Source organism: Tiliqua scincoides, chromosome 4 (assembly GCF_035046505.1).
Source record: "Tiliqua scincoides isolate rTilSci1 chromosome 4, rTilSci1.hap2, whole genome shotgun sequence".
In the NCBI taxonomy this organism is placed as follows: Eukaryota; Metazoa; Chordata; class Lepidosauria; order Squamata; family Scincidae; genus Tiliqua; species Tiliqua scincoides.
Genome location: NC_089824.1, coordinates 186,759,614 through 186,884,859, shown reverse-complemented (window position 1 = coordinate 186,884,859; position 125,246 = coordinate 186,759,614). Strand labels below are relative to the sequence as shown.

Below are 125,246 nucleotides of genomic sequence, written 5' to 3'. Positions count from 1 at the left end.
GGCAGCCTAAGACCCCAGTTCTATGCATGTCTACTTAGAAATACTAGTAAGTCTTATTATGGTCAATGGGGTTTAGTCCCAGAAAAGTGTGGATAGGATTGGGCCTAAGCCCACTAGTTGCAGCAATCCTATGCATGCTTTCCTGAGAGTAAGCTCCATCGAAGACCATGGAACTTACCATACTTTGAATAGACAAGCATAGGACCCTGCTCTCATAGCCCAATCCTATGCTTGCCTAATCAGAGGTAAGTCCCATTCGTACGGCTTCCTCCCAGGAAAGTGTGGACAGGACTGCAGCCTCAGAGCCCAACCCTATGCATGTCTACTCAGAAGTAAGTCCCATTCGAGTCAATGGGGCTTGCTCCCAGGAAAGTGTGGCTAGGATTGGGCCGTCAGTCGCCGCAGCCCAGCCCCCCGGCGTGGGTCCGAGGGCAGCAGCCCAGTCCTGCGAGCATCGCAGACCCGCGCCTGGGCGTGAGCGGTCCTGCCAGGGAGGGAGGCAGGCGAGAGCGGGGCGAGGCCGCGGCTCAGCAGGAAAGGAATGCGAGTGGGAAGGGAGCCGAGCGCGGCGGCGGAGGACATGTAGCGACACATCCCGCCAGCAGGGCGGGCGGGCGGGCGGGCAGGCAGGCAGGCAGGCAGCCTCCGACGGGGCTCCCGCGGCAGAGCGCTGGGCGGCAGCGGCCAGAGCAGCCTGCCATGACGGCCGAGAAGGTGCTGCGGGAGGGGGTGCTGGAGAAGCGGAGCGGCGGGCTGCTGCAGCTGTGGAAGCGGAAGCGCTGCCTGCTGGGCGAGCGGGGGCTGCGCCTGTTCGGGGCGGGCGCGCGCGGCTCGGCGCGCTGCAAGGAGCTGCCCTTCGAGCGCGTGCGCGCCGTCGAGTGCGTGGAGTGGAAGCCGCGGCACGTCTACTTCACGGTGGTGACGGACGGCGGCGCCGAGATCGACTTCCGCTGCCCCCTGGAGCAGCCCAGCTGGAACGCCGACATCACCCTGGCGCTGGTGCGCTACAAGAACCAGCAGGCGGTGCGCGCCAGGCACGGTGAGTGGCAGGCCGTCCTCGCCGCCCTTTCCTGGGAGGAAGCCCCCTGGACTCGAAGGGGACTCGCTTCCGAGCAGGCGTGCAGAGGACTGGGCTCTGAGCCAGCGAGCAGCAGGGCGCTGCGGGGCAGGAGGTGGGGTGGGAGGAGGTGCTGCTTTGCAGGTGCGGGGTCCCCCCCAGCAGAAGGGACCAGTCAGACTAGACCAGTGTTTCTCAACCAGTGGTACGGGTACCACCAGTGGTACTTGATGTCTGGGGTGCTCGCACGTACCACCAGTGGCACTTCATGTCATGTCTGGTGGTACTGGCGGGACCCCCGGACACCTGCCACTCAGCAGTCAGACCAGGAGCAAGACGCAACAGTGGTAGGAGACACCACTGGGTGAGCAGAGCTCCAAAGCATGCTTTTCTGCGCTCAAAAACGCCTTCCCGTCCTCCCTTAGGGCCCAATCCTATCCAATTTTCCAGTGCCAGTGCAGCCATGCCAATGGGGCATGTGCTGCATCCTTTGGTGGGGAGGCAGTCACAGAGGCCTCCTCAAGAAAAAGGAATGTTTGATCCCTTATTTTGGGGCTGCATTGTGGTTGCACTGGTGTTAAGCCCAATCCTTTCCAGCTCTGGTGTAGCCACAATGCAGCCCCATGGTAAAGGAACACATGTTCCCATACCTTTGGAAGACCCCAGTGGCTGCCCCTGCACCACAGGATGCAGCACACATCCCACTGGCGCAACTGCACCAGCACTGGAAAATTGAGTAGGATTGGGCTCTTAGAAAGTTGGATAGGATTTGACCCTCAGTCTCTTACAAGTGTTTGTCGCATTGCTTCTGGCCGTCCAACCCAGAAGTAACCGGCAATGGTATCCGGTGGTACTTGGAATAGGTAGACCGTGTGAAGTGGTACAGTAGAGGACAGACCTTGAGAAACACTGGACTAGACAACGCTGAGCTAGCCGGACCAATGGCCTGGCACAGTGTTGGGCCTCTAAGCAGCTGTCTCTCTAATTCCATGTGTGCAAGCACTGACACGCGTTGAAGCTCCTAGACCATCCAAAAAGCATGCACCAAAAAAGAGGGGGATATCCATTCTTCAGCCTTTCGCCACTTTGGGTATGGTAGAGTGGCTACAAATCATCAGAGAAGTCGCTAACCCGCTTTGAGCATTATTGGTTGGATGATAAGGAGGAGGATGATTGAGTTTGGGCCCTTCAGTCAAGAGAAAATTTGTGCCCATAAAAAGAGTTTCTGCCATTTCAACTTAACTCCAGAGATGGCCTTACTTTGCTAAGGCAAACAGCATGCTACCAGTATGCTACCATGGGCAAGGTGTAATAATAAACTTAGTTATTGGCAATTTACTCTCTTTTAATGGTATCCCAACATCTGCTTTCTGAACCATACTTACTGTCACTAATGGTTGGGCCAGCACTACTTGAAGCATGTAGGGCTGCTGAGATGCTTCCTCTCACTCAGTGTGTTGAACAAACCATTTTTGCATATACAGTTTGCAAGTCCTGCCTTATCTATGAAGACCTGTGCTCTGTCTTCATTGATGTAGCTGGTGCGCTGGACAGGAGGAAGCACTGAGCATAGGATCAGATTGGCTACTATACTGTCCATTCACAGAAGGCCTGTTATCCCTGCCTGCTCCTCATTCTGTTGGCTAGTAAGAGAGTATACTGTATTTGTTATATAACAGGTATACTTTACTTAGTTAGGAGATGCGTGTTACTAGAACAGAATCTAACTAGAGCAGCTCAAGTTTGAGAAAACAAAAATGGAAGTCTTCCTTGTGGCTTCTTCCCTCCTGAGATGTGGTGCACTTATTTATGATGGGACCAAGACTTCAGGGTGTTCCTAGTGGCAGAAGTTTCACAGGCCATGATTCAAGAGCCACAGAATACTGTCTGTAATCCTTGATAGCCCTTAAGAGCCCTTTCACAGATGGTGCATGCTCCTTGCAGAGAGTGTTCCACTAAGGACTATTTATCTGCTTTGCCAAAGGAGTTCAAAGGAGCACCACTTGAGTGGCTGTTGCAGTACTTCAGATCATGAATTAAAAACTGTTGACAAGATAATAAGAAGGGAACAGTTGTTATTGCATCTCCTTTTGTGCTGATAACATTACCTTGGCTTAGACAACACAGATAACATTACATAACAAAACCTCGATAGACTTAGCCAGTGTCCTGAAACACAGGACTCTTGTTTGTGTTGTTTTCACCCTCCATTCAATTTTCCTTATTTCTGTTCAAGTACATTTGCTGGCTCATCTTCTTTCATATGCCAGTTCTCTGAGCACCAAAAGGGTGAGGGTGTCCTAACGACTCTGTGTTGTCCACCTCCCATAGGAGTAAATTGGTACTGCCTTTGTCATATCTGCCAACATCAAGGCTGAGTGGTTTTCCCGTCCTTTGTAGATACACTGTCCCTGCTTCTGTTTCCTTTATCCTGCTCTAACTTGTCGTGCTACAAATCCCATCACAGTCAGTGAGTGAACATGAGGCTATTGTTCAGAGCATGTCCAAACCAGTAAGTTGGAGACATGTCCAACAAAAATACTGAAGTAAAAACGTCCCACTGAAGCAGCTTATTCTGCTTTATGGCAAAAAAACCAAAAAAAAAACACAACATTCTTGACCAGGGTGAGACCGAGACACTTTTCCAATATATGGTGAAAATCCACTGTGAGCAATGCGAGAGGTAGTTTCCTCTTCTGAGAAAGATGTATATTTTTAGGCTTCACCCATAACCAGTTAAGCATTGTACAGGCGTCCTCCCGTATCCACAGTTTCGCTTTTCAGTGGTTCTCAAACTCTTCCCGTTGTTTGAATGAAGCCCAAATCCTAACCAACTTTCCTGCACTGACACAGCTGTGCCAATGGGACGTGTACTGCATCCTGCAGTAGGGTGGCAGTCACGAAGTCCTCCTCAAGGTAAGGGAATGTTTGTTCCCTTACCTCGGAGCTGCATTGCCCTTATCCTGGTGCTGGAAAGTTGGTTGGGATTGCACCCTGACTTATCTTTGTCTGATAACAGCCCTCCTGTTACTATCTGTCTTTTTGCTGCCTGGAAACGCTAACAGGAAGCGGGAAGAGCTCACAGGAAGCAGGTTGGAGAACTGAAAAGGGATGCTAAGCATAGCGTTGTTTTCAGCCCTCCAACCCGCTTCCTGAGAGCTCTTCCTACTTCCTTTTAGCATTTGCACAATCGTAGGAGGGCTGCTATCAGACAAAGGTCAGTCATTTTGCATGATGGGAGGAGTTTGTGAACTGCCTCTTGTAGGGTACTTGTGGTTTCCAGTATCTTCAGTAGCAGCAGGAACCTATCCCCTGTGCCTGCAGGGGGGTGGACACCTTTATCTGTTTTTCCAAATCATTATTTCAGGTGCTCTAAAAATAGCATTGTTGTCCATTTAAATTGCACTTGAGAGAGATTCACTTCAGAGATACAAAATGGTCCAATAAAGAGAACTTTATTGTTTGAGAGACAGGCTTTTGACTTCATTGGGTGCAATTTTATTATTATTTGTTGCTGCTTTGAATGCCTGCGAGGGAGATAAAACAGGGTATAAATTTGTAAGCAAATAAATCAAAATGTTGATAGTACTTTGGGGAGTACAAAGTGTGTCATGATAATTTGTCTTACAACCCTGTGAGTTCTGGGTCATTTCCTCTAGTGTGAATTCACTTCACTACCTCTAATATCCCTATCCTGCCCTGGCAATGGTCTGGTCCAACAGTTCCCAGTCTAATTCACAGCTTTTTCTTCCCTTTCTCAGCACTTCAACATGAGGCAGCGCCAGGTAGCCAAATTATGGGGAATGGGACAAAGGAGCCGAACCCCCAGCTCAACATGGCAAAAGTGGAAGAGTTGATGGCCGTGAATTCACCTGTCAATGGACAGAAGGCAATTTCCAGCTGCAACGAAATGTAGACCAGTAACCTCTCATCCCTGCTGGAAGGTGAAGGGATGCCAAAAGCATCCAGCCGCACCTGCATCACATAGATAGAGCTTCTGGTTCCTGCTGCGCCTTGACCTCTTGGTAAGGTATCGACAAGGCCTGCTACCCAGCTGCTGTGGGCTGATAGATTGCCTTTTGACCGTCAGTAGACTTGTCTGCGTTGATAAATATCTATGGACTTTGAGGGCCAGATGAAAGAGAATCATTCCATCGCTTGGTGTACTTCCAAGCCCTGGTTCTTGATAGACATGCTGGAAAGGAACTGAAATATGTGGACTGAAGAGAAGGAACTTATGTAATAGGAGCGTGCCAGGTACCATCGGATGGTTCTGTGGGTGCATCCTTCCTCACTGATTGCAGTGGCTGACTTGAAAGAAGCAACAGTGAACCTGCCACTCTCACCTGAGAAGTCACCCATTCCTAGAAAGATGGTTGTGAGACTAGAAACTGAGACTGCTTCTAAATTTAAGCACCTTAAGAAGGAGTCCATGTGGGATTTCAGGGTGTGAGACTCCTTTAAATGGCTTTCCTCTTTAGTGCTGCTCCTTGTGCATTTTGGGGTCTTTCGCTCTGAACTAAAGAAAAGGGACAGTGCTGGTGGAGCCAATGCCCTATCTTGGCAAGCTGAATCTCCAACTCAGCCAATCATGTCCTATATTGGCAACGCCATACACTTTTTGATCCATTAGATGCTCTGTTAACAGCGTCACATGTTGAGATGTATTATCCTTTATTAATAACATTTCAGGACAATCAATGCATTTTGTCTTTCTTTAGAAAAGCGCCGTTGTCATTCTATCTGCATCTTTGGACTCATCACTCTGTAAGCATGCTGGTTTGGGTCTGACTTTTATGGAGCACATGTGGAAAGTGCTGCAAAAGCAGTATAGAAAGAGTTTAGGTTCATGAGGTCACAATGGAAGTCCATAGCAAGGCTGGCTATGGTGGAAGGATTGGGACATAATAAATGTTTAAAGGTGCTGTGGATGTTTGGATGTATGTTGGTCACACTTCTTCCTTTACATGGGTCATGAGTGAGGGTCATGTTCTTCCATGCATTTTTGGCCAGTTAATCTATGAGTTTGGGTGGAAGGAGAGTAAGGAGGGAGCTATAGCTCAATGGTAGAGCACATGCCTTGAACTCCAAAGGCTCGACATTTAATTCCTGGCATCTCCAGGTAGGGCAAGGAAAGACACCCATCTGAAACACTGGAGAGCCATTCCCAGTCAGTGTAGACAATACTGAGCTAGTAGAACTTGGATTTGACTAATAAAGAGGCAGCTTTGTAACGGCTATCTCTGTTCTGTGATACCATGTTGTAGTTCAGGTCAGTGTAGTGCCTTCTGAGACTGTTCCATAGATCAGCAGTCTTCAGCCAGGTTGGGTTGGGACCCTCAGGTCGGTCACATCCTGACCTAAGGTCACACTAGATGTCCCACCACTACTTTAAAAACAATGTTGACAGAGACAAAGGATGATCAAATGCACCATTTGAAACCCTCCAGGTAAACCCAGGGCATCTATCCCAAGTCAAAATAAAAGGAAGGTAAGGACAACATGCAAATGCTCTAAGAAGGTAGTTGGTACCAATCAGTTAAGTATAAATTATGATTTAGCATTTCATGCATAGTGCTTGAGCGAATGGCTCAAGCTAATGTTTTCAATTCCATTGTCTCCTCTCTTGTGCACAGTTCCACATTATGTATGAACTGGAGGAACTGTGGTTTGTTCTAACTTTACTAAAACCAATATTTATCTATGTTAACAAACAAGAGTTAGAAAAAGCCATAATTCCCAGAGTTTATATGTAATGTGGAACTGTGATGTGTTCTAAAATGAAAATAGAAGCTTTCATCTTCTTGCACATTAGGGGAGGGAGAAACATGAGGCTCTCCAAGGCTCATTCACATAGTGCTAAACCATAATTTGCACCAGTGCAATGTTGCTTGACCATCAAATAGCCAGAGTGGATTTCATTGTAGCTGTCAACCAGAGGCTAGAGTTCTCTATTGAGTGGTGAGGATTATACTGCCTGGAGAAAGCTGTTCAGACTTTGCCCTTAGCTTCTCCCAATAGAAGCCACCCTAAAGACCACCCTAAAGAGTTGAACTTCAACTCAAACAATTCAAAGTCACCAAGAGCTTGTTACCCAGGGCATGCAGGGTTAATATTTCCAGCATATTCTATCAACTGAAAGACTGTGGGGGTGGATGATATGTATCACTTTTCTCTCTCTCTGCCTTCAGGGATTGCGGGTTATTTTAATTTTTAATTAAAGCAACAAAGGGCAATGTCCCTGATCTCACTAAAGGAAATAAACAGGAGATTAGTTTTTGGGTACATGTGTGGCTTTGCTTCCAAGTCAAGACTGACTACCTTTGTTTTAGCCACACTCCCGGGATGCCTCCACAAATAGGTGGGATAGCAAATCAGTAGGCCTCACTGAAGTGCATGCACACATACAAAATAAAAGGGAATTTCAGCCCTAAACAACTTAAAATCTAAGTGGAAGCATCAATACACTATTTGACGTACTCTATTTGAAATTATATTTATAGAACCTATTGTTGATTTAGGAACATAAAGGCTTTTAAGTAACTCAAGCCCAAATCCTAACCCAATTTCCAGCATTGACACAGCTGTGACATGTGCTGCGTCCTGCAGTTGGGTGGCAGTCACAGAGGCCTCCTCAAGGTAAGGGAATGTTTGTTCCCTTACCTTAGAGCTGCATTGCCCTTACCTCGGTGCTGGAAAGTTGGTTATGATTGTGGCCTCACGGCCCAGTCCTATCTGACTTTCCCGCACTGATGCAGCCATGCAAATGGGACGTGCGCTGCATCCTACAGTGGGGGGGGGGCAGTCATGGAGGCCTCCTCAAGGTAAGGGAACTAAGGCTGCATTGCAGCTGCACTAATACTGGAAATTTGGATATGAATGGTCCCTCAGACATTTTCATTAGACAAGGTTGCCTGATGACAGAGAATGTCATGTATCTCGAAACTGCATACTCCTATCCTGTGAATATTAATTAGTAATATAAAAGATTTCACTCCCTGATGTGACAACAGTTGTATTTATGAAATAATTCACATATGAGACCAATGATAAACATTTTTTTGTTGCCGTCATAATCAGTGGTTAAAAACATTCCTTTTCAGTAGTATAAGGGACCCACCTTCTGTCAAAATACCGGAACCACGTGACCGGATGCGGAAACCCCTCCCCCCCCGCCCCGCCCCGCCCCCGGAAGCACGTGACCGGATGCGGAAATACGTCAGCGGAAACCACGCCCCGGAAGGGGTGGAGGGTGGGCATGTGACCCCTCTAGGAACTCCTCACGAGACCCCTGACCACGTGGTGGAGGTTTCAGAACGGCAGGACCAGGGGGAGGGTGGCGCCCGAAGGGCGCCATTTTCTGCGCCGCCCCCCGGAAATGGGGTGCCATGTGACCCTTGTAGGAACGCCCCTCGGGACCCCGGACCAATAGGAGGGGGTTTTAGGGACCACGGGACCGCTGCGTGGTGTGGAGGGTGGTCCCGAGGATATGCCAGGGCATGTCTGGACGAGGGGGGAAATTTAAACCGCCGGGGAGAGGGGAGAAACCCTCTTTCTTTTGCAACCAGTAGAGACTTACCACAACAAACAAGCAAAAATAAATAAAAATAAAAAAAAAAATGGAGAGACCCGTGGAACTTGACTTGCCAGAGTGTTTAGGGACGACAATAAATTTTTATAACCAGGAGCCAGAGCAAGGTGTTGCAACAATAGACTGGGCTGCATATTTGAATCACGGCGAACAACTGAGTGAGAATGCGACAGCCACAGTCACAGCCACTGTGGAAAATGCACCGGTCTCTTCCCTAGAGACACCCAAGAGGCCTACAGAGCCAAGCAACCATGCAGCAGCCCCACAGCGAAAAAAGCAGAGGAAGCGTTATCACAGTACCAGCTCAGACGATTATGAAAAACCCTCTCTACACCTTATGTACAAGCTTGCCTTAAATGAAGAAAGCCGCTGTTACCCATCTGTCCCATGCAGGTGTGATAAAAACGAGAACAATGTTGGACAGCATGGCGCTGTGGAATCTTTGAAAGCCAAGAATGCACAGGTAAGATTCTTTTGAAGTTGTGAACAAAAAAAAAAAAAAAAAAAAAAATGTTTTAGATGTGTGAATAGTTCTGAAAGAGGGGTCTAATCAATTTTAAATTATTTTAAGGAACCACCTGTGGAGAAAGAGGGCCCCAGCTTACCTGAGAACAGACAGTATTTGGTAGGTGACCTTCTGGGGGTGGGGTGTGGAGGGGGGGTGGTTTGGTTATATTTTAAAGAAAATTTAATATTTGGCTAAAAATATTTTGCAGGATCTTTTAGAAAAACAAGAATCTTTCGTTACACTGAGACATCTGTTAGGACTGCAACTGACAGAAGCGGATAATGTCCTACCAAGAAACTTCTCAAGTGCAACACGTGGAATAGCCAGAGCAGTTGTTCACAGCGTGCTGAAATTGTGCTTACAGAACTACTTACATGAGCTGTGTCAAGGCTGCCAGGTGAATGCCCCTGGGCAGCTAGCACATGAGTGTGTCAGCTGGAGACGATCTGATATTGACACAATGCTGAGAGAACTGTGTTGGAACTTGAATGTACCCGCCATACTGCATCTTATTTTAATGCTTGGTTTTACAATGCACTGTCTAGATGTGGATTGTGAAACAATCCAATACACACTGTCCCTCATTGAAACAGTGCACAAGGCGCCAGAACCCCAAAAAATGTTATACAAGATTTTAAAATTATCAGATCAGAGGTTTGTACAGCACATGCAGCATATCACGGGGAGAATGAATTATCATAGATTCCTTGTGAAATGATTGACTTTTAAATATTGCTGTGTTTTAGATTTTTGTAGCCACTGTACATTTTTTTATGTTGTATGTGTAAAAGCAGGAATAAAAAGATTTATTTCAATTTAGCATTCTGTAGTTACTATAGTATTTTTTATGTTCTATGTGTAAAAAGCAGGAATAAAAAAAAAGTTTTGTTTCAAAACAGGCTGGCTGGTCACAGGGTGTGGAAAACCAGCACAGGCCTCCATTTAAACAGAGTGATTTAATCAATTCAAACCTAAGGAAACAGTTTAGCAGCTGGCTGGTCACAGGGTGTGGAAAACCAGCACAGGCCTCCATTTAAACAGTGATTTAATCAATTCAAACCTAAGGAAACAGTTTAGCAGCACACCTTCCCCAAGCTCACATGCTCATTAACAACCTGAAGCTGCTTGGATTTGGGGGGTGGTTGGGTGGGCGGCTCTGATCTTTTCTTTGCAGGAGCTGGGGGTAGGCGGAGACCACTCCCAGAATTCTGAGCAAGCAGCCAGAGGAGCAGCCAATCATAGGAGGCCAGGCAGAGAGCCATATAAGCACCGATCTCAGCCACCATCTTCCTCTCTCCACCTGAACCTGGGCAGGCAGACGTATCTCCCACACAGGTGAGTATATACAGACCTCCATCTTGGGTGGCAAGCCCTGTGGTTGTTTTTGCTGGAAGGGGGCAGGGCGGGGTGGGGTGGATGTTTGGTGGGGCATGGGGTTTGCTAAATGCAGTTTGTTTGTTTTTTCCCCGTTTTGCTGGGGTCAGCCTGGTTGCTAGCTGTGCTCCCTTGAAGCTGGGTAGCTGTTTTGGGGGAAAGCTGTCTGCATTCTGGATAAATTCCCTGTTTATAGATTTAGTTTTCTGAGTGAGGCTTGCATTTGTGAGGCTGGCCGCCATCTTGGGTGGCAAAGCATGTGCTTGCTTTTGCTGGAAGGGGGCGGGGATGGGGTGGATGTTTGGTGGGGCAAGGGGTTTGCTAAATGCAGTTTGTTTGTTTTTTCCCCGTTTTGCTGGGGTCAGCCTGGTTGCTAGCTGTGCTCCCTTGAAGCTGGGTAGCTGTTTTGGGGGAAAGCTGTCTGCATTCTGGATAAATTCTCTGTTTATAGATTTAGTTTTCTGAGTGAGGCTTGCATTTGTGAGCCTGGCCGCCATCTTGGGTGGCAAAGCATGTGCTTGCTTTTGCTGGAAGGAGGGCGGGGGCGGGGTGGATGTTTGGTGGGGCATGGGGTTTGCTAAATGCAGTTTGTTTGTTTTTTCCCCGTTTTGCTGGGGTCAGCCTGGTTGCTAGCTGTGCTCCCTTGAAGCTGGGGTAGCTGTTTTGGGGGAAAGCTGTCTGCATTCTGGATAAATTCCCTGTTTATAGATTTAGTTTTCTGAGTGAGGCTTGCATTTGTGAGGCTGGCCGCCATCTTGGGTGGCAAAGCATGTGCTTGCTTTTGCTGGAAGGGGGCGGGGGCGGGGTGGATGTTTGGTGGGGCATGGGGGTTTGCTAAATGCAGTTTGTTTTTTCCCCTTTTTGCTATGGCAAGACTGGTTTAATGTCCTGTTTATAAAATGTTTATATATGGTTATAAATGTTATAAATGTTTATAAAATGTCCTGTTTATACATTTAGTTTTCTGAATGGGGCTTGCATCTATGTGATGTGCCTGAAATCATTGTCTGTTTGTTAAATCTTGAATGTTTTTTTTCAAGTATTTACTACCCAGGTGACTGTGAAAATGGCAGAGCAAGGAGGCTTCACGGAATCACAGATGGCTGGTAGGTATTCTTGATTATTAGTCTGAAATTGCATCTTTTTTAAAATAAATAAAAAATAGAAATAAAAATGGCAATCAATGTCTATTCTCTTCCCTGACTCAGCATGGTTGGATGAACCCATGTTAGGAGAGGCAGCCCCATCCAGCATTCCCCAGAGAGGTAATTCCTACTGTTTAAAGCTAAAAAGAAAAAGAAAAAAAAGGGGGGGGGAGGCCCTTTTCTTGTTTCACAAAACACTAAAGCTCTTCCCCCCCCCCCCCAGATCCAATGCCACCAAGACAACCAAGACACACAGTGGCCCTAGGTAAGGATCCTTGACCCAGGCCATGATTTTGCTCTGCATGCAGGCCTGTGTTCACACCCGTTTAGGGATAGTCCATTTTTAAATTTTTGTTGTTCTTTCTTTCAGATACTGCTGCAACCCCCAGAACAATCTGTGCACCCATGGGACATTATACCTTCCACAGAGGTACCCATACACCCGCCCCTGTTTTAAATACAGTTTTTCCAGTGCATTGAGACAGTTGTTTAAAATAAAAAAATTAAAAATTTAATGTCCTGATGTTTGTTTTCCAGGGGAAGGCTCTAAGGCTGTGAGACCAAAATCACACACCAACACCAGACCCCAGAGAGGTAAGTCCTTTTAAAAAGCGCATTTTTAAAAATGTTTTTTCCCCAACAGCCTTTACTTAGCATGTGGTTGGTCTGTGGAACTCCCTGCCACTCCAGCGGGGCTGTCCTTATGTTCTTATGGGCGTTAACTCTCTCAAAAACAAAACACGCACACACACATACAGGCACTGCAGCGCACAGGTCTGTTTTAAATATTGGGGGAGGGGGGGGGTTTCCACAGCATTCAGACAATTTAAAAAATTTAATGTCCGGATGTTTGTTTTCCAGGGGAAGGCTCTAAGGCTGTGAGACCAAAATCACACACCAACACCAGCCCCCAGAGAGGTAAGTCCTTTTAAAAAGTGCATTTTTAAAAAATGTTTTTTCCCCAACAGCCTCCTATTGTCCTTTGGAAAGGTTTCTTAATGTGCTCTTTTTCCCTACAGCTGCCAACCCTCAAAAACGTGCCATAACACAGAGCACATGTGAAGATGAGCCCCCGTGTAAAAAGGCTACTGACACTACCCCACTGCCAAGCATCAGCCATGAGCAAATGGAGACAGGATACATGTTTTCAGACTGCAGGAACGCCATACAGGAAAGAGAACGCTACCTCACCTCTTTGATCACAACACAAGTTTCAGCATTGAATGCCCGTTTGAAAGAACACTGGTCTAGATTCATAGCTGGGACTCTGGAAAAGGCTGAGCTTGTAGCATTCCTAGAAGAAATTAAACATGTCCAAATTTACCCAGGGGTTCTGAGCCAAATTGGGGCAGGGGTCCAACCCACACCAGAAAACCTGGTTGTTGATCAAGGACTCCCTGATTCAGTGGAATCTGATGACACCGGTTCTCCTTCCCCAGAGCTACCAGCCTCTCCAACAACATCTCACAGCTCTGAACCAGATCACGAACCCCCACATGTTCCAGAAACACAGGGTCCTGCTTCAGGAACATCTCACAGTGCTGAATCAGATTTCGATAATGACCCCTCAAAAGTCTATCTGGAGAGGGTGAATCGGTGGGAGTGGCATGCCCCCCATTTACCAGTTTTCCGAATTGGAATGTCTTTTCGGTTTCAAAACCTTGAGCAACTGGGCCACCCCCTTCTGGTGCAAGAGGCAATAAGCAATTGTATTCAACAGCTATTTGATGAATTAAATGGCCTCTTGCAAGATGGCGATCTGGTTCAGATGCGCCTAGAAGGTGGGGGGTTAAATGACCCACTCTTTTCTGTTAGAAGGCATAGAGGGGCTCTGAGTGCTCAAGATTTTTTGAACCAAATCTCACATCTTATGCAGAGCAACACTGAGATTCATCTTGATGGTACACTACGCCTCATAGTGAGTGTAATCAGAAATAAGGGGGGGTGTGGTAGACGTGTGGTCAGCTCTATACTCTATAGCCAAATCATACATAAAAAGCGGCGCCACCTTGTGGACCTTGGTAACATTGGTGATAACCTGTGTTTTGGGGGAAGTCTTCTAGCAGTCCTAGCACCTGGGAAAACTGCAACACAGTTAATGCAGGACACCCGACAAATGTATGACGAGTTGTGTATTACGCCTCAGCAAAAGTTAATGTTAACAGATGTGCCAATCTTTGAAAGCCATTTACATGTGAATATCGGGGTGGTCATACACGGCAATAAAGGGTGGGGTATTTTTAGAACAGGGCCCCCTATATATCCTAAGTCCTGCTTTCTGCTGCTGCACGATGACCACTATTATGGGATCCTAAACATGAAAGGGTTCTTTGGTAGAAAAAATTACTGCACTCTGTGTGGAAATGCTTATACCCATACGCACAACTGTGCATATCGCTGCCGTTTATGTTTGGAACCCCAGTGTGCACCGGGCAGAGCACAACGCTGTGACACTTGTAAATTATTAGCAAAATCTGCACGCTGCCTGGCAAGACATAAAGAACTGGCAGCTGAGAACAAGATAGATTGTGGTGCTAAAATTATGTGTGACACCTGTGAGGCATATCTCCCTAGAAAACACAGATGCACAGTAAAGTGCTGCAAGCAATGCCAAGAACCGCTTGGCCCTATAAAGAGTCACCAGTGCTTCATGCCCCCTCTTAAGGAAGTTGAGGTATCAGAACGGTATATCTTTTATGATTTTGAATGCTCTCAAGACACAGGTACCCATGTAGTCAACTACATTTTTGCAATGGGTATGGAGGAAAAAGATACCTGGGAGTTCAAAGGGGAGGGGTGCATTTCTGCCTTTGTTAAAAAGTTTATTGACAAAAAGTTCAAGAACTACACCTTTTTGGCCCATAACGCCAAAGGTTATGATTCTTATTTTGTAGTTCGGGAACTACTGGCTGAAAAAATGGACATAGATCTCATTGTGCAGGGGGGCAAGCTGCTGTGTGTGGCCGTAAAACGACTGGGCATAAGGTTTATAGATAGTTTAAACTTTCTTCCCATGAAGCTGTCAAAACTCCCACAGGCTATGGGGTTTGAGGGGTGTAAAGGATTTTTCCCACATTTTTTTAACACTGCTGAAAACAGCACTTATGTGGGAACTTTTCCTGATAAAAAATATTATGGGCCTGAAAATATGATGCCAGGTGAGAAGAAGGATTTTCTCTCCTGGTATGAGGAGAACAAAAATAACACTTTTGATCTCCAGAGAGAGCTTGCGCACTATTGCCAGCAGGATGTAAAAATATTGAGGAAGGCCTGCCTCTTGTACAGGGAGGAAATCCTAGCTATGACTAAAGGAGAGGGTAAGAATGAGGGCATAGATCCTTTCCAGTTGTTGACACTTGCTAGTGTTTGTATGGCCATGTTTAGATACATGTTCCTAAAAAAAGAAACTATTGCTCTTCTCCCCTGGGACAATTACCACAGACAGACAAAGAGATTTTCCACTCCGGCCATACAGTGGCTTCAGTATCTTGAACATAAAGAAGGAATTGAGATCAGGCATGCTCTAAAAGGAGGTGAACACCAGGTGGGGAGCTATTTTCTGGATGGGTTTGCAGTTGTCCAGGGCAGGCCAACTGCCTTTGAATTTAACGGCTGTTTTTTTCATGGGTGTCCTAATTGTTACAATGAGAATGCTAGAAACCCCATGACTGGTACAAGCTTTCGTGACCTCCATTACAAAACCCAATTTAAAGCAGCCGATCTCAAAACCAAGGGGTTTGATGTCAGGACCATTTGGGAGCACGAGTGGCACCAGATGTGTCAAACAGATGCTGAGCTTAGGGGGTTTCTAAGTGAAAAAAAATTCCCACAGGCTTTAAAACCCCGGGATGCGCTTTTTGGGGGCAGAACCAATGCCATAACTTTGTATTATAAGCCTACAGATGGTGAAGAGATCTGTTATTATGATTTCACAAGTTTATACCCCTTTGTCAATAAGACTAAACTTTATCCAATTGGGCATCCAGAAATCATATTTAATAATTTTGGACCTCTCTCTGACTACTTTGGTCTTGTGAAAACTAGAGTGCTCCCTCCAAGAGGTCTCTTTTTCCCAGTATTACCAGTGAGGGTGGGGGAGAAACTCATGTTTCCTCTGTGCCGCACATGCGCAGAGGCTAGGCAGCAGGAACCGTGCCACCACACAGATGACGAAAGAGCCCTAGAAGGCACATGGTGCAGTGTGGAGTTAATGAAGGCTATAGAAAAGGGGTACACAGTTTTGGAAATTTTAGAAATATGGCATTTTGAAAACAAATCTGAGGATCTGTTTTCAGATTACATTAAAATGCACTTGCGCCAGAAACAGGAGGCTTCAGGGTACCCTGGGTGGTGTACAGATGTGGAGAAACAAAACAAATATATTAATGATTACTATGAGAGAGAAGGGATTCAATTACGCCCGGATCATATCGCTGTGAACCCAGCAAAGCGTCAAATAGCAAAACTGTTTCTAAACTCTTTGTGGGGGAAGTTTGCACAGCGTTCAAACCTTCTGAATACCACCATTGTGAGGGACCCTACGGAGCTCATGGGTTATGCCTTTTCTCCAGACTATGAAGTCTCAGGCTTTGAAATTATTGATGATGAAACTGTGAGTGTATCGTGGCGCCATGCTAAGGAGCGTTTTACACTGTCTGGGAAAACTAATGTTTTGATAGGGGCTTTTACAACTGCATATGCCCGGTTGGAGCTTTATAACCTGTTAGACAGGTTACAGGAGAGGTGTCTGTACCATGACACAGACTCTGTGATATTTGTACACCGCCCAGGGGCGTGGTGCCCTCCCTTAGGCGACTATTTAGGGGATCTGACAAGCGAGATCCCGCCACATGAGCGTATCACAGAGTTTGTTTCATCTGGACCGAAGACATATGCTTATTCTTTATATCCTTCTCAAAAACTGTCCATGAAGGTTAAAGGAATAACACTGACATCGGCTAATTCAGAGCATGTAAATTTTCATAGCCTGAAACAGATGGTTCTGGACTACGGGTCAAATCCTAAAGAAATTGTTGTACAGCAAATGGGTATTTTGAGATATAAAAAGCAGTGGAATATTGAAACAGGGCCCATAAAGAAAACACTAAAGGTAGTATATGACAAGAGGGTTCTGGTAAAAGATTTCAAAACCCTGCCTTACGGCTTTTAAGATGGATGTGCGCTGGAGGCACCCGTTTTCAGCCATTCTAGCTGGGCCTAGCCACTGCGGGAAAACATACTTTATAAAAAATATGCTGGATAATGCTGATACTGTGTTTTCTGTTATGGCTGAAAATATTATTTGGTGCTACAGCTGCTGGCAACCTTTGTACAAAGAACTCCTGTGTAAATACCCCCATATTCGCTTCACAGAGGGCCTTCCGGAATCCTTCAGTGATGACCAGTTGCTCCCCCCAAATAAAGTGAACTTTGTCATATTGGATGATCTAATGACCTCTGCTTCTAACAGCGCGGAAATTGGCGACGTCTTTACAAAATATGTACATCACCGTAATCTAAGTGTTTTTCTCATCACACAGAATATATTCTGCCAGGGGAAAACCAGTCGCACGATCACCCTAAATGCAAAATATATGGTACTGTTCAAAAACCCCAGGGATAAACTACAGGTCGTAACGCTGGCCCGCCAGATGTACCCAGGAAACAGTAAGTTTTTCATGGAGAGTTTCCAGGATGCAACCACCAAGCCTTATGGTTATCTATTGGTGGATTTGTGCGCAACCACCCCGGAAGCTTACAGACTAAGAACGGGGTTGTTTCCCCCTGATTGGCCTGTTGTATATATTATGAAAAAAACCACAACCCATAACAAAAGGAGGTGACTTAAGCACCTGGCTTCTCACTTGTAACTGCCCGCCAGCCCACAACATGTCTAACTGCGTTAAGAGAAATCTGCCCCTTTTAAAACTGCTGATCAAGGCTTCCCCGCGCCAGAGACACTTCATTCTGTCTCATGCTTCATGTGACTTAATTTCTGCCATCTCAGAAATAGCGCTCAATACTTTAAAAGGCAACGTACCTCTATCTGCCCGGCAGATATCAGTGTTGAGAAAAAAACGTGCGTTTATCAAAAGACTGAGCAATAAAAGGCTGTCTTTGAAAAGAAAGAAGCAGCTTGTTAAGCAGTCGGGCGGTTTTCTTGGCCCCTTACTAAGTTTTGCTATTCCACTAATAACTGGCCTTTTAACTAGCCAGTAATGGAGTATGCTGAAAAAATGTACCTTGTGCCTAGCCACCAGCTAGAGCAACTCAAGGCACCTACTCCACGAGAGGAAAACATCAGGGCTGCAGCCATGTATTCCTTAGATGGTGAAATGCAAGGTGTTCTTCAGAGGCGGGATTTGTCCCAGGACGAGAAAGCTAAACAATATACTGCACTGCTTCAAAAATACCTGGTCCATGTCAAACAGGCTGACGCTGAAAAGGAAAAACTCAGTTTGTTTTTACCATCAGCCACTGAGCCTGGTGCTGTTGCTGCAGAATCCCCTGCAACTCACGCAGGTATCTTTCATGAGGTCTTGGACAGCCTTCCTGCCCGATTTAAGAACAAAGCGCGGCTGCTGTTAAACAAAATGAAGCAGAATCAAAGTATTTCATCCTGGGATGAAAAAGGTGCTTTTGTTTACAGAGGGGAACCTGTTCCTGGTTCCAATATGCTGGACTTGGTGAAGGGGATCACCCAGCTTCATGCTCTGCCTGCCTGGCGCATCCCTAAAGGATGGGATTTATTTCTCCAGGCCATGGCTGAACTTAATGTTCCATCCACAGTTGTTGGGAATCCCACCATCAAGGACATTTTGGAACACATGAAAAATCCAGGCCCTGTTACAGAGTTGCCACAGGTGCCCACCCCATCCAGGAGATCTTCTAGAAAGCAAAGACAATCTAACACCCTTAATTGGCTCAGCTTATGAATAAAATAAGCTTTTAACTCCACCCCCACTGCCTTTGCCTTGTTATTAACAAACAAACAAATAAACCAGACACATAAATTTCATTTTTAAGTCGGGGGGGGGGGGGGCACTTTATTGAGAAACACGGCCATGAAAATCATTACAGGAGACACATGTCTGGGCATGTTGAAAAACACAGGGGGCAGATCGGTGCATGTTCCTCTCCTTTTTTACAAATTGCACCACCATCTGGTCATTCCTTGGTAAATCATCAGAATACAGTTCTTGAATCTGTTTAAAACTCCGGCCCCTACAGCGCTGGTCCAGAAAAAACACACAGTGGTACCCACAGGTCACAGCGTCTGGGGCCTGTAGTTGCCTTGTTTGAAATGTCGTTACAGAGGCGTTTTTTCTTAAAAATGTCATGATGGCTCTGGGGAGGCGGGGATGGTCTGGGGGGTGTCCATAGGAGTCAAAAAATTCACCGTGGTTGTCTTCTGTCAGGTATATCGCGAGCCAGTGTTCTCCAGGCAGGTTGTGTGGATGTGTGTTGACCACTAGCCCCAGTGGTCTCTGCAGAAGTTTCTTTTTAGGCAGCTGGTCAGAAGGAAATACACCTTTGAACATCTTCCTGGTATAGGAGTTTGTATCCATCAGGCGTGTTAACTGCAGCGTGTCCATCTTTACATATAATCAAACAAAACACTCCTCCTGTGGTTAATTTCAATAATATTGTCAAAAACACCATATACAATCATATTCACAGTTTGTGGGAGGGGCCTGGCAAACCGTATTTCTGCCCGCAGATTCCCTGTATTAATCAAGGAATAGTGACTGCCACATTCTTGATCGGGTGAGAGATCAAAGGCAAACAGGGTATAGCCTCTTGCATAATCTTCTCTGTTAATTAACAAGGCTTTGTCTTTCATGTGTTTACCAGATGCATGAACCAGGCTCATGTATTCCCTCACGCAGTTTCCTTCATCAAAGCGAGGTTGAAATGGTTTTGCCGGGATTTGATGTCCAGACTGGTAAATTGCAAAAAAGTTTATGTCATAATGCTTGAAATTAAAGGGGTTTTTATCATATGCGCCGCTGAATGAATCGTTATCCACAAGGCCTACCACAACAAGCTTAGGTAGTTGCCCCAGGAATAGGTTTTCTTGATTGGATATTCTGCTTCCAGCAGCAATGCTGAAAATTTTCATAGAAACTCTATCCACGGGGTATTTGGCTGTGGCCGTAAGCAATGCTTCGGCGTGACCCAGACGTACACCCGGGGCTACTCTGACTTTCTTTACAAACAGTGATGCAGTCAGGATTTGCAGCTTGTAGTGCACGCCGGGATCATCGCTCATAAGGCAGAATGCGTCTTTACTCCGCGTGAGCTTGATTTTCACGTCCACCCCATTTAACAGTAGTTTTTCTTGAAAAAACAAGTCTGCATGGAGGTGCCCCAGGAGGTCTATTTTTCTGCTTTCAGCAGTCAGGGCGGCTCTTCTAATAAAGCCTTGGTTATCCCCATCCAGGCCTGTTGATTCATGTTCCCCTGGGGTGTCTTTGTAAAACAGCCCTGCAGAGAATTGGGTTGAAAGCGTCTCACCCCCAAAATTCAAGATGGACTCAATAAAAGCTCTAAAAGGGTAGCAATTATTACTTTGACTTATGAGCCTGTCTCCTAGTGTCACATCCAGCTGGCTGAAGATGGCTGCGATCGGGTAATTCACCAGCCCCACCTCTGCAGCCCTGGCAATGTTGGTTCCATCTTCTTTCACTATTTTGCAGCACAGGTATAATAGCGTATTATTCAAGTCTAGGTAGTCTTCACCATTTCCAGCTATGAAAAACTCAAGCGGTGCAGACTCTGTCACAGCTGCCAGTGGGGGCACCTCGATAAAAATGCTTCCTTCTACACTGGTCTGTGTAGGGGCTATTTGGAACAGGTCCAGTTCAGATTTAGTGCATTCTTCTGAAGCCCCATGAATAAAAGCCATGTTGGGTTAAAATATGTCTCTGGAGCGCCCCTTCTTTCTTCCCCGCTGTCTCTTTGCCACCCTCTTCTGTGTCACCTGGCGCCTTTTAGCCTTCCTTTTAAAGGGACGCGGCGGTCCTGTTAGCTGCGCCTGCGCTGCTTTCCTTTTAAGCCCTTTTCTTCTTTTCATATACACAAGGCCGGCCCCCTCTTGTGTATTCACTTTATTCAAAATGGCCTGAGAAACATTTCCCACCACGTCTCTGGCAATATTCCGGGCCGCTGTTTTTACGTGGGGCCTGATAATCTCGAACCCCCTTCTCAAAAGGGGAACAGCTTTTCGAAAAAGACTTCGGAATACCCCTCCAACCCCTGCCCCATACATAACAGGGGCGCCTTGGTAGCCAGGGAGGCCATGTCCCGCCTGTGCCCTGTAATAGTTGCTATAAAGGGCAGGATCCCCATAACTTTTTAAAAGAACCATCTTTTAGAACAAGCAGGTTTTCCGGGGGCGAAAGTGAAGCTTCACAATCACTTTGCCAAAGCGAAATGACACGTTTTTGTTCTGATCTGTCTTTATCTCCACAGAGATGGTGTCTGCGTGATCTCTGTTCACAGAAAGGTAGTGAGGTTTGTCATACGTTATGGTTACGTTTTCGCTGCTCTCCCCGCGTATGGGCACACAGCGTAGCAGGGGCACATAATAGTCTCCCACGATCTGATGTGTTACAATATCTGAGTAAATGTACAAAGTGGAAAACCCTGCTGTTATATCTGCGGTGAAAGGTAGTTTCTTGACAGGGTTTCCAGGGAACAGCCCTAATATATAGGCCAGCTCCCCGTTTGCTAGAAATGTGTAAGTAAAGGGGGGTTTAAGCCTGACCTTCCTGGCCACGGTGTCATAGTGCAGAACCATTTCCGGGGGGTCCTCGTGGGCCTGCATGACATTGTTCATGTGATCCAGCAGCTCTGGTATGGATGCATAATAGCCCCTTTGTAGAAAAAACACCCACTTCTTCACCCCATTAGAAATTTCAAATGTTGCATCCTCAGTGATTGTATTCCAGCTGTGTGGGTAATGTATTTCTGCTAATCCAACTTCCCAGTCCCCCGTCAGTTCCAGGGGTCGTGCAAGCTGTGTGGTGAAAGAGGCGCTGGTGTTCTGAGGAAATACCTTAGCACATGCGTTGCTAGGTAGGGTGATATAAAATCCATTTCCCCCCATTTTCTCACCTATGCAGGTTCACGCAGATCTGTACCCGCAACCCAACTGTTGAATTTGTCAGGCCAGCCTAACCATTTCACCAAGTGTTGCTTTTTGTTACCCCGCCCCTTCGTTGCTAAAACTTTTTCAATCCTGTAAACCTGGTCCTTGTTCTTCACCTTTTGTAATTCTTCAGGGTAGAATGTCCCAACAATTGGGTCCCCCGCATAATCTTTTAACCTGAATACAGGTCTTTTTGCTTTGTGGTGGACTTGGTCAACTATGAAAACCTCTGTGGTAAAACTTTGTTCATAACCTTTTTCGAAAACCCCCTTGAGCTTGGAGACCCGTACGTGATCTCCTTTTCTGAACAAGGGAGCAGCTTTTTTTCTGTGTAACCTGTCTCCATAAACTGTTCTCCAGACAGATAGTGTGTTGGATTTGTTAACATCCACGGGTCGTGTCTTGATTGTTCTGTGGAAAGAATGGTTATAACTCCTTATAAGCTGTGGCAGCACTTCAATATACCTGAATGTGTTCTTAGCTGTAAAAAATCTCCACATTCTTGTTTTCAGAGTCCTGTTAAAACGCTCCACAACTGCGGCTTTGACTTCATTGTTGGTAACAAAGTGGTGAATGTTGTGCTTTTTTAGTAACTCCCTTACAGGCTTATTCAGGAACTCTTTGCCAGAATCAGTCTGTAACTTGCGAGGTATTCTTCCCTGTTTGAAGATATGTTGAAAAGCCCCAGACACCTGCCTTCCTGTTTTGTCTTCCAGGCTCCTAGCCCATGCATATTTAGACAGTATGTCCACCACCGTTAAGATATACTTGTGGCCGCTGTTGTACTTAGAGAACTGCTGCATGTCCACTAAATCTGCCTGCCATTGTGCATCCACTCCCGAGACAATAGTCTTGTTTCTTTTAAAATGGACTCGTGCCTGTTTGTGCAGTGTATAAGCATCCTGTTCTGAAAGCCATGTGCTAACTTGTTTTCTGGTCAGTGATTTACTTTGCTTTTTAGCCTCCTGGTAGAGGGGGTTCACCCCTCCGTAGCTCCCGACTGACCCTGGTGAATAATATATGCTCTTTAAAATTTGATCTGCCATGTTGTTGACTAGCACACATATGGACACAAGTGTCTGTTGTAAAATGTTTTTATTTACAGGTGATCCTTCTCCTTTTGCCACAACAGGTCATTCAGGGGCAAAGGCCTTTGCACGGTTGTCCTAGAGGCTCCCCAATAGACAGATTTTGGAAACTTCTAACCAGCTCATCTGTCTAGACAAAGAAAAATGCTCTCAACACACAATATACACGATGGAATAGCAGGCCCCAATACATTGCCCCAAACTTCAGCCTCCATATATTTACCGGTGAAATGGGGCGACCGGGTCTTGCATCCCCCTCTAATTCCTGGCTTCCAGCCGCCGTGTGTACCCCAACAAGTGGGGGGATGCTTGCTTCTTCTTCTCCCTGTTCTAAAGCACGACTCCAGTATGTCACCCATTCTGGCGCTGTCATCCTGCGCTCCATTTCCTCCAACCTCTGGTTATAAAAAAAATGTATAGTTGATCCATAAGCACAAACATCCACAGACCCCCCCCCCCCACACCCCTGTTATAAGCACACTTCCCATCACCCTTCTATGTCACAAGCACTTATTGTAAAGCGTGTATATTTACCATTGGTTTTGGCCAAAAGGGTCCTGCACCCATCTCTAATTCTTGGGATAAATCATTTTCCACACTGATGGGGTCAACAATTGTCTCATCTTCTGGCTCTAAAGCACGATTCCGATGTGTCAGCCATTCTGGTGCTGTTGTACTTTGCTCCATGTCCTCTGGCTCCTGGTTATAAAAATTGATTGTCGTTCCAAAACACTGGCCATCTGGTAAGTCAAGTTCCATGGGTCTCCCCAGTCCAAAGCACTCTGGCAAGTCAAGTTCCATGGGTCTCTCCATTTTTTTTATTTTTATTTATTTTTGCTTGTTTGTTGTGGTAAGTCTCTACTGGTTGCAAAAGAAAGAGGGTTTCTCCCCTCTCCCCGGCGGTTTAAATTTCCCCCCTCGTCCAGGCATGCCCTGGCATATCCTCGGGACCACCCTCCACACCACGCAGCGGTCCCGTGGTCCCTAAAACCCCCTCCTATTGGTCCGGGGTCCCGAGGGGCGTTCCTACAAGGGTCACATGGCACCCCATTTCCGGGGGGCGGCGCAGAAAATGGCGCCCTTCGGGCGCCACCCTCCCCCCTGGTCCTGCCGTTCTGAAACCTCCACCACGTGGTCAGGGGTCTCGTGAGGAGTTCCTAGAGGGGTCACATGCCCACCCTCCACCCCTTCCGGGGCGTGGTTTCCGCTGACGTATTTCCGCATCCGGTCACGTGCTTCCGGGGGCGGGGCGGGGCGGGGGGGGAGGGGTTTCCGCATCCGGTCACGTGGTTCCGGTATTTTGACAGAAGGTGGGTCCCTTATACTACTCTTTTCTGTGGGTAAAATGTGTTAGAACTCTTAACTATAGGTTTCCCTCCAAAACCTTTTAAGTTTAAAAGCTGTGGGAAGGACAGTTTGGTTTGAGTTTCCCAAAGGGCCAACCGAGAGGGGCTAAGCAGCTCCAAAACCCATATACAATGGCAAGTTCTTAGCCATTCAATACGGGTGGTTGGAGGCCAAACTTAAAGCAGAATCACAGATTTGTTTTGTTAGAAGAACTGTGTTGTCTCTACTTCAGTCTTCCCCTAAGTTCTTATAGAGTGGCAGGTTATGAGAAGGGAGTGTTCCTAATCGCACAAGGCCTTGCAGAGAGTGAGGCCTTGGCAAGCTATGGCCTGGTGGCAGCTGAAGAATGACCAGTTAGGGTGCTGCCTTGAGGTCTTGGATTAAGAACCTCGAGACCACCACATGTACCAGTCCTGGTTCTTAATGTTCACCTCTCTTTTGGATGAAAACCACATTTAGTTGACAAGAATAGGGATATCAAGCAATTGGAAAAATATTATCTGCTGCCTGAAGATGGAATGTAACCTCAGGGGCTTAATAGCAATCAGGTACTACTACCCAATTTAACTTATCTTTACCTTGTACCTACAGCCTCCCTAAAATTACTTTTTGGTGTTGGCAATATAAAGACTAGCACATTTTTCTTTTCTGCCTTGCAAGGAATCTATGTGTTCCACTTGCAGCATAATCCTAAGAACATAAGAACAGCGCCGCTGGATCAGGCGATAGGTTTATCTAGTCCAGCTTCCGGTATCTCACAGTGGCCCACCAAATGCCTCAGGGAGCACACCAGATAACAAGAGACCTCATTCTGGTGCCCTCCCTTGCATCTGGCATTCTGACATAACCCATTTCTAAAATCAGGAGTTTGCACATGCACATCATGGCTTGTAACCCGTAATGGATTTTTCCTCCAGATACTTGCCCAATTCCCTTTTAAAGGTGTCCAGGCCAGATGCCATCACCACACCCTGTGGCAGAGTTCCACAGATTAACTACACGCTGACTAAATTAATATTTTCTTTTGTCTGTCCTAACCCTCCCAACACTCAACTCTAGTGGATATCCCCTGGTTCTGGTGTTATGTGAGAGGGAAAAGAGCATCTCTATCCACTCTATCCTTCCCATGCATAATTTTGTATGTCTCAATCATGTCCCCCCTCAGGCGCCTCTTTTCTAGACTGAAGAGGCCCAAACATGCAGCCTTTCCTCTTAAGGAAGGTGCCTCAGCCCAGTAATCATCTTAGTCACTCTCTTTGGCACCTTTTCCATTTCCAATATGTCCTTTTTGAGATGTGGCGACCAGAACGGGACCAGAACATCCTATGCATGTCTACTAAGAAGAAAGTTCCATTGAGTTCAGTGTGGCTTACTCCCAGGCAAGTATGTTTAAGAATGCAGCTCCAGTCCTGAAGAGAGTAATTGCTAGATTTTATATTTTTAAAAAATGCAGGAATATCCATTTTATTGCCACATCATTTTGTATAAACTGAAATCTCTCTTGCTATAGTGGAGACTGATCTGAGTCTGCATAAGACCTCCTATGTTCCAGTTTATGACTTAAGAAACTGCAGACTTTGGGTCTTTTCCATCATATCCTCCCTTTTTCTCCTCCCTTGTGGCTTTGCTTAACATCTACCCTAAAGAAAGGCTCTGAAGAACACCAAAACATGATCTTGGCTTTCTGACATTTTAATTAGTTCCAATAAAGTTATAAGCCTACTCTGGCATAACCTCCTAAGATACATGGAAGCCACAGCTTCATCATGCAACTGGAGGACTAGAATTTATACCAGTGTTACTTATATAATTCTAATGCATTTGCTGTAGGGCTTCTGGGATTCTGCCCAAGGAAAACAAGGCTAAACTTTTGCCTCTAAGAAGAAATGCCTCCCTTCACAACACGTACATATAAATACATGCTCTCTCCGTGCCTGGTTCTGACTGGAAGAATAGCTCCTGACTCAGCTGTTCCTCTGTAAATCTCCCACCCACGCAGACAGATGCACCAAGTCTCTCGCTGCCAGGCTCTTAGCTCTGTTCCAAGCACTGTTCCAGAAGCCAAAATGGAATAGAACCCCCCCCCCCCGTTGGAACGATATCTTGTTCTCATTGGATGGAACACAAGGGCCTTGTTGCAGTAGAAAGCAAGAATCCGTGCACTGGAATCTCTCTGGTGGCTGAGGTTTCAGCCAATGCCAACCAGCTTTTTGTATGAGAAATAGGTATCCTTGGGTTGGGAATGTGCAGTATTGGGGTGTGTGCAGCCTGAGAGCAGCAAGACAGCAGCCCAAAGGAGCTGGAACTGCTGCTTGAGGGGAGAGAGAGAGAGAGAGAGAGAGAGAGAGGCAGGTTGTTCTGTTTGGCAGGAAAGCTCTGAGGTGCTTTGCTCTTGTATTGAGAAAGAGAAATCCTTCTTACTGACCTTTAAAGCAGTTGTGCCTCCTACCTAAAAAGGCAGGGGTTAGGTCATTTGAAATTGTAACACTGCAGCCCAGCAACTGCTTGATGTGCTGAACATATGAAGTGCTTTATCTTTAGTTGAACCTTTGGTCCTTCTAGCCCAGTCTTGTCTATATTGATATGCAGTGGCTCTGGGGACCAAAGTATTTGGTTTCTCATAGAGCAGTGGCTCTCAAACTGTGGGTCCAGGACCCACCAGTGGGTTGTGACTCAATTTTTGGTGGTTCACAAAACTGACAGAACAGATTAGGCTATGCGCATCAAGGGTTAAATAAACTGCTACTTGGGGGGAGTACTGCAGCCCAATCACCATTATAGCTACACCCCTCAGCATGTATAAATCAGGCAGCAGCTTCTGGGGCCTCTGGAAAGTTTGAGAACCAGTCATAGAGGACAGCTCTGTCTTCACGTTGGAGGAAATGGTGTTCAATTAAGGCAATCTTTTGGGGAACTGAGCTGTGGAAAAGAATCCTTTTAGGGACAAATGACATGTTAACAGGTTTTTTTTGATTATTTTTAATAATAATGAAACATTACTTTTTGAGCTGTTTTGCTTGAATTTTTGAAATAGTGTGGGTGTGGATGTGTGGGAGGGTGCAAAATGGAGGGAAGCTACAGGAGGACATAGAATTGCTTTAGAATTTTGCCTCCCACTTGTCATTCCAGTCCTGATTGTGCATCCTCCCCCACATGTGCTATTTAGAGGAGAATAGAAGTGTCCATTAGCTGTGTGATTGGGTGACCTCAGAGTCCCAGTCTGATGAAAGTGAGAAAAGCTCCTCTTTCTTCTTCCAACTGTCAGTCATTAGGGCTCATTCCACTTGAACATCTCCAGGCAAGGCCCAAGATGAAAACATCCGGGAAATGTTCAAACTTGCCTGCGATTATGAAACCATCAAAAAATTCATCAAAAGTTTACTTTTTATCATCATAAGGAACCAGGAAAACCTTCCAAACAAAAGAACAAATACTGTTATGGAATTGCCAAAGACTTTGCCAACTTACAACAGTTGGCAAAGCCTTCCTTTCCTTAAATCTTTCTCTGTTATCATAACACAGCAGAGAAAGTAGCCAATGCAAAAAGTAAGGAGGGGAAGAAAATTGGGTGTTCTTCTGAAGGATCTGCTAATACCTTGTCATCCATTTCATTACTATAATTCCAGGGACGACGGGGCAAATGGGACAAAGAGGATCCAGAAACAAGGTAGCAACATACCCACAAGGGAGCTTCTGCATGGTTCTGGTAACATGCAGTCTAGCTCCAATAATTTTTGCTCAGGCTGGCTTTTGGTGGTCAGCGTTACAGGTCAGAATTTGTGGTGGTGTTCCTTTCAAGCATTTGTCAGGTATTTATTTCTGATTTCATTTTGTCTATATGTATTTGTTTTAATTGTTATTCTGTCACTCAGCTACCCAAATTGGGTGTCTTACACAGAGCAGAGGTCACCTGTTAGTGTAGGTGGCTCAGGCAGCATGAGAGAGGTTAGGAAAACATCCATACTTGAATCCTCACCATGGAGTGGCTCTGAAACAGATGCAAGAGCAAACAGGGTGAGCAAATAATCCAAGCGCTGGATGCGTCTTTTTGGAAAGGGATCAGAGAGAATGTTGCTTGGCTAAAAAGTCAGTTTTGTCTTGAAACTTGTTACAGCAACTAAAATGGAATCAGGCTGGGAAAAGTTGGAATTCCAGAGTAAACACCCTTGTTCCTGCTCCTTTGTTCAAATCAACGTGTGCTGGGGCAGCAGTGGCCAGGCAGCTGCCTCCCAGGTTTTGGAACTGGGCTTGGAAAATTATAGGCATATGTAGTGATTCAAGTATGGGCATTTTCTCTTTTTAACATGCAGGGATAAAGTTTGATTCTTATCCAAATTTGGAATTACTTTTTTTTTTTTTTAATTGTACAGGTGCTGTATGATAGTGATTTAGTGATGATAAGTGACAAAACAACCCCTTAGGGTCCAATCCTATCCAAATTTCCAGTGCTGATGCAGTCATGCCAATGGGGCATGTGTTGCATCCTGTGGTGGGGAAGCAGTCACAGGGGCCTTCTCAAGGTAAGGGAACATTTGTTCCCATACCTCAGGACTGCTTTGAAGCTGCATTGGTGCTGGAAGGTTGGATAGGATTGGGCTCTTACTGTGCTGCAGATGTGAATGTTCTATGCCAGGGGAGTTGAACACAAAACCCATGGGCCAAATGCTGTCCCCCGAAGCAATTTATCAAACCTCTGTTATAATTGGGTCCCCAATTTGATAATTGGGTTCTTGCATAACATAAAAATATGCAGAAGATTTGCACACTTTCTCTTCTGTCATTTGCGGCCAATGAGTTTCTGTGTGAAAACAAAGTGCTTATTTCTAGCTATCACCTGCTTAATGAGGTCACTTTCTGCTTAATGATGTCACTTCCAGCCCTCAGCAGGCACCATGAACGCTAACTTTGGCCCTCTGTATGAAACAGACAGGTTTGACACCCCATCTCTATGATGATTCATGTTGTGGAGCGCAAATTTTAAATGAAGCTGTTCCTGAAGATTCCCCCCCCCGCCCCGGGAAAAAAAAAGTACTGTAATGTTGGAGATTCCTGGAAGCCCTGGATTTTTCAGTAGTCAGCAGGAGATTGATGATGATTCCTGGAGACTCCATGCCAGGACTGGGGTGGGGGGGGGGGAGGTAGCAATTCTAATCTATGTACAAATGTTTTACTATATTTATGATACTAGCAAACAGATATCTTTGGGGTTTTATATGAGCTGCCTGCAACAGTTATAAAGGGCAGCTAGAAAAGTAGAGTTTTTTCAGTGTGTGTTACTGTGTACCCATTTGGGGTGGCTACATCACTTACTGTTGGTTTGGTGATTTAAAAAAAAGTTTTAGGAGAACCAACTATGGGAAAAAGCAAAGTTAGCAAAGCATCCCATTACAACGGACTCAGCACCGGTGTTGTATGCCTCAACATAAAAGATCAAAGGTGAAATCCAATGAGATGTTCCTATTTGAAAAGAATAGGAACGGCATAAGAAGTTTTAAGTTCTCTTTCCATGTTGTAATCTCAGCATGCTTCCAGATCTCTGGGATGAACACCAATGGTGACCTCTTGTGGTTAACTTGAATGCTTACACTTGAAAGTTCAATAGAAATAATGGGTAATAGAGGCATTTGTTTCCCCGTAAGATAGGATTATAGCCTCAGTCTTACTGAAGACAATGGGCTTTCTGAGTATATCATTTTCAAACACCTATAGTAATTAATTATTACCCTTTTTGAGTATACAATGTGTATTGATCAGACACAGTGGAGATATAGTTCTAAAACAATCATTGTATTGTTTTTGTCTTGGTTTCAGTCATGAGAGACCTAAAGAAACATCTTAGCAAGGTGTCATGCCTCTCTATCAGTAGTCGGTAGTGTAGCTGGAGGGGGATCACAGCACTAAGTTTTGCAGGTGCCTGAACCGTGCCTTGCAAGCAGCCGGTTCCCTTCAGAGCCATTCCAATCAGCAAGAGGAATACACCTCCATTTTCTTCTGGCCAACTGGAATGGGTCTGAAGCAGAGAAGCCACTTGCAAAGCATGGTTCATGCTCCTGCAAAACTTAGTGCTGTGATTCAGCTACACTACTGCTCTCTGTCACCCTGTGCCTTGAGCAAGAGTGTAGTCAAGGGGGAGTGGAACTCTTGGGACATCTGCAGCAAGAGTGGTGATGTCGTCAGCAGGAGTGCTCAGATGCTACTTCTGAAACTTTTCTTTTCAAAAGGACCTCAGCCAAGAAGAAGCATCAGACTCAGTAGGTGTCAGAATTACTGAGAAATTTGCCTTGGGCAATTAATTACCCCTGTTAATATCTAGGCCATCCTCTTCCTCACTAGCTACCTGAAAGACAGTATGTAACTCATGTTATATTATGAGCTGCAATTCTGTTCACCCTTATCTGGGAGTAAGCCCCATTGATTATAATGGGACATACATCTGAGTAGACATGCATAGGATTGACCTGCATAAAGTAGGAAAAAACACACCAAGGGCACAATCTAACCAACTTTCGAACACTGACTTAGCCACAATGCAGGCCCAAGGTAAGGTAACAAACATGCCCTTATCTTGAGGAGGCCTCCTTGAATGCCTCCCCACTGCAAGATGCAGTGCACACCACGTTGGCACAGCTATGTCAGTGCTAGAAAGTTGGTTAGGATTGTGCCCTAAATAAGAAATTTAAAGTTGATTGTTGTTGCTGCCTTTACTTAGTAGGGTGTGGCTGTGAGTGTAGTCAAGAGCTCCTGCAATTAAAGTTTTACCACTAGACACCACTATAAGTTGCAGAAATCCAGAGTACCATAAGTGGAAATCCAGAGAATGAGGATACCTGTTGTTTCTCCTTTCTTTGGTTTTCAAGGAAACTGTAGACAACTTATTCCAGGTGGAGAGGGACAAATACAGAGAGAACGATGGTATTACTTATGCAAAAAAAAAAAAAAAAACAGTAGCAGCTGAAGAGAGCAGGCATGAACCTGTCAGGACAGAGACTTGCATGGGGTTGAATTCAGCCCTAATTGGTCCTGTAGTAAAAGGTACACGTGAACATGCCCTTAGGCTGCACTCTGAACATACTGTCACCTGGACCTGGCCCCCCTGCCCTTCTACTTGGGAGCAGAAGTCTCCTCGGGAGTAGGGGAGCAAAGAGAGTACTTCCCAGATCCAGCCTCCAGGCAGGAGGTCTCCCTGGGAGTAGGACCCAGGCTGGTCACATGGCTGGAAGGGGTGGATCCAGCTGGGTTGGCTGCTGGGCTCATAAGGTACCGGTAGCTGTAGGGAAAGATTGTTCCTCCCTGGGCTTCTTCCTGGTGATGGGGCCTGGGGAAGTTCTGCAAGTCCCACACTCTTGCTGGGGCCTGTTCTTGGCTCGGAAGAGGCTCTCAGAGCCCCTTTGGAGAATCCTACTCATTTGGGGCAACCTGCCCCAGGCAGGGCATAAGGGTTGCTTCCACCTCAGCCCCTGGAAGGCTCCTTGGTTCCTGGACCTGGTGGGACCAGGAGCCATACTTTGGGAAGCACTGGGGGTGACAGCCAACCAGCAGGCAATTGCCATTGGTTCTGCCTTGCTCCAGCACTGGCCAGGGGCTTCGTCCAGACCACCCCTAATGAGGTCTCCACAATAACCCCACCGCCAGGAGGACTGGAAAGGCAGTGAATCCCAGTGCCTGTGAGATCGAGCAGGCAAAAGTCTTGGTGAATGGACATGGTACTAACTCCTGTGATGTTACGGGGGCCAGATGAGTGTAAAGAACTTAACGCAAATAAACCATTGGTGCAGGCCCCTTCCTATGCCTCTGAAACTTCTTCTAGAATGGGGTAAGTCCAGGCACTCCCAATTCTCCCAACATGCGAGGCTGTGTGTACTGGCATATCACCATTTGTAACAGCTGGAAAGTGCCATTTGCAGCTGAAACGCTTGTTCCGGTGTTGCAAGGTACCCAAGATGTTCCAGGATATTCCCAGATGTTGCAGGGTAATCCCAGATGTTCCAAGGTAATCCCAGATGTTGCAAGAGATCCCAAGATTCCAAAGCAAACTCAGAAGGCAGTGGTGATCAAATCCAGGCCTTTATTGTAAATCCAGAGTGAGAGAAATCACCCAGAGCGCCCTCCTGGACTTGCTTTTATTACAATCTGGGGTTCTCTCCTGGAAACATACATTTCTCATTGGAGACATTTCATTGGTCGGTTTACAAATCACCAGTTGTTTCAGATTGAGCAATCCCATACATACATCAGTAAATAGTACTGCACTTCAATTTTGCTCAAAAGTGACCTCACCTCATAATGACTTACTTTGACCTTCATATGCAACATACTTGCCGGTGGAAGAGAAAATGCTATCTTACGCATTTTCTCTGGGAACTTGACCTTTGCAATGTGAACCGGAAATGACTTTGTTGTGAACCAGAAAATAGCTTTAATATATTGTCTTAAACCCTTTAATGCTGTTAGACCACTAAAACTCACTTAAAATAATGTGTTATATTGTTAGTTACACCTGTGTATGCACCAAAACTGGTTTTAAAATGAAGAATAAGAACTAAGCTAACTAGTGTTCTTCTGTGTGGTATGGCTATAAGATATAGTGTAAATACTGACCATAATACTTTTTCCAGCATGTGTGTGCAGCCCGTTGCTCTTACCAAAACTTTCAATCCGAATTTTCAAAACGCAAACACATTTTTTTTACTCTTCTAAGAAGTTGCAAACGAAGCCTGTTACACTAGTGCCTTCGTTCAAATGTATCAACATTATTCTGCAGAGAACTTGGCATGTGGCCAAGTCCAGCCAAACGTTTGACTTGTAAAAAAAATGAAACCATTAAAAAAACCATTACTCTAGTTGAACATTCAGAGAGAGAGAGAGAGAGAGAGAGAGAGAGATGGACCATGCTTACGTTTCAGGTAAGCATACTATAGTATAACTACCAGGCTTACCGTGTATCACCGGCCGTATATGGCACCCATAGGACTGGGCCATTAGAATATTTTTGCTGCCAGTGGTGAAAAGATAAATCAGTGTCCTGGTTTTGGTGACCCCTCCCCTCTGCCCACCCATTGGTCTTCTGACTGGTCCAGTAATAGAAGTGTCTCCGAGATGGTGCAAAGCCCTCCTTGCATATTTGCTACTAAAACCTGTAAGAAATGACTCTAGGGGCAAGAGCTTGCAGGCTTGTTCAGAGGCCTGGAAAGTGGGTTACCATGCAAAGGCAAGAAAGTATAAATTTTGGGACAGCTGAGATGGCCTGAGGCTAAAGGCTCATTTCAGAAGGACTTAAGAGATTTTTGCCTTTGTTTCCTTAAATGGTAGTAACCTGTATACACAAGTTTTATATGCAGTATTTATGCCAGCTTTCTAGGTAAGAGTTACACATGCTCAGTGCATTTTGGAGATGTTTCCACCTGCTATTTTCACAAGGTATTTGTGTTAGCTGAGACTGAGAGTGAGATATTTTAGGTACCAAAACTTTGCAGCTTCTTTGTGTTGCCTTATATATAACAATTTACTTGGGGGCTCAGCTAACCAACTCATAATCAGTCTGTGCATTTTCTATGCAGCTGTTATATATAAATGCAAAATAATACTAGTTAGACAAGAATAGAAGAATAGAAAAAAAAAAACATGGTTATTTGCTACTTGACTTCAGGGCCAACCCCAGGATTGTGGGGCCCAATTGGAAACATATTTTTGTGGAACCCCAGATTCACAGTCAAGGTCTGTAGAATCTTAGAATAACATTATAGACTATGGTAGAATGGAAAGCAATCAAAACGTGCACTTTAAAAGTGCATGTGAGTGAATGGACCAAATGAATCTAAGCATATTTTAATTAAAAAATTGCATAGAAGGCTAGATTACTCTCTCGCCATTGGGTGAGAGACGCAATTGGGAGCAATTGCTCCAACTGGCTTAAAGCCAGCCCTAATTGGCTGGATGATTTGTGTGGCCTGTGCTACATTGTATGTAAGTATTTCTCGGTGCTAAACATTCAGTTTCACCTCTTCTGACAGGCCGACTTGCAGGACTGCAGACGTTCTCTGTGATTCAGCGACACACAGTAGCTTTTGTTGTAAGGAGATGAGAACAATAACTAAGACCAAAATGAGCACCTCACCAGCGAAAGCAAAGGAGGAAAGGGATTGTCCACAGACTGCAAAGCGATCAAAATTCCAGGACTATGGGCATGGACGAAGCTGGAGGGAATTGCAATACATGAAAACAAAGCCTGTTTACTTTTCTTGACTTCCGTCCAAGAACACTGCAGCTGTCTCTGCTCCTCTTGGACCAGAACACGATGTGCCCCGCAGAGGGACATTGCCTGGGCAGCATCCCAACTGGCTCCTTGTCCAGATGCTTCATTAACTGCTCTGCACTGCCCTCTAGAGGCTGCTTGGTGTCTTCCTTTAATCTCCCTGATGTTCGCTGCAGCTTGGTGAACAGGGCTGTGTTGTAGATCATGTTCAATTCTCTGAGCCTAAGACTAGCATCTGTGTAGAGACCAGTGTTTAAACGTTCATCAGCAGGTGTGAAGCAAATACTGTATGCTTTGTTGAAGCCACAAGGGAGACAATAAGGTGTTGCACAAAGTAGAAGGCTGGGATGCACTTGCTTAGATGGCTTTAAATAAGAATTAGACAAATTCATGGGAGATAAGGCTGTTGGTGACCATTGGCCGTGATAACTAAATGAAACATCCAGCAGTATACCACTGAATAACATTTTTTTCCATGCAGAGAAATGTTTCTGCTATTGATTTTATATACATTCTGTAGCTTCTTTTGAAGGCACATGATCCCTGTCTGAAGAACAGTTGGGAATACCAAGACTTCAACAATTGTCAGATGAAAAAAGGAGATACACAGTACAATTCTATGTATGTTTACTCAGAAGTCTTACTAGGTTCAGTGGGGTTTATTCCCCTGTAAATGTGTTTCAAATTGCAGCCTTTGGGCCCAATCCTATCCAGTTTTCCAGCACTGATGCAGCAGTGCCAACGGGGTTTGCATTGCATTTTGTGGTGGGCAGTCGTAGTGACCTCCTCTGTTGCAGTGACCCTTGGGGGAGCAACCAAGCCCCCAGGCTAGGTTGCTGAATAAGTGCAGGAAAGAATCAAGGAGCCAAGGAAGAGACGAGAGACAGACTTTTAGATTCAAAGCAGAGAGAGAGAAAAGCTGATTCTACTAGCCTCCTCCTGCGTTTTTATTGTACTTGCAACATTGACAGCTACATTCAGTTCTCAGATAAAGCCACATTAGAATCTCATACAGGGGTGAGAACAATGGGTGCTTCTTCACAGAGTGCTGTATCAGCTATTGTCACACTTCAGCCTGGAAACTAGCATTCCTTGTCGGTTTGCCAATAACAAGGGGGGTTTGCCCGCAATTGCCATACCAAGGCTTTCTGTGTGCTTCTGCTTAAGCACTTGAAAATACCACATTGTCCCCCTTTTTATTTTTATTTTTAATTTTGAGATAGCATTTGGCATTGTGGGGTCATTTGACACCATGCAAAATGGACATTGGGATTTCACCATGAATTACATTTACATTATAAGACATTGGATCATGAGCTATGCAAACATTGGGAAAATTTAAAAACTTGGTTACATACTATGCACTCCCTTAAGGGGGGTGCTAAATGACTATCTTTTAACACAATTATAAAAAGCAAAAACAAACATAAGAACAACAACATTGAACTTTTTATTAGGGGTTCTTGGTTCACTGGATGTCTTCAGGAAACTTTAGTGCCACGCATCTTCACGCACTGTGCTGACACTTAAAACATTTCTGTGAAAATAAACAGAATAGCAGAATCTTGCTGCTAAGTTATTAATGAAGCTTGCCCTTTTACTCTGGGTCCGGCAATTATCTGTAAAAGCACATGGGGGGTAAAAGCACATTATATTTAAGCATTGAGAGAGTGTTAGAGTTAGAAGTGAGAGTGAGTGAAGTTACATCAACATCTTAAGGGATTTATGTCTAAGCATTGAGTATGTGTGTGAGATTCAGAAGTGAGAAGAAGAGAAAAGCTTGTATGTGTGTTATTACAATGTGGGGTTCTCTCTTTGAAACACATACATTTTTTACTGGAAACAATTCTGTTTCATCTTACACATATAATTCACATACTCTCTGCAGTCAGCAAATGGCATTGCACTTTTAATCACAATGACTTCATTTTTCATAACCATTGTATGACTTACTCTGGTCTTTGAAATGCAACATAACTGTTGCTAAACTGCTATCTTTTGCACTCTCTGTGAGAATCTGAACTTTGAACTGGAAATAACCTTGTGTAAACCTTTCTGATATAATTAAACCACTACAACTAATTTAAAATATTACTATCTGCTAGTCACTTATATATGAAAACAAAAAGGCCTTAAGGGCTTGATTAAAACTATAGGATTCTGATGGAACAGGATAGAATCAGTCAAAGCTATGGGAACAGGGAGACTTTTTAAAAGCCTGAATAGCTTTGTTATTACCTTTACATAAACATCTTAATAAAAAGAGGTGTAGCTCTGACTAATGACAGAATAAGGTTTAGTTTGACTTTAAAGCTGTGATAACTGCTGCTGGTGGACAAAATGGCTGATGGTTGCCGTTCTGAAAGGTTTGTGGAATGAGAGACACTGAAAAGTTAGGGAACTACTACAAACTAAACTGAAAGGGAGGGGTGAGTTTAGCTTGTTGGTAGCAGTTTGAGGATCAGAACTGGAACCAAGGTGTTTAAAGCTCTCTTGTACAATTTGCTCTTGTTATAAAGTGTGGTTTTTTTTCTGACCTTCCCTTTGGTATGTAACTACCCCCCTGGTTGGAAACCCATCAGTGAACACTGTGATTGCTTTAGGGATGGGAGTTGGGCGTCTGACTGCTGTAAGGCTGCTGCAAGGAGACTAGCTTTGTGACTGTGGGTGCCTATATTCTGGCAAGTTCTAATCATGTCTGCCAGAGTTAAGTTCCAGACTGCTGATAAGGGTTGAAGTGCCTTTCTGCAGTCCTCATTGGCATTGTCTATAGCAAGTTTCATTAACAGCTCTTCTGCTGCTTCATTATTGTCCACTTGCTTGCCAATGGCTTCCTGGAGGTAGTTCACAAAATCCACGTAGGATTCTGCCGCCCCCTGCCTAATTGTTGCAAAAGACTTTCCAGGCAGCCCTGTTACAGGGACTTTATGTAAAGCCCGTAGTGCACAATTGGCTGTTTCACTTAAATACTGGTCCCCTAGTTGTACCTGCATGTCTGTAGTGCTGAATTGGCCTTCTCCTGCTAGCTGTTCCCAAATTACGTTGTTTTGTGGATTTTGTGCGCGCAGGCGTGCAGCGTGGATTTCACAAGTTTGGCGAAACTCATTAAGCCACACTGCATTTTGTGCAGGAGTTAAAACCATGCGCATGAGAGATTTCCAATCATAAGGAACTAGACGGTATGCATTGGCAATTCCTTCTAGCAACCCTCTGGAATAGGTGCTTGTGATGCCAAAATCCTTGAGTGCAACCCTTACCTCTTTCAGTGCTGAATAAGGAAGAGTTTGCCACACTCTAGTAACCTGTCCTTGTGCATCGTGACCCTGCACCACAGGACAGAGCAAGGATAGCTCGAGGGATTCTTCTGCTGTTAAATTCTCTGACTTCATGGCCTGGCGAGCCATGGCTTCCATGAAGGAGGGTTGTCTAATGTTTGGTGGTTCTTTTTGCTCTAACAGAGCTGGGGCAGAAGGGGGAGGAGGAGAAATACAAGGGCTTTTAGAAGGAGCATTGTTACTCTCCTGCCCTGGTGGCTCTGACTTTGGAGTGCAGCTTTTGACAGCATTTAAACAAAGATGCCATAAATGAAGAACTTGAATAGGAGCCCGGGGTTCTTTATGTAAAGTTTCTCCTATACGTTCCCAATCGTGTACCCTAAAAGTGCCTGCCTCCGGATACCATGGGCATTGTTCTCCAATTATGCGCACTAAGTCTGTGACCTCCTGTGAGGAAACAGAATGCTGTGCTTTTCGGAGGAGGAACCGTAAGTCATTGCGATGATGCTCTTGTTCAGCCGAAAGGCTGGAACCCATACTCACCTGGGATCCCGAAGGATGATTGACGCGTCTGTAACCTGTGCAAGGCGAGGTGAGCTGGCTGTAGTCTGCGTGGCCCCTGTTTCAGGGTCAGATGAAGCAATGACTGGGAGGTAACCAGGGACAAGCTGCTTGATATAGAAAAGAACAAGGCAGCTTGCCTACTGTACCTGACTGTTGCAGAGGGTCCCTGTTCGGGCGCCAGATGTTGCAGTGACCCTTGGGGGAGCAACCAAGCCCCCAGGCTAGGTTGCTGAATAAGTGCAGGAAAGAATCAAGGAGCCAAGGAAGAGACGAGAGACAGACTTTTAGATTCAAAGCAGAGAGAGAGAAAAGCTGATTCTACTAGCCTCCTCCTGCGTTTTTATTGTACTTGCAACATTGACAGCTACATTCAGTTCTCAGATAAAGCCACATTAGAATCTCATACAGGGGTGAGAACAATGGGTGCTTCTTCACAGAGTGCTGTATCAGCTATTGTCACACTTCAGCCTGGAAACTAGCATTCCTTGTCGGTTTGCCAATAACAAGGGGGGTTTGCCCGCAATTGCCATACCAAGGCTTTCTGTGTGCTTCTGCTTAAGCACTTGAAAATACCACACTCCTCAAGGTAACAGAATGTTTGTTTCCTTATCTTGGGACTGCATCAGTACAGAAAGTTAGCGAGGATTTAACCCTTTATTTGTGTAACTTTATATCATGGCAGGGCTTACTGGTCATGGCAAAGACAGTTGCTTGAATTTACCCAAAGAATCAGACTATCTCAAGGTCTGTGGTCAGAATGTTGAACCAGAAAATCATGCTCATCATTCAAACTACCAGGGAAGTCACAATTGTTGGATGTGAGCAGGGAGTCCACAGATACCTGTGGAGGGAAGCAGGTATCCTACCAAGTCTCATGTTTCATAGTACACATGATATTCCCTGACCAGGTCACTAGTTCTACACGCTCTAGAATCTCTAGATTCCCCTCTCCACTGCCAAAATCTGAAATTGTTCCATTAGACCAGGGCTGCTCAAACCCGGATCCAGGGTTTTGGCGAATCTGTCCAGCTGGTGAACGGACCTTACTATTCTGCCTGGGTGCCAAATGTAGTCCTCCGTGACTGGAGGACAGGGACACTCTGGGCAGTCACGTCTGCCTGGTCATGGACACACACACCAATATATTTTGAAGTACTGAATATGGAATTACCTCCTGGTCTGATGTCCAACCCTTGATGTTCTGCATGCACACTGAGATGTGGTTCAATTATTGGACATTTCCATATACCTTTATTGCTGTTATTGCTTAGATGGGTTCCAGCTGTTTAGTTGGAGGATGCTGGCAGGATACTAGTTGAAGACATGTGACCAACTATCAGGAATGGGCACTTGACTTGAAATGACTAGACTCTAGTTGTGCAAAAATGCTGTTTTTGATTACTCAAATTGACTCGAGTCTTGGCCGCCACTGACTCAGACTCGACTTGCGACTTGGAAAAGAGTCGTGACTTAAGAACATAAGAACAACCCGACTGGATCAGGCCATAGGCCCATCTAGTCCAGCTTCCTGTATCTCACAGCGGCCCACCAAATGCCTCATGGAGCACACCAGATAACAAGAGACCTCATTCTGGTGCCCTCCCTTGCATCTGGCATTCTGACATAGCCCATTTCTAAAATCAGGAGGTTGCACATGCACATCATGGCTTGTAACCTGTAATGGATTTTTCCTCCAGAAACTTGCCCAATCCCCTTTTAAAGGTGTCCAGGCCAGATGCCATCACCACATCCTGTGGCAAGGAGTTCCACAGACCAACCACACGCTGAGTAAAGAAATATTTTCTTTTGTCTGTTCTAATTCTCCCAACACTCAATTTTAGTGGATGTCCCCTGGTTCTGGTGTTATGTGAGAGTGTAAAGAGCATCTCCCTATCCACTCTGTCCATCCCCTGCATAATTTTGTATGTCTCAATCATGTCCCCCCTCAGGCGTCTCTTTTCTAGGCTGAAGAGGCCCAAACGCCGTAGCCATTCCTCATAGGGAAGGTGCCCCAGCCCTGTAATCATCTTAGTCGCTCTCTTTTGCACCTTTTCCATTTCCACTATGTCTTTTTTTGAGATGCGGTGACCAGAAGTGGACACAATACTCCAGGTGTGGCCTTAGCATAGATTTGTACAACGGCATTATAATATTAGCCATTTTGTTCTCAATACCTTTTCTAATGATCCCAAGCATAGAATTGGCCTTTTTTACTGCTGCCGCACATTGGGTCGACACTTTCATCAAACTGTCCACCACCACCCCTGAATACTTGAAGAGACTTGTGTCCCTATCTCGAGTCCCGTGTGTGTGTGTGTGTGTGTGTGTGTGTGTGTGTGTGTGTGTGTGTGTGTGTGTGTGTGTGTGTGTGTGTGTGTTCTTGTTCACTTTTTTGATCAAGTGGGCGATCCAGAAGCTGGCTTTCAGACCCATGACAGCAACAGACATGATGGGGGGAGGGTAGGAAGTTTCAGGAGGTGGGGGCTGGGGGGGTTGAGGGGAGGAGGAAGACAAGGTTTTTTTTGGCTCAAGGACTTGACTTGTTTCTCAAAATGACTCATGACTCCTCAAAATGACTCAAAATTTTCCATGAGTCAAGTTGTAACAGCATACACTATGACTCGCAAGTCGAGGACTCACTGACTTGTGACTTGAGTCGGGCTCAGTGACTGGAGCACATCCCTGCCAACCACCTGTTTGTTCAGCCCTGAACCTTCCTTGCTAACAAATATCCAGCAGGACAGGAGTGAGCAGTGAGGTTCAGAAGGTTATAAATGTCTTATTAAGAAAGGAGGTGGCCATGGCCATTTTGAAGGAGGCAACTGTGAATCTGCTCCTAAAGATACCCTTATTCCCATTTCTGGTCAAGGCAGGTGGTGGCAGTAGGTGGCAGAAGCTTGATTCCAGGCATTCCTGGTTGACATGAATTATAGCCAATTGTCTGGAGTCAGAGTGATAGGCTGGAAACTGAAACTCATCCTAGATACAGAAAAGGTACTGTTGGTAGGAGTGGTTTAACTGATCATAAAGGTGATGTCTAGCCTATTTTTGATAGGGCTGCACTCTTCCTTATGGATCAGGTCAACAACTTGGAGATGCTGTTGGATCTGGCCCTGGATGCCCAAGGAACATCAAAATTTAACTCCATACTACCCATGTCCCCTCTTGGAAATGGATAACCATGCCACAATTTTCTATAGCTTGGAAACGTCCAAGTTTGATTCGTGTTCTTTATTGTTATATATCTGGCTGCCTTTGAAGTGCACTCAGAAACATCAGCTAGTTCAGAATACAGTAGCCAGGTTATTAACTGGGACCTCCCATACTGAATCCATGTTGCTGATGCTTAATAATATGCACTCATTTCCACAGTGATTCTGGGTGTAATTCAAGGTGTTCATTTTGACCTACAACCCTAAATTAGATGACATCAGAATATCCGAAGGACTGCCATCTCATGCTTGAACCTGCTCATTCAGTGAAGTTAGCACCTGAGGCACAGAGAGATGGCCCCCAAAGTAGGACTCTCTCTGTGGTGGCACCCTAATTGTGGAATAATGTTAGCAGAGAATTTCATTTGGCACCTACCTGCCCTCTCCTACCTTTTAGGCACCATTTGATTCTCCTGTGCTTTTGGCAAATAAGAACATACACTTCTTGCTACTTTTCTGCCTGTTTATTTTTGCTCGTTGTGCTTTTTCGTGATGTCGTATGGTTTTACACTGCTTTATTTATATGGATTTTATTTCAGCTTGTAAAGACCCAGTCCTGTCCTCAAGATACACCAATGTCTCTCCACACACACCAGCACAATGACAACCCTGTTGGTGTAGAAGCTCATCTGCCAACAGATACTGGTACAGTTTTGGAAAAATGTCATGTCAACGTAGCTCAGATGTCTCTTGGATGCCAGTGTGACTTGGTTGGTGGAGAGGCCAAAACAGGGAGGAGCATACAATACAGACTACATTTGGCCACCAATCACATCACACTCACCTCAGTACTAAAGCCCCTGCCAGAGAGACAACATCTCAGATGATAAGACTCACAGCATGGAGCTATAACTCTCTGGTCCCTCAAAGGGTAAGTTTGAGCGACTATGGTGAAAGGGTACACAAAGGGAGCACTTTTGCATAAACAACTTCCTGAACCTCACAACATTTATAGCAAAATAGTTTGTTAACTCTTGTCTTCTCAGAAAACTTATTGCAGATATTCTACCCCAGGATGACTCAACAGACAAACATGGCACAACATCTGAATAGGACTGGGCCTCTAGACACATAGACAGGTCCTTGCTCTCAAGGAGCTTACAATCTAAGACACTGGGAAATGTCTTAGAGGGAGGAATAAGGGTAGAAAAGAAGCTTGCTGGCCAGTACTGTTAATACCTGCTCGCAATTTGGTTCCATTTGGAGATGAGATGATAAATCTGATAAAGGAAAGGAAGGTTTTGCCTACAGATTTGAAGGAAAGGAGAGAGATGGCACCACATGTTCTTCATGGGAGAAGTAGAACTTCATGGGAGAAGTTCTACAGGTATGGGTATGTGTTAAACAAACAAGCAAGCAAACAAGTAAAATCACAGTCAATTTGTGGGCGGGAAATGTGACATTTCTTCCAGAGAAAAAGCAGCAATATCCTTTGTTCAGAAGCTTACTTAGAAGGCTTTCCTTCCTACAGCACACAATGGAGTTGCCTGAGCTGCATTCCAGGCTCCCTTGACATTCAGGAGCTGGCAAAGCAAAGAGCAGCAGCCTATGGCAGGGGGAATCCAGGGGCAAAGGGGATGGACGTATTTGAGGAATTATCTTCAGAAAGCTATCTTGAAAGGCAACCAAGTTCAGCTGTTGTTTCTAAAGCCGTCCCATGAGGTACTCAGTTTGGAAGCTGTTACCTTTTGAAAGGTCAGTGGTGAAGGCTAAATGGTCCTTTTGTTCAGAGGACTGGAAATGAAGAGGGCACAAGCACTTTAACAGGCACAGGGCTGTGTCTGGCAATGCTTTTTAGAGACGTACATCTTCAGAGCCCTGTAACTGTTCTGTTAAAATGAATGCACAGGCACGACTCACGTACAAAGTGTTGAGTGGGCAGCTTAGTTGTATGCACAACAGCACCAGATTCGATAATGCAGACCTTCTGTGTGGAACTGGACTTTCAATCAGATTTTTGCACATGTTTTAAGATGCAGGTCTTCTAGCTCAGACCTTAAGCAATTAACTTAGGAAATATCTCTCAGTGCTTTTCTAGGAGCCTGACAGCCAAATGAGCAATGATGTCAAATGCATCACAGGCTTGTTTTCATTAAAAAGAAAAGCTACCCAGGCCCCTGATCTAGATTGGGACCATGGTACAAAGAGAAAGGTGATTAATCCTTTACTTCCACACTACTTTCCTGCTAACGATCCCCCACTGAATGTTTAGGAACGTGGTGTAATCCCACATACTCCAAGTAGAGTAACAAAAATGTTGTGGGCGTTTTCTCTGGAGGTCAAAGTCTCTGTTGTCATGATTCAACTTCATATTTATGTTCTTTTTTTATTGTGAGAAAACTGCAAATCATGGACAATATCCTAGTTGTAATGAGTAATCGTTTGCTACAAAAGCCCCCAAACACTCCTATTTGTGTGATCCAGTGCACTCTTTAAAAAAACAACAACAACCCTTAGCATGTCGTTCAGCTTAGTACACTCCCAAGTTGTTGAGCTGATGATACAACAATGGTTGTGTCATGAAAATAGTCTGTTTTTGTAATATGTGTATTAGGGTGCAATCCGGAGGGGCACTTGGGCCAGTGTAAGTCTGCTCTGGGCCAGGGTATCTAAGAGATTGCCTACTTCTGTACAGTCCGGCTCATCCTCTTAGGTCATCAGAGAAAGCCTTTTTACAAGTGCCGCCGCCTAGGGAGGTATGTGGGGCTACGGCTAGTAATAGGATCTTCTCAGTAGTGGCACCAACGCTATGGAATTCCCTTCCCCTTGACTTAAGAATGGCTCCCTCTCTTGAGACTTTTCGGCGAGGCCTGAAGACCCTTCTGTTTAAATAAGCCTTCTGAGTTCTCGGCCTTTTTAACATCTTTTCAACATCTTTTAATTTTTTACAGGCCTGATTCTTTTATGACTTGCTGCTCTATGCTCTTTTTACCTTTTTACTACTTTTTATCTGACTACTGTTTTTATGATATGTGTTAATATGCTTTTATCTGTTTTTAAATTATGTTTTTAATCTGTTTTAACCTGTTGTAAGCCGCCTTGAGTCCCTTTGGGGAGAAAGGCGGGGTAAAAATAAAGTTATTATTATTATTATTATTATTATTATTATTATTATTATTATTATTATTATTATTATTATTATTAAGTCCCTTGCTTGAGACCAGATGTATCGTGAACGTGCCATAAAGCATGATCAAAATTACTCCTGAGTTGACTGAGCCAACACATAGACATGAGCTGACTCCTGGAGGTCAAATCCAGCCTCCTCTGTGCCAAACAAGGTAAGTTTGTGCCACCTGAGGGCAGCTGGCAAGGAGGTTGGATGTGGTTGTTCCTGCCATAAAACACCTTGAACCCAGTAGTGCTGGCAGGAAACATTTTGCCATACAGCCCTACAGCTGCTGAAAATTGCAGTAAGACCCAGTACCTTTGCCTGGTAGTGGGTACTGATGACAGTAAAAATGAAAGTCTGCCTATAATAGATAACAGATCAAAGATGCATGTGCAAAGTCTTTCCCTTACCTAAAGGTGCCATAGAACTGAAGTTGGAAGCAGGAGCAGGAATAGAAACTGCACAGAACCACTAAAAGAGGCAACCCCTTAGGAAAAAAGGGCAGACAAAAAAACAGGGAGGGGATAAAAGGTGAAGATGCAGAGATTAAAAGTGTGCTGCATTCTAGTCTATATCAGCCAACCTGTCAGGCAAGGTTTTTGTTTGATTTTGGTTTTTTTCCTTTTATGGGGAGGAGGAAGGATATGACTTTGAGTTAAGACGATGTTCCTGACTTCCTATGATTCAGAGCAATTTCCATGATAGCATTGCTTTATTGCATTGTGTCCCTTCTGGAAAATGGATTCCCTTTTCTGAACCAGAGACCTCAGGAAGGAGTTAATCACTGATCAGAGAATGTTCTTAACACCCAACTGTGCATATCTCAATTTGCATTAATATTTTTATTTTTTAAGCACAACTGAGGATTCAAACACAACCCAGGCCTTATCTAGAAAAGCTTGGAAATGCTAACATTCTCACTGAGGATTTCCTAGTCTCCTCTTAGGGGGAAAATAATCCACATTCTTTCCCTCCGTCCATCAAGAAAGCACAACTGAACTGAAAGCGCTAGTTGACTGTAGCTCGGGAGGAAAGAATGAATGGTGAAGTTCTTTCTGAATCTGAAGTATTTCTAGGCAGCCTCTTCCCATAGACACCATTCCAGCTTTTTTCATGTTCAGCTTGCATCTGTTCCCGTGAGCCTTGGGACAAAAACACTTGTGACCTTGGCTGCTGTCCCAGAATATCTAACCTGCCCACAGATAGCAGGGCAGGGAAACTTCAGTAAATGTCATTTCCCATACATTTATGCACAAGATCTCAATGAAGTAGTAGTTCAGAAATCTGGAATATTTCCATAAAGAGGTTTTTAAAATTTTTTTTAAAAGAGGCGCCTCCCCAGCAAGACTTCTGTATCTTTAAGAGCTTCATGACACGCTTAAATTAAAGTCTGAAACTTGAGTATTTCAGGAACCTTCTTATGTATAAATCCATCCACGTACTGTGTTGTCTATGGAGGCTCTGATCTGTGTATCCCTTTCATTATGTAGTGGCACTGGAACTGTGGAATTTTTCCCCCACGTAAGCTTGTCTTTCTCCTTCTTTATGGTTCAGATGATTAGGTAGAAGCAATTGTATTTCAAGGGACACTGTGGTCTCAATCATTTGAATCTTACTGCTGGAATTTTGATTACCCTTTACTGGGGGGGGGGCACTTTGGATTAAAATTGGATTAAATTTGAAGAGCAGGTTATACATTAAAAAAATTTGCTAAGCTTTTTTGCCTTTGCAACAGCAGTGATAGAAAACCTAGACTTGTTGAACTTCTGCAACTGTCATGCCACTGCTGAAAGTGTAAGAGCCATGCCAGGAAGACTGCAACCCAACCCAACTGAAACTGAACACTTCACCCCAATTCTAGTCAGTTTTAGGATTGTATATTTCCTTGTAATACACAAATATATATTTTTTAATTTTCTTAAGGAGAAGCTTTTAGAGACTTTTACCATCAGTTCTTCATTTTTTTATTTATTTAACTTTTAGCCTTATTTATAGAACTTCCCATATGTTGGTGAGACTTATATTGGCACTAGGTGGGCTTGGAAGACTGAAAAAAACTTGAAAGCCCTACTCCTTTAGCTAGAGAAGTTTGATAAATGCTTGAAAAGTTCAGTAGTCCTTCAGTTCCTTACACCCTTTGTCGCTGTCCTGTGCCATAGCATTCCTCTTCCTGGAGATTGGAATCTCCCTGAAAGAGGATAGTTGGAAACCTGACCCTGGAAGGACATGTCATATCAATGGGATGAGCTCAACCCTTTGTTTGGCTGTACCTGTCCCCTGCTTCGCTGTTAGACGGTCCCAAGAACAGCAGTTGGCCTATGTGAACACCAGGCAGGGCTCAGCTTCAGCACCCTGGCACCAGGCCAGGAGCTGAATGCATCAAGTCACCCAAGTCCTTGCCTTATAAAGGTTTCAGTAGAACTCATTAAAGCTTAATATCCCTGCGAAAGGATTGGGCTGGGAATAAGTTGAAGGAACGAGTTCTACTTGCCCTGGCATGTTTAATGAGGGGTGTTTTTTTTAAGGGCAGTTACCAAGCTATAAATGCTTTGCTCCTACTCAAACCAACTGGTTCAGCGTTGCTTATTTAATCAAGAGGGCCCATTTAGCACTTCCTGTCATATTTCATTGGGCCTCTTATCTTGGAATTCTCTTACACAGATTTGCCAGTTTTTCCCTGGCTCTGTTCCTGTGCCTTTTGCAGCAGCTGGGCAGAAATCAAGCAGGTGAATCTTTTCCTGACTCAGCGATAAAGTGATAGGGAAGCTTCATTTCTTTAATTTCTGTTGCTCAGTTCACATATAATGCCAAACCACACACTTGGATTCCCTCTCTTTCACAAGCCTCTCTCTCACAATTTTAAACTCTGAATTAGAATGGCAAGCCATGCTGTGATTGCAATTATGTTTCTGGTTTGGAAGGCAAGGGGAAACCATGGTTTGATTATGCTGATGTGTAATGGAAAAACTGCAGGTTTGTCGTTCTCTTCCCCCCCCCCCCAAATAAAGAAGGGTGAGAAGACAGAAGGAAAGAAGTGATGGTGTAAGAGAAAAGTTGGAAAGTACAAACCTAAACTGGTGTTATGTTGGTTACAACTCTCTATAACACTAATAGACTAACTATAACTATAACTAATAGACTAATATATAACACTATAACATGCCGAACCAACTTCGGTTCGGCATGATGTCTGAACCAACTCAATGTGCCATTCGGTTTTTAAAGATTGGCCCCTTTGGAGCCAGATGTACTACTATTGCAATACCCAGAAGGGCACTTTTCTAAAATAAATTTCTTTTATTAACTGCTATCGCATTTTAAATATAAATGTAACAATATCCTTACATGTGTGCAACTGCATGTGTGTTGACTCCATTCAAGCATCCAAGTACTAAACACATGGAAATCTTCCCTCTGTATACACTCACTTGCCCTGTATACACCATGAGGTTAGGTTTGGCTGTGGTTATTCAGAGGTAAGCCAAAGGCATTTTGTGCATGTATAAGAGACATTGGGAGATTCTGAGATTAAGCCTTGGTTCATATCAAGACTTAAGATCGGGTGACCAGTTTTTGAAATAAAAGATCCTGTATGGACCTGGGATGATTTAATGGGGGCAGACCTCAGACTGCTTTTGGGAAAGTCTCAGCATAAAAGCTGATTGTTCATCTAAGATGTACTGCTTTAAAAAGGAGCCCAGTTCAGAGGGGAAAGGACACCCATGACCTTTGCTAAACCTAGTCATGCCAGTTTTCTGGCATGAAAACTAATTGCTAAAAAACTCCAAGTGCTGCATATTCACCACAATTTAAAACTGATCCAGAAGAGGAAAATGGAAGACAGGAATGGACTTTGACACACCATACCTTGACAGAACATAAGCCTCACTGCCATCTGAAAGCATTAGAAGAACATAAGTGCAGCCCTGCTGGACCAGGCGATAGGTTCATCTAGTCCAGCTTCCTGTATCTCACAGTGGCCCACCAAATGCCTCAGGGAACACACAAGACAACAAGAGATCTGTATCCTGGTGCCCTTTCCTGCATCTAGCATTCTGACATAGCCCACTTCTAAAATCAGGAGGTTGCACATGCACATCATGGCTTGTAACCCGTGATGGATTTTTCCTCCAGAAATTTGTCCAATCTCTTTTTAAAGACTTCTAGGCCAGATGCCATCACCACATCCTGTGGCAAGGAGTTCCACAGACCAACTACATGCTGAGTAAAGAAATATTTTCTTTTGTCTGTCCTAACTCTCCCACCACTCAAGTTTAGTGAATGTTCCCTGGTTCTGGTGTTGTGTGGGAGGGAAAGGAGCATCTCTCTATCCACTCTATCCTTCCCGTGCACAATTTTGTATGTCTTAATCATGCCCCCCTCACGTGCCTCATTCTAGCCTCGCTCCTAACCAATACAAAGAGAGTCAGGGAGTTAGGCTTAGATGCCAAGTAGGACTGACCAAGAAGTTGTGGAATTAGTGATAGGTGAGTCTGCCTTCTACTTCCAGGCTTCCACACGAAGGTTAGGTGGATGGGGATGGTCATTACACTCCTGGTTTCTGCCCATCCTCATAGAAGATTTTTTTTTTTGGAGAAAAACAAAACTTGAAAAGCCCTGTGCCCCTCATTCCTGTCATCACAGTTGGCAGCTCTCTTGTCTGTATTCTCCGTCTGCCCCATAATAGCAGCAGGGATTAAAATGCCAGGCATTGTCTTCCTTGGGCTATAGTCTGTTAACTGTGTGTTCATCAGATCTGCTCTAAAAATATACAGGGAAACAGGTGCAAACCCTCCCCCCCCACCAAAAGGGCCCCACTTTGGAGACAAAGAGAAAGGTTCCATGGAAGAGACTGGAGCCTTAATAAAGGCTGTCTCAATCAAGCAATCAGTCCTTCCTGTTGATTGAATATGGAGAAAGTTAAAGAAATGTGTGGGAAAGTTCACTTCTTCGCTCCCCTCTCCTTACTCCATCTCAGCTCATTAACTGTTCTTGGCAGTGGTTACTTACAGCATCCTGTTATTAGTGTCCAGGGTTGGCCATGCATGTAACTTTTCTAATAACAGTCCTCATTGGTGTCTCTTCCTCTAAAGTTCTGTTAGATGAAAGAAAGAAAGTTGCCTTTTCTCTAGAGGCAACTTTGCCAAATTGTAAAAAAAGAAGTGAATGTAAACTCTCACAATTGGCAGTGACCCCTGTGCAATATATTCATACTCATCTCTCTCTCTCTCTCTCCCTCCTTCTGTGTGTGTGTGTGTGTGTGTGTGAGAGAGAGAGAGAGAGAGAGAGAGAGAGAGAGAGAGGACGGACAGCAAGACCTCAGTGTAGAAGGAAATCCCAAGCCCCACAGTTTCCTTGCTGCTTTCACTTCTCAGAGGAAGTTTAAAACATTGTGGTCTTATATCCATCTCTATTAGAAACTAATATGGCTCAGAGACTTGGAAGTAGACGCAGAATAACAGCAGGGTGGAACTAGGCTTGGTCAATATTTTACAAGTTTGACCAGTCAAATTGTGTTCTCCTAAGTAATGAGTCCTGAGAAGCCTGTCTGCTGCAGGCAGGACAACAGAAAGTTTAGGTGGGCCGCAGGGAAGATTTTTACAGGGCCCCTTTAGCACCTTTGTGCCTGATCCTCCTCCATCCTCCCCACTCTTGGGTGAAGTCTTTTGGTTGCCTTGGCTGTACTTTGGGGTGTTTGGCAGGTGTGGGTTGTTCCCACCTGGTTTCTTTAGGATAAGTTCATTCCTGAATACTGTCAAAGGCCAGGTGGGAATCCTACTTGGGGCTGCACTTAATGTCAGGTCCCTGGGGAATTACCTCTAGCAACCCTACCCTCTCTACAACCCTGACTGCCAGTTCTGGCCAGTTTCAACCATGAGATTCTGTCAGGTTGGTTGGCAACCTTCAGACTCTAAAGACTAAAGCCTAAAGCACCCGGTGCTCCCAGGCGGTCTCCCATCCAAGTACTAACCAGGCCTGACCCTGCTTAGCTTCCGAGAGATCAGGCATGTGCAGGGTAACAGTTGTTTTCACAATCTACTGCACCAATTAGCATAATCATGAGACATCACAATACAATTTGATCGCCTATGAAAACCATCACGGCTGTATTTCGTACCAGCTCAAGTTTCAGAACAGTCTTCAAGGACTGCCTCATGTAGGACGCATTACATTAATCTGAAGTAGAAGTATCCAAAGCAGTTATTTCTACCAAAATTGCCAAATTTACCAAATTACCAAAGCAGGTAATTGTGGTTAGGTTCAAGTCAGCCAGCAGGAGGTAGGGTTGGCATACCAGTCAATGGCTAACACCTGAGCACCCAGGTGCAGGCACCCTCTAGCTGCAAACTTAGTCTTTCAAGAGTAGTGCTACCCTACCTAAAGGGGGTGACACCATTTCCAGCCTGATGGATCTCCTGAGTAGAGGAACTGCTGCTTTGTCTTGATTTGATTTCTACTTATAAGCCCACAACCAGTCCATAACTGAATTCAGTTACTGATTTATGACCTCCACAGCCTCTCTAGCAAATCTTGAAAGATAGATATAGGGCTCAGTGTCACCTGCATTGATATCTGTGACAAACAACCCCAAACCCTAGATGGCCTTTCCCAGCAGTTTCATGTCAATGTTAAACAGCATAAGGAACAGAATAAAACCCTGCTAATTACCCCTGCTAATTTACCCCTGCTAATTGGGTAAGAGGCACTTTTTCAAGTGGGTGCTCCTTTTTTAGCAGGGGGAGAGTAACTGGCCCATCTCACCCCAGCAGTGTCTGTTCTAGTGGCTGTCTGAGGGTATTCTTTTGCATCTTTTTAGATTGTGAGCCCTTTTGGGACAGGGAGCCATTTAGTTATTAAATTTTTCTCTGTAAACCGCTTTGTGAACTTTTAGTTGAAAAGCGGTATATAAATACTGTTAATAATAATAATAATAATAATAATAATAATAATAATAATAATAATAATAATAATAAAACCCCATGGGAACTATAGGCAAGTGGCCAAGGAAACTAGCAGGATTCTCTCCACATCAATAAAAGTGTAGTGAATGATAATAATAATAAACTTTATTTATATCCCGCCCTTCTCCCTAAAGGGACCCAGGGCGGCTATGATGGAGCACAAAGAGTACACAATGAGAAGTGTGAGTGCAAAGAATACACAATGTGGGTATACAACTGGGATGTGGAGGTCATCCTTTGCACTATGAATGCAGATGAACCAGAAGGGTATCTCTGTCTGTTCTATTTTTACTGACCAGTTGCAGTCTGGCTTCAGCTTAATACTCCCATCCTTTTCTCATTCTCTGTCAGTCTGAAAACCTCCACCCTCCTGCCACCATCACCTCCCTCTTGCCTGGACTGCACTAGGTAAGGCACTTCATCAAAGGGTTAGCCTTGGGGTAATCATGTACCAAAGGAACAGTGTGGATTTGTAGGTTGGAGCAGGGAAATGAGAAATTATGACTTTATTCTGCTCAGGCTTGATGAGAAGATCAGCTGGTTGAGTGGGAGTTTGGTGCTGTGGACTGGAATAGTTGCCATTTAAACCAATTATATTTGCAAGGCCTAATAGTTACTAAGGCATGTTGATATAAATTCTTTTTATCCAGAGTCCTTTACGAATATATGCAGAAACAAGAAGCTTAAGGGCAAGTTTCACTTATGAAACTCATAAGTTCTGAAGAGAAACACTCATGAACATTCCCTGGAGCAGAGATTGATAATCAGCTCCACACTGGAGCAGAACATGCAAGAGGCAGCTGGATGCATAACAGTGCGCAACGGGCACTTGGGAAAGTGGCAGCCCTAAAAATGAATGGTTTCCCCCCCTGCATCAAGTAACAGCTCTGGTTTAGCTTAGAACAGCTATAGTGCTGTTAATTATATTCTTATGGATTCTTATGTGCTCACATGTGGGTGACTATGTATCTGATGATAAACTTGCCTTCTCTGGTATTTGTAGAGGCTCACATTTTGTTAACATCACAACACAGTGAAGCCAAACAAATTTGTTCTTCTCCCACAGACCTTGGAAACAACTTTTTCTCCTTAGGGTAATTTCTCTATTGTATATGGAATGGGAGGAATGATTTCTGATAACAATGCTGAAGGAATCCAGATAATTCATTTGAAAAGGCAAAAGACCAGAATACTTCTTGTACAGATTCCATATTGACCTGAGAGAGGCATTCACAGAACTGTAATGATTGTGGGAAATCTTGTTAACCCTGGAGATACTATTCCAACAAAGGACATAATGGTGAAATGAGTGAGAAAAATGCAGCTATACCTATAACCCCTGTAAGTGATGTTGAGGCCTCAATTATACAGGAAGCTGGAACTAAATGGGCCTATGGCTTGATCAAGTGGGGCTGTTCTTATGTTCTTATGTAACACCCATAATATCTGAGGTTACGTTAAGACCCTGATCCTAAAATCAAGGGAATACAGGAGAATCACAGCTTCAGCCGAAATAATCATCACATCCCACATTGTTTAACCTTTATTAGAAATTAGCTCACTGAGGTTGCAATTCTATGCATATTTTCCTGAGTGTGAGTTTCACTGAACACAGTGGGACTTACTTCTTGGTTAAACTTGGTTAGGGTTGCCCTATATGACAGCAGCATTACCAAAGGCCAATAATACAGGTTTACTGTGATGGTGTCTCATAAAATATACTACAACAGGTCTACTGCAGCAAAGGCTAGCTACCCAATCACACAGATTTCTAGCCATGTATATGCACAGGAAAGGGGCAAAATTTGATCTGTGCGCAAACTATGATCCGGAACTTTAGACGTAAAGCAAAAACTAAACCTAAAAGGCATTATAGTTGTGATTTAAATCTAATTACATTTCCACTCATTTCACTTTTAAAACATGAGTATGCCACTAGGTTGACACTCATTCATTTAACACCAGGGTTTTCAATACTTGTTTCTTCTTGGGGAACTTAGAGATCCCAAATTATAAACAGAAATAAAGTTTAAATGATGAAACTCAGGGATTATAGGGGAGTGGCAGACCACCTGCATTTGGGAACAATCTCAGAGGCCAAATGCTGTATTTATTTATTTAAATCATTTCTATCTTGCCTTTCCCTCCAAATTAATGGAGGGAGCTGATCCCAATTAGCTCAAGCTAATCCCAGCAATATGTGGATGTACTCAGTTGTCTACATCCTCTTCCACGTCTCCTTTCTTTGTTTGAGGTTGGTCTTAACTGTGCTGTCAGCTCTCTAGGTAGCAGCATGAATAAACCAAGAGAAGTATGCTGGCTCTCCAAGTCATATTCAAACAGATGCTAGGCTCCTTTCTGTCTGCTTGCTTCATCCTGTCTCTCATGCATTAGGATGGCTCTGTTTGGAATGGCGGGACAATGTATCAAATGTTTGACTAGAGCTAGAAAAAGCCATCACAGCAGCTATTTTCAACCTTTTTCATCTCATGGAAGAGGCACTAACATTGTCTAGGCACACCATCAAGTTTTTGACAATTAACAAGGCACACCACGCTTCCAGTGTGGGGCTCACATCCCTCATCGGCCCTACTAATAAATGACCTTCCCCGAAATTCCTGTGGCACACCTGTGGGCCACTCGCAGCACACCATTTTGCCATGGCACAGTGGTTTAAAATGGCTGCTTCATAACTTCTCAGGATCTACTGCCTTGTCCTTTCTCTGGCATTTTCAGATATTGGGCTTTTACTAGTGATGACTGCTGTCACCATTAAAGCAACAGTTAATTGAAGAGGCCATCCATGTGGCAGAAATGCTGTCCCATGGAGTACAGAATTTACTATTAAAAGGCAGGGCCAAACAGGTGCAGCCACGCAAGTGTCATATCATATGTGCCATGAAAGGCCAAAAGTAAATGATAATTATTCCCATGTACCTAAAGGACTGCAGCCTTACTGATTTCATTACTAAGAAGGATATCTAGAGGATTCAGTTCTTGGGCAGGGGTTGTTATGGATTAACTGGAGAATGGTCTAGAGAACCAAATATTTATTTCATTCTAAACTTTTCAGAGAAGCTCAAGGAGAACAATACTCTTCAATAACATTCATTACAATAGAGGCACCCCCAACTTCTATTTTCGAAAATTCTGGCACTTTGGTACCCTCTTTCAGTCGGTCACTTGGCTGAGGGAGGCAGGCGCAGGATCTGTGCTAGCTGGCTCAGTCACATCACACAGACGGGGGCACACACACATAGGGACAATTTTTCACCAGGGAAAGAAAGTGCACTAACAACAAACACTGCTGATGATGCCATAAAGGAGGAGAATCCTATTTGGTTTATTGAAATGTGCACAGGAAATGCTGGAGTGAAGGAGGAGCACAAGAAGGTGCCTTATATGAAGTCAGATCATTGGTCTGCCTGAGTTGGTATTATCCACACTGATGGGCAGCAGAGCTTCCAGACAAGAGACTTCCTTTGCTTTACCTGGGTATGGTGGAGACTGAACTTGGGAACTGGCATGTGCTCTGTGCTCAACCACAGCCCCTTCCTAAAAAAATTGAAGTACATAGGAATCAGTCTGTTATGTTCAAATTCTCTGTTTCATGGCTTATTACCTTCATGCTTGCATTAAGGTGTGTGCATGTATGCACGAGTATATGTGTGTGTTTGTGTGTGTGTATGAGAGAGAGAGAGAGAGAGAGAGAGAGAGAGAGAGAGAGAGAGAGAGAGAGAGAGAGAGGAGGATCCTTTACTTGAGTGGGATGTTTCAAATGTCAGGGTTTGACCCTATACAAAGTGTGCCTGACTCTTCATCTGGGGTAGCAGCACCCTGAAATTGCAGCTCCAGGATCCATAGAGAAAAGTATCTTTTGTTTCTCCTGAATTATTGAGGAACCTGGTGGCAAACATATGTGCATGCCATTTACGCATGGCTCTGTGGAAGTTGAGAATTGGCTTAACCTACAGTCTTGCTGAAACAGCATACATCTGTAGTATATTCGTTATGAACTCGACAATGAACCATTCAATACATGTGGACTTACGAACATAATCAGAAGCTCCCCTCAACACTCCCATATTTGCCATCCCAATCCAAACTTCTCCGAATGGGGACTATTCATTGAATGGTTTTAGCTTACTGTTTCAGTGTTGAGGTTGAGTCTTATTCCTTGCTAGTGACAGTTTTAACTTTTTTTTTTTACTTCTAGCCACACCGTTTGTTTGCACAATGCCTGAACAGTAAGTAGGAAATATTTCCCTCTCTACCTACTTTATTTCATTTATTTGTTTTGAAACATTTATGCCCCACTTTTCTGTTAGGAAGAAATGACCAAAGTGGGTCATATCCCACTTTGGGATATGGCTAGGGGATTTGGCTATGGCTAGGGGGGCCTTTGCTCAGCTTTGGATGGTGCACCAGCTGCGGCCGTACTTGGATCATGCAGAACTGGCCACGGTGATCCATGCCACGGTGACATCGAGGCTAGATTATTGTAACGTGCTCTGTGTGGGGCTGCCCTTGAAGACGGTTCGGAAACTGCAACTAGTGCAGAATACGGCGGCCCGTGTAGTTACTGGAGGTAGGTGGTTTGACTCTGTCAGTCCGCTTCTCCAGCGGCTGCACTGGCTGCCCATTCGTTTCCGGGCCCAATTCAAGGTGCTGGTATTGACCTTTAAAGCCCTATACTGTGGGCCAGGGTATCTTGGAGATTGCCTACTCCCATACAATCCGGCTCATCCTCTTAGGTCATCAGAGAAGGCCTTTTTACAAGTGCCACCGCCTAGGGAGGTACGTGGGGCGGCGGCAAGAAATAGGGCCTTCTCAGTAGTGGCACCAGCGCTATGGAACTCCCTTCCCCTTGACTTAAGAACTGCTCCCTCTCTTGAAACTTTTCGGCGAGGCCTGAAGACCCTTCTGTTTAGACAAGCCTTCTGAGCTCCTGGCCTTTTAAACATCTTTTTAACATCTTTTAATATCTTTTTAAACATCTGGTTACAGGCCTGATCCTTTTATAATTTGCTGTGCTATGCTCTTTTACCTGACTACTTTTTTATCTGACTACTGTTTTTATGATATGTCGTTATGTTTTTATCTGTTTTTAAATTATGTTTTTTAATTTGTTTTAACCTTGTTTGTAAGCCGCCTTGAGTCCCTCCAGGGAGAAAGGTGGGGTAAAAATAAAGTTAATAAAAATAAAATAATAATATCCCATTTATGTAAAAACAACTCTTACAATAGAGTCATCATGAGAACGAGCTGCAGCAGTAGAAATTCCTATCAGAGGGAGTTAAAAACTAACCCTCACCACATTGAAAAACTACAAGAAATACAGATCAAAACAATCCATACAACTATTAACAGTCGATGAAAACTGTGAACAATATAAAAGAGTGAGTTCCTCTAGAATCTGTTGAGCTTATTGTTCTCCCATAGTTTCAGTAGAAATGCATAAACCAGTTCTACAAACCAGCCACTAGATGGCGGGGAGGCATATATGCATGATATACATGATATGCTAATATGTACCATGAGTTTTGTCAAAAACAGTTGCCTTTCCCCCTGCTTCCTGGCCTGGGGATACCCCTCCATTCTACCCCGTTGTTCCCTGTCAGCCCCAGCTGGTGGACAATTTGCCTATGATCCTGTGTATGGGTGCGGCCATAATTTGAGAATAGCTGGTTTGAGCTCAACTTATGAAAATCAATAGGCTTTGAAATTAAAGCCATACCTAACCTGCTTTGTGGAAACCCTGTGACAGGTTAGGTATAGCTTTAATTCCAAAGCCTATTGATTTTAATAAGTTTTATTTAATTTTATTGAATAATTAAGTAAAATCATAGAGCAGCAGAGCAGAGAAGAAATTCCTAGCAACATTTAAATTCCCTTCTTACTGCAATGTAAGAAAAAGGCCTTTATTCTCAGATGGGGTCAATATGGATGTCTTTCATTGCACTTCACTTTCGTCCTTTGACATCCCAGGACAAATCTTGCTTTATTTCCCATACACTTCCATCCGCTTCCTGGAATTCTGGACTCATGTTCTTCATTTATTTTCAAAATAAAGAGAATATGCAGATTGACACCTGTGTGCTATGCAGTACATCAGGGGCGTGCAGTGGGTGGGGAGGCAGGTGAGGCAGAGCCTCCCCACCAGAGCCCTTAGAAAAGCACCACTGCCGTGTGAGGTGTGCAAGCACTCACAACCCACGTGCTATGCACACCTCACATGGGGGATACAAGAGATACAGATACAGAGGCTGTTTGAAGGACTCTGGTAGGGAGATTCTGCCTCATCTGCCTCCCCACCCAGCACACATGTCTGTAGTACATTTGCTGCAGTGCTCTGTCATCCCCTTGGGGCTTCTGTTGGTCAAACATGGCAGGATGTTAAGTGACAGGTTGGGGGCCTGTGTCCAGAAAGAGCCAAAAAACAAGGGAAGGATTGCAGAAGCCAAAGGAGGACAAAAGCCAAGAAGATTCCATGGGCGTGGGGCACACAAGGGCAGGGCTGGCGAGGCGGCGGAGGGGAACGGTACAAATTATCAGGGTCCGGTGGTCTAGAAGGGGCCTGACTATATTGCAAATGTTTTTGTCTTGTGTCAAGATTTTTAGCCAGTCAGCCCTTGCTGGGGGTGGGGGGCTGAAAATCTTTTCTCACCAGGTCCTGAACCCACTCTCAGCAGCCCTGCACATGGGTGAGCAGTAGCAGCCCGCTGAGACCAAGTAGGCAGGAATACAAGTTCACTGAGAGGTTAAGGAAGAATGTAAAGCTCATCGTATGTAGTCAGCAGCTGTGGTGGCTTTATGGAATGAGCAGGTCTCATTTAAGCCCAGCAAACCACAGGGCCAATTAGGGAGGCTGAGAAGGGGATGCTAGGTCTGCCAGCTTCAGGATCAGTGCAGAGTATTGCTGACGGGCAGCCCAGTCCTGAGCTTCCAGGCGCCTGCTGGAGCAGCAGTGCAAAAGCAGCTACTGCTGCATTCAGCAGGCAGCTGGAAGAAGCTGTAGATCTCCGTCCCCTTCCACCTGAGGAAGCACCGAGCCCCAGAATGGGGCTTCTCATGTCTGTGCTGGCCTTCTGTCTTTTTCCTGCTGGTGCTGGGCTCAGCGCCTGGCTTACTTGCCAGGTGCTGTAAATATGCTTTACCAGCTTCAGCACTGGGCAATGCATTGGGCCGTGAGTGGAGTGTATTCACTTTCTCAAAAAATTCATTCCATTGATTTGAACAATTGAAAAATCTGGGAGTAGAATGGGTCTCATCACATTTTCTGTATTCATTCTGTTCTTTTCCCCCTCCCTCTCTCCTATATTTATTTCTCCTCCCAAACGAACTTCAGAGAGGTAAGCCCAGTTTCTGGATTCTTTTTTCTTAAGAAATTTTCAGTATGGCTTTGCAATGGATTCCAGGTTTGGTTTAAAAAAAAAACAAACTGCTGGTTTTCTTTCTTTTTGTTCATTAGAGAAAATCCAAAATCACAGCATCACGAAAACTTCTTCTGAAGGTGAGTCATGAAGGTGCATCTCCAACTTCTCTTGGACTTGTCTAAACAAAGAAAAGAAGCAGATAGCCTATCTTGAGTTATTGAAAATGAACTACCTTGAATGCAGCTGTATGCAAAAAAGCTCTTCCATGAATATTCAGGGGATTACATCGGATTTGTGCCTTGTGCTTTTTAGCTGGTACATATGAGTTATTCCCATGAGCCTCTGATGCAGCTCTCTTCTCAAACAATATGGTGATTGTGAAAGAAGATTACGTTTGGATGGCTTCCATTTCATTCAAATATTTGGACCTCTTTGTTTCAGAGTTTGATGCTGGCCAAAGCCAAAGAACAGTGGGAACAAGAGCAAGTGGACAGGCAAGGAGAGAAGGAGAGGTATTTGGCCGAGAGGATCGCACCTCTTCGAACTAGCGGACTTTCATTCAGTCAGCTCCAGGTAGATTCTTGGTTTGCAGAAGTTAAAATGGGCTTCCAAAGACTTGTTAAGCATTATAGAAATCTCATGAGAACCATATTAACAGTTCAGATCTTCAGTGCTTCATTTTTGCCTTTGCAGAGGCAAGGAAGAAGTTCATTCATTCATTCATTCATTCATTCACATTTCCATGGTTCTCACTTAAACTTGAGCTTCAAACTGTATGAATGGAAACTTATTCCAAAATTTCACCTGAGGGCTTTGTAAGACAGGGGTGAATGGATTCAGCCCTAGCCCCTGATGGCCTTATCAAATTTTATTCAAGGTATGGTGAAACTTTTGCCCACAGTTAGATTCATGAGGAAAAGAAAAAATGTTTTCAATGTTTAAGAATTATGATTTACTCCTTACTTTAATATTTAATCTTGCTTTTTGATTTTGCAGGAAGCATACACACATACAATATTTAGATATGCATATTTGTAATGCTGTACCTAGATGTCTGTGCTCTGTGGCTTGGAATCATTAGAAAAGGTACTGAGAACAAAATGGCTAATATTATAATGCCATTGTACAAACCGATGGTAAGGCCACACCTGGAGTATTGTGTCCAGTTCTGGTCGCCACATCTCAAAAAGGACATAGTGGAAATGGAAAAGGTGCAAAAGAGAGTGAGTAAGATGATTACCGGGCTGGGGCACCTTCCTTATGAGGAAAGGCTACGGCATTGTGGCCTCTTCAGCCTAGAAAAGAGGCAACTGAGGAGGGACATGATTGAGACATACAAAATTATGCATGGGAAGGATAAAGTGGATAGAGAGATGCTCTTTACTCTCTCACATAACACCAGAACCCGGGGACATCCACTAAAATTGAGTGTTGGGAGGGTTAGGACAGACAAAAGAAAATATTTCTTTACTCAGCATGTGGTTGGTCTGTGGCACTCCTTACCACAGGATGTGGTGATGGCATCTGGCCTGGATGCCTTTAAAAGGGGATTGGACAAGTTTCTGGAGGAAAAATCCATTATGGGTTACAGGCCATGATGTGTATGTGCAACCTCCTGATTTTAGAAATGGGCTATGTCAGATGCAAGGGAGGGCACCAGGATGCAGGTCTCTTGTTATCTGGTGTGCTCCATGGGGCATTTGGTGGGCCACGGTGAGATACAGGAAGCTGGACTAGATGGGCCTATGGCCTCACCCAGTGGGGCTGTTCTTATGTTCTTATGTTCTTAAGTACTATCACATGAGAAATCGCCCATTGACCCTGTTTTCTTTTAATGGCATAGGATCTGTGCAGAGAACTAGCTGACAAGGTTGACATTGTGGATGAGGAGCGATATGACATTGAAGCAAAGTGCATCCATAACACACGGGAGGTGAGAAGAATGCCTGATTATATGCTCAGTCAAAGTAAACTTGTACGAAATGCCCTGATAAATATTTGGGTTTTGGACTAGGATTTTAGGGCAGGTGAACCTGAGATGATGGGGACAGGACTGATACAATTTGGAAACAGGTGCTTTTAGCACCTTTTAGAATCTTCATCAAGATTCTGGAACATTAAGAAAGACCCCAGGTTTCTCTCATGTTCTAGAATATTGTAACCATGACTTCTTTACTATGCAAAAGACCATCGCTGACCTTCTTAAGGTAGACATACCTGTTGTATTCTCAGAGTTGCTTATTCTTTTTTAAATAAAGTGTGCAGGGTCGCAAGATTGGATGCATTCAAAATCTTGATATTTCTGAATCAGAGCCTGATTCAGGGCACAAGACCAAGCCTTGAAAAATGGGTTTTAAAAATCTGGGTTCCAGGATGGGGCACATTGAAAAGGGATTGGACCTAGTCATAAAGGAGAGGCCCAGTGATAAAGGCGTAGAGCCTAGCAATAAATGGGCAGAGGCCAGCAGTGCCCCCCCAAATGGCCTGAAATTAACCTTTGCTGCTTATCTGCCAGAGAAAAGGCAACAACATCTACAGAAAAAGTGGCATTTTGGGCAAATGGGCAACCCTAAAAGTGTGTGCAAGCTAAGAAAAAGAGACATGGTGGAGACATTTCAGGTGTAGATCTGTTGCTAGGAATGCCTCTTCATACCCAGAATGTCTCTGAGCGCAAAGGTTTCCCAGTGGTATCGATTCCTGTGGTGTAGCAAGAGGATCAAGCTTATGTGAACTCAGGGGTACCTGCTTGCCCTTTGACCTTTTTGGTTTTTGGCTTATGACCTTATATGGCTTCTTAACCATTGTCTTCTCCTGTTCTGCAGATTAAAGACCTGAAATTGAAAGTGCTTGACCTTCGGGGGAAATTCAAGCGCCCTCCCTTGCGACGTGTCCGTGTGTCTGCTGATGCCATGCTGAGGGCTCTGCTGGGCTCGAAGCACAAAGTGTCCATGGACCTGAGAGCCAACCTCAAGTCTGTCAAGAAGGAGGACACAGAAAAGGTGTGTTATCCCTGCTGGGGTGGGGAGGGGACAGCTGGTATTCCCCCTAGGCTGCTTGGATACTCGGGGTGAGGGACTGTTTTCCCCAACTGCTGTGGCCTCAGAAATGTGGAGGAAGTGGTTAAGCCACACTTGTACCTCCCTCCTTTTCCTTTCTGACTCAAAACAGTGGAAAGAAAGGAGCCATTTTCTCATTGATTGCTACACCCCCATACATGCATATATACTTATGAAGCCAGCATGAGAAGCTATACACATGCTCAGTGGCTTGGACAGTGGGTCCAAGTGGCTTGGACTTCTAGATCTCTCTGTGCTGGGAGGCCAGGCATGGCTCCAATGCTGCAGCAATGGAAATGAGGCCAGCCTAGAGGCATAGCTAGGGTATGGCACAAGAGGGCACATGAGGGCACACTTAAAGAGAGGCACCAGCTGCTGCTGTGAATGCATTCATGCTTCAGTTGCTTCCTGCGTTGCTTCCTGAGACACAAAATGGCTGGTGAACCCAGAAGTGATGTTGCATAACATTGTGACATTGTGTGACATCATAGCATTGCTGCTGTGGGAGCTATAGCCCCTGGGTACACCACTGGGCCTGCCTTGGTGCATGCAAATAAGCACCAGTCCCAAACAGGATTCCCTGGGCTGCCCTTGTCTTCCCCCCAATTGTCTGAAGGTGGACGAGAAGTGCTGAAATGGTAAACAAACAGGGCAGAACATAACCATGAAGCTGGAAATCCCATATGGTTCCTTTGCTCTGGATGTGATATGGCTTTTTGAAGTAATTCTGCAGGAGAGTTTGCTTCTGATTGGCTGTGAAGGATGATAGAATTGATGCAGTGCTTGGGAAGTCCCTAGCTTTTCTTTTAGCAAGCAAGCAGCTGTTCAGTAAGCAGATGGAATAATGTTTCCTCGGGAGAAAAGTCAAGCCTCTGTCTTGAATACAGGGATCTGTCTTTGGGAATCTCTTTTAGATATATCAGCCTTCCCCAAATTGGGGTGAACAGAGAATATTTCACAATAAGAATCCCACAATGCTCATGGTCAGTTTTGCAAGGTTGCAGCATGTGGAGGAAACAGCAAATTGTTTATGTTCTGCTCTTTTTATTGCTCATAAAGTCACTCAGATCTGAAAAATGTCAGCATGGGGTAAATTCCTGATAAGAGCTGACACAAACCTGGCATGTAATCCTGTGTGTGCTTCAACAATACATATTTAGGTCCAGACAATGCCTTGAGCCTGATGCTCAGGATATGGCATGGTTAGTGTGCTAAGTTTCCTGAACATTACTAGGACTTCTTTCCAACCATCCAAGACAGTGATGACCATTTGAACAGTCTTCATATGCTGGTTCCTAGCCTGTAGAAATCATGATATGCACTGGATTCTGTTGTCTACATGTGTTAGTCACATGTAGACATGTAACACATGATGGAAAAATAGCATTTGCCTGTGCATTCTTGGAATGAGCTGGGTTTGTATTGGCACTGATTGCTAAGGTCTGGCCAACTTGACATCACTAGGTTTCATTTAAAAAGGGCAAAATTTGGGTATCCAGGGAAGGTTGCCAAAGCAGTTCTACTAGATCAGCTTGCATGTTGCATTTCCTTTATTTAATTTTGTTAGCCACAGACAGTGACTGGCCTGTCACGATTTTATCTGAACTAAGTACTGAGTATTCTGCCTGTCCTCTTTGTCTCCCATGGGATCCTCAATTTAAATAAGAATAGGTTTTGTTACCTTTGGAGGTGTGGCTGCAGGAAGTTCTTTATAATTACCCAGCACTAATTGGCCCAGGGCCCTGTGGAGTTTTGTCACTAGACTCAGTTTTCTAAATGCACCAGCAAATCCTGGGAAAATGCAGACTGAAAGCTGAGGCTGCCCAGAGTAGCCGCTGCACACAGTCAGTTTGCAAAGGTCTGTAGGACAACATTTCATGCAGCTACCACCCACCCAGAGGGTTCAGTGACTAGTTTCTTTCTGGCCCCTTTCCAAACATTGTGAACTGATTCTGAAGAAAGAGCAGGAGGTCCTAAAGACCTCAGGATCAGTGACATCACTAGAGGGGTGCAGTGGGTGTGGACTGCACCAGGCGATACCTCTGGGGGGGGCGTGACACCAAAGAAGGAGAGTGAAAGATGGAGTGAATGACCAGGAGGCCAGGGTTACCTGTCAGGTAGATCTGGGCTCCGCACTGGGAAGCTCAGTAGACCAGACCTCCAGAGACTTTTCCAGCCATTGCCTCTCTCCTCCTGCCCTGTTTTGCCCGCTCCCTCCACACTGGATGACTTCAACCTTAGGGACACCACCACTCAGGATCACACTCTGAGATATTTATTACTGCAGTGATCATTGTCACTATTTCCTGAGGAGTAGCCGTGAGGCTGTTGTAGCAAAAACACCAAAAAGTCTTGGAACACCTTAGACCAGTGATTTTTCAACCTTTTTCATCTCATGGCACACTTATAAGGCATTAAAATTGTCAAGGCACACCATCAGGTTTTTGACAATTGACAAGGTACACCATGCTGCCAGTGGAAGCGCACATCCCCTATTGGCCCTACTAATAAATGACCTTCCCCCAAATTCCTGTGGCACACCTGTGGACCACTCATGGCACACCAGTGTGCCATGGCACAGTGGTTGAAAATGGCTGCCTTAGACAGATTGACTGTGGCATAAGCATTTGTGAACTAGAGGAGCTGATGGATACATACTGATTTCTATGCTCCACTCCTATTACTTCTGATAAAGTCAACTAGAAAGTTTGTCATAGTCCATCTAGTTGTCATTACAGTGACACTGACACAAGACATTTTGTTATTGTTCTTACTGCATTTTTCAAAAGAAAAAAATAGTTTTACCAATATTGCTCTCAGTTTATTTATCAGCTACTGTAGCACAATGTTATCTCTCCTATACTGGTAAGACAGACAGGCCACAGGCCTATCCTCCCCAAACCAGCTTGCAGTCATTCCTAACTTTGTTTTGAAAATTGCTGCAGGCTGGTTCGCACAACCAATAGGTTTTATTCTCTTGCGTATAACTAGCTGCCTGTGTACAGCCAAAGGTGTACCCAAAGATGGGCATGTATCTTGGACAAAGAGGCACTTTTTCAAGTGGTGCTCCACTTATATTTAGCAGGGGGAGAGTAAGTGTTCCTCTTTCCCCCAACACAGTATCTTTTCTAATGGTTTCTTCTGCATATTTTTAGATTGTGAGCCCTTTGGGGACAGGGAGATATTTAATTGTTTGATTTTATCTGTAAACTGCTTTGTAAAACTTTCTGTTGTAAAGCAGTATAAATCTTATTAATAATAATACTTGCGGCAAACCTACGTCTTGGGGCATTTGCAGTGACTTGCAAAAACCTTAATCTTGTGCATGACGACAGCACATGTAATAGGTTGCCTGTGAGCAATCAACTGACATGAGGAGCAGTTTTAAGGCAACACATGGTTGAAGGTCAGGACTGAGGATGCTTTAAAAACCCAGCATGGAGTTCTATAATATCAACATGTGCAAAAAGCTAGTAATTAATTTTATCCCTGCCACTTGTTGGAGAAAGGCAAGAGGTTACACAGGATTCTGAAGCCCTAGCACTGAAAATTCTACTTTGCCTTTTGTCCCTAGATTCTGAGATTTTACCAAGCCCTGTCCACCCACTTTCAACTTTGCAAAGCCATAAGGGCTAGAACGTTTGGAATGAATCTACCATTCTCAAGATGCTGGCTCCTATGCACCATATTTAAGTTCTGTATTTGTGTGGTGATTGTGTGGAACCATGGGATGCACATAGCCCCACAGCTGAATTGGCCTTTAGTGTGCTGTCTTTATGGTACAGATGCAAATTTTAACTTCCTGGTTCCATTCACAGGAACGTCCCGTGGAAGTGGGTGACTGGCGTAAGAATGTGGAGGCCATGTCGGGAATGGAGGGCAGGAAGAAGATGTTTGATGCTGCCAAGTCTCCAACGGGACAGTGAGAACTACAGCCTAGTCTTCTCTTCCTCTGGTCCGTTGAGTCTCTTTTCCACTCCAGCTTTTCTTATCACTGTCCAGGATTCCCAGTCCTGATTCCTGATGGCCACTCCCAGCATTAAGTTGACACTCTCTTTAAATTTGGAGGAGGTGCCAGATCTCTTTAAACTTCCTAGGAATATACAGATGGTTAGTGAGTTGACAGGTGTGAGTGGAAGCACTTGGGTGCTACTTGAAGGCGCAAGCCCAGTAACCAGCTTGTTACCAACATATATAAGTCAGACCGCCTGGCTGAGAGAGGGATGGTCTGAGTGTTTTAGTGATCTCAAAACCTACTTTTATGACTCTATAGCCATTCAACCTGTATAATTTTAATTGCAGGAATGTAGTCTTTCTCCCAGGATTGCCCTTATTTAATGAAGCCTATGCATTTTTTTCTCTGACTGTTTCTTTCAGGTCCTGCAGGGAAGGATGAAGACCCTCTCACACAGAGCCTGCATCACTCTTCCTCCTTCTTTTGCCCCTCAGTGCTCCCTTCTCTTTCATTTTTCATCTCACTGTGATAGCTGTAGTGCCACTGCCTTTATGGACATGATTAAAACATGACTTTGCACTCTGAACCCTTCATGAACCCATAGTCTAAGTTGTGGGAACATACAGTTCCTTCTGGCTAGCTTGAACTCATACAACAACCATTGCAACTACCTTGCCTGAAGCATTCCTTTCAACTGGAGTATTCACTCTTCTGGAGGTTAAGGGAAGCAAGCCATCTCTGAAATGAGGGGTGCATACTAGTGCAAAGGGAAAGAAGATAATTTGACCTTAGTTGACCATCCTGTGCAAGTTCCTCACCAGAGAGAACGGCCCCCCAGCAATCATGAACTACTGGTAAATAAGTGTAGCCCGATTGGTTGGCATTCAGTAGTTCTTGTGTCTCCAAAACAGTGCAAGGGAAGCTTGGCTACTCCTTCAGTGCCATTCACAGTTATTTTAATTGACCTCTCCATGCCAATTCTGCTGAAATGTACAGTCTAGGATATGTAATCATTGTTTATGGCTGTTCATTAAAAAGAAAGGAGCATTGAGGATAAGCATACAGAACCCATGTATTTCCTTGTATTTGGGGGGAATTCCATGATGCGCAAGGATGGGTAAATTATACAGCTGTTTCAGCTTATAGACAAGAGCTCGCATGATTTAATACTCTTCCATACAAACCATTCTTTGCATATAGAAAACGAGCACATCTGCAAGAAGGGTAGGCTGGAGCCCTCTTCCCAACGTGTAGTTGTCTGTATGAACAAAATTTTTTGTAGGTGGAAACATTCAGTCATGTGGGACCCTCACAGTGGTATAATTGAGATGCAGGTTTAGCAATTCAGTGAATACTAGGCCTATCATTAAAAAAAAATGCATTTACATAATTCTACCTACTCAAAGTCTGGACTTTATAGGATCATAGGAAGCCGATTGGGGTCAGTATTACAGACTGGCAACAGACAACAAAACTTTCCTGCCATAGAAACTGGCACTTTTTGCAGGCAAAGCATGTGTTCAACTACTGAGGCATGGCCCTTCCCTATGTTTGCATAATTCTGCTCACGACTTAGTACATGTCTCTTCTGGAAGCAATGACAGGTATCTTCCTTCTGATCATTTGATCTGACTCTGATACTTTAGTTCTATCACTGGCATCCATCTGTGCATTTTGATGTTCTGAAAAATTTGAGATGAATTGTATGAAACAGGCAAAAAGGGGCAACTGTAATTCCAATCGTTACCAGCAGATGGTATCATCTCTGTATCATGTGCATGCATGCCCACTGCTAGAGGGCATGGACCTGCTCCTGTAATATAGTATTTTTTTTTTTTGTTTACTGCTAGCAATTCACCCCAAGATGGCTATTTGACCTACTCTCAGGAAAAAAAAAATTGCTTAATTTTGACAAACCTGACCAGAAGTTAGCAGGCCAGTTAGCAGGCTTAATTTTGACAATTCTGACCAGAAGTTAGATGAGGATCAACTGTCAGAATTACCAGACTATGTTTTTGTCCTGATTTGGTGCTGCTGGTCATGAATTTTTACATTTCTGAAAAATGAGATTTTTATTGCCCAAGCACTTTCACATGCACACGTTTACACTTTTCATAATACATCAGAGTTACTCAATCAATGAATCAATCAATCAATAATACCTTTATTGGCATATAAACGAAAATACATCAATCAGGCAGGAGATATTTTGATAATTTGAGATTAAAAAACTAGCAACTGCTATAGTAATGTTAGCCTGGTTGTCACCTAACAAAACGAAAAGAGGATCAATAAATGGCCTAGTAGGACACTGTAGAAAAGGGTCTAAATACAACTTCCGAAGTGAACTGTGCACTGGGCAATGAATCAAGATATGCTCTAGTGTGTCGTGTTCGAGATGACAGAAAGAGCATAACCGATCAGAGTTACTCTAGAGCAGTGTTTCATAAACTACTAGGTGGGACCTACTAGGTAGATCTTGAGACAATTTCAGGTGGGTCTCCATTCATTTCAATATTTTATTTCTAATCATCAAGCAGGAAGAGTTTTAACAACCTTATCCACACTTATCCGGGAGTAAGTCCCATTGACTATCATTGTTAAAAGCATATACATAGTACAGATCAAAGTACAGATCTGTAACATTTCCCCAAATGCAATCACATACTATGGTAGCATCAAGTCTAATACATTAGAAATAAAATATTGAAATGAATGGAGCATCCATAAATGCTCCTGTAAATCTACAGAAGCTCTATGCGTTGCTCCTAAACAAAGTGCACGGAGTAGTTGGCTTAAACCTCTAAAAGTCAAAGGAGTGTCATTCACTCCAGACAAGCAGACCATGCTAATATGCAGCAACATTTATTTGGTGGGAAAGCAGAATATAAATCATTTGAATAAAGATAAAATGACACATGATGCAGAGGACCCATGATTGAAAATATCCTTGTCCTTTTTTAATGTTGAAATGCATCTATGCATTGGGGAGGGGAAATGGAATTGGCTCAGTACCAGAGAATGGGGTGCTTAATCCTTTTTACCTGCACTGCTTTCCAACTTATAAATCCCCCCTGCTTCAGATGGTGGGAGTTAAAACACAGAGGCCCACCCTGTTTCAATCTTTTTTCTTCAGTAAGATCTTAACAGCTTTGAGGTGAGTAGGGATTTTTTTTTTAACAGCAAGGAGGAAAAGGGAGAAACATCCCTCTCCCCAGTGTCACTGCCCTGAGCTATTTTCCTCTCTCCAGGTGCTTTCAAGGTTTGAAAAAGACACTGGGAGATTCAATCTCGATGGATCGATGGATCGCATACAGTTTGGCCTTGATTGGTTTATTTGTGGTATGAATGATGGGTTCAGTACCCCCTTTGCAGGAAATTCTTGCTTTTAATCAACTTGGAATTGATCGATCAATTCATTTTTCATTTTTCAAATCTCAGTCTCCCCCAGTTGTTTTCCAACCATTTTTAACTGTTAGTTCCAGAAAACAAAAAGAAGCATTTTACTAGTTTGAACAGTCTTATAGGACTTATCTTATAAGAGTCATCAGCTGCTTCTTTTAAGTTTGGCTGGCTGCACTTTGTATATACTACATCCTGAAGAAGGAACAGTTGAAGTCTGTTGGAGCCTTAGATTTCCACAACTGCAACTCCTTTGTGGTGAGGATTCCTACCAAGGTGCAGAACTTGTGCCTATAATGGGCCATCCCTGGGGGACAAAGTTTGCTCTTATTTGATCCTAGGCTGTTTGTGCCTCCGCCAGGCACATTGCTACCTAGCTGGGCATATTGCCACAAACCACGGTAGATCGGCACACCAGCTACTTTGTATCCAGTTTACCAGTAACTAAGTTCATAGAGTTCTTTGTGCATCACAGAAAAATGTTTCCACCTCATACAACAGGAATGCAGATATTAGATGTGCCAGTAGCCAATGGCTGTTCTGGCTTTCAGTGGAACAGGTTATGCCTTAAAAAGTCTTGTGTACTCCCTATTTCTGGTCTAACTGGAAGGATGTTGTCAAGGCTACTTGATGCCATCTGCTCAATATTGTGGTGATATCCACATGATGGCAATGGATTAGCTCTTTGAGCTTAGGCTGTTGCCACTTCCAAAGTTGGAGTGGGACAGAAGGGTCTTGTCCATGAAATTGATCTTGTCTGTTATATCACCATCAGTGATCTCAACAGTCTGTCGTTGTTCCTTCCAAATGAGTCAGTTCTTTGAAAATGCAATTAACACAGCTGATCCTGAGAAAGTCAGTTTCCTATAAAGCTGCAGCCCTAAGCACATTTACTAGACAGTAAGTCCTGCTGAACCAAATGGGACTTATTTCTGACTGAACATGCTTAGGATTATGCTTCATATCCCTTGAACAAAGTGTAGTTTAGTGTTTAAGAGTATCACCTGTGCGCAGAGAAGTCAACTGTTCAGATGCTACCATCAATCCAGTGGTCTTCAGAGCTTGGGCAGCACCATACTGTACAACTGCAGGAATAAAAATACTACCTTTTCTACGGCTGTTGAAAGTACAGGCATACACTTAATGATAGTGATATGTTCTCCAATCCTCGTTGTTATGCAATTATGTCATTAAGTGAACATTCAGTCCATTCTATTGCCTTTGTTGTTTAAACCGACACTGCCTGCCAGCCCCTAGCTGGTTGCACAGGCTACTGGAGGTAGACTGCCTCTTCTTTGAATTAAAAGCCTCTCTGTTGTGTAAACAGACACTCTACTGCAGGCTATGGGAGTCGTGATTGCCTCATTAAGAGCTTCTTTATTGTGCTTTGACCATTGTCATTAAGCAAACAGTTGTTAAGCAGCGCACGCCAGTATTATGGAGATGAAGTGCATTTGCCTATTGAAAAGTACTATATAAATACTGCATTAACAGTACAGTTACATTACACTGAGGTCAAGCAGACTTCCTCACACCTAATATTTAATAGACTGAACTTAATTATCTCTGCATTTTTTTTTTTTACAACAAAGCAAATCTTTATCTCAGTTGCATTTTGATTGCTAATGTTTAGGGCATAAAAGGTCCATACAATCCAACCATGAGATCTAGAAACTTATTTTTATCAACAAAAGAACTCCTCACATTTCTAGCTTGGGTCTTGAGGTCAAGCAAAAGGGCAGTTTATTGACTAGATTCTAGGTTCCAGTCAATCTTCAGGAGGTGAAAGAAGGATCTGAGGGAACCTTGAAAGAATAAAGTATTTCTTCAGATCGTTAAGCTGTAAAGGGCTTGGTTTGCCCTCCTCAGAGAGCTACCATGAGATCTGTGTGAATATATTTTCAAATGAAAAATTCCAGATCCCTGACACTCCATCTGTACCTCAGTTTATTTATTTTAAAGTCTGACAGACTTCATTTCTCAAATCAACTCAAGGTGATTTGCAATCAAGAAATTCAAAACAAAATAAAATGCAAAAAACAAAACAAAAAACAACAACAACAGTGATAAGAATGTCGTACAAAGAGGACAGACAAACACTAGCAGCTATCTCAGGCTGCAGTCCTATCCTTACATTACATCCTATCCTATCCTTACATTGAACACAATGGGACTTACTTCTGAGTAGACATGCATAGGATTGGGCTGTCAGTAGCATCAAATTATAATAGGCCTGCAAATGTCTGCTGAAACTATAGATAGCCTTTAATATGCTCTGAAAAGGCAGCAATGGCATTGCCAGGAGCACCATCTGGGACAGGAAATTTCTCAAGGCAGGAGCTGTCACTGAGAAAGCCCTGAGATCCTGCAAGCCAAACTTCAGAGAGCAGTAGAACTCACAAGAGCTCCTCCCGCCAGGTTCTTATTGGATAGGCAGATTTACATGGAACAAGGTAAGATACTCCAGGTACTTTGGCCCTAAACTATTTAGGACTTTAACGGCCAGTAGAATTGCAGCAGCCTGAACTACTCCTCGAAATAAACTGAGAGCTAATGCAGTCTGAGCAGCAGAGGTGTAACAAAATCATAAAACCCCATGAATGCCCTTGTAGCAGTCAAAAACAGGCTGCCATATCATCAGCATATCAGCTGGTCTCCTCCTGACCAGGAGAACTGTTGTCTTGTTCAGAACTGTTGTCTTGTTTAATACAAGGGCTGGATGAGCCCTTCACCAACTCCAGACATGAATTCAGAGAGTCCACAGGGTTAGCAAGGAAATGCACAATTAGACGTCACCTGCATTTGTTAATATTCTATACCCGACCACCAAATAACCTCTACCAGCAGTTTAATGTAGATGTTAAACAGCATGGGGGACAAGACTGAAACCTGTGGGACACCACAGACTAAAGTCTATGGCAGATCAGAAGTCCACCAAAGGGAAGAAGAAATATTCATTAGAAGGGAAGGAAATTGATGATTTCATTTGCAAGTTCTGTGTATTCCTCTTTGACCCTTATGTGCATACAGAAAAAGAGTCTGATTACTTCTTCACCTCTTTAGTGTAGCCTGCAACATTGTCCCGTTTCCATGAATCCTTAACAGCTGCAGGGCAAAGTGTGGAACAGCCAATACTCCAGCATTGCTGGTCTTCCATTTAGTAAGCACTGACATGGATTTTAATTTCTCTTTACAATAATGTTCCTGTGAATTCTCATGGGGACCTGTGAATGTAGCCTCTGTTGCTGATCTCTGATCTGGATAATTCTGAATATAGGATGGACCATATGCAATCATGTATTTGATGTGGTGTGCCCAAAACATGTTTGCATGGACAAAATGGAGATGGTGGTGGAACCTTGATATGACTGTGTAGTAGTCAGTCCTAAGACCAGGCCTGTCTTAACTTCTGCTAAGTGAAATGTAGTGGAAAGCTGAACTGGTGCAATGGTAGAAAATAACCCGGCATCAATAAAAATGAAAGGGAAAAAGCTCTGGTAATGAGGATGGGATGGTGAGACAATGATTTACAGCCTAAATCCTATACATGTACTTAGAAGTGTTCTTACATATACTGTGCATGTACTCTTATGAAGCTTGGTGGGAGTTACTCATAAGTAAACAAGTATAGGATTGCAGCCTAAAGCTTGCAATCCTATACATCTTCCCCAGGACTCAATTCCAGTAAGCTCAATGAGACTTGTTTCTGAGCAGACATGCAGAAGATTTGCACTGTAAAGAGAGGAACTATGCATTATTTCTGCACTGAGTAATCACACAAAGCTTAGATCATTGGGCAGCCCAATCCTGAGCTGCCCGGCACCCAAGGATGCAGCAGTGCCAAAATGGCTGCCGCAGCATCCTATGACTGTTCAGGCAGCTGTGGGTGACTCCCAATACCTCCTCAGGGGAAGGGGACATTTGTCCCCCATGTCAGGTCAGGAGGCCTGTGTTGAGCCCAGGAAGCTCTGCTCAGGGTTTTGGATTTGGCAGAGCTCAGCTCTGCCAGTCCCGCCCCCTCCTTCCCTGCTCCCTCCTCCTGCCACACCTTCGACCTGCCTCAGAACGCCTCCCCCTGCCCTGACTCACCTTTCCACCTCCTGGTGCCTCACACAGGGTGCCAGGCAATGGCCAACAGCCTTCAATTGGTGCTGGCCCAGTGTGGGCTCACACCAAAACTTCTCCAGTACTGGGTCGGCACTGACTGCCGCAAGTGTACTTTATGGCACATTTGCGACAGTGTGCACCAGCAGTGGGCCAGCATGCATCGAATAGGATCAGGTCCTTGATGTAGCACAACATTTTGCAAGAAGGAAAGGAAGGGGGATGCCATATTTCAGAAGCTGCACTAGTTGCTGCCTTGTTTCTGGGCCAGCATTGTGTGTTTGTGTTGACCTTTCCACTTCAAAGTCCCAAATGATGCAGGGCCAGGATAAGTGAAGCAGCTCTTTTTCCCCATGTCTCCTGCTCTTCCAGGAATGTCTTATTGTCTCTTTCCTCCAAGACAGCCTATCTTGTGTTGGGAAATGGAAAACAAAAAGGATAGGAGTAAAGGTTATACGACCTCCACATTTGCTGAGGTCACAAGTACAGCTTGTCTTAAAAAACACGGCTGTTTCGCATTGCTTATTATTGCCAGGCTAAAGTACCAGAAGCAGAGCAGAGATAAAGTTAAACATTACCTCTCTTTGCCCCCCAGGGAGCCTGTGGATGCCCTCATTGCAACAGGTAAGTGGCTTGCTGATTAAACCATGCCACACACAAACAAACAAGACCGTGCCCAAGTTCACGAAGAAAGATTTTGACAACCAACTCTAGTCTCGCATGTACTGATTTAAACATCAGAGGCTGCTCTAACTTCCACAGATTTACTGTGTATGGCATTGTTGCAGATAGTTTGTGTGTTCACCCAGTGATGCCTTCACAAAAGGCCATCCAATGTCCCACATTATGTGTCTCACTGTCCTACTGCTGTTTTGCCTGTTTCCCATATATTTATGCTTCTTCCTCACCGAGAGCTCTTCCTAAAACACGGAATTTACGCAATTGCACCTGACCACTTATAAACTCATAAAAAGTGCTAGCAGATTTGGTGTAGTCTGCTAGGAAAAAAAAATGGGAGGGGAGAATTTTGAGATGGGATTCATTTCAAAATCATGAAATAGCCAAGTGAGCGGTAGAATTTGGCAGGGACACAAAACACAAGTGTCATCCAGACAGATTATGGGATTTAGTATGGACTGCATCACCTTCCTGTATACTTGTCAGGCACAAACTGTGTCTGACCTGGCTGGTTTGGACACTCCCGTAAGAGACAGAGTCCAGAAATTGGAATCAGACAACAACTAGGCCAGGAAGCACATGGTTACATCATCCTTCCAAGACCTTGTCAGACAGAACAAGTAGCTCCAGATTTGAACAGATCATCACTTCTATGAAGGGCCATTCTAGACATGAAGATAAAAATACATGGGGTATTTTTCAGAACCTGTAGCATTTCACAACACTGGGGGGGGGGGGGGTCCATGAAACAAATCCCTGTAGGTGGAAAGCTCACATGAGAGACAAGACAAAATTACATGTTTTCACCTGGATGAGTTAACGTTCAACATAGCACCATGGTTATTATGCATCTTTGCTCCTTTCTCTGTCACCCAAGCCTCTTCTTTCCTTCAGTTTCCTTCCCCTTCCGACCTGCGTTACTAAAATCTGTTGCTTTGACTGATAAGGGAGGAACTCACAAGTGTATTTGAGAATAGAACAGTCTGTTGCTTCTTTATCAGCTCCACTCAAATCTACTTTTATGCAATATGGTTTATTGCCCCCTATCCAATGTCCAAAAGGCAATCCTAATGCAATTTTCATTTTGCACATGTGTACACTGCCCATCCTGTAAAGATATTACTTTGCACCTTTTTACTTCCTCATATGGTAGGTAGGTAGGGAGTTTTCCAGCATTGGTTTCCTTGTAAAACAAGAACATACTTCAATCTGCAACACTTGAATATCTCAGGGAAGCAATTGAAGAGATGTGTGGAACCATATCAGCGTACATGTTGGTGGGTGTCTCTAGATCCCTTAGTCAAGGATGTCAGCAGTGACAGAAGAAGCCAATAGGAAACATTTCAAGCACGTGGTCTAATAATTCATTAACAAATTAGTTAATTAATTAACTGGGTCAACAAGTCCTCCTGGGCACACCAAATGCAGAATATGTGTGAATTATAGCACAATAAATTTCACACTATAAAGTGTGAGTACATTTTATTGAGAACAGGGTGACCAGATACAATGGAGGACTTAGTGCCTACACCTTTAACTACTGTATAGCAGAGGGAATTTGGGCAGGTGCAGCTCAACATGGAAGGGTTTAAAAAGCTGCACCTGCCAAAATTCCTTCTTCTATGCAGTGGTTAAAGGTGTAGGCACTTGGTCCTCCATTGTATCTAGTCACCCTGCTTGAGAAGTCCTGTATGTAAGTTGAGCAGAGCAGGTGGAGGGGGTTGGAAAGAGAATATTTCAGAAAGCCAGCCCTAATCTTTAAAGCAGCAACAGTTTCACATAAAGCAGCAGCTTCCCCTTGTAGTCCTTAAGGTTTTTCTTTGCCAGGCAACTGCAAGGATCAGACTCTTGGTTATTAGAGGTGGGGTGTCGCCAGGAACTAGCACCTACCATCTTTTGCCTATTTCAGCAAATATCTTCTTGCCTGAAAGAAACATCTTTTGTTATTGGCACTTTGCATAATCATATCTTGAAAAAAAAACTTTTGTTTGCTCCAGCTGCAACCTGTGAACTGAGAAATAAAATCAGTGAGGAAGTCTTCTCCTTATCTCTCAGTTTATGTCACTATGTGTAAATGCTTGGATGAGCAGTCTCCTGTAATGCTTGTGATTTTTTGTTGCACCTTAATTTTTAATAGGCCTCTTTAGATTCCAGGTCTTTTGAGTGTCAATTCTGGAATCTCTTTGAGAAGAAATCTTCATTCTGTCTGCTAACAAGAGAAAGGGAAAGTGATTCTGGTAAAACTCGTGTGTCATAAACCAAGCCATAAACCCTTACCGGATAAACCTGGGCTTCGAATAACTGCGAGCACTGATTTGGTGCTGATTGTTTCTTAATAGATAAGACAGAAAAAAGTATTAGGTCAGAATGAAGTTCATGTGCTAGTGTTCAGAAGGTGCTAAGGAGCATACAGTGATGTGATGTCAGTGCAAGATTATCAGAACTTTATTGCTGGGATAGGCCTAGGGCAGTGTTTCTCAAACTCTGAGGGAGTTTTACTCCCTCAGTAAGTCTTTGTGGGGGAAGGGCTAGGGTAGCAATGAGATGGGGGCAAGGGGGTGTTTTTCACTAACATTATGAAGGTAAGGATGCAGGAGGTGTTTTCATGGAAAGAACATTTGTGACTGGTGGTATGACCGCTCCATCCTATCTGTGTCCAAGACTGAGCTGCACCAAGAGTAATAGCTCATGCTTAGCAGGGACACCAGTGCCACTTGGGTGTAGGATTCCACTGTTAGGGCCCAATCCTATCTAACTTTTCAGCACCAGTGCAGCCTCAATGCAGCCTCAAAGTAAGGGAACAAATGTTCCCATACCTTTAGGAGGCCTCTGTGACTGCCTCCCCACCACAGGATGCAGCGCACACCCCATGGGCACGGCTGCACCAGCACTGGAAAATTGGATAGGATTGGATCCTTGGTAAGCTTTGTGACTAAGCATGGGCTTGGATCCAGGTTCACTTGTTCTGAATCCAACACTAATTTATAATTTTTTAAACATATTTTCATACCACCTTTCCTCTAAGGAGCTCAGGGTGGTATACCATAATGGAAGATCAGAAGATCATCAGGTGGATGATGTGGTGTTGACAGCTGGGAAGGGCAGGGCTGGCTCCACAGCTGTAATCAGTCAAGGCCAATGGAGACTCTGATGGACACCTGAGCTTCATTTGACCTTGATAGGACTTTGAATGGACATGGACTGAAGAGATGGCTCACGTGAGCCTAATTTGGACTTAACAAGGGGCTAATAAGGTAGCTCACAGGTGAGCTGCATTTAGGATTATGAGACATCCAAGGATAAAAGGCAGCTTCAGAAGGAGACAGAGCTACCCTGACCCAGAGGGAGATGCTGTCTGACCCAGAGGGAACCTTATCTACACCTATGGGAGAAGGGGACTGCCAGGACCCTGCTGGAGGATACAGAAGAGAAGACTGCTAGGACCCTGCTGGAGGAGATGCTCTTCTGGAGAGGTCACTGCTGGAGAGGAGGGACTCTGCTTCGGAAGACTGGACTGTGCTTTGGAGATTGGACTGGACTTGGACTGGAGGCTTTGGACCTTTACCCGATGAGTTAAGTGGGGTTTTTGGGAGGGAAAGCCTCTGGACAAGAGGACTTGCAGGAGTGTATGTGTTTGTAGCAATAAATTCTTGTTAATTGCTCAACTGATAAGGAATTCTGGTCATTTCTTTGCACACCACAGTTGTTCTTGGAAAAGGAGGGTGTTAATTAGCCAAAAAGTGGGCATTAGAAGGGAGTTGGAATATTTGGATGGGACAAATTGGCGTAGTTGGCAGGATAGGGAAAATTGGGATAGGACAAATTGGCGTGGTCGGCAGAATTGCAAGACAAATACATAGTTCCCTCCCTTTGTCCTCACAACAACCCTGTGAGGGAGGTAAGATTGAGAGAGAGGGACAGGTTGAGCAGGTATTTGAACCTGGATCTTCCAGGTCTAGGTCCAACTCCAGAGACACTACACCATCCTGGCTTTTTCACATCAGTGCAATTACTTCAATGTAATATAATGCAAATTTTGTTCTTAACACGTTGAAATACTCTGAACATACATTATCTCAGTAATGCATCACCAGTCAAAACAATGCTGCCTGTTAATGGATGTGACTTTCTTACTTATGTATTTATTTAAATGCTGAATTGCTGTTTTTACAGCTAATCCCTTGAGCTTGGAACTTTCTGTTCTTTTGAAACATCCCTGCTAACTATAGGTGTTCCTGCTGTCCATACAAATGCCTAATCCTTTTTAAAAACGGACTAAGCTCTGAGTCTCAACTGTGTCCTGTGGCAATGACTTATGAATCTGAAAGTTACACAGGGCATGTAACTCAAAGGCCCATTGTCACTTCACCATGGCTGATGGTGTATGGTAATCATGTCCCTTGTCATGAAAAGGCCGCCAGTACTGGAGGATGTTTTCAAATGGGCTGAATTTTCAGTGGGCATGAAAAACTGCCTAAGAAGAATAGGTTATGGGGAGGGGGGTGGAGGTTTGTAAAATTGGAAGAAAAAGCATTTTGACAGATTTATCACTTCCAGAGATAATTGCAGCCATGAACCTTTCATTAAAATAATGCTATGTTAACAGTCTGCATTCAACTGTCAAAACCAAGAAAATTCCCCTCCCTTTCAGCCTGCGGGATGGGAGATCGCTTGCAAACCAACCAGTTGCGCAGGTTTATTGGATCAGAAAATGAAATGCAGGGCATAAAAACAAGGGAGGTAACAGTGAGGCAGGTATTGCAAAAGGGAGATCTGTGAGATTCATGGGAGAGCCTGAACCTACCAGACCCCATCAGCTGCACCTCAGTTGACTGCTTGCTTTGAATAACGCATACAGCCAAACTGAACACTTGGGAACGTCACCCTGCCAACAGAGCAAATGGTTCTCAAACCACAAGGCAGACTTCTTTAGAGAAGTGTAGACACTTGTCATGCGGCGTGCGCATTCCTTCCGGAACACCTCTTAATTTTTTAATTTATATTTTTTAATTTATATCCCGTCTTTCCCATGCTGAAGCAAATGCCCAAGGTGGCTTACAAAGCTCCATAATGAAATGTACAATGATCACAACAAAAGTAGATGACAAATGATATGTATGCCAAGTCACAAACAAACCCCGCATAATGCTCCTCAGGAATAGTGCCTCAGTCACCTTTAAACAATGATTGTCACTGCTCTGGACCAAGTGAAAGAAGCCATATCCCAAAACAGTTGCTTCCCTCCAAACCTAATGTGTACATATTAATATGGCTCTGCTCCATTTTTTCCTCTTTATGTTTTCCAGAATATTTTACAACTTTTTTTAATAATCATGAAGATTAGAAATATGCTCGTTTATTTTATTTTTTTCCTTTAAAAAAAAAAAGGTGATTTTGACACAAACTACAGGGATGAGCTGCAGGTGGCTGGACTGTGCACAGCTTTGCTTTGAACTGCAAACCTTTCTGCGCATGGAACTCAGTACCATTGATGAATGAACAGCCCTCCCATCCATTTCCAGCAGTGGAAGCAGTTTTTGCCTTGCCCCACCATTTTGCAAGGCAAAGGGGTTTAGCTTATACTCTATTGGGTGATTTTGAGAATGCAGTCCAGATGTAGCTGTTGGCATCCTTCAGTCTCGAAAGACTATGGTGTCATGCTCTGAATGGTGGCTCTGGAACAGTGTCCTCTCCAGAGCGCGAAGCCTGGGTAAAGTAGGTATGGAGGATAGGCTGTTACCCATGCAGCAAATCCCCCCTCTCTATGTCGCTGAAATGGTCCAATGGAAAGGCAGAGGCCAATACGGGTGGTTCCAGCGGCGTCGCAGGAGTTGCCAGAACGTGAGTGTGTTCAGCCATGAACTGCCTCAGGGACTCCGGCTCTGGATTTTGCCTCGAGGTTGACTCCTGAAGCCTTTTCCATAACTGGATGTAGCCACAAGGCAGTGGAGGTTTGGGATCAGAGTTTTCCTTCTCTCAGATGAGCTGCCTTCCCAGGCTGACGAGTCCCATCTACCCGGTGGATGTTTACTCTCCTCTTACGACAAGTAAGATGTCTTTCGACAAGACAGATGTAGCAGCAATTGGCTTATTAATAAGTGTGGCCCCATGTTAATCCAAATGCACTTGTCTCACATGTTTATTGGGGGGGGGAGTTAAGGTACTAGCAAGTTTGGATCTTTTTTCTCTCTTCCATGTAGAAACTTTGTGTGTGTGTTTTAAACATTAACTTGAAATACAACACAGATGCCAAAAAGTCCCACGGAAGCATGAAGCTAGCTTTGTATTGACATTATCATTTTAATTGCATTGCATATCGTTGCTAACATAATAGGGTTTCATGTGCAAAGTCCTGCCTGATTCTTCCTCTCTACAGTGATCTGCCAGGTAAATGAATGTTATTTTTACAGAAGGGGAACTAGAAGCAATCTTTCCCTGCTCTTTCCCTTTGTCTTCCAGCCTTTGCCTAGTTATTCTGAATGTTCTGGAAACATTTGGGGATAAAGTGTTTTGGACTATTGTTATTTGCATGTAGTGCCATCCATGTGCAGGCTGCTTTATATCAAGTGGAAAGATGGGTTCTTGTCCCAAGGGGCTCACAATCCAGGTATTGTCACAACAACAACCGAGACAACAGAGGGAGGAAAGAAGGGTGGAACCAGATGAAGTTACTTCAGTTACCCATACTGAACCCATTCTTGTAACCCAATTCCTTGTAGGTATACTCAGAAGTAAGCCCGACTGAATTAAGTGGGACTTAGGAACATAAGAGCATTAGAAGAGCCCTGCTGGATCTAGCCAAGGGCCCATCTGGTTCAGCTTCCTGTATCTCACAGTGGCTTACCAGATGCCTTTGGGAGTGCTCAAGACAACTGCACTGCATCTCGTTGCCATGTTTTTGCACCTGGCATTCAAAGATAGGCTACCTCTAAAACCTGAGAGTACATATACAGTACTCATCATGGCTTGTAATCCATGATGGACTTTTTCTCCATAAATCTGTCCAATCCTCTTTTCAAGTCATCTAGGCTAAGTGCTATCACAACATCCTTGGCAAGGAGTTCCACACACTCACTATATTTCTAGGTAAGTTTGCTTAGAATCGTAACCTTAGTTACCATGGGAGTAAGACCAAAGTCATGGTGCTAACCTCTCCCCCCAAATAAGTTTTGTTAGCTGATGTAAAAAAATACCAAAAGGTACATTGCGCAGGAAGGTCCAGATAGGAAACTTTGCAGGTTTTAAAAAAGGATTTGAAGGAATAATAATAATAATAATAATAATAATAATAATACAGGTATTTATATACCGCCTTTCTTGGTCTTTATTCAAACTTTATTCAAGGCGGTTACATAGGCAGGCTATTTAAATCCCTGTAGGGATTTTTACAATTGAAAGAAGGTTCTATCTTTCAAGAACCACAACATTCAGATGTTCCTTTCTGATCTGGTTTCACATTCTGGCCTCCATCCTCCCACGCTCAGAGCAGAACTCAGCTTGTCAGCTGCTTCAAGGTCGCACGGTGCCGGTGGCCTCGAACTGGCAACCTGTGGATGTTATCTTTAGGCAAATGGAGGCTCTACCCTCTAGACCAGACCTCCTGCCCAGGAACTCAGAAGGAACTGAGTAAGGAAGCATCCCATAGGTGATCCTGGAGACAGTTTCAATCAAATGGGTCAGTAAGGGAAAAGAAAGGAATTGTTTGAGGAGTTTTAATGTTTTCAATTCTGTCAGCTGCCTGGAAGCTGCAAAAGGTGAGGTAGATAGATAAAATGTAGAGCAGTGCACAATTTATTTTGAGCCACCTTGCTTGATTCTGCACCCAGTGTCTGCTTTCGTTAACACAATTTGAATCCTGACAGGGCTTTGAAACTTGGATGGTCTGGAAGTTGTAAAGCACATTGTCCATGACAGCCTGGTGGATCTCTCTAGCAGAAGTTTCCTAAGGAAAACTGTCAAGACATTAGGGACTTTTAAATCTGTATAGCACAATGTACATCTGTGTAAATGTACAGAATAAATTCATCATAAAAATGCAACGGCATTTATGTAATACATGTTGCATCTAGTGAACTATCTGAAAGGGTTCTCTGCTGAAAGCTAAGGATTTCCTTATCCTACTTGGGCTATTATCCTATCCATATTTACCAGGGAGTAAGCCCTGTTGACTATATGGGACTTAGTTCTGAGGAGATGTGACTCAGATTGGGCTCTTAGTTCAGCCTTTAAGACTGCAATTGTATGCATATTGACTTGGAACCATTGAACCAAGTGGAACTTTCTTCTGAGTAGGACTGCACTGCAAATCTTTGACATAGTTTCTTCTTCTGTAAGTAACATACAATGAAATTTCTATACAGTTGCAGGGTGGACCTGTTCTAGATTCTCACGGAGTTAAAAATGGGGGGAGGGGGAGAGAAATTTGTGCACATGCACTCATGACCAGGAGGCTATTGTTGCAGGGATGGAGGGGTTCCAAGATAAAGTGGTATGATAATAACCAGGTCTTTAGTGAGAAACATTTTTTTGAAAGAGGGTTAGAAATTGAGTTTTCAACTGCAATTTGCTTTTTTATTGCTGCGTGAGCTGGCTTGAGCATTATTTTTATGATGGAAAGGCAGGATATAAAAATCCTACATAAGTACATAAGTACATAAACTTTGTGGTGGTGAGCCGATGGGTATGCTGGAGGACTCATCATAGTTCAGTGAGAAACATACAAAAAAAACTTTACAAGGTGGGTTCAAAGTATTTAAATGTATTCAGTGGTTCCAATAAAACAACATCAAATTTCTAAGTAAATTGAACATGATTTCTCAGAGCCCAAGTGCTTGTCAGTTTCCCTAATACCTTTGAAGTCATTGGTCAGAATGTTGAAAGCTGGGAATCAGTTTATTTTCTAGCAAGCAACCAACCAGGCAAAGCTCTTCCCTTGTATCTCTTTGACTGAAAGCTCAAGGCAAGGTCAATTACCTGGCTGTGGCAACCCCAGTCTATACAGGACTCTGTCACTTACCAGCCCTCCTCATCAAAGGCCCCCCTGTAAGTGGAAGGAGGAACTTGTTGGAGGGCAGCATGCTTCAAGATGTGTATAAGGAACAGCCTTGATCAATCTCTAGAATACTAGACCCTAGAATACACCTCCTCTCTGCCCATCTGTAGCTACAACCCTGGTGAGGACACATACATGATTAGTGGTGGTGGACAACCATTTCTGTAGAGCTTTCAATGTGGGGCTGCCCTGGTAGCCCAGAGCTGCCAATGGAGAATGCAGCTGCCAGAGTTTGGGATCATATTACACTAGTCCTCTAGCATGGTGGTTTGCATAGTTTTTAGCATTGAGACCCACCTAAAATTTTTTTACTGCTCAAGCATCTATGGCTACAATGGTGGTTGGGCAGCAGTGCCCCCCCCCCAGTAGCAGGTTATTTAACCCTTGATGAGCATAGCCAAAGTGCCTTGTCAGTTTTGTGACCCACCAAAAATTGAGTTGTGACTCGCTCGTGAACCACAAACTGTTTGGGAACTGTTGCTCTACCAGATTTCCTGATTACCATCCACAACTAGACTGTCTCAAGATTCATCTCCTTCCATATATGAGCCTGCCTGACAGCACAATCCTATGCATATCTACTCAGAAGTAAATCCCATTGTAGTAAATAGACCTCACTCCCAGGTAAGTGTGCATAGGATTGCAGCCTGAGACTGCCATTCCATGTCAAAGGCCAGCCTTCTAATTTCCCCACCAGTGGGTATATGGTGGGTGGGAACTCAAAAGCAGGTCTTCTTAGTTATGGCACCCAAAATCTAAAATGGTTTTCCAATGTGCCCTTGCTCAGTAGAGGTCTGCTCTTTGATGAACAGTGAGGACAATTTTATTTGAATTTCTTTTCTGAAGTGTTCTTTTCCTGATTCAGGATTTAATTTCTGCTGTTCTTTTAATCTGCCACTTAAACGTGTTGCTTTAGTCTGTTCCAGTGTATGTTTTAGTTTGTTATTGTTAATTGTACTACATTGTTATCTTAATCCTACTAAAGGGTGTAAGCCACCCTGAATAATCGGATAGAAAGATGTGATTGAAAAGAACAACAATAGCAAACACCATGGCAGCAATACAAATCTAATTGGTTGGGAAAATGTACTGTATTAGGAGGACAATTGATAAGTACTTGCTTGTTTACTCTGTCAGGAAATTTCTGCCTGTAGTAGTATTCAGTCAGTGTTGCCTGCTTCACATAGAAACAGTTATGTTGCAGTTATGAGCCAATGAATATTCATGTGTGAATGCCCTCAGGGTTAGGACTAAGAGATCTTGTGCTTTCAAAAATAAGTCCAAATAATATAATTTCCCCCTTTCTTCTTCCAGTTCTTTGACTGCATAAGTTTCTTATACTGTACAAGTGTTTCTCAGACTGTGGGTCAGGACCCACTAGGTGGGTCATGAGCCCATTTCAGGTGGGTCCCCATTCATTTCCATATTTTATTTTTAATATATTAGGCTTGATGCTACCATGGTATGTGACTGCATTTGGGGAAATGTTACAGACTTGTACTTTTAAGAAGCTACTATGTAAATTCTTTAAACAGTGATAGTAAATGGAACTTAATCCTGGGTAGAGTTGCAGCCTAGAATTGTAAAAAATTTTCCTGCTTGATGATGTCACTTCCGGTCATGATATCACTTCTGGTGGGTCCTGACAGATTCTCATTTTAAAAAGTGGGTCCCGGTGCTAAATGTGTGAGAACCACTGGTATAAGAACCTAAGAAAAGCCCCGCTGGATCAGGCCATAGGCCCATCTAGTCCAGCCTCCTGTATCTCACAGTGGCCCACCAAATGCCTCAGGGAGCACACCAGATAACAAGAGACCTGCATCCTGGTGCCCTCCCTTGCATGTCTTAAGGAAATCTTCAGCCACCTTCTCCCCCCCCTCCACCTGGTTCTCTGTGAGATGGGCTGAGAAAGATGGCATTTTGGGGGGGGGTGTTGTATGTATGGAGGCTCCTGTCTAACTTCTCCCAAGGTTTTCCAGGTCAAAAACAAGCCTGGAGAACCGCAGCTCCTGGGGCACTTCCGGAGGTCCTGACTCACTCCTTCGCAAGGGCCCTCAATCACAGGCTGCCGGAAGAAGCGGTGCTGGCAAACTCATGGCCAATTTCGCTGGGGTGGGCATCGGTGGTCCCTTTCTGCCCTGCTGGCGAGTCAAGCCCGGGCTCAGTGTCAGCCTGGCTGCCTCCGGTGAAAGCGGGACACGGTTGACTCGCTGGGGCCTTCCTCCTGCCTCCGCCTCCTGCTGCCTGCCCCGTCTTGGGGAGAGACGGCGAGGCTGGAAAAACTGGTTCCCGAGCAGGGAGTTGCCCCCGAAGATCCAGGGCGCCTTGGCCCGAGCGCGGAGCCCGCGTCCAACCCTTCCCCAGCCTGCCCGAGAAGGGCTGGCTCTGCGCGCAGGCTGGGTCACGTCCCACCCTCGCGGGTGCCTGCTGCGGCGCGGCTGGCGAGGTAAATAAGCGCCCAGGTGAGGCAGCCAGGCAGTAGGCGGCTGGCACCGCAGCGGAGGGTGCCCCGCGCAGCAGGCGAGCTCCGTGTCCGCGCCCAGGCTCCCGTCCCGCGGCCTGGATGCCCCGCGAAGGCTGGCAAGAGCCCGGAGAGAGCAGCATGTCGTCGGGCAGAAAGAGCTGGTCCGCGCTGTCCAGGTGGGTACTGCTGCTGCTCTGGGGTGGGGGGAATGAGTGCTCCGCGGGTGGGGAGGGCGGGGGGCAGCTGGGCAGAGCGCTTTCCAGCCTTCCAACCAGCGAGGAGGGGGGCAGTCCTGTGGGATGCCCAGGGGGACAGCACGACTGATGGGCACGTGGAGATGGGGGGGTCTCTCCCCTCCCCTCCTAGCATGACTCGGAATTGGCGTCGCCCTTTGGATCTCCGGAGGGGCTTCAATGCGATCTTCACTCGCCCAGACCAGGGAGGGACGGGCTCGTTCACACAGGCGTGCCTACCCATCGCTTGTCGACGTCTCCGCGCTTGATGAGCGGACGGACCCGCGGAAAAGCGAGTCCAGCGATGGGTCTGTGGGTTGAGCGAATGAAACCAGGACTGACGGTCTGACCCACGGAAAAGGTGTCAGTCATGGAAGGTGTCACGGGAAACAGTCCTGGCTTGAAATCATGTGGGAAGATCCAAAAGCTGTGTCTCTGAAGTTGGCACTTGGTGGTGGCAGCTGATGTGTGAATTAACTTGCCTGAACAGTATTGTGTTTTGAGTTGATGTGATTGGTGACAGCCCAGGCACACGTTCTTGTCATCGAGTGATAGTGAAGCCTTGTGAGAACCAGGTCCTATTCAGGGCCGGACAAACACCAAACATTTTTAAGGGCAGCGGTTCAGTCTTTGCAACAAGCAATGCAGTTCGCAACCAAAGAGGTGCGGATGTGATGATAGAGAGGATGCTGGAGCACAGCTTGTAGATTGCTGGTTGCAGGGTGGTAAAATGGCTTGGGCGAGCCTTGTCCGTTACCCATTTTACAGGTGGAAAACTCAGGGCTGAAAAATAACAACCAGCCCCGAGCTACCTAGGGCATGGCTACAAGGGAGTGTCTTCTGCCTCCTGTCTTTAGTAATTGATCACCGTTCTGGAAGCTTGGGAGAAGATGCACTCTCCCAAAGAAAAGGAAATATGGCGTGATAGAACCACACTTTTCCTCATTCCCACTGTGGATTGTGTAGAGGACACAGAGGCTTGTTCTGACCCAGCTGCTGTCCTGCTATGCTGCACTAATCAAATGCATCAAATGAGCATTGATTCCCAAGGAAAGCACCTTGCAGGCACACCCTTGGTGAGTTCACAGGCAGTGGGATTAGATGCCAGACTTTCCTGGGCTAAGTCCAGCAGTCAGATTCATTGGCTTTTGCCTTGGGGCCATGCCATGGTAGCTCTCAGGAAGTGGAACTGGCCTCTGGGGAAAGTGCAAGAGAAGATAACCAGAAACACACACCCTAAGGAGAGATCAGCTAGCATTGTGTCAACTGACTGTAGGATTTTAAGTCAAACAGCAACCTTGCACTCAATGAGACAATTGATTACAGTAAATATGGCAGATCTCTGTAGAGTGGTAGTTTGAGATTGATTAAGGAAGTTTAATTATTTCTCTTGACTGAATACTGTAAGTCAGGGGTGTCCAAACTTTTTGGCAGGAGGGCCACATCATCTCTTTGACACTGTGTTGGGGGGCCAGGAAAAAAAGAATTAATTTATATTTCAAATTTGAATAAATTTACATAAGTGAATATATTAGAGATGGAACTTATATGAATGAAGGTTTTGCAATAGCTCAAGGCCTATAAAAGGCCTTGCAAAAAGCAAGACCAGCCTTTCCTTTGCTGCTGCAGCTGCATCACAGATGTGGAACAGCAAGCAGTGGAGGGAGCTCTTGTCCCATAGCTCATGCAAGAGGTCAAACAGTTGTCCTCATGTTGAGAGCAGTTGCATTGGGCCAGCATGGGCTCCAGCAAGTCTCCAGAGGGCCAGAAGCTCAATGGAGACTGGGGGCTCCCTGTGGGCCGGATTGGGAGTCCCTGAGGGCCACAAGTGGCCCCCAGGCCAGGGTTTGGGCACCCCTGCTGTAAGTCATCATCTCTATTAAAGGAGTAATATAGCCTGGAATTACAAGAATTATATAGGCCAGTGTTTCTCAACAAGTGGTGCAGGTACCACCAGTGGTACTTGAGGTGGTATCTGGTGGTACTTGTGGGATTCCTGGACTCCTGCTGCCTGGCAGCGAGACCAGGAATGTGACACAATAAACAGTAATAGGAGGCTCCAAAGCATACCTGATAAAGCCCTTCCATCCACCAAAGCCACTTACTGCTGTTTGTTGCATTGCATCTGGCTTCCCAACCCAGAAGGAACTGGTGATGATGTCTTCACCAGTTACTTCTGGTGGTACGTCATAAAGGTGGACCATGTGAAGTGGTTCAGCGGAGGACAAACATTGAGAAACATTGATATAGGTCAAAGTTGGGCACCAGGGATGTCCTGTCCTTCTTTTGCAGTTCAGCATGCCTGTCCATCACCTACTCAGCCAACATGAGTGGGACTGCTCACCTACTAGAAGGCAAGAAAAATCTGGAGCCCTCTGCTAGTTCTGATCAAACTTTTTGGACCTTGATGAAATGTAATTGCTCAACCCAGACACAAACTGTTCACAGCAGTGTCATTGACACCAAACGCCCAGTGTGATGGCGCAGCCATGATTAAAATCCAATTAAAAATCTATGTTTTAAAACTAGTCGTTAAGGAAGTCATCACATTAGCCTAATAATTAGCATGTTGCTGCTTTCCATTGTCTTGAAATCATATGCGTTGGCGAGTCATGAAAATTAATGACTCCATGGGGATACACAGATACTGAGAATCTCAGGGATGAGAGATCATTTCCTCTCCATATATATATATATATATATATATATATATATATATATATATATATATATATATATATATATATATATATATTGTTTGTTTCCTTGACTACAGATCTTGTTGCAGAATGCTGTTCAGGTGTAACTTAGGGCAGGATGTGCACTACGTCATGTAGCTGGTATGGGCTCTCTGGTGTGATAGTCGATTAAGAACACAGTAGAACCTGTTTTGTTCCAATATCTTAGGGAATATGTAAATGACATATAACAAAGTTGTATCTTGCATAATTGGGGAGATAAAGCCTATAGATATGGAGTGCAGGAAGTGAGAATGCATCTCTATACTGCAGAAGGATCCTCATCTGGGAGGTATACATGAGTGCAGAAAAATACTTACTCATTGGGCACAATCCTAACCAGGTCTACTCAGAAGTAAGTCCTATTGTGTTCAGTGGGACTTACTCCCAGGAACGTGAGGTTAGGATTGCAGCCTTTGACAATGATTGAAACTTGGTAGAAGTCCAAAGGCAAGTATGGATACTAGAAGGAGGACAACCACCGCTGGCTTTGTGCAAGATACTAGAGGTGCTGAATTTGCCAGTCTGGTGGTGAGTCTTCATTGACTCTTCATTTCATTCATCTGGTGTCTGTCTTCATTGACCTTGGTGGTTGAATGATAAGTATGGGAAACTTCTTATTTTAGCTGTGTTCCCTAGTCATGTTTAGCTTAGTATGTGGTGGTCTGTCTGTTAAAGTGTCTTTTGATATGTTTTGATAGAAACCATGTACAAGAACTGTATGGGCCCAATTGCACGAGGTTGTCACAACCCCACCATAAGTAGAGAGCCTGAATTGGGCTTTCAGTAGTGGCCCAAGGGGAGATGGAATGGTGGTTGTTCTGAGTGGTTCTTCCCTTAAAATATGGAGCAAGCATCTAAGCTCTGAAGATGACATCTCCTCTGCATTTGAAGCTTGAGGGCTGCTTTTTGATTGAACTTGAAACTTTCTCCCTTGCATGGATTGTTTGAGGATCAATGAAAACATACTGTATATACTTTGGAAAGAACTACTGTATACTTAGCCCATGGAAAGCTGCCTCAAATTGCAAAAACTGGGTCCTATAATCAAGAGTAATAATTCATTACAGTAGTCAGAATTTCAAGTGAAGATATGGAAACTGTAGGCAAAATTCTATATCCTGAAAATCTCAGCAACAGTAATAGCTTAATAATAGTTTGGTTACATAATGGATATAACTCTAACTGTCATTAAGTATTTTCAATTCAGTGGAAGGAATTTAAACTGGTGCTAACTTGTCAATGGAAATGAGTGAGACAAACAGCCCAATTCTATCCTCTGCCACCAGCCTTGAGGCACCCATGCCGTAAGAACGTAAGAACATAAGAACAGCCCTGCTGGATCAGGCCATAGGCCCATCTAGTCCAGCTTCCTGTATCTCACAGTGGCCCATCAAATACCCAAGGGAGCGCACAAGACAACAAGAGACCTGCATCCTGGTGCCCTCCCAGGATACAGAATATGCATGCTGTATTCTATGGTGGTTAGGCAACTTGAAGGCAAACTGGAGGTAAGTAAAAAACATTTGTACTTACCTCCAAGTAAGCCCTCAGGCCACCTATGGGTCTCCTTGGACATATGTTACTTATTTTGGTGGAGTATGTGTAAGGAAGGGAAGAGGGCAGGGAGGCTTACAAAAGAGGGGATAAAGATATGGATCTGGTGTGTACCATTGCCACCAGATCCACCCCCTCACTTCTCCCCAGGCTCCTCTCACCCACTCAGAAATGCTCCTGTTCCTCCCACTGCCCACCCCTGCCATCAACTCACTGGCGAATGGAGTTCCCTACACTGGACTGTGCAGGTGGCCAGCAGCCATTTCACTGGTGGCCTCGCTGTGCTTCCTAGTGGACTGTCACTTCTGCAGGTGTCATTGCAATTCTGCTGGTGGAACATGTGATCCGTCAGCAGTGCCAGCAGATAGTATTAGACTGTTAAGTGCTTGACATTAGCTGGATGGTGGTCCATGACATTAAAATATATTCTTTTCTGCTTGCTCTTTGTGCATTTAAGGCTGTGTGCATGTTATGTTTTTCTGTTGGTATTTACAGATATTCCATGTACCTAAAACGCCTACTTCTGTGTAGTACAGGTACGACAGATGAGGATGTGAGTAGGAGGGTGGTTCGATGATAATTTTCCGCTTAGTCCAGTCTGGCGGAAGTGAGAGCATTTATCCCGTTCTTACTCCTCTGCTTTATGACATATACCCAATATTAAGAGTCAGGATTCACATCCTGAGTGTTAAGTGTTCTCTGTTGATCTGCCTGCTCCAGAATTCCAGTTTGTCTGGAGTTCTACACCTTCTTGTTCCTTATTGTTGATGATGTGCCAAAGGGTGAGTCATGTGGAGCTCTGCGGAATTTCAATCATGCATATAATTAGTCTGTGGAATTCATTACCACAAGATGTGGGGGTGGCCGCTGACTAGGATGGCTCTGGAACGGGATTGGACACATTTATGGAGGACAGGTCTATCAATGGCTATTCGTCATGATTGCTCTGTGCTGCCATGAAGTTCAGCAGGAGTGTGCCTCTGAATATAAAGGAGCAATAGTGGGAGGAAGGTCTCCCTTCCTCTCCTGCTTGTGGACTTCCCAGGGGCATCTGGTGGACCACTGGGCGAAACAAGATGCTGGACTCAATGGGCCTTTGACTTGATCCTTATGGGATTGCCCAAGACCACCCCTGTGTCCTTAGAACTGCACACATTGTAATTAGGACATGCCCATCAGGGAGAGCAATGTAATCTGCAGTATTCATAAACCAGGGATAAGTTGGAACCTCAGATATGCTGTCATAGACAAGTAGATACCATCTCACAAGGCAGTACTGGCACAGAAACCACATTTTCCAGTTTTCTTATGCAACAATCAAAGCCAAACGTCTCCAAACTGAAAACTGGGAATCTCAAACTATCGCAGTGTTGCAGAAAGTAGTTCCTGAAGGAAAACTTCAAACTGCACGATACTGCAATTCAAGCTGCACAAGAGAAGTTTAAATATAATGAGTGCCCAGACTTCATTGCTGGCTCTCTGCTAAGAACAAGGCAGTGCCTGTTTTATCTGAGCAGTGTAAAAGAGTGCTCTGGAGTCTTTGTTGAACTGAACTGGTGTTAAGTTGGTTGACTGTACAAATAATCCCATCAGAAAGCAAGAACTCTTTCATTTGTTCTCTCTAGGACACATGTATTCACACTTCCTCAGATGCACATCTTAAAGGACATTTAACCCTTGGTCCCTGGGGACCCAGTCCCCAACCTGGTACCAGAGAAAAAGGAAGTCAGAGCTGAAATGTAACTGAAATGCATGTGCAGTTTATTGAGGAGATGACTTACAATAATAGGGAAAGGGGAAAACATGTTAGAAAGATAACAGTGGTACCCAAACTGTGGGTCAGGACCCATTGGTGGGTTGCAATCTGATTTTTTGTGGGACGCCACATGGTGATGTAAAGATCAAATCAAAGCCTCAAACCCTGAGTCTATTAAAAAATCAGATACCATAGCTGTTAATTACCCTGCAAAGCGCTCAGCTCCTGCAGTTTGCAAGAATGTGTAAATATATGGAGACAAATGTTTGAGTGGCTTTTTCTGGTTATTATAAATAAATAAAATATTATTTCTATTTAGATCTTCTTTTAAAAAGTCTGGTAAACCTAGGTGGGTCCTAGGTTTAAAAAAGTGGGTTCCAGTGCTAATAAGTTTGGGAACAACTGACATATTAGCAAGTAACCAAAATGGACTATTACACTGATGCTGCTCTGGCAATGAAGAGGAGGGGGAGAACAGTGTCTGTCGGGGAAATTTGCAAGGCGACATTGACTCTGTATGCAGAGTGGTGGGTGTCTGCATGGAAAGACAGGCTCTAGGCAAGCAGGAGAGAGCTAGAGAAACCCAAAAGACAATCATGGAGAAATTAAAAGAGTTGCGGAACAAAGGTTACAGCTGGACCCCCAGTAATGTAAGAGTGCCAACTAAAAAAGGAGACAGGTAGCTCTCAGATGAGCTGTATGCAGTGCACATCTATGGCTTGGAATCCAGGACTCTGCTCCTGGCTGTTCAGTTCTCTCAACTGATGCTACAAGTCTCTATTAAGGGAAATCCCAAGCCTTATGCACTGCTTAGAGTCAGCTGGATCAGTTCAGCAGATCTCTAGGCTTCCACTGCCTTACTCAACAACAACAACAACAACAGGTATTTATATGCCGCCTTCCTTGGTCTTTATTCAAGACTTTATTCAAGGTGGTTTACATAGGCAGGCTTATTTAAATCCCTTATTAAATAGGGATTTTTACAATTGAAAGAAGGTTCTTTCTTTCAAGAACCACTACATTCAAGGTGTTTCATTCCGATCTGGCTTCACATTCTGGCCTCCATCCTCCCACGCTCAGAGCAGATGGAATTGCTCAGTGAAAAATAGACCGAGGCAACTGAAAAAATGAAAGACTGGCAGCCCAAGTCTATCCCCATAACATGTAGCACCGCTGATGGAACATGCTGTGGTGGGAAAGCGACCAGAAGACCAACTGTAAATAAAAATATTTTGTACTTACCTCTGGTAGGCCACCTGGTCACCAATTGGTCTCCTCAGACTAATTCCAGCTACAGGGCAGGGAGGGGGAGAAATGGGGCAGTTTCTGGGTGGGGAGTGGGCTGGTGAGAGGCAGAATAGGGGAGGGAATTCCAGTGTCACTGGCATGCGCTAGGATCCCAACCCTGTCCCCTCTCTCCCTTACTCTCCTTGGACTTGCACCAGCAAAGTCTTATCTACAGGATACAGCACGTGCTCCATTAGCATGGCTGCATTAGTGGGGGTGGGGATTGGGCTGTGACTGAATGTGTGACTTTTTTGGGGGGGGCAGCAAGCATTGTTGGCTGAGTGCTTGAAACAGCGGTATGAGTTGTGCTTGTGACTCAAGTATTTGTAGGTGGGGCCTGGCTCCAGTGCAAAGTCTGGGTGTTTGAGGTGGCCAGTTTTTCCCTCCAGAACAAAAGGGGATTTCTGGTCTGAATAGCTCAGGGTGGTCTCTGTGAATGTGACTTGAGTCAGAACAAAAGAGCAGAACTGAGGCAGAAATGCGGTTCTGGATCTTACCAAAAAGGCAGCCTGAGACAATGAAGGTGTGGATCCCAACCAAAAAAGGTATCAATTCTGCAGCAGAGTCCCCCCCCCCCCCAATTGGGTTAAGACACTCCCTTCCCCTGGCTGGGGCTGGATGTCACGGACTCATGTGTTTGTCCTCGCCACATGGTGCCAGATCTTTAAACAATGAAACCATAAAAACCTGCAGTGGTAGCACACAGACAGCATCTCAGTCACTGTTTGGGCTCCTCAACAGTGAGTACAGCTTCATTTCAGCTTCCAGTTCATGTGCATTTGTGATAAAGGAAAGGAAGAGCTGTGCATTGTCTGCTTTCAAAACAGGAAAGAGAGAAGATATTTTGAGCCCTGGTCTTGGAGTTGTTAATGTGTGTCTGATTTCCTGTTGCATCTTGTTTTCTCAGGATGTCTTGTTTTGACAATGGGTTACAATGAAATCTTCTGCAGGAAAGCCTTTCCTAAGTGCTTGCTTCTCAACTACTCGATCCAGGTGCTCAGATTGAACCAACAGCACATCTTTGCTTCCATCAACTTCTGGTTCCATCAACTTCTGGTTTATTAACCAAAACATTTGCACTTAACACCAACTTGGGATCAAGTTCTTCATTAGGTTTTGGGCAGCTCAGTCCTAATCAGTGCTGAAGCAGTGGGGCCACCCATCCTGTGCTGTATCCTGTGCTGGGAAGGAGCATGCTAGAGGTCTCCTTGGTGTAAGGAGACATTTGTCTGCTTACCCTGGGAAAAGCCCCAACCTGTGCATTGGGGCTACTCAAATCTGTGCCTGCCAAATGGCTGGTGCAAGTCCAAGTTGCCCTGTGTTGGGCTTTCAAACCCAGTAGGGGAAATGGCATGCACTGCCACCGTCGATCCTGGCTCTTCCTTGGCCTGATCCATCCCTCCCTGCCATCCCCCATGCTGTTACACCCCTCCCTTGTTCTGCCCTCCCCCTGCCTGGTGGGAGCTTACCTGCTCTGTCAGTCACTCCTTATGAAGCCAGAGCTGGGGTGGCGGGGCAGGTCCTCCTGCCAGCACTCCTTACTCTCAAGGTGTCATAAAGTGCTTTATGGCAGTTTTGCAACACCCTAGGCCAGTGTGGCGGTCACATTGGTCACTGCCCCAGCACTGTGGAGGTTTAGGATCATGCCACCAGTCATCCTTTAGCTGAATCTTTCTGCTCAATATGGTGCAGATTTGGTTGAATAAAGACAAATATATATAGAAGGAGTACTGGGAAAATGTCATATGTTTGGGGAACTGGCAGGGTGGAACGGGGAAAAATTTGGATTCTGTCTGTTGTCTTTATTTATATATTCATCTGGAGGTCTGAGCGGAGTCTATCACAAACTACAATCTGTATTTGACAATTGGTTATTTCATTTTTACAGCTCTTTTCAGTGTTTAAATTATTCTAATTTTTTAATGGATTTGAATAAGAAATTGTGATTACAATAAGAACTTGTCACAGACATAACCATGCATTTTTTATCTGTGCAAAAACCCTTGTGGTGTTGGTTAGGCTGAGAGGCTGTGACGTGACCACACCTCTAGGTGAAGAACTGATGGTGAGAAATGATAATATGCTCAAGGCAACCATTGAGTCCGCAGCTTAATAGGGCTTTGATCTTTGGACCACACAAGCTTATTACTTAGCTCCTTGTGTAACAGTTTGTTTCTGACATCGAAGATTTCTGTTGTACTTTCAGCAACAAAGAAAACTGCAATTTTCATCTTTTTTTCCAATTTTTAAAAATGTTGTAACAAAAAATTGCAGTAAAAGTATGAGAGCTGTCAATTCTTAATCATTTTTGACCACACCATCTGTCCATTATGGCACAAGTGCACACACTACCAGGAACTTCTCCCCAAACAGCTTTAAAATGAATTTCAAGTGGGGCTTATGCAGACGTTCTTGGTGAGATTGTGCCCTGAATCTGTACAGACTTGTGTATCTCTGAGATCCCAGTATATAAAATAAGGTGTACATGTAAATTTTACATGTAAAAGAGACAACGCAGAGACGCCTGCGTTGGCTCGGTCATGTCGTGAGAATGGATGATGGCCGGATCCCAAAGGATCTCCTCTATGGAGAACTCGTGCAAGGAAAGCGCCCTACAGGTAGACCACAGCTGCGATACAAGGACATCTGCAAGAGGGATCTGAAGGCCTTAGGGATGGACCTCAACAAGTGGGAAACCCTGGCCTCTGAGCGGCCTGCTTGGAGGCAGGCTGTGCAGCATGGCCTTTCCCAGTTTGAAGAGACACTTGGCCAACAGTCTGAGGCAAAGAGGCAAAAAAGGAAGGCCCATAGCCAGGGAGACAGACCAGGGACAGACTCCACTTGCTCCTGGTGTGGAAGGGATTGTCACTCCCGGATTGGCCTTTTCAGCCACACTAGACGCTGTTCCAGAACCACCTTTCAGAGCGCGATACCATAGTCTTTCGAGACTGAAGGTTGCCAATATATACAATATATACATGTAAATTTTAGAGAATTAATTTGTTACAAAAAACAAACAAAAACATGAGATGATTTTGCAACTTCTTTAACATAATTAATATTATGTTAATTTTCCTAATCCCCATGTAAACAGAAAAGGGCGAACATCTGTTGGATTATTTCACCTTTGGTTTATTATTTTCACAATATATAGAATAAATTTCATGCTCACTTTCCCATAGATCAGCCATTTTCAACCATTGTGCTGTGGCACATTGGTGTGCCACAAGTGGTCCACAGGTGTGCCACAGGAATTTGAGAGAAGGTCATTTATTAGTAGGGCCGATAGGGATGTGAGGCCCCCACTGGCAGCAAGGTGTGCCTTGGCAATTATAAAAAACGTGATGGTGTGCCATAACAATTTTAGTGCTTTGTCAGTGTGCTGTGAGATGAAAAAGATTGAAAATCTCTGCCATAGATGCTTTGAAGTTACGTTAATTATTTTCAATGTTAAAGAATGTCATCTTTTCCAATTTGTCATTCTTGGAGAAGATGTACAACCCGATCCTGAACTGCCCAAGAGCGCATGGCTGCAGCAGCGCTGAAAATGGCTGCCACCACATCCTGCACACTTTGAGCAGCCACAGGTGGCACCTCGGGAGAAGGGGACTTTTGACCCCTTCCCCTGAGTAAAGAGAGTAGCCCCACAATGGGGCTATTTGATTTACCGACAACCCAAAGGTTGGCAGTGAATCAAAGCCTCCATGTCTGGTGGTGAGCCCAACATGGAGGCTTTGGATTCGGTGGAGCGTTGCTGCACCGGTCCCGCCTCCCTCCCTCTCCACTCCCTGCCCCAGCATGTCTCCTCCCTGCCCTCTCCCCACCTCCCCCTCTCTGGAACGCCTCCTCCCCGTCTTCCCCCCATGCCCCCGCTTACCTCTCTGCTGCTCAGCGGTCCGTGCATCTGCTGGGCAGTGGAGGTCGGATGCCCGTCTGATGGTAGCTCAGCGCTGGGCTACCACTGACGCTTGCCTGGCAGTAGGCCAGTAAACGTTCCTTATGGCACGTTTGCAACAGTGCGTGCCGGTAGTGAACCTGAGCCAAGGACTTATTTAGGAGATTTTTATCTTGCCACAGGAGCCATCACAACAATAGCAATGATTATTTTATTATTAATTAAAATAAAATCAATTAATTTTAATTTAAAAAATATTAATGTGATATTAATGTGATTAAAATGTGACATTTTAATTTAAAAAATTAAAATTAATTAATTACCACACGTACTGCAGATTTGTAACCCTTGGTTATAAATTGAAACAAGTTATAATGTTTTTCTAAATGTTTTTCACTCCCTTCTCAAGGCCATGTGATATTTCTCTAGGCAGGGAGAAGGAACGCAGTCTATTTTAAAAACTACTGTTGATGGAGGTGATAGTTGGGTCTGCCTTACTGGCTATCTTTGTCTTCTCCTCCTCTTCCTCCCCAGAAACAGTTGTGGTTTGGGGGGGGCACAGTATAGCTGTTGCATTTTTAATGGGATTTTTCAGCCAACTTGCAGGTTTGCACATGACAGATTGCAGACTTATTTGTTTCTGGCTGGTCTCAAATGCTTCAGTGATGTCCTAGACTAGAGGCTAGAACAGGGATGTCACACATAAGGTTTAATCTAAATGAGATTTAGATAATAGAACTCTTTGGAGAGGTGTCTACTGCTCCAGCTGGAGCTCTGCAATACTGCACCCTGAACCATCTCAGCTGACAAACAAAAGTGCAATACAATAAGAGTTTGCAGTAAACGGCATCGCCCTGCTTCTTAACAGCAAAGTGTATATAAATAAAATAATTCGACTGCAGCATTAAATGTACTGCAGTCTAACAGTGATCAGGAAGACCATTTCTGATAGAAAGCAAATAGCATTGATATAATTTTAGTGTGTTGTCATGTGAATCTTGATTACTCATTCAGGTTCCATACAAGTTTTGGCAATGTTACAACTTTATAAAACAGAGATATATTCATGGCTGTTGCAGGTCCCTTAAACACAGGCCTGCAACAGAGTTTTTGCTTGTCCATGGAAGACAGGAAGGAAAGGATCTGGAGGCTGGGTGATACTGAAGGAGAGAGTCTACTGGGCCTGAATGCAATGCAACTAGAAAATAGATTTATTTAAATGATTCGTGTGCTTGGGATGAGACCCCAAATGTACTGTTGGAATATCTAGCCCAGCCCCTAATACAGGGGAGTCGCCGTATCCGCAGATCCTGTATCCACAGAGTCACTTATCTGCAGATTTGGTTCATAGGACGCCCCTCTGGAGGCAAGGGGAGCTCCTCTCCCCTCACTTCTGGAGTGTCCTCTGAGCCCAGCAGAGGTCGCTGACCCCTCTCACCTTTGGAAAGTGAGGAGGTATTCCCTGGTATCTGCGGTTTCAGTTAACTGTGGGGGTTCCAGAACGGAACCCCTGCAAATACCAGGGCACACCTATACTGTAATTCAGCACATGATGACAAGGGTGATTGACAAAGGAGTGTGGCAACAGTGAAGGAAGAAGTGGAACAAACAAAGGTAACATTTTCAGTAGCTCCTGCTCGTAGGCGTGCTTGGAGGCTCTGACATCTGTGGTTACCACAGGTGCTGCAGTAAACACTGTACTTCTTTGAGAAAAATCAGGTCATTGTAGAAGAGGGTGGGGCCGTCTTGTGATATGAACACAAAAATAGGGAAGGGTCTATGAGTCATGAATGGCACAGATGCTTCTGTGTGTTTCAAGCAGCTGGATGGTGCTATTTCTTGGTTCACTACCATTGTGGGGAGGTAGCTTGCTGTTTCAAAACAGCAAGCTGATTTGAAGGTTTAGTGCCAAAGATTTCTTCTTCTTCTTCTTCTTCTTCTTCTTCTTCTTCTTCTTCTTCTTCTTCTTCTTCTACTACTACTACTACTACTACTACTACTACTACTACTACTACTCTTTTCTATTGGTCTCCCCCTTTATTCCTCATTCACACAGAGTAGAAAACATTGTGGCTTGGCTTTTATTGAATGTGAAATGCACTGGAATCCTGGGCATGGCAATGATTAACCAGCACCCAGTCGTAACTACACACTAGAGTGGCAACTTGCAGGAGTGTCAGGAGGAGAGGCACTGTCCATATTTCCATCTAGAGCTGGCATTCCATGAGTTAACAGGAACTTCAACTAAGCTAATGTAGTCCTCAAAATGCATTATCATCTTGGGATTCTTTCACCCAGAGATTTTCATGGATCTCAGTTGTAGTGATTTGGCTGCATAGTTCCCACACACAGCCAACTCTGACCCCCCCCCCCTGCCTCTTTGCAGCTGTCTAGAGCAGTGATTCCCAAACCTTTTAGCACTGGGACCCATTTTTTAAAATGACATATGATCGGGGATCCACGTATGGTAGTTTTATGAGACTTCAAAAAAAGTTTCACCTTACCAGTTGCTCAAACCTCTGTTTTTATCCTTTTTACTATGGTGAGTGTATGTGGGGTAGGGGCCTTCTGGAGCATTTGCTGAGCTCCACATTCATAGGAAGTGGCTCAGTTTTGTTTTCCATAGCAAGGCGGACCTCCCCTCGAGGTGCCCTGAAGCAAAGTTCCATGAAGCCACCCCCTCCGCTTGAAGCCGCCGCCCCCCCACTGACCTGAACTGACACAGAGCCTTGTGTGACTCCAGGACCAAAAGGAGAAGCCATCTGAGGCTTCCAGCCATGTCGTGAGCCTCATTAAGGCTTCCCGTGTGGTCATGGAATCACACAAGTTTCACATCAGGCGCATTTGCCCTATCCAACTAATGGGAGGTCCACTGCTGTTCCATAGGACTTAATACTTCTCTTGTCAATGGGGGCATGGGACAACGTCCTTCTGGAATTTTTTTGGGGGACCTGCATTTATCAGATCAGGACCTTTCTGGTAGTATTACATCCCTCTCAGCCTGTCTTCCAAAGTGGACTGAGGCATGCTCACCTACTCATAACTAATGAGTATGTGCAGCTCAGTTTCACTTTCCATAGGGCTCAATACATTTTCCTTGTCAGCCATCAGCCTGTCAGTTTCAGTTTCACAACCCACCAATAGTCAGGCTGCATCCCACCAGTGGGTCGCAATCCACAGTTTGGGAAACACTGATCTAGAGAATAGAAAATGTGTCCAGGTGCTGAAGGACAAAGGAGTGTACAATGGTGAGGCAAGAAATCTTGTTCCACATCACATCCCTGGGATTGCTTTCCCACATGGCTGTTTGTGTGCTAATGCACAAATGATGCAGGAGAACAGAGAATGCATATAAAGACACACCTGTAGTGTAAGGGATAGTAACACCTCCTCATTCAGAAGACTGTCAGATGTGCCTGGGCACATCTGAGACTAGGATCTGGGTTGACTCCCTTTGATAAGCACGTAATATGGCCAGGTATTCTAGCAGGGACTGTAGCCAGGGAGGAAGGAATTCTGGGAGCTGTGCTGGTGCATGTTCACTGTACAAGTGACGAACTTTTTTTTGGCTGCTTTTGCAAGATTCCATAGCCCAAATGTTGCTTTCAAGTTGATTGCAGCTGGCCACACTGTGCAGTTCAGAATGCATATACAGTATGTGGTACATCAAAGGTACATAGTAACAGTTTCAGCTGTGGGTGGCCTGTGACGTTATTACATGAAAGTAGTGTCAGATCAAAGAGCTTTAAATATAATTAAAGACACCCCCCCTATACTCTCCGTTTTGCAGGCGAAAATAGGGGCACTTTTGTTTTCTTGTAGCAGTTCCATTTTCACGATGAGAATCAGTCCTTGAGCAATCTTCATCTGATCCCCACTACTTACATCGCTGATGGATCTCCTCCTTGGTTTTATGACATCATGTCATGTTGGGGAGAGGGAAATTTTGAGGAACACCTTCTGTAGGATTTGACAGTGCTAAGGCTGGATTAAAACATGCAGTAATTGTTTTGAGATATGTTGTAAACAGGTCAAAATGAATCTGCAGTGTTTAGCTACAGCGCATGACCACCATGTTGTGCTTCATGTATATATGTTAAACTAGTGGCAGGATCATTGCATCCTGGACAATTGTGTTGCATCCTGGTAATGGACATTGCATCTTTTTGTGTCCCAGACATTTGTGTCCCAATATATGCATATTTATATTAGATGTATTTTTTTATTTTTAAATCACAGAGTTAGGGTTAGAGTTAGAGCTGGGATAGGAGGCTTAGGATATATAACATAGGGTTTGTTGTGCAGTTATAGTGGGATACAAAAACAACAGAGAGAGAGAGAGAGAGAGAGAGAGAGATGCAAATGTCCAGGAATCCAATGACCAGGTTGCATTTGATCAGGACCCAATAATCCAGGACACAAATAGTCTACTATTGTCCAGTGGCGGACCTCCCTAGTCCTGCACCCTGGGGCAAATTTCTGTGATGGCAGCCCCCCCACGGGCTGTCACTGCCCACCCACAAATCCGCCCCCTCACTCACCTGAGGCTCACAGAGCTTTGCACGACCCCAGGCTGTGTCAGCGAAGCTTCCTGCAGCTTTCCTGAGGTTACAAACTGTGCTTCCAGAAAACTGGAAGCACCGTTTCCAACCCTGTCGGGAGCCTCAGAGAAGCTTCCGCGGGGTTCTAAAAGCTTGGTGCCTGGGGCATTTGCCTCATCAAATATAATGGGAGGTCAACCACTGCTATTGCCTGCTTGTTACTAAAAGAGATTTGGATCAGGAGGACTCTAAACACTTTGCCATCATTCTCTGTTGATGTTTATCTGATCAGTTCATAGACCTGAAATTTTCAAATATTTCATTTCATTTATTGCTAACAGCTCACATGTCTTTCCTGAAAGAAGCCTCATACAGCACACAAGAGCAAAAAGGCAAACAAACAAACAAACCACAATTAATACAAAAATAAAAATAACATAACAAAATGCAAAATAGATCAAATCCAGATTCATATGAAAAATGAACACAATAAAATCCATAAAAATGAATATAGAGACAATTCTATACAACTGTAATTGATTACTGTCACTATTAATTGTGACAAATATTGTCTCAATTCAGTAAATACATCCAAAAGACTACAATGCAAACAATATCAAAATTTCAGAGCCAAAAGTACTCCATTAGTAAGTGCATATACATTGAGATAATCACACAATTAAAGCTGTAATCCTACTTATGAGGGAATAAGGGCCCAATCCTATGCAACTTTCCAGCACCAACGCAGCCTCAGTGCAGCTGTTCCCTTACCTTGAGGAGGCCTCCATGATTGCCCCCCTCACTGCAGGATGCAGTGCACGCCCTGTTGGCATAGCTGCATCAGTGCTGGAAATTTGGATAGGATTGGGCCCTAAGCCCCATTGAACACTATGGAACTTAATTCTGAGTAAACCTGTGTAGGATTGTGCTGTAAACCATGAAATTAACAACAGCAGATGAACTAATAAACAGATGATAAAACTATTAGTTCAATTCATAAAAAAGAAACAAACAAATAAGAGATAGAGAGGAAGAGTGAAAGAAGAAGCAAATATTGTAGACAGGAACCTTTTCCAGAAGGGAGTTTCCAAAAAAACAATCCACACCTTGCTGGCGATTCTGCCTCACACACCTAGAATCAGCCTGGTCTTCCCTGTTCTCACCAGGGAAGATCTAAGATTGTAACCCTTCATTCAGCACCTCCCTTCAGACTTAAAACAGGTTGGTGTCCTCGCTGATGTTATGACCTCTAAAGGGGCAACCACCAAACAGATGTACTCCCCCTTTGATGCCACCCTTTTGTGGGGCTTGTGATCAGTGAACAATGTGATAGGCTTTCCAGAAGGACACAGAAGATACCCCTTTGTTCCAGAAATGACTGTGGAAAGCGGAAGCCGCATAGCAAAGTGCTGACAATCTTTGGTGGGAAAGGCCTCCTTACTAGGCTAGCAGACAACGCACAGCTCCCCTAAGCTTGGCTCCTGGTTTGCCTTTCTTGTTATCAGTAAGAGGAGTTTGGAGTATTTCTAAGGAACTGGTTCATTTTCAAAGACATTTTACCTTGGGGATGCTCAGGGCGCAATCCTAACCAACTTTCCAGCACTGACCTAGCCGCAATGCAACCCCAAGGTTAGGTAACACACATGCCCTTACCTTGAGGAGCCCCCCTTGACTGCCTTCCCACTGCAGGATGCAGTGCATGCCACATTGGCACAGCTATATCAGTGCTGACCAGTTGGTTAGGATTGTACCTTCAGTGGCATAGTTAGAGAGGGTGCAAAGCATTAAGTTTTGCAGGGAGCCTCACCACAGCATGCAAGGGGCCCGCCCCCCTTTGGAGCCATTCCAAGGGAAGGTAGCAAAATGAATGCCTCTGTTTTGCTCCCCCCATGGCTCAAAAGGGGAGGGGCCTCTTGCACACCACTGTGAAGCTCCCTGCAAAACTTTGTGCGTTACACTCTCTCTAGCTATGCTACTAGTAATGCTCATTAGCCTTCCATTTTCCATATTGTTTTCAGGTTCTGCGTCTTCTCTCCCTTTTCTTCTCATATCTAAGAAATGGTGGCTTTTCGGAAGAAATCTTTTTTTCTCCCACAGCCATAAGAAATCTACATCGTCTTGATAGAGCTGGTATTGTGAAAGCATCCCTTGCATATGGCTGCCATGATAATGAAAGGACAAAAGTCGGGGTCTTCTGAAACTATGCAAGATGATATTCTGGGTGTGGAACTGGGATTTTTTTTATTTAATGGCACATTTCTATTGCTTTATGATATTTTGACATCTGGATACATTATTGGGCCATCGAGGAACTTCCTCTCTGGAATATGAGGAACTCTGCAATGAAAGTATTTTGCTGTGACTATCCCATTGTTCCTGAGCCAGGTTCTGAACACCATGTGTTTTGCTCTTTCCTGAATTTTCCACTAGCCTGGCCCAACAATGGAGTGCTGAGGATGAAGAAGAACTGGAGAGAGAGCGTCGGCGAAGACACCGACAGCTGAGTTCCAGCTCTGAAGTAAAGGACGAAACCCCTGAGCCCGTGAAGAATGTTGTCAGCAAAGCACCAAACCGGTATGTGTATACTTGTAGGATGGAGGAAGGTGGTCTCCGTTTCTTGGAAGCTGTTGTGTTCAATACCAGGGAAGTACAGACCAATGGCTGTGCAGGCTGAATTGTTTTTTGATTGTCATGATGTACCTGCCCAAATGCCGTTGATTTTGAAGTGGGCTGGCGTCTTTCTATTGTCTTTAGTGGGTTTTAGTTCAAATTTTAGGAAGGTGAAAGCACAAGCCTGTGCATGTTTACTCAAAAGTAAGCTCCACTGAGTTTAATAGGCCTTACTCTCAAGTAAATGTGTATAGGATTGTAGCTTGAATCTGATGGCTTGGTTTAACCCAGTTTTACCTAGCCCACAGGTGTAAACTTTTGATTCCTGTTGTGTATATGCAATGTTGGGCAGAAATGGCTTAATCAAATAAGGAAAAGGTTATTGTGTGAAAAAAGCTTAAAGGGGGAGAAGGGAAAAGCTGTCCGATTCAGTACTTGGGATCAGAAGCAATGGTCGAAAGAAAATCAATCAGTTTCTGAGCAAAAATTTTGTTGATAAAGACTTACAAATGAGAGAGAGAGAGAGAGAGAGGGAGAGGGAGAGAGAGAGAGAGAAAAAATATGTGCATGTATATGAAATGTAGGAGTGAAAGAAAAAAAGACTATTACCAGACCTATTACCAGACCAGATTTCACATGAGTAAAGGATGTTATGTTCGACTTTGAGTTAATGATATTACTACATACAGGACATGGACTGGGTTTTCCTTATGTTTCTTGCTAAAAATGTGTCTAATATGGAAGCCAAATTTGAATTATAATCTAGCTTTCATTGTAATACATTACATGGTTATTTAGATTTTCAAAACAAACCAGGACCTATGTTGGACACAAAGTCTTTCATTGCACTCTTGAAAGACAGGAGTGCCCCTAATTGGGGAGAAGTAGGGTATACTTTGTCTAAATAAATCATCATAATAAAACAATGTATAAAATTCCTCCTAAGCTGGTTTGGAACTGCCATCCTTATGTAACTTAAATTTGAATCCTCTTGGCATATTTTGCCAGTAATGCGCCTTCTGTGTTCAAACTAACCTGGAGCGCCCCCCAGTGTTGCATCTGAAGTTCTGAGAGCTTCTCTTTTACTGCAGGTTTCGGAATTCCTCAGAGGTAAAATCATCCAAGCTGGGGAACTCAAAGCTGGAGAATGAGAGGAGGCCAGTAGAGACTCTAAATAAGGTGGAAGACAAATGGGTGAGGAGGAGGGTGGAAGCCTTAAATAATGTGAAACAGGAGAAAAAGGAGACAGTGAATGCCAGAAAATTGGGAAAGGAGGATGATGAAGAGAACACTAAATCTCTTGCGGAATCAGCTCAGAAGCAGAAAGATTCAACAACAGAAAAACAGCAAGCCCAGAGCCAGCAAAAGGTCCTTGCAGAAGAAAAGCATCAAAACCGGGTTCAGGAGAAGTGGGAGCTAAGAAAGGGCAAATGTGAAAACTTGAATCAGGAAGAGAAGGACCTCAAAGTGGGAGAGGATGAAGTCTTTAATCAGAAGCCAAAGGTCCTCGGTGCACAGGAGTCTCCAGTACCAGTAACACTCCAGAATGAGGGGCCCTCAAAACTCCCTCAACGAGCTTCCTGGGAGCGTCGGAGCATCAGTCGACTTGAGGTGAAGATTAACTCCAGAGTAAGAAGCAGTTCTGAAGCTGCGCCAGCTACACCTGCCTCTGGCTCACGGGTAAGTAGCAGTTCTTGGTATTTTAGAGTAAGGAAATGAAAGCCAAAGACCAAGGGGAGGAGGGAGAGAGAATTAAAGGTGGTGTCAATTAGAGGTGGTGTGAAGAGATGGTGTTGTCTTGAACTGTTTCCAAAATTGGCAGGCTTGCAAAAGTGAATTGGCAATGTCATCAGAACTGGATGCCAAGTGACAACAGATGACTCAAAGATACAGTAGTCTGCCTGTGAGCTTCCCAGAGGCAGCTGGTGAGCCACTGTAAGAAACAGGATGCTGGACTAGATGGACCTTTGAACCGATCCAGCAGAGCTTTCTCACGTACTTAAGAGTCACTGGAGGACTACTGAATTCAGGCCAACATCAGCAGATACTAATCTGAATTTGCTAGTGTAGTATAGCCTACATTTTAGCAAAGAGAAACTTGCTTTGTCTTTTTCCTGCGTCTGTAATTTCACCCAGAGGAGTTATAATATGTGGTATGTAATAAAAATTTGACTGAATATGGCATTTGTTAACTTTGCTTTGATCAGTTGCTTCTTTAGGGCAAACTTTCAGGTTCTTTCTCAGTTGCTTTTTCCCCAGGTCAGCAAGGTATAATAAGGCAGGATAATCAAGATCCCTACTCTGAAAGGACTCTAGACCCATATGAGTAAAGCCCAACTAACATTGCCATACCAGTCCCAGACTCTTCTCCCAAGCCTCCCACTATTGATCTTTATTTTCCAGGTCAAAGAAAGTATTTCCAAAATTGACGAAGTTGAAAGCTCTCCCTCTGGATCTGAGGCTGCTTCACTAGTCACTAGCCCTGTAATTACCTACAGTAGCTCATTCAAACGGATCACTCCAAGGACAATCTCATTCCGGGTGAGTATCTCTCTCTCTCTCTCTCTCTCTCTCTCTCTGGCACTATCAATGTGCACCATACTTTCCAATAAAAGAGAAGGCAGATTTCCCTAGCAGCTCACAATCTTAAAAAAAGACACAAGGGAGATGATAGAGGAAGGGGAGGGGAGCAGGGAAGAGGATGTCATTATTCCATACACTTATATTTAGGCTTTTTTCAGGTAAGATAAAGGGACTAGTAGTATTAATGTCCACAGTAGGAAATGGTGCTTCATTTGAAAAAGACACAGGCTGCAATCCTATCCACACTTACCTGGGAGTAAGTTCTATTGCCTATAATGGGACTTACTTCTAAGTAGACATGCATAGGCTTGGGCTCACAGTCTTTCTAGCTGGAGAAATGGAGGTTCTCCTGACTCCTGACAGTTTCTGTGCTTAGTTCAGCCCTTTCAAAGGTTCTGTCAAGCTAGCTAGTGAAGAGTTCATTTCAAATAGGCACAGGTTTTCAATTCAGATGTCTTGAACATTCCTTCATCTAAGAGAGGCTTGTGATTCAGGCTGAGAAACCTTACCCACATTCTGTCCATCTGCTGTCTGTAGCAAGTCCAGATGATGATGCTTCTTTTGAGGATGGAAGGTTTGGATGTGCCTGCTCACATCCCTGGCCAAGTAATTGCTCAGATACTTTGCATGCTGCTCAGCCTCAGAGTTCATCAGGTGTTCTGGGTCTCTTTGGATCAAGAGCCCCATTTCTCATCTCCATTTCCTGTGTTTCCAGGTGGTCTCCAAGAAAGACCAACAAGAAGATACATTAAGTAGAAGGTAAGTGTTAGTGTACTTTCTAGATCCACCAAGTTGCTGAGAGCCTATAATATATGTGCATTTGCTAGTGGACTTTCTTATGGACATTGCCAACATTTTATGACTGCAAATTGCTCTGGCAACAGAAATGAAAACTTAGCATGATTTGTTTATGGGATGAAGTTTAAAAATAAATAAATCTGAAGTTATCCTGGCCCCGGGTTTGTGGAAATATCAGGAAAATTCTAGACTACAGATCAGTCCCATACATGCATTTTAGCTGCACAACAGCCTGTATGAATTAAGTGGGCCATCTTGATGCAATCAAAAATCATCTCTGTGGCTATAGTGAGTTCCCCATGCACTACAACTAGCCATGAACACAACCATCTTTTTGACTGGTGCATCAAATACATTATCAACCTACAGTGAAGTGTTTAAAAAAATTACTTGTTTCATCTTGTGCTGAACTATTAGTCTAGTCACATAACATTAGCTGACCACTTCTACCCGGGGCCAGTTGTAATGTGCACAGAACTGGCAACATATCTGTGCTGTTTTATCACTGAAGTTAAGCAGCCCTTATTTAAGTTTTCTACAGGAGCAAAATATACAATTCTGTTTAATTTTTTAAAGGGGGGGAGGGAGGTGAGCTGCTGCAATTCTCATATTGACCACTGGAGGCAGAAGCTGCTATAAATTGAATTCCAAGCATGGGCTTACTATCTCTGCTATACAAAACACAGGCAAGTGAAACAAAACCAATGATTTGGACCACTAGTGTCTACAGTTCACAGTGCAAGCTTTAAACTAAATGCTTTAGTTTAACTATTGCAAATGAGTTCTCTGGCCAGATAGGCAAAAACAGGCAGGGAAGAACAAAAGTAGTTGTTTTCTCTCTCTATAAGGAAAATAATTTTTGCAGATATTTTGTTATCTGTGCAAACAGACTGCAGATAATCTTTCATTTACAGAAAGAGTGTTTTGGAAACTCAATTCCAATGGGGTTCTGGGAATAGAAATTGTTGGGAAATTTATTCCAATGGAATTCATTTGATCGAAGTTTTCAAAATGGGCATGACTCCAACAGAGTTGTTCAGTGATTTCAGTGGGAGAGTTCAGCTTTCATTCTGTGAACATGATGCACACCACTGTGATGTATAGAATCTTGGAAGATTTCATTCCCATTATCTGCTTTTGCTTCACTAGTGCCAGCATGAGGCTTCCAGCAAGTTCTGGTAAACTTGAGCAGAAGTTGGAGAAATACACGTCTGCTGTGCAGGTAAATATTCTCAAAAGGATCCTGTCCACATCTGAGGCCTGCACACAAAGACAGAATTCATAATCTTAGGACCAAGAAATGCAGTGGGAATATCAACTAAAACTGTCTGTTGAGACAAACGTTAGAGATTGGGCCTTTTTGGTTGTGGCTCCCAAATCTAGAATAATATCTCAGGAAAGGTATGCCTAGTCCCTTTGCTCCTAACGTTACAATGAGCAGCAAAGATGTTTTTATTCCAGTTGGTTTTTCTAGAATATTTGTTTTTAATCAGGGCTATACAACTGCTGGTGTTTTTACACATTTGTTTTATATTTTTGGGTTTTATTTTTATCTGATGATTGTAAATTTCCTTGGTTATTTTAAATATGGTGGGTTAGAAAGGCAACCCACCAACTGAAAAAATCAAGAGTCAACCAAACCTTATCATTAAAAAGTCTACTCAACTACTTTCTCTGACAAACATTAATTAAGGAAAAAAGATGAAGCCCCTTCCCCATCATACTGAAATTTGAATGTCTCCTGTTGCCTGACTGTCTTTCTCTCCTAGAGAGCAGGCTCGATTAAGTTGCCTCCATCTGCTCGGAGAAATTTCCAACCACCCTCAGAGGGTGTGGCCAGCAAGCGAAGTATCTTTGAAGCCCATGTTCGGACTGAGCCTACCACTCCCATCAGGAAGGTAAGGTCTGAGAGCTAACAGAACCACAACAGTTGGAAGAAATTTAGATGCTCACAAACAGTGGGCGGGGTGTTTGGGTTGGTGGAGTGGCAACCCCAAGATTTAGGTCATTAATCCCAGGAAAGCTGATTGAGCTGCCTAGACCCTTCTTTTAGAAGGAGAGTGTCCATACAAATCCACAAGGAAGGCCAGCAATCAAAGTATCAGGCAGTTTCCTAGTTTCCTAAGAGAACTTCCTTCCAAAGCTAAGATAGATGAACAGGCTTTGACTAGTTTAAAGGCAAGTGTGCTATAGTCAGCTGACTCACCTATAGGGCTCTGTGTTCTTCCAAGATGTTGGGATCTGGAATGTCCCTCCTGTTCAAGCAATCACCCTCCTGCTCCTCACTCCCAACTGACAGAGGCTGCCATCCCTTAAATCTGTTGCTTGCTTACAGGGCATCTGTCTTTTCTGCATCCTTAATCACCTGAAGCTGTGAAACCAGATGCCTGCCAATTGACTGTCCAGAGGGCTTCCCAAACCTTGTTTTGAAATTCTGCTCCCTTGAACTTTCTTCAAGTTTTTCATCTCACTGGAACATGGTTGCAAGCTAGCTCTACATCTCCCAGCTGACAGTCAGCCATCAGCATTCTAGCTCACGTATTCCCTGCCTCACCTTGTAACTCCCAAGACTAGTTCTCAGTGGGCATGTGTGCTGCTCACCTGAGCTCACTTCAATACACTGTAGACAGAGCACTGCACCTCTGATTTCTATGCCACTATAGCAACTGGATCAAAGATGAGGGAGGGCTTGCCGACTACCAGCTAACAACAAGCCTTTATTTACCTTACATATTCTCTGATAAAGCTAGAAAGAGCTCTAGAGTGAAGAGTTCTAGAATGAAACTAGAAAGAGCCACATTGAGCCACTGGTTTGGCTTGAAATTTTCCTAAATCATGTAGTATCTCTTTCAAGAGACATGTGCTTCAGTTGTCAAACCAGACTATGATGTTACTAACTAGTGTTCTGTATAAGGGGTCTATACCAATGCAAGGACCGCTTCCATAGCTGCACAGTGTCATGACTGTGTTGCGATGCCACATCCAGACACTTGGTGATGATATCCTCACCATACTTCCAAATTGCTGAGCTGTATACTGTGCAGAGCTGAGCTTGGAGGTCTGCTTTGGAGGAAACAGTGCTCCTAACAGTGGCTTTTTGTAGTTCTTGACTTTTTCATGTCTGTTACTCCTGAAAAGATTCAGGTTTGCTCACAGTAATCTGGCACACTAGAGTGAAAATGCTCCAGCAGAGACGTGTTCACACAAAACAGTAGTAAGTTGACCTGGTCTTTTAATTCTACACTTCTATGCTCTCTACTCCCTTGTGGTTTAGGAGAGTTTGAAGATTCCAGGAGCCGTAACATCTCGTATCAATCTGTGGATCAGTCGAACTCAGGAACCCAGCAAGGATGAAGGAGCCAAGGTATGAGAAGTGCAGATCCATCAGTCCAAAACACTTGTGCTTGACAGCCTGGTGGGGCCAAATTGCTTGCATATAGCAGCTGTTGCTATTGCATTCTGATCAGTTTGAGTTACCAAACGATAGGGGGAGCATTTGACCCTGTGCCTGTGCATATTTGTTTCAATAATGCAAGACAGAGTCCTTCTTTCTTCTCTCCTTCAGGATTGTCAAGGAATCCGGTTTGAGGAATGAATTAGTCAGATGTTGGCGGTCACTAATCTTTTCTACTCAGCTTGTCCATTCTTATCCAAATAAATTCCTCCCCTACTCTAACCTGTCTTTCGTTACTGGTCACTAGTGGGACATTTTCCAGAGGATCCTATCATTCTGGAATCAGCACAACTGCCATGGGTCTACTCCTGGAATCAGGATAATTTGCAATGACGTAAAATATTCATTCCAACACCAAAAGACCTTCACGGTGCATCTAAATCTCACTGGAGCCCTATGGATCTATTTGGCACTATTGTCTCTTTCCAACCCAACCCATACCTTAAATTCCAGATCAACAGCCAGCAATGTTGAGTTTGTCCTTTATGCAAGGGTGTGATTTATCTTCCTGCAGGACATTCAGAAAATGGAGAACACTGCACAGCAGAGTCAGTGGAGGAAACAGTCTGGTGATTCCTGAAGGAGAAGCAGGGTAAGGCTAAAAGAAGGTTGATGCACTGCTTTGATGGCAATGCAAGCTCAGTTGATCTGAGCAGAGCTCAGTAAGTGAGCAAACAATAATGTGAGCAAACAACAACACTTGTACTAACTCCTAATGTACAGTTCAGTGCGTGCTCACTATGATACCACCAAGTAGCCATTAGTGGACTGATCAGTGATAAGCTAAATGTGGGTCAGAAACATTATGAAGCCACCATGAATGGATCCTTTCAACCCACTGCCAATATGTCAGTTTGGTGGAGTGGCTTGGGCCTGACGATTAACACTGAAGCTATAATGTTAAGAAGGGAAAACAGAGATACAGTGGGAAGAGCTGAAATAATCACTGGTCTATGCAACAGGCATAGGTTGTAGGGTCTCTTCGGCAATGCCCACTTTCAGATGGCACTGCCCCTCATGTCACCCCTAGGAACTGGACATGGATTCCTCAGTCTTATAGCTGATATGAGCTCATGGCCATTGAAGAGAGGATAGATATATGTTTTCAAGATCTTTGGGTAGTAATTGGTACAAAGGAGTTGGCATTTACATAATTGGATGAGATGTGAACATTATTTTTCCTTTGGGATATTTACTTATGTTTATGTGCTATTTATGTACTGATATTTATTAAAACTATGACTGAACTAGAGCTTTGTCAATTCTGATGCACAATCCAGACACTTGTGGCAATCTCTCTGCTAGCCTAAGGTTTTCTTATATCTTTCAGATGTAACACTGTAAGCTGCTCTGGGGACAATTTATCTCCATTTAAATCAAAGGCCTGGACCACTTGAAATTCTCCTGCATTCCTTGGTTTCAGATTCTTCCCTTCCACAAGGCCATTTGCCTGGCAAAGAGTATCTCGCAGTCAAACCTGCTTCCAGTGCCTTTTCATGAATGGGTTTCTTGGTGACTTGAAAAAAAAAAATCTGCTTCTGATTGGTGGATGGGAATGTTGATGCTTATGGCATAGGAACCCTATTACCTGCAATCCACTTCTGTCCCTTCCCACTTCTGCATCTCTCTTACCTCCAGATATCAAAACCTTAATTTCTACCAGCAAACCTGAAGGTATGAAACACGTACAGTTCATTCACTTCATCATTCTTCAGTTATGCCTCTGTCATGATGGATCCTATGATGTGGACAACCATGTAGGTGCTGCAGATGACCAGCTTGTAGTTTAAGCCTATGTTTAAGCCTCAAGGATGTCATTACATAGCCAAATCTTATCGGCTGCATGATGATGTTTCTATTGTCACATGTTGATGAAGAAGGCCATTTTGAAGGAAGGAAAGGCAATGAGCCTGCAACTTGTTAGGGCTGCAAAGAAGCCCAAAATGAAGCACTGTACTATTCCCCCCGGAATGTCAGGAGTGTGTTTGGGGGGGGGGGGATAAGCTGCTTGAATGTGTGTTGGGGGTACAGGCTGTGACTGTGTTTTGGGAAAGGCCTTTTCTCTGCAGCACCCTATGAAAATAATTGCCCCAATGACCCTTGAAAAACTGCAGGAAGGGAGAGGGGCATTTTTGCACAGGGACACAAAAATGCCCTCTGTTTTGGCTCAGACCTGGTTGTCACTAAGATCCAGTGAAACCAATGGAACACATCATTTGTGACCCACTTAAGTCCCATTGCTTTCAATGGGCTTTTGTCATGACAACTCACTTTAGCTGGACTGTGGCCATAGGTGGTTGTATGAATCCTGCCTATAGGACTGCAATATTCATTGACTTCAAAGCAGAAGATATTTATCTTATTTGGATACATACACCTAACTCTAGATTCAGTGGTTGGAAGGTGGGAATTTGGCTCTCATTGTATTTCATAATAAATATCATTTTGGTTCAAGTACTTCTTTCTCTGGTTGAATTATTTTTGGTATTAAGAACAAAAGAAAGGTATTTCTAGATTAGAAGAAGGATTTCCCTAACCCTGCAAGACCAGTCCATTAATGATGCCAACTGAGGAGGTCACCTCAGGCAACAAATTGGCAGGTGGCACCCACTTGCATCTGTCCTCCAATCTCCACTGCCCCTTCTCTTCCTCCTACTCTCTGACTTGGGAAGAGGGGGATCCAACGGGGCTCTTCTTATGTTCTTTTGACTGCAGCCCAAACACACTATTTGTAAGCAAGGTTTTGTAACTGATTCACTTGCCCATTCACTGTTTTGTTTGCATGAAAAGATCAGTTTCCATTAACTCCAGCTTGTGACAAACCATTTAAAGACTCTCACCATACACTGAAGTCTGTTTCTACTATACATTGAGATACCATTTCAACAGTGAGAAGACCAGCAAACCAGGGACGTGCAGTCAATAGAGGCAAGTGATGCTCTGACTTCAGAGGTGTTCCGAGGGCCAGAGAGGCTGCGTGTGGCCTCTCTGGCCCTTGGAAGGTGGTCTGAGGCCTCCAGAAAGTCTTAGAAAGGTATTTCTGGTCTTAGAAAGGTACTTCTCAGAAGGCCTTCTGAGAGTGAGAGAGGCTGCATGATGCCTCTTTGGAAGGCCTTAGAAACATCTTTAGAAGCCCTGCCTTCCAAGGGCCAGAGAGACTATGTGCAGCCTCTCCAGCTCTTGGCATACCTCTAGACATGACTGGAGAGGGACATGTCTGGAAGGGACATCACTTGGGCACCATATTGTCATAGGCACCATGACATCATGTGCGTCACCATCACAAGACATCATTGCATGCCCGTGTAGCAAACAATGGACAGAAGTGAACATGAAGGACAACATGAAACAATTTTGATAGCGCCTAGAAGTTGTATGGCACAGTTCCAGTTGGTCAGAGGTTGTAGCAGCCATCACTACATCTGATAGACTTCAGTGGAACAGATGGCAGATAGCTATGAAGGAATATACAAAATGGTAGAGCAGAAGCATAGTCTCTGCAAGGAGGGACAGCCCATGCAGATCTGTTGCCTGAATGGGGGTAGATCTGCTGCCCCTGTATGCACCTCCCCTCAAAAAAGTAAAAAACCTCACATGGACACATTAGTGCACACTCCACCATCATCACCACCGTGCCTTCCCAGCTGCTTAAGATACCAGCTGAGGGAGGGTCAAGGAGGTGAGAGGGCCAAGGGGGCCCCCAGCCCCCTTGTCTCCCACTCCAGTAGCAGCTAACCCAGCTGGGGTTAGAGCAGAGCACTCCCAGCATACTCTGCTCTTTCTGTTTACTTTAAATGGGACCTTAGAGTAGAAGAGTGAGGAGGTGATGCTGGAGCTGGCTCCAACTCCCCTCCATGGAGGAAGAGATGGGCTTCTGCAGCTGTTCTAATCTTCTTTTCACTCATTCTCAAAGGGCTAATGGAAGCAGGAGCTGTTGGCAGCCACTTGGCAGGTAGCTGGCCAGAGCTATGCTAGCAGCAAACATTTGCTTTCTCTTCTAAAGATAAGAGAATTTAAGATGCAGAAAACCAAGCATTTTCTCCCAAGCCTTCTTTTATCTAGAATTTGATGATGCATTTAAGCAGCTATAGTTAAATCCCGTGGATCGAAGAGAGATAGATGAAGGCTCGAAGTATCACAAATCTCTTTGGAGAGAAACAGTTCTCTCAACTGGGTTGGTTTAAGCTCCTAGTTTTATGGCTGCTTCTACAAACTGGCCCTTGAAAAATGTCACATGTCATTAGCTCTGCACTCCTGGCTTTACCCGTTTGCTAAAGCAGCTGTGAAGACAGTGGGGCAGGGATAGGCCAATTAAAGGGACAGGGCAGGGAGTACAAAGCCATGTGCTAAGATTCATTTGGTAGCCTTCTAGATTTCAACCCGGAGCCCTCTTAGGGGCAAAAACATTCCATATCAGAGTTTCAGGCCACTCGAGAATGACAGCTGGCTGGCTTGTGTCAGACTCTTGGGCACTTGGGTATCTCGGGTTTAAAATAGCAGTTCTCTGAGGCCGTACAATAGCAAGGGCTTATATGGGCTCAGGAGAGGGGAAGAAAAGAGTTGCACAAGAGGCTTCGGCTGACACTGCTAAAATAGCAGCAAAGCGTAGCATTCCAAGCTGTTCCCTGCTGGCATTCCTCCAGTCAGGCATCTGGCTTGGGGGCGGTAGGCTGGGGTGGGGTGCCCTTGTTAAAGCCTCACTCTTTCAAGTTGCATTTCTCAGACACTAGGCTTGTTTCCACTAGAAGGAAGGACCTTCACCTGTTCTCTGCACAAGAGGTAAGCATCCAGCTTCAGATAATGTTCCTTATTCTTCAGCTGAGTGGGGCATCTTCTATACGGTACTTGGAAATCAATTGTCTGTTTGTAGATGGGGGGAAGGTGCTGTTCAATATTTGTCTAGACCCCCTATTCTCAGTGGCTCCCTGCTTCTTGGAGGCAAAAATCTGAACCCCTCCTTACTGACTGTATACCCCTGTCAAACCTTCATCAACTACAGAGACACTGTACTCTGCTCTGTCAGAATGAATTAAAAAGGGAAAAAAATTGTATGCAAAATTTGGGGTGGTGGGGAAGGAACGTTATGACACTCCTTCATCAGAGAGAATCCATTCATCAGAGTAGGCACAAAAATACAGATGGAAAGCACAGGGATGGCTAGTACCAATTGTATCAAACCATTGAAGATAGTGATGTAGCAGCTAGACAATAATGAGATCGGTTTCTGCAATCTAGACATGCTGGAAAGTCTGTGGTATGCTTTGAACAGGGGGAATTGGCTGTGGCAGCCGCAGAAATATTCAGCCTGCATCATGTTCAGGTTTTTGTAAGGTACTGAGCACAAAACTATCCCATGGATGCTTTTCGTAACCTATGCACAAGTTACTAGTTGGCTTTTTATTACTTTTGAGTTACAGTAATACTTGTACAGTGTCAATCAGGCGGTCCTATACTCTGTGTTCCTTTTACTTGCTTATCATTGTTATTGGTTGTTGCAAAATACATATTTCCAGTTTAATTTCTTTTTCATAGCTGAAAGCTTGCTTATTTCTTTATTTATGGGGAAACCACTTGCTTGCTTGCTTGTGAATACTCTAGTGAATCCTCTCAATATATAAATGCTTATCTGGACCTACTGTGTTTCTTCCTGATAAACATGCCTCACACCTTCCCCACTTCTGAATATTTTTATGCTTCAAATCAGACTTCTGTTCCCTGCTGGCATTCCTCCAATCAGGCATCTGGCTTGAAAAAGAAAAAGAAATTATTTTTATATAGAAATGTGGGCTTTTACTATTGTTTTTCGTTATAAAACTATCTGGGTGTCCTCAGCGAGACCCCAAAGTTTATGACAACATTTCTCTGTAAACATCTACCCATCAGTCTTGTTGAGGAACTCATGGAAAAGGTTTATTGTGATTTCAGTGCACACTGGATTCATTTCCTTGTATATAAATGGTGACAGGATAAAACACAAATAAGTATTTGGAAGACTGAGATGCCTGAAGGGAGAAAGAGAAGGCAAGTGTTTGGGGGTATTTGAAAGGGGAGTCAAGGAATGGAGTCAAGCTAATGAAGAAATAATTGAAGCCACCTAGAAATAGTGTACCTTAAGTACTCAGGGAAGCCCACAGAAAATAAATAGAATGGTCTAAACAAATAGCTACTAGTAATACTTGACCTTAGCAGTAATACAAACCCAAGATGGGCTTGCTGTTCTCAAACAACTGCATCAGGAGACTTTTCAGTGCCTCATTTCAAAAATGAGAAGTGCTGGGGTGAAAACCAATCAGTGTCACACTTGAGAACACAGGAAGCTGCCTTATACTGAGTCAGCCATTGGTCCATCTAGTTCAACATTGTCAACACTGACTGGCAGTCACTCTCCAGGGTTACAAATGGGGGGTTTTCTCAGCCCCATCTGCAGATGCCAAGCATTGAATTGAAATATTGTACATACAATGTGTATGTGCATACATCTTGGCTGTGCTGTACCCTTTTCTACTTGCAAATCTCCCCCCCCCTGCATTTTTTTTTAGATCTGTTTGAGCTCAGTACGGTTCCATAGCTGGTGAGAGAGAAAGCACTTTGCACTTATTTCAAGGCACCATCTTTCTTCATATGCTCCAGGGCTGAACCCAAGCATGATACAGTACTAGGGCTCCAGCTCAGACAGAACCCTGGGGATCCCATTTTGGTGCCGCTGACTCTTTTACAATCTTGCCTGTGTAGTTCTCTTGAATTCAGACAATGAGGAGCACAAAATAATATCCTGGTTCTGAAAGTTAAAGTACTGAAGTTGTTAAAGTTTGGGGCTGGGAGTCATTCTTACATGTAATAGACAAACTATTATTTCTAAGGCCTGTCTGCATATGCTATAAAGCAACAGTGATCTCTAGTTTGTGGTGCAATAAAGCTGCAGTGCACACACTTAAATAGGGACCTACTTCTGAGTAGGCAGGTGTAAGATTGTGCTGTTAAGTTCTGAAGGATTTAGGCTACAATCCTATACATGCTTACCTTGGAGTAGGTCCCATTGAACTCAGTGGGATTGCCTTCTGAGTAGATTTGCATAGGATTGGGCTGTGAGTCTCTCAAGAATATACTCGGGTGTCTTGAAAACTGAATTCCAGACATTTGCAACACTCCAGGGATTACTTGTGTGCTGGGATGTCAGTTCCCACTCCCTTCAGCTCTCACAGTCTTATGACATGATCTGAGGCCCCTGCATTCTTGATTCTGTAACTGTTATCATACAGCTGCTACACGTGACTTGAATAATGATAACGATAACAATAATAAATGCTTTGATACTGTGTTCCCAAGTATAAGGGGAACAGGGAGGTATGGTAGAGTGACAGATGACTTGACATATGGGAGTTATTTGTAGAGCCAAGCAAAATCTCCCTACCAAACCCTGCCAGTTTCACTGAGTTTGGGGATCTGCTTCAAACTTGAAATGGGTGCGCTGGATTTGTGGAAAGCTGTGGAATGTTTTCCAAGCAGTCCAGGAAAGCTACACAAAGTCTGGACATGGTGCATGCTGATGTGTGGGGTCAGGTGCCATTTGATGACCCAGGAAGAAGCTGCCTTTAAACATGAGACTCCAAATGAACATGCTTGGGGGACTTACTGACAGTTATGTAGGTCTCACTCCTATTTCAGAAAGCTGGAGACAAAGCTTGGAATTCCAGTTCAGCGAATTTTCTTAGAAGGGAACAGAAGGCAAAGATGCCCTATAGGCCTGTGCTTCTGTGCCCACCACGCTCAGGTTTCTGAGCCTCTTGTCCACATTGCCAACAGATGAAGTACACTGTGGTGACAATAAGCATGAGCGAGGAGTCCCCACATTCAGATCTTGAGTAGTCTCACGTGATGGTGAGGAACAGCACAACCCTAGGGATATCTACTCAGCACAGTCCTGGGCATGTCAAAGAAGTGACTGAGGCAAAGAGGCAAAGAAGGAAGGCCCATAGCCAGGGAGACAGACCAGGGGCAGACTGCACTTGCTCCCGGTGTGGAAGGGATTGTCACTCCCGAATTGGCCTTTTCAGCCACACTAGACGCTGTGCCAGAACCACCATTCAGAGCACGATACCATAGCCTTTCGAGACTGAAGGTTGCCAACATGATATTCCGAACACAATAGTGTGCAATTCTAACCAACTTTCCAGCACTGACATAGCTGTGCCAGTGGGGCATGTGCTACGTCCTGAATTTGGGGGAAAGTCACAGAGGCCTCCTCAAGGTAAGGCAATGTTTGTTCCCTTACCTCAGAGTTACATTGCCCTTACCTCGGTACTGAAAAGTTGTATAGGATTGTGCCTGCTACTATGAGGTTAGCTGCTTGTGAAAGAAGGAGAAGAGCCAAGAACTTTATATCCATAATAATTAAAATCACAGGAAGTTGAAAAAAACAGCTTTCCTTCAGATTAGCTTTTGTTTCCTTGCATCTGTGCTGTGCCATTTTCAACACATCTCTTATCTTCCTCGGAGCTTGGCATCGCTCATGTCACTGTGTACCATCTTACCTCACGTCGAACAACACTGCTTGCTCTCCACTATCAGTGTTGCTGGATGATGCTGTTGCTTCTCTCCAGCCACCTATTTTAGGAGAGACTGTGCTGCTGAGCAACAGGAAGAAAAAGTAGGCTCTGTTTCCACTAGATCAGCAGGTCAATGTTTTAGAATCCAAGCTACAAGACACCATCTCAGACAGGTATAGAAGATGCTTCTGTTGCTGAAAAGAGTGACCCACTCCTGCCCCCTCCATGGTCAAAGTTGTTTTCGGCTGTAAAGCACTTTGCCACAGTGTAGAGAGGCAACATGCTAGTGGGAAGATGCTAGCCTTCCCGCATGTGCCGGCAACAGTCAGGATGCTCGCTCAGGCAGGTAAGTCCAGCACAGGGGTGGGAGAGGGCAGGGAGGGGGTGGAAAGGGGAGGAGATGAGGCAGGAATGGGCAGATTGGAACTAGGACGGGGCGCTTTTGGCTGCAATAGAGGCATGCACCGAATCCAAACCCCCTTCCTGGGCTTGATCCACCTGTATGAATCAACTTGGACTTGTGCCAGCGATAACACTGGCACAGGTCCAGGTTGACCCATATTGACCCATATTAGCGTTTCCCCCAGGGCAAGGGGCCAAATGCCCCCTTACTCCAAGGAGATCTCCAGCAGCTGAAAATACTTCATGGGATACAGCATAGCCCATGCTGGCAGTGCTGCATTGCTGTGCAGGGATTTAGGTCCCAGTCCTATCCAATTTTCCAGTACCAATGCAGCCATGCCAATGGGGTGTGCACTGCATCCTTTGGTGGGGAGGCAGTCACAGAGGTCTCCTCAAGATAAGGAAACCTTTATTCCTTATCTCAGGGCTGCATTGCGACTGCACTGGCGCTGGAAAGTTGGATAGGATTGGGCCCTTAGTTAGGATTACCCTGTTTGTCTCCTATGACAAGGTGAGCTTCTTCCTGACCGTCAGCCTCTGTTTCCTGTACAGTTTCATCCAGATTATAGTTGCCAACCTTCAGTCTCAAAAGACTATATTATAAGCCTACAGCACCCAGTATTCCCAGGCGGTCTCCCATCCAAGTACTAACCAGGCCTGATTCTGCTTAGCTTCCAAGATCAGATGAGATTGGGCATGTGCAGGGGAACAGTTGCTGCATCCAGATATCGACAACATAAAACTTCTGTCAGACAATCAGATGGGCTGTGTATGAAGAAACTTTTCCAGCCTTCAACCTTATGTCAAAATGTGTAGATTTCCATACCTCCATTTGTCTTTTCTTTCTTCCTTTCTGTGATTTTCCAACCAGAACTGTTTTCATAGATGGTGATCTAAACTAAGCTCATGTTTCATTTCTGTCTTGTGGATTATTTTTAAACTATCTGTGAAAGGTGAGGGACACTTGACAAGCACTGATACAGCTACATGAAATTATTTCAGTATTTTTTAAAAAATGATTTTTTTTTTTAAAAAAATAAGTATCCACAGCAACGAAGGACCGCCCACTGTGAGTGCATTACTTTGGCTGAGAGGAAGTGGAAAGTATGCACCTACCTACTGACTCCCCATGTTTGTGTGAGTTTCACTGTGTCTCTGAGTCCAGGAGTAGTTGATCTAACTTTTTTCCTGCAAAAAGGAAAAATCTCATCTTGCTGCGATGTATATGCTATGTATTCAGGGGTCCTGTGTCCAACTCACCACCCCACCCCACCCCAAGTCCAGTACACCTGAATGCGTAAGGCGGGCATACCCCAGGAGGCTTATGGTCATTACTCCCCAAACCTAGTCGTCCTGAAGCCCTTTCTTTGACCTGTCTTTGGTGGGTCAAATTGCACACCAATATCTGCTCCTTAGCCTTCCAACCCATATTTACCCATACTGCCCTGCCAATTGTGACCAGATTTCCTATTTAACTTTTCTATTTAAAATGCGCCATCCCTAAGGATTTTACACCAGCCCAGGCATTACAATGCAGGCTAGATGGATAAAGACCCCCATGCCCCTATAGTTAATTTGGTTTGAAGAGAAACCAAAAACTTTTCCTTGGCCACTGGTTAACCCTTCACTGTAACCAGGACTAGTATATGGGTTCATGCCAAGTTTCTTTCTTACATGGAAGCAAGAACGGCCCACCCATTAGGCCAACTGAAATTGTCACCTCAGGCAGCAGATTGGCAGGAAGTGTCCCATCCACTGGCTTTCTTCTATCAATCCTCCTCCTCCTCACTCCCTGGATTGGAAAAGGAAGAAGGGGCAAAGTGGAAGTGTGGATGAAAAAGAGTGTTGGGCTAAAGTGTTGAGGAACAGAGGCTGACATACTACTAGGTAAGGAGATCAGCATTTGACCCCCCCCCTCCCCATAGACACCAGAAGGCCTTGGGCTGGCCCTGCACAGAAGAGATCAGCTCATGGTCTGACCTCTCCTCATTCACTGAGCTACTTGAGGCAACAAGCAGCCAGCCCTTGGTCCCAGCACCTCCCTTCTGTCCTGAGGCCAGTCACAAGACTGCACTTTTGCCATTTGCAATGAAGGGGTGGGAGACTGAATGAAAGTCATCATAGCTACACATGGATGAGATAACAGAGCGTGGAAGGTAGGCACAAGGAGCAAGTGAATCTGAACATCAAGACTTTGGGAGTTGTTTTTGCTTTTATGTCTTGGAATGATATTTACTTTGGCTATCCTGGATGAAGTCATATTGTGTATCTGTACATGTCTGATGAAGCAAAATCAGCCAGTACTTTGGGATGTCCGATATCACCATCTTGAAACACACTTTGGTCTTGATTTTCAGAATGTGTGGACAATTTTCCAGGCACTTTTTGTGTTTTTATTATTGTTTGTTTTTTGGTGCACTATTTTGTTTGATCTCTGAGTGCTTTATTTTCCTGTACTAGGGAAGCATCCTATGCACCTATACAGTCAAGGTTAATTCTGGGACACCTAGGTCGGGGTAGATGGTGGATGCCTCCTAAACCCTTTCTTACTTAAAAAAAAAATTTGGTAAATCTTAAACAATGGAGCATTCAGACCTCGCTATTATGGTTTTGCCTTTTGTTTTCTCATTATCAGAGTTGCTGGAGATGCCATAGTGCATTTGTGCATAGAACAGAACAGTCATCAAGAGAATTGCCAAGCAGTGATTTTCAAACGTAGGGCCAATATTTTGCTTTGCTGTGAAGACTTATCTCTGAAGAAAATGCCTGCATTTTGTACATCCTACTGTCGGGTACAGACATGACCTCCCTTATGCCATTTTCCTTCCCAGTTGTATCTGGTGTATGTACCCTCTTCCGCTGACCAGTTATTATTAGCATTACCAAATCACTGAAAAGTACTGTCGTACTTACTTAAAGTTATTAAGAAAGCTGCTGACTGGACCATGATGCAGATTTTGAGCTGAGCAAAGAGGACAATACCTACTACCTCCCCTGGCCTGCTGCCTGCCTAGGAGTCCCACCCTGATTTCATGCTCTCAAATAGCCAAGGCCAGCCATCTTAGCCCATCTTAGCCAAGGCAAAGTGACGCGGTTACATCAGCAGCAGATGGGGGGGGCAAGGGAACAGGAGGTTCAAGGTGCCCGCCCTGAGCCTGCTGCTGCCGCCATCACCGCCTCTCTCCAGCCTGCCACAAAAGTGACCCACATTGATCTGATTTCTGCCTGCTAAAAGTGAGTGGAAAGCAGAGCACCCGTCTTCTTACCATGCTCCTTGCATAGTTTCTTCAAAGGCAGAGATGTGGGACTTCTAGTTTAATTTATAGTGACCATACAAATGAAAGAGCTCCTTCATTTGCACTGTCCTTTTAATAAAACTGGAAGTCCTTTATGTCTCCATCTGAGGAAACTGTGTGAGAACAGTAAGGGGCATTTTCTTTTTTCTGGTAGTGGAGAGGCAGCAGTGGTAGACCCAAGGTGGCATCAAGCTGCATTCTGGGTCACACCATCCCTGCAGAGAGCACACAAGAGATGGATGGAGAGGGTTTATCTCCACCTAATCCAACTTCCAACTCTACTGCTACTTCTTCTAAAGTAGCTGGGGGACTGACTGTGGCTTTGCAAACTTCATAGCAGGCAGTGAACCACCTGGTGTAGCCAGATGTCATAGGCAACTGATACTTAGCTGTCTGTTGGATAACTTGCAATGGCACAACAGCCCTGCTGGGAGGAGATAGTTGGCAACCACAGTTACAAAGCTGGAGGAGGGGGTCGCAGGGATGCTGTGACCCCCAATGCCGCCCCTGTTGTGGCTGCCAGGTTCCTGCCCCTTGGTCACAACTGCCCCTGTGCCCCCTCTGGTCACATCTGGAGGGTATTCTGAGATCTTCATGAGGCCTTGAAACGTCACTTCCGGTTTTCTGAGGAAAACCGGAAGTGACATATTTATGCCTTTAGAAGGCCTTCTGAGGCCTGGGGGTGCTACCTGGGCCTCAGAACACCCTCCGGACACAACCAGAGTGCTGCTCCGGTTGCGTTTGGAGGGATATAGGTAAGGGGTGACTCTCCTCAGGGGGCGGCCCTGGAAGATGGGCCATGGAGTGGCAGTCCTTCCAGCTTTGCCCCTGGGCAACCCCACGTGTGTTTCTCTCTCAGATGCTGCTCCATCTCTGATACAGTCAATAAAACCTTTGACTGGATCATCCTTGTTGTCTCTTTGTTAATAGATAGGGATCTGATGTCATGGTAATAACATGCCTGTGTCACGGTGACTATGCACCATCAGGATGCCACTCCATGATTAAAAGTCTGTGTCAGTGTTTCTAAGGATGCTGGGGAAGTTCCTGGGAAAGCTTGTGCCAGTGTTGCTTTGCCAAGACAGGGTTGGTATTTGGCCCTCATTGAGCCAGTGAGGGTATGCTGCAGGTGTGGCTTTGCCAGGATGGACTTATGATACATCACACACTGTGCTGCTGGCTTGGCATCCAAATTGGATTGGACCATCTATCTAACAACTTAATGGCTATATATTGAATGTTTACTTTCTGAACATGGACTAGTTAAGGGATGGGTTGTAGTTCAGTGGCGATCTAGTTTATGTGTCGAAAGCCCTGGGTTCAAATTCAGCATCTCCTGATAGTGCAGAGAAAATGTTTGCCTGAAACTTTTGAGCTGCTGTAAGTCAGTATCCACAGAGCTAGATGGACCAGGGGTGTCACTCAGTTTAAGGCAGCTACCTATGTTACTTACTGACTAGTCCTGATCCCAGATGATTAAGGATGTGAATGTACCATGAGCACATACATACAAATCCTTCTGTTGTGCTGTTACACCATTACTTACTCAGATTTGGGGGGGTGGGTTTCTTTTGAAACACCTGTCCTTTTGTGACTTAAATATGAATTCAATGTAGTATATAAATCACATGTGGATTGGATGATCTGGACAAGGTGATAAGGTGTCAGTGTGCTAGAACCGATGTATGCACTCACAGCAACCTCATTTCCTTTACCATTCAGCAGTGACACGGATCAGAAAGAATAATCTGAACCAACCCAGTGATAGTTTGGGGGAGTCAGGCGGTTTCAGAGGTCAAAATCACCTCTGCGCAATACATCTC

General features: G+C 44.4%; 4 protein-coding genes, 1 long non-coding RNA gene and 1 pseudogene across 5 annotated transcripts; 4 read left to right on the top strand and 2 right to left on the bottom strand.

Moving 5' to 3' along the window:
- The first annotated feature begins 557 nt into the window (after positions 1-557).
- On the top strand, positions 558-5,758 carry PHLDA3 (pleckstrin homology like domain family A member 3). Its single transcript, XM_066625645.1, has 2 exons — positions 558-1,039; positions 4,819-5,758. The coding sequence occupies exons 1-2, from the start codon at positions 700-702 to the stop codon at positions 4,971-4,973; spliced, it is 495 nt and encodes a 164-aa protein (XP_066481742.1). The 5' UTR covers positions 558-699; the 3' UTR covers positions 4,974-5,758.
- A 13,514-nt stretch (positions 5,759-19,272) lies between these two features.
- On the bottom strand, positions 19,273-20,583 carry LOC136648560 (uncharacterized protein F54H12.2-like). The gene has a single exon (XM_066624677.1). It carries the CDS (start codon positions 20,581-20,583, stop codon positions 19,273-19,275), a length of 1,311 nt encoding a protein of 436 aa, XP_066480774.1.
- Positions 20,584-42,378: 21,795 nt separating this feature from the next.
- On the top strand, positions 42,379-55,888 carry LOC136647688 (uncharacterized). The gene is made up of 3 exons (XR_010794289.1): positions 42,379-42,437; positions 51,992-52,048; positions 55,857-55,888. It is a non-coding gene; the product is annotated as an uncharacterized lncRNA (long non-coding RNA).
- Positions 55,889-59,115: 3,227 nt separating this feature from the next.
- On the top strand, positions 59,116-67,019 carry TNNI1 (troponin I1, slow skeletal type). Its single transcript, XM_066625098.1, has 6 exons — positions 59,116-59,153; positions 59,458-59,589; positions 60,860-60,949; positions 61,839-62,015; positions 65,891-66,027; positions 66,450-67,019. The coding sequence occupies exons 2-5, from the start codon at positions 59,464-59,466 to the stop codon at positions 65,996-65,998; spliced, it is 501 nt and encodes a 166-aa protein (XP_066481195.1). The 5' UTR covers positions 59,116-59,153; positions 59,458-59,463; the 3' UTR covers positions 65,999-66,027; positions 66,450-67,019.
- A 19,121-nt stretch (positions 67,020-86,140) lies between these two features.
- Positions 86,141-113,542, top strand: LAD1 (ladinin 1). The gene is made up of 10 exons (XM_066624676.1): positions 86,141-86,268; positions 104,165-104,308; positions 105,436-106,034; positions 106,755-106,885; positions 107,643-107,686; positions 108,875-108,947; positions 109,495-109,623; positions 111,000-111,089; positions 111,694-111,771; positions 112,510-113,542. The coding sequence occupies exons 1-9, from the start codon at positions 86,141-86,143 to the stop codon at positions 111,757-111,759; spliced, it is 1,404 nt and encodes a 467-aa protein (XP_066480773.1). The 3' UTR covers positions 111,760-111,771; positions 112,510-113,542.
- Positions 113,543-120,730: 7,188 nt separating this feature from the next.
- Positions 120,731-120,850, bottom strand: LOC136650153 (5S ribosomal RNA; annotated as a pseudogene).
- Positions 120,851-125,246: the final 4,396 nt, after the last annotated feature.

Bases quoted from the DNA above. Each gene is read 5' to 3' on its own strand.
- LOC136648560 (XM_066624677.1), bottom strand. From the start codon at position 20,583: ATGGCTTTTATTCATGGGGCTTCAGAAGAATGCACTAAATCTGAACTG.
- LAD1 (XM_066624676.1), top strand. From the start codon at position 86,141: ATGCGATCTTCACTCGCCCAGACCAGGGAGGGACGGGCTCGTTCACAC. The intron at 106,035-106,754 runs GTTCTTGGTATT...TCCAGGTCAAAG, and splicing joins TGGCTCACGGGTAAGTAGCA to AAAGTATTTCCAAAATTGAC. The intron at 106,886-107,642 runs GTGAGTATCTCT...CTGTGTTTCCAG, and splicing joins CAAGGACAATCTCATTCCGG to GTGGTCTCCAAGAAAGACCA.
- PHLDA3 (XM_066625645.1), top strand. From the start codon at position 700: ATGACGGCCGAGAAGGTGCTGCGGGAGGGGGTGCTGGAGAAGCGGAGC. The intron at 1,040-4,818 runs GTGAGTGGCAGG...TCCCTTTCTCAG, and splicing joins GGCGGTGCGCGCCAGGCACG to CACTTCAACATGAGGCAGCG.
- TNNI1 (XM_066625098.1), top strand. From the start codon at position 59,464: ATGCTGGCCAAAGCCAAAGAACAGTGGGAACAAGAGCAAGTGGACAGG. The intron at 59,590-60,859 runs GTAGATTCTTGG...TTAATGGCATAG, and splicing joins TTTCATTCAGTCAGCTCCAG to GATCTGTGCAGAGAACTAGC. The intron at 60,950-61,838 runs GTGAGAAGAATG...CCTGTTCTGCAG, and splicing joins GCATCCATAACACACGGGAG to ATTAAAGACCTGAAATTGAA.